Here is a 121,896-nt window from a genome sequence, read left to right as displayed (position 1 = left end):
TATTTTAACTGTCAAAGTCGGATTAATTATATTTTTTTGTATTCATGTTATTATAACTCTTATTGCAGACTGAATTCACTCCTCTAATAAAACTAGATTCAGACCGTCCACCTTTGATATTGGAAGGGGAATTAACATGCCTATTTTATATGAACTCCATTGGCTGCTGACTAGTTTCCAGGCTAAATTCAAAGCGCTGATGCTTACCTTTAAAACCCTTTTAAATCAGAATCTGGTATAGTTGAGGAAACTCAATTCTTGTTCTAGAGTGGAACTATTGTCCTAGTGGTCCCCAGCCTAATTAAGAACAAGCTTCCCCCAGATATGGTCTTTAAACTCTGGAACAGTCTCTTCACTAGAGTACTATACAATACTATAAAATGGGCACCTGTCTAGACAGTTAAAGAGTTTTCCTTTGGGGCAGGGTCTTCATAAACAATGCCCCTTTGCCTTTACACATTTAAAAATGGCTTTATGGTGCAATTTCTCATTTGTTCACACCGGTTTGGAGAACCCTGATTGAAAAGTGGATCTAAAGTAATCAAAACAAAACAAAATAAAAAATTCCTTCCAGTAGCACCTTAGAGACCAACTAAGTTTGCTCTTGGTATGAGCTTTTGTGTGCACGCACACTTCTTCAGATACGTATCTGAAGAAGTGTGCATGCACACGAAGTATCTGAAGAAGTGCAATGCACACGAAAGCTCATACCAAGAACAAACTTAGTTGGTCTCTAAGGTGCTACTGGAAGGAATTTTTTATTTTGTTTTGTTTTGACTATGGCAGACCAACACGGCTACCTACCTGTAAAGTAATCAAGTAAGAGGAGGGGAAAAACTACTCTCCAGAAAGTATCTAATAAAAATTGTTTATCTGCATTTTAATTTGTGTTAACATCCGCAGGAACATTGTATTTACAAATATACAGACATTGCTCATGGTAAGATTCTTACTGAAGAACTGGTCAAAACGTAATTTACAAAACCCCCAAAGGCTTATTTTATCAAAAGGAAGTTTGACGTGGAAAAATCGTTGAAGTTCCAATGAGATCTTCTGTACACAACAAGGATTTCAGCTCCTTGAACTCTGCTGTTGGGAACCACTGGAACCAAGTTTTCTTCTGTACACGGTATTCTGAAGAGTCCCTCTTTCTGGTCTCAGGAGGCACTAGTTGGGATGTTTTTGGAAGCTGCGAGCATTGCCCTCACCTTGGCCATAAGATCCTGCAACGAATACAGGAAACATTGAGAGCTTTTCAGAAAAGTTGTGCTGAGGCTGTTCACACTGTACACAGCAGGAAAAGTCAATGTGGTGGCTCCCATCAGCCCCAGCCAGCACAACCAACCATCAGGGATGATGGGAGCTGGACTCCAGGAACATCTGGAGAGTAACATGTTGGCTACCTCTGATACAGAGACAGAAATTGTATGTACCATACAAAAAAAGAGATTTTCTCAATTGATAAAAGGCACAATGTAGAAAAAGTAATACAAAGGGTGTTCCAGGCATTTTCCTGAACATACAAAACTGAATTTGTGAAAAGGTCTTCCCTGTGTTGAGCAGGAAGGTCTGCTGGTAGCTTGTTCTTGTGTTTGCCTGAACACCAGCAGAACACGGCACATGACTGGAGACCCGGATATAGCAGCAGGACTCCCAATTCACGAGACATCCTACATGAGTACCAGCCCCCTGCAGATCTTCCCCACTCAACACAGGGAAGCTGGGGACTTGAGTAGAGGGGACCGCTAACCCCCCAACGCCTGAACTTGCATACAGAATTTCTCGGCAAAGACAGTTTCTAAATCCTGAGGCCAACAGGTGAAACGCGGAGGACTTAAAACATCTGCTCTAAAGTGAGCTATTCCAGGATGCTGAGAAGCATTTTCAAACAAATTTCTAAAGAAGCCAAAGGCACTGAACTGCAACTCCACTTGCACTTTATGCAGGAGATATTCCAGAGTGCAATGTAATCTTTTGAGTAAACAGAGAACTGTGGCAGCCTTAAATTACTCACTTGCTATGGTCTGAAAGGTCTAAATTACTTTGGTTTGAAAGAGCCACACTTTTACTGAAGGCAGAAAAATGGGCTGCAGGACATGTATGCATGATGGTTTATTTCAGGGGCGAGGAATCTGTCTCTATGGGTAATATTGGCGTGCTAGTGGGTCAAATTTCTCTTTCTGCTCTCTCCCACCTGCCCCTTTAAATATCTGAACAAATGAGCAAGCAGGTGGCGGGTGGGTAAGAGGAGAAAATATGCCGTACACTGAAGGCCCCCCCCCCCCGCCTCCCACATGCCAAGGTATTCACAGGGCTCTGCAGGTCTCCCCAGGTTTCTCTTTTAAACTTCATAGGTTTCAAGAGGGAGTGTGGGGAGACTTTGAAAGCTACGCAAAGCTCTACGGCATCGGGCTGCATCTCCTTTAGAGGAGTTAATTCTCTTAATCAAAACTCCACCAAGTTCTATCCATTTAAGTATAAAAGGATCACATCTAACAAAAACAGCAAGCAGAACGCTGCTTGTTCAATAATTGCACTCTTGAAAAATGACACAAATTATTAAAAGCACCAAACACAATTTCTCAAGACTAACATATTAAGAGAAATTCAAATATCCGTTTAGGAGCTATCCTGCCGAGTCAAATTAAATTTGCAATAAGCAAAACAAAAAGATGCATTTTTAAGACAAGTGAAACTGAACAGGGTGATCACAGAATGATTTTCTTGACTATATTGCGTGAAGGAAACTGAACACATTCTATGCACTTTGCTTAGTGTGCCGAAGGCTAGATGTGATGATTCAAGGCACTGCGCTAAAGTGGTGACCCACAACGAAGTAGGGGGTGCTCTTATTACACCCAGATCAGTAAACAAACCTCATTGTATCTTTTGACAGCGCAGTGGTTCTTGCACTGTGCTAGTTAACAACATATTATAATTATTTCCAAAGTACTCATCAGCTTGAATTAGAAACATTCTGTAAGTCTACAACTAGCAAAATGCTTATGACCATGATGAACGGGAGGGGGGGGGCGGTCTGTGAAGAGAATGTGTGTGTGATGCAAGGACTTACAGGGAGGGGTTGCAGCAAGCTGTGCCAGGGAGAGCTGGATTTGCCATGGTTGGGGAAAGAGAATTTTGTCCAAGTGCAGTGGTTTGCTTCTCCCAAGCCGGAGACTGGGAGCCACTAGCATATATGGGAAGAAGGGGTGCATGTGGGGGACACAGTTGGGGGGCTCCATCCACTCTTTTCCTCCCCTCCCTGTGATCCAAGCCACTGATGATCAAGCTTACCTTGCTTTTTGGTCAAAACTACAGTGACACCTAGCAGTTTGAAAGCACGTCAAAGTGCAAGTAGATAAATAGGTACCGCTCCAGCGGCTTAGTCATGCTGGCCACATGACCCGGAAGCTGTACACCGGCCCCCTCAGCCAGTAAAGCGAGATGAGCACCGCAATCCCCGAGTTGTCCGCAACTGGACCTAATGGTCAGGGGTCCCTTTACCTTTACTTTTACAGTGACACAAGAACCTTGGGAAAGAGGCTGTGGGGCTGGGTACCCTTAACTGATGATCATTACAAAGACTTTGCTACAGCAAAGACAGTGTGTGTGTGTGTGTGTGTTTGGGCATGTGAGTGTTGGAGGGTATTTGTGGGAAAGCAAGGGTCTGCAGATAGGTTTGAAGTGGGGGAGGGGAAGGGAAGGGAAGGGAAGGGAGGAGAGGACACTATACAGTCAGGAGAGAATTCCAGGTGTAAGAGGAGGAAAAGGGGAATGGGAAGAGTCATTCAAGGGAGCAATACCAGAGACTACGGCTTCGTAACAAAACAGGTTTAAAATTTGGAAGTATATGCTGATTACATACCATTTGCAGTGCTCTTTTCAATACTGAAAACAGCAATTCAAACAAAATGCAATGTGAGCATTACAAAATTGAGACAATTTAGTAATCATTACTAAATGGAACGTTTCAAGTAGTACCTGAGTTATTTTACTCTGCACTGACGACACAATTGCTGAAGAGATCTGGCCGTCCTTTTCCAAAGAAACTCCCCTAAAATAATTTTTAAAAGGGGGACATTCAGTCAAGACAGTCAAGTAATAGACAATTAATGCACAGATATAATATATCCAGATACTTCAAGGAGCATGAAAAAATCCCCAAGTGAATGCAATGTATTGGCTAAGAGAATGAGCTTTAAGTTCAAATCTCAACTCTGCCATGAATTCAGCAGAAAGTCTTAACAAGCCTGTCATCCCACCGCCTCCCTGTCCCCGTGGCAATGTATTGATGACACTGGTCTAGGCTTTTTGTAAAGTTTAATGAGACAATTGATGTGGGTACCTATGAGTAGTCAGGTTAAGGTTTAAGTAAGGCTAAACATAATTGGGTATCATCAAATGGAGGTGCCATGATTTAAAACATATCTAGATAAATGGAAGCCGTTCTGAGCTATGTGGATTCTCTCATCCTTGGTGGATTCTCATAAGCAGTTTATGACTGCAGTTGGTGCTACGTTACGGCTGATAGAGAGCCAAAGGACAGAGACTACCATTTCCCCCATGCACTTGAGAGTTATGTCAAGTTCTCTCAGCAGCAGCAGCAGCAGCTCATTGGTGTGACTTACAACACCCCAGCCCAGCATCCAGTGCTCTCTCATTCAAAGCGGGAGAATAGGGGAAAAACAAAACAAAACCCATCACTATGGAGAACACAGGGAAGCCACAATTAAACCACGATGAATCCAATGAGGTGGTTGTATTCACAGGACAGAAGCGAAGCAATGCATTCCTAAAATTAATGCAAGGAGAAGCCGCAGCTGCTTGGAAACAGTAGGTATAGATATGCTCGTGAATTGAAAGACCATTTAACCATTGTATGCATCACACATTGCTAGATCTACACATGCAACCACGTGAGGTTGGTAAAGTGAACTACAGTCATACCTTGGTTGCCAAACAGCTTGGAACTCGTACGTTTTGGCTCCCGAACGATCAAAAACCGGAAGTCAGTGTTCTGGTTTTCGAACAATTTTCAGAAGCCAAATGTCAGGCGTGGCTTCCACGCTCTTGCAGCCAATGGGAAGCCACGTCTTGGTTTTCGAAGATTTTCGGAAGTCGAAGGACTCCCGGAACGCATTCTGTTAGAGAACCAAGGTATGGCTGTATTTGACTTCTGACTGAAGAAAATCCTTAATTAAATGCTATCATACAAAAAATAAAAATTCTTGCAAGTAGAAAACTGGCACATCATGAAGAAGTGCTGGCTTTCCACTTGCAAGAAGTGGTCTGCTGCTGGAACTTTAAATGCAGGAGAACTTTCACAAATTATGTTTCCTCGCCTGCTGCTGGACCATTATACAATTCTGCCTCATTTGCTGTGTGTGTAAATCCTTCTGTATTATCCTGCTAAGCAGTAAAAAGGATCAAGTCACTGCCCTGGTTCCTCAAATTTCCCATCAACAGTCTAGCTGCAGTGTTTTGCACTAGGGAAGTGCCAGTGCCTAGAGTTTAGAAAGGGCTCATTACCCAGAACGTTCTTGGCTGGATCCCCTACTCTCCACAGGAGAGACACTGGCTGAATGGGTGGAGTTCTTATGTGCAGATTGTTTGCCTGGAGAGATGGATGGCGAATGAGACCTCGCTTTGGACTTGGTGTGGGAGTGAGATCTCCTTTTCTTCTTTTCATGGGGACTTCTGGGGACAAAAGAGAGAAAATAATATATTGATTAATATAAAGCTGTGCCATCAGCTAGAGAAAGAATGTAATTTCCCAGGTCTTTTCAGCTCCACTGAAACAGACACCCATTCTCTGCATCAAATACAACTCTTTTTTTAATGCTAACATTAAAATATAATCAGACCCACAACCCTCCACAAAATATAACTTTAGTTTGGACCCTGAATAATTATTTACCCTTTTAACTTATATAATGAAAATTGCAATGATCATACCTAACCATCTATAAATATTTGGTTTTGCAGATGGCGAAAGAAACTGTAGCACAGAAACCAAAGCCGCAACTCCATCCCCTCCTGCTGCCTCCACATGGCACAACCCCCTGGTTTCCATGCCCTATTGCAGTGGTCTTCAACTGGACCACACCGAAGACCCACCTCTGACTCACAACCTTCAAGATGGACCCACTTTCAAACTTTCACTTTTGGTTTATACTTATTGGTGTGAATGCACTTTATCGATCCTAAAATGGCAATTCACAAAGCAATATACATTGTGTTACCTTAGCATTGCTCCTAAATAAAAACCCAGTGATTTTTATACTTTATCAAGAAGCAGTGACTTATAAATAGACCCCGCCCCCTCACAATTTCAGTGGGGTGTCTGGCTATGTTCTCCAGATTTCATTCCAGTAAGGGGTAATATTAGAAAGGCTAACTCCTATCTCATTTCCTACAGCTAAACTCTGGGGCTTTTTGCTTTGTTTTTACGGTTACCACTGTTGAGAAGTCTTGTTCACAAAGATACCGTAGGTAGTATCACAAAGTTAGGTACCGGTAGTAGCAAATGGCAGCAGATGAATGGCAGCTTCCTGGGTACTCTTTACTAATCAAAATCCAGAACTTCAGTAATGTCAGCTGTTGAACATGCACTTTTACATTTGTGTAACAAGACAGTTCAAGGAATTATTTCTGCAACTCAAAGCTTAATTCTAGTGACTCGTGCACCCACAGTGAATCATGATCATATCTGCTATAAATCTTCACAGTTTTTTTTTTTGGGAGAGAAATAACATTTCTTTTGACAGAAGCAAAATTTACTGTTTGATCTTCATTTGAAAAAATGGTGCAACAGTCAGAAACCTGTCAAGGACATTTTCCAAATAGCACCTCAACCAAAGTCTCAGTATTTTTCTTTGAATCATTTTTTTTTACATAGCCAAAACTAAAATTAGATTTGGAGCAGATCTGTGAACAAAGTGGATCAGAACACTTCCTCTTCCTGTCATAGATGGGACAAAGTTTTCCTGCTCTTCAAAAACTGGTTGTCCTTTCGCTGAAAAAAAATACCTCAAGTGGCTTGTTTGGAAAACTGGCACGCTTTGTTTCTAAATGCCTCAACAGCTTCAATCACTTTCATCCGCTAGCATCTTGCCACATTTCACACACCTTTAAAAGTTCTTCCCTCTCTCTGCCCCCCTTTCAGTGAAGCCTGTCTTTGAAACAGAGCAAGAGGGCAAGTCATAATTATTATGTTTGTATTTTATTATTTAAAAAATAATCTGAGGCATCCAACAGGATTCTGTGAATTTGGTCAGTGAATTTGGCTGTTAACCAGAAGGTTGGTGATTCAAGCGCATCCAGGGCAGGATTCCTGCATTGAAGGGGGTTGGACTAAATGACTAAATGATACTTGGGGTCCCTTCCAACTCTATGATTCTATGAACTTTCCCTAACCTCCTGCATCTCCCCTTCCCTTCCATTTATTTTGCCACTGCCTTTCTTTCTCTCACTTTGCCCCTCCCTACCTCCTTGTACTTTCTGGCCTCTGTCACCTGTTCTCACCTTCTGCCTTCTCTTTGCCTCCTTCTTGCATTCTCTCAGTCCCTTCTGTTGCCATTCTTGCCTTCTTTCACAATTCTCTATGCTCCAGCTGTCAGCCTGTTGCCTTTCTCTCTCTGCTGACACCTTACTGCACTTTCTCTTCCCACACATTTCAATCATTTCCTTCTCACCTTCTACTTTCTTTCACCTGCTGTTGTATTCCTACAGGTATTAACAGCCATTCTGTTCCACTCCCGTGATGAGAACAGAGCCAGCTACAAATCCCTTTCCACCCTCTGACACACACCCTCTTTCCTTATAGCTCATCAGAATATGCGAGACTGTCAGAAGTGGGCACAGCTCATATTTGCGCATTCTGGTCCCAGCACAGATCCCTTCCAGGAAGTCTACAAAGCTGCAGAAGCTAGGGCTGGGCAAAATATTGATATACCGTCCAAAACCGGTTTGAAGGTGATTGCGGTTTCATAATGTTTGACCTGGCAATATATTGCGAATCATGGTGTGCATGTGCAAATGTATGCTATGCAAAAATCAAAATGTGGGGAAAACTGTCAAGCCAGCCAATGCATTTCTTGATTCTTGCAGCCCCTGTTAATTCTTCCGGCTCAGCTGTCCTCTGGCTGACATTCCTGCACATCCTAACCCTCTGCTTGAAGATCTATGTCATAGGTAGGCAAACTAAAGCTCGGGGGCCGGATCAGGCCCAATCGCCTTCTAAATCTGGCCTGTGGATGGTCCATGAATCAGCGTGTTTTTACATGAGGAGAATGTGTCCTTTTATTTAAAATGCATCTCTGGGTAATTTGTGGGGCCTGCCTGGTGTTTTTACATGAGCAGAATGTGTCCTTTTATTTAAAATGCATCTCTGGGTTGTTTGTGGGGCATAGGAATTCACTCATATTTTTTTCCAAAATATATCCGCCCCCCCCACAAGGTCTGAGGAACAGTGGACCAGCCCCCTGCTGAAAAAGTTTGCTGACCCCTGATCTATGTCCTACTGTAACCCAGTGTGAACTGAGCCTAAGTACATAAAACTGAAACAACTGCAAATCGCTTTCCTGTTTAGTCCTTTCCTCCCTTTCTCTGGTCTCCTCTGGGCTAAATTTGAGATTGTAAGCTCCTTGGGGTAGAGACCCTTCCACTGCATATTGTAAAGTGCTATGCACGCTTATGAAGCAATGGAAAGAAGGATAAATTCAGCAAGTGTAAACACCATGGCTTTTCAGTTTGACATGCTTCCAGAGTGGCTTATGATCAATGAGTTATGAACAATGAATATAAAATAATAAAAACAATGAATATAAAATAATAAAACTAACACACCAGTGCACAGTTGCCACCCAGAGAACACTGTTATTGAGCTGTATATAAATGCTGTCAAATAAGAAAGCAAGATCTTAATCGAAGTTCTAATTCAATAATGTAATGAAAAGACCCAGGCAGATAAAATATATGTACCTGGAACTGGGTGGAATCTTCACCAGGGCAACTGTTTTCTTTGGTTGTCAGACACCTAATCTATGAAGGCACCATCTGTGCCCATGGCACAGCCCATTTTGTGGAGCCCCCACACCTAGACAATATGGCCAACATGCAGACTTTGCAGCTTTGTTACACAGTTGTGCACACTGTGTTTTCACAAAAGATGGCCTCTTAAATCCAAGAAACACAGGGTTATTCTTATAAAAAGCTTCAAAACAAAACAACATTTCGCATGGGAATATAAAAACACTAATTCAAACCATCTCGCTGCAGCAGTCAGCATGAGGTTGTTTTGAATTGGTAATGTAACTGGCAGACATAAGTGAAAATTGCTAGCATAGGAGGCAGAAGTTTTATGGTCACATAAAACCCTTTTTATTGTAGATTTAACAAAAGGACAAAACAAAGTACTCTATCACAATCTATCACAGGGCTGAGACAGCTACCAGCCCTGTAGCATACAACTTCCATGATAGTGTCTGTCTCCAAGGGATGACTCGTGCCACATACTCTTGGTGAAGTTGTCCCAATTGCTTCATCAGGACATTCAACTCAGGGGCAGACCAGCATGCATTTCCTGATAAGGCAAGGGAAAGGCTAGCTCTGCCCAGGAAGTGCAATTCCCAGGGGAGTATCTTTCTTCTAGGAAAAGAGACTGCCACCTACTGGACAGAGAGAAGACAACCCAGTATTCTGCACTACTGGTAGGCAACAAAGTAGGGATGACTTCTAGATCAATGTTTCCCAAAATGGGCGATACTGCCCCATGGGCATGCTGGAACCCAAGGGAGGCAGTAGTAGCCTTAGGTGCAATTGGGGGACATTGAATAGAAATAAGGGGGTGGTGGAAACATAGAGAAAGAAGAGGTTTTTGAAAAACCATTCGTACATGTTTCATCTGTTGTATAACGATGCTTACCACCAGGTCGAGCACCATTGTGAGACGGCGGCAACACCTCCCCTGGATCCAGCAGTCGTGCTGGAGGTGAGGGGTTTTCCCATGCTTGGGTGAACCCTTTTAGTCTTCACCCATGCCCAGGAAGTGGACCGCAGCTTGCCTGACTATTTGGCCAATGGCAGGTAGGTTGCGGTGCTGGCCCTGTGCCTGGGGAGGATCGGACTGAGCCAGCAAGCTTCACTTGGGTCCACCCCATGGGGCCTAGTCCCCCTCCTCATCCAGCTTTGAAAAACCATCCGTGCATAGGTAGAAATACAGATACATAAAAGAATGCCAATTTGTCACTTCATCTTTCTGTTTGTTTGCTTAAAGAAGGTAGATTTCCAGGGGGCGCAGAGTAAATTTTTTTTTCTAAAAGGGGGGCAGTAGGCCAACTAAGTTTGGGGACCTCTGTTTAGATACTGCACCTGAATTTCAAGTACCCTTTCGATGTCATGCTACCACAAGTAGTAGCACAGCTAAAAGCTCAAGTGTTTATGGGTGGGACCATGGCTGCAGGAGGCCTGAAGTTCAACCTCCTTGGCACCACCACCACTTCAATTAATAAAGCACTTAAATGCCAAAATAGGCTTCTAAGAGGTTTAAAAAGCAGGAACACAGAAAGCTGCCTTATAAATGAGTCATACCGCTGGAGGAACTGGTATCGTCTACACTGCCCAGAAGTGGCTCTTCAGGGTTCCAGGCAGGAGTACTCTCCCAGCCCTACCTGCAGATGCTGGGGATAGAACCTGGAACTGCATGCAAATGAGATGATCTACTATTGAGTTACATCACTTCCCCAGCATAAAAACCAACTGTGCGAAGTTTAAATATAACCATCCATAGTTAAATATTAAAAAAAATCAGCAAGAACTTTCTGACAGTAAGAGCTGTTCAACAGTGGAACGGACTCCCTTGGGGGGTTGTGAACTCTCCTTCATTGGAGATTCCTGCATTGTGAGAAGTTGGACTAGATGACCCTCAGATCACCCCCTTCCAAATCTGTAATTCTATGATTCTATTGTTCTAATTCCACTCAAAAGATTAGAATTAACAGCCATATTAAAATACTTTTCAAAAAACCAATCCCATTAAAAACAGCACAGAAATAAAAATAGGACACTCAGGTCAATAGGACACTGCAGGATTTGACATCTTTCCGCAGGGCCTGAAAGATGGAGCTATTCTGCTAGGCATTTGGTCCTTCTTTCCATGAAACCCTGTATGTAAGTGGCCCTCTTGGCCCTTTCTATCAGCCCATATGGGACCAGCATGGGTGACCGGGCCTGGCAAATATTTAATATTCCTACCTTCATGGCTGTGATTCGTGGGTTGGCCATTTTATTTTATTCTGATTTTACTGTGATTTTGAGCTACAGTATGTTTTAATCAATTGTTTGATTTTGTGTTTTTAATGTATTATCTATCTGGTGTTAGCCACCCTGAGCAGGGGAGGGCAGGGTATAAATAAAATTTTATTATTATGATTGATTCAAGAGATGCCTGTGTAAACAGGCACATCCTCAAAAGCTGGTGGAATGCCAACAGAGATAATAACATAAGAATAGCTTGCTGGATCAGGACAACGGCCCATCTAGTTCAGCATCCTGTTTTCACAGCGGCCAACCAGATGCCCCTTTTATTTCAGCAGGGAGTGTAGTCATCAGAAGTCTCTATCTGACATTCTGGGGAGCTGCTGCCAGTCAGAGCACGCAATACTGGGCTACATACATGACCTAATACAAGAGTTCACAATGTGAACCTGGACCTGAGGGGGAAGAGCATAATTCACTTGTGCTCTCTTAAAGAGAAGCTGAAGAACCTGTCCTGGGAGCCAGGAGCGTCAACACTCCTTGCTGGAGAAGCGGAACATGCATAATGATGCTCTAAATAAAACTAAACAGGAACTCATACACCAGAAACTCTGCAGGCTGACAGCACACAATGCAACCATATTAGAGCTGCTTTAGCAATCCTGCTGTGACAGCTTCTTACACAGCCGGCTGATTGTGTACAGCTGCCACCACACGCAAGATTATAAGCAGGCTGTCTGAAAAATGGCATCTGCACCGATAAGGGGGAGAAAAGCTTGAATCTTGTGGCTGGCAACTGCAGTTTCTTCTGTTGGTTTTCCAACACTTGCCCAGGTGCCCAACACAGACCAGCTGCATAGACTTTTTACAGGCCACCTGAACAACCTAACAACTTCCCAGCATCAAATTTCTTTTAATTAAGATTACCAGTTCAACCTTCTAAGCTGTAACTCAACACATTTACATTTCTCTTGCTGCTGTGTTGTGCTTTCCATTTTCTTTAACAAGTATAATGAACAACCCCAAGTATTAACCTTAGCTGTGGCAGCCAAGGTGCCTTGCTCTAACTTTTTACAAGCTATACACTTGAGGCAACTGTGTGAGGTTGATTGCTTTTACGTGGCCTGCAAAAAACTGCGAAGTGTCATTTTCTAAATGTATTTGCGGCAGATGAAAGGAACCGTCTCCATGGAATTGTCCCCCCTATTAAAATCCCAACTAATGAACTGTTTTAAAAGGCACTTGCTAACCGAAGGATCACCTTCATTCTGAAAAGTCAGAGCTATCCATAGAGTGAGCATACCACCTCCTGCGCATTTCTTTCTGAGCCACCCCAGTAGCTGCTGTTGGAGAACAGAATAGTTCAAGGAACAAGCTAGATAAGCAAGTTTGCATAAGCCTCTGGATTTTCTGAAAGTCACACCCACATCTTACCATTAAAGCACTAATAAGCTACTTTAACAGTTATGGCTTCCAGGAAAATGTCATTTTCAAAGGTGCTGACAGTGAGGAGACCCTGAATCCCATCACAGAGCTGCAATTCCCAGAGTGGTTTAAAAATCAATGCCTCTTCCCAGGGAACTCTGGATACTCAAGCTCAGGCATGGCCAAATTTGGCCCTCCAGCTGTTTTGGGACTACAATTCCCATCATCCCTGACCACTGGTCCTGTGTTAGCTAGGGATGATGGGAGTTGTAGTCCAAAACAGCTGGAGGGCCAAATTTGGCCATGCCTACTGTAGCTCTGGGAGCGGGGCAGGAGTCTCCTAACAACTCTCCTTACAAACTACACTTACCAGGATCCTTTGGGGGAAGCCATGACTGTTCACAAAGTATAGTGCTTTAAATATAAGGTGTAGATATGGTCCAAGCCTTCGGAACATCACAACTGGACTTCTGTAATGCACTCTATGTGAAGCTTTGTTTGGGACTGGTTTGGAAACTTGCAGCTGGTGCAGAAAGCTGCGCCATACTAAACGTAGAATCTGGAGATGAACAAGTTGCACTTATGGTGAAGGAAGTGCACTTGCTACTGATGAGCTACTGGGCTGTGCTCAAGGTCTCGTTGCTATCATTTAAAACCATAAACTCAGAAATAGGTCACCTGAAGGCCCACCTTCCTTTGGATAGACGTGGAAGAGATTTTATGAATAAATTTTACTTGTGGCACCACAGAACATCATAGGGTGGGAACTCAAAAACAAGGATTTTCAGCCAATGCCCTGCACTGGAATGATCTTCCTTCTACTGTAAATGAAGCATCATCCAGCAGTTGCCTCACTTGATTGGTAGGGTATGTTGCCTAGTCTTTTGCAGACTCTTAAGACTAGACTGTTTTATTACTTGATTTCTGTTTTCTAATCTTTTTTCTGTTCAAATGCTTGTATTTTTGTATACCACTTAAAGAGATATTAAATATTAAGAGGCTTGTAAATGCCTTTAAATAAATAATACTGCCTCTGATACTGGAGCTAGAGAAAACACCATTATGACGGGTAGCCACTGTTAAAGCCTTATCCTCCATGAATTTGTCAAAAGTTCACCAACCAAGATGTACACAGAAGCAAGTACATTGGGAGGCCAAGTGGCTAATTAATAATAATGCTTGCGCTACCCAGCTCACATCTCATTGGGAAAGCAAAAAGTATATATAAGCCGCAGGAAAGAACACAGCATTCCCTTCGACCTCTCAGCGGCTTTTGATACCATCAACCACGGTGCCCTTCTGAAGCAGCTGTCAGTTAGGGGTTGGTAGCACCACTTTGCGGTAGTTCTGGTCCTAGTTGGATGAATGTTTCCAGACGGGATTGCTTTGGGAGTGTTCTCCAGCCCCGTGAAGCTGTCAATGTGGGGTTTCTCGGGGTTCAATTTTATCCCCTCTTGCTTATAAACATCTACATGAAAACACTGAGTGGGATTATCCAGAGGTTTGGAGTATGTTGTCAGCAATATGCTGACAACATACAGCTCTTCTCCTTTGTATCTGCAGGTGAGGCAGTGGACATGCTGGACCATTGTCTTGCCTCAGTAATGGACTGGATGAGAGCCAAGAAACTGAAGCTCAATCCAGGTGAGACAAAGACCCCCAACCCCCAAAGCCTCAATGTAGTTTATTTTTTTAGCCATCATTGGCTCTAATTAAAAAAAACTTAACTTCAAAATATATTAACGTAAGATCATCACCTTTTTAAAGCTAGGCTTCCATACCCTTTGTGTGTGATTTGGGCAGGGGAGAAGGAGGGGAAACAGGCAACAATCACAGAAACCAAACAGGCCTACTTAAAATAAGTTGATTTCTATGCTCAAGTATGTCAGAAGCAACTTTCAAGAATCATATACTGCATGCTGAGATGGAACGTCACATGAACAGAGAAAAGCAAACCAAGCACTAGCAGTACAGACAAGAAATATGCAGATAATTAGTCCACAATATGCAGAAAAGGTTGAGGGAAGGAAATATTAATTCGGTTTCTATGGTGAATGTGATTTCAGCAGTATATGCTTACCATGGATGCCTGCTTGTAAAAACCCATGGCATTTCTCAGAGATTACAGGGGGAAAGGCATTTGGGGAGGGGTGTGTCATTTTCTTGCATGAAAAATTTAGCACTCTTACAATAGGGAAGCCAATCTAGGGCCTATGTGTGCCTTCACTTCTCCTCCTTTGTCGGGATAGAAAGCCAAATATAATGCAATACAGTACCCAGTTGAATCTCTAACAGGATATCCAATCTCTATTGAAGAAAGAGACTATTAAAAATGGAGGGTTCTGGGAGATCTATGGCACAGGTATTGTGCCAGTTCACATATTACCCAAAGGCTTACCCTCTCCCAGAGTACAAAACTGTTCATGCTGGGGTTTGTTGACAACCTAGCATGAAGAGAACGCACTCAAGTCTAACTTCTATTTGTTTTTAATGTCTAAGAAAATTTGCTGGCATTATGCTCAAATTGTGGATATTCTGTGAATGACACATTTATGTCTTAGATAAGACACATATTTATCCCGTCTGTTCCAGCTTGCTGCCAGTTAACTGACAAGTGATTTCTGCAACTCAAAGCTTTCCAGAAAAGAAGAGACTGCTGGCAACCCACAAATACTCAGGCATTGTCCAGAAAGCTGATAATCCAATGCACACTGGGATGGGTAGGCTCCTGCGTTATTAAGAAACCATAGCTATGTGTTCCTATGGCCATGTGTATTACCACTGCAGGATTTATTGTTTGGCCGTTATTAATTATCCCCATTATCTCCCCAGCCATCAGCTTTGTGGCATGCATTTTGCTTGCCTCCATATCGGTCTTTTATGCACAATGAGGAAGATGAAAAGGGTAAAATGATTTTTATTTACCTTCAGAGATCACAGAGCAAATCATGCAGTCACAATACAGCATAGTTAGCAAAACTATAAAAGGGAAAGGACTTTTAAGCTGTCAGTGGCAGATGTCCCCAACAGATATAAAAATTAACAGCTTGGAAAGTGGCAGCCTGCAACTTCAGGGGGAAACACCCCCCCCCCCAATTACAACTCCACCACATACATAGACAGTGTTGGACTCTCAACAACACACTACTTTTACAATAGATCCAGTGCATAAGTTGTGTAACCAGGAAGTTGATAAGCCCAAGATGAATATAAAAACGTAAGGCCCTTTCTTCTGTTCAACTCTGCCAAGGAACTGTTGGATGCTGTACATCCAGTCTGATAGTACTTTTTACTTCTGTTGCACAGAAAAGACTATGAAGGCTGTGATGTTCCTTGTTACAAGGAACCACTCTGAAATTAGGAAGGTGCATTTGAAAGGAAGAAAACACTGTATTTTTTTATTTATGGTGATGCCCCCCCCCCCCCGATACTTTCCAACATTTCCAGTCTGGATGCAAGCTGGAAATTAACCTCTAACATTTTGAAAAACAAACTTGTTTTAGAACGTTACAGCTACAATTCTGTAATGGGGCTGCTGTTCCATTAATTTGTTTTTTTAAAGTTGCATGTTATTTTAAGTAATTGCAATCATCATACAAGGCCTGTCTTCTTGTGCCCCCTGCACGACAGGTCTGGAGGATAGCAACACCCTTCCCCCAGGGAGGTTCAGCTGGTGCCTTCATTCCGTATCTTTAGATACCAGGAAAAAACATTCTTCTTCTCCTGGGCCTTTTGACTAATTAACCTACCCATGGCCTTTTAAGCTCCGTGTGTGTTGCTGTTTTGTTTGTCATTATGTTATGTAACTTTGTGTTTTTATATTGTAAACCTCCCAGTGATAGCTGGATGAAGGACGGCATATCAAACAAGCAAGCAATGTTGTAAGCCACTTTGCGAATAGGAATATTTTAAAGAAGTAAAAAGCCAAAAAAGCCAGGGAAACCTTCAAATGAAACACAGCCTCATACCTGGAACGTGTGCGCCGCCTACTCATTCCTGGACTGTTGCTGACACGATATGCAGTTGGGACGCTCCTCTCCTCCCTCCGCCTTTCAGGTGTGTGAGCTCTTCTCCTGGGTGATCTTGAGCGAGACCTGAACAGGAGGCAGAGGAGGAAAATGTTAAAAATCCAGAATGGGAAGGGATGGGCCTTAATTTCATTACCTGATTTCAGTAAAAGGTAAAGGTACCCCTGACCATTAGGTCCAGTCGCAGACGACTCTGGGGTTGCGGCGCTCATCTCGCTTTACTGGCCGAGGGAGCCGGTGTACAGCTTCTGAGTCATGTGGCCAGCATGACAAAGCTGCTTCTGGCGAACCAGAGCAGCGCATGGAAACGCCGTTTACCTTCCCGTCAGAGCGGTACCTATTTATCTACTTGCACTTTGACGTGCTTTCGAACTGCTAGGTGGGCAAGAGCTGGGACCAAGCAACGGGAGGTCACCCCGTCGCGGAGATTCGAACCGCCAACCTTCCAATCAGCAAGCCCTAGGCTCTGTGGTTTAACCCAAAGCATGACCCGCATCCCACCTGATTTCAGTAGGCGTACATTATCTTTAAATCTCATTACAATATGTACATCCTGTTACACCACAAATATATATACGTATATTAAAGAACCAGCAGATAGTTGGCTCAGTTGGTTAGAGTGTGGTGCTGATAATGCCAAGGTCATCATGGGTTCGGATACCTGTATGGGCCAGCTGAATATTCCTGCATTGCAGGGGGTTACAACTCTACAATTCAATGACAACATATTGTTCACTGGAGATACAGCTTCCTAAGGGTCCTTCTTCCACACACACCCCACACGTTCTGAGTTCCCAATTATTTGACTCCAATGCCATATGCATTTTAAGATTTAGAAGTAGTGATTTGATATGTTAAGCAGGTGAGCAAAGGTAGTTGCCTTATACTGAATCAAACCACTGGTCCATCTAGCTCAAGACTGCCTACCCTGACTGGCAGCAGCACTCCAGATTTTCAGACATGGTTTGTAGTCCTAACCTAGAGGTGCTAAGAATTTTTTTTTTTGGGGGGGGGGAGCTGCTATGTACTGCACTGCAGAGTGACTGCAGTTTCCCTTGGAAATCTGATCTTATCCCTCATCTTTCACAGAAGGACGGTGATAGTGATACTAGTAAAGAGGGATAAAAACCAAGACTGAAGAAGCTGGAGATCAGTCAGACACCTTGATGCTTTAGCAGGATTTTCCTCTAAAGGGGTTCAGCAGTCATATCTTTGCACTAATGAAGCTGCCTAAGAGCTCCTGCACTCAGATGCTGCTCCCAATGATGGGCTGGTCAGCCATGGCTCCGTGCTCTATATCCCTGCGGATTCTGGGATGTGATATGGATGCACACACTTCACCTTCCTAATAACAGAAATAAATGGGCTGCTATGGGAAGTTAAGGAGGGTCACTGAAATGGCTCAGATCCCACAACTGCAGCTGAATTTTTAAGGGAAGAGTGATTACAACTGTTTCAGCCTACAAGGGCTCAGACAAATAAGGAAGCTATTCGCTTCGCCAAACTCGTCCCTCCAGCTGTTTTGGGACTGTTGTTGTTGTTTAGTCGTTACCGATTCTTTGTGACCCCATGGACCAGAGCATGCCAGGCACTCCTGTCTTCCACTGCCTCCCACAGTTTGGTTAAGCTCATGTTGGTAGCTTTGAGAACACTGTCCAACCATCTCGTCCTCAGTTGTCCTCTTCTCCTTGTGCCCTCCATCTTTCCCAACATCAGGGTCTTTTCCAGGGAGTCTTCTCTTCTCATAAGGTGGCCAAAGTATTGGAGCCTCAGCTTCAGGATCTGTCCTTCCAGTGAGCTTTTTGGGACTACATTTCCCATTATCCCTGACCACTGGTCCTGTTAGCTAGGGATGATGGGAGTTGTAGTCCCAAAACAGCTGGAGGGCCGAGTTTGGCCACCACTGACTTAACTATTTCGTAAGCAGCTGTGTCAGGTTCTTTAATTTCAAGTGGTTCTGCTTTTTTCTGGGGGTACGCATACCCGTAAATATTTTGTGAATCTTTGTACTTTTGTCCATTTACTGTATTAATTGTTCCTAATTTGAACTATAAAATGGTGATTTTCTTGAGTCAAAATGAGAGTACCCCTAAACATTTTTTTTAAAAGAAAAAACTCTCTCTCTCTAAAAATAAACTCAGCTTTGACTATGGTGCTTTCCCAACCCACCCACAGAATTAAGTAGAGGAGAGCTGCATTTACTAGCTTGAATAAAAGCCTTATTTTAACATGATAAAACCTAAGGATATTATTTGATAAGTGTAAAATATTAATAAGGCCTTCCCTTTCATTTGTGTTGCTAAACAAGGTCTGTTTAAAGTTCTATTATGTTGGAAAGATTTGGCATATAATCCTACATCTTAAGGAGCAGCATTGGTGTGAAAAGATGTTGCCTCCAAGGGAAATGAATGGATTTTGAAGCAGTGCAGCACACAAATTTGCACCATTTTAACAAAGGGAAACCATTTTGCGCCCTAGCCTCCTTGATTCTTTGAAACTGAGACAATAAGCATGTTAACTTTACCTATGCCAATCAGCTAATCTTAAAAGTAATCCTTTAATCATGCCTCTCTGCTAATTACAATACAGGGTTTGTTAGCTGGGTAAACAGAGTAGGTGGCTTAGCAAGTAATCTATTACTGAAGTACGTAAAGAAAATTAATGTGAAATGAAATTCCTGGCTCAACTGAAATGCAAACTTTGGAGTCTGACAATCCTCCACACCCATTTATCAGGAGCAGCCTGAGATGGATAGGTCCCCAGAGCAAGTGTTGTATCTTTCTGTAGGTGGGACTTTGTGAACAAGTGGCCTGAGGATTTTCAGGTGTAAAATCTAACTGCAAAATTAAATCACTCACTGTGTAACCATTTATTTTTATGATCTTATCTCTGCCCCCACCCTTCGACATACAATGCCAACCTCATTCAACAAACTTTGTAAGCAAAAATAAAGAACATTTACATATTCATAATTAATATCTTCCTTATTTGTATTAACTGTGAGTTTTCTCAACTACGATACCATGCATTAGGTATTCCAAGACTGTTCCACAGCTACTAAACCACTGTAATGTTGAGATCCATTTTATGCTTATGTGTGAGGCCAACCGAGCAAACACAAGGATCAGGTGCTGGATTCATCTCAACAAAAGGGACCCCAAAGTGATCATTTTTCCTATGTGTTAGGCAAACAGATCCTCCACTGGGGCATGAGCCAATAGGGAAAAGATGGAATGAGTCTAGAAAGCTGATAAGGAAAGAAAACCTGAGGTTTCCCTCAAAGTAATGTATCTGCAGCACATGAATAAGACCATCCAACAACAGGACCAACAGGCTGGTCAATGTGAAGTATCCTGCCATGCTGAAATGCGGAAGGTTCACTTTACCAGCTGGTGAAAGACAGGGACATTTTTATTCCAGCAGGCTTTTTGCCTGCTAAGTATATTCTGTTTTATATAAAGGTTATGCTTTTATCTGTGGACTGGCTGCATTTTTAATGCTGCCTTGCTAGCATACTTAATGTGTATTAAAATGTCTTTTATTGTCTTGTTATGACATTTTGATTTTAAATTGTTGTAAGCTGCCCTGAGTGGCGCTTCTGCACTATAAAGGCAGGACAAAAATTTCTACCGAAATGAATTCATATTTGCTGTCCATGAATGGCTTTGCTATGCAGCAAAAAACTCTACAGGGAAAAGTTGATTAAAAAGAGCGTGTGTATATGCTGCACACATGGCCTGACTTGCAGACCAGCACTTGGTCTTTGAGGAATCTGGTTAATATAAGATAGGAATCCAGAACCCCTCAAGATTCTTCCCCCACCCCCACCCCCACCCCCAATATCTCCCCACTGGCAACAGGTCCAAATGGGAACAAGTGACTCAGCACTTGTACAGTACAGACATTCCCTAGTCATGCTGTCTTTATGTCTGGCCCTTTTAAGCATATTTTCACACTTCTATCTACAATGGTGTGGTCCTTTAAAAGTTGTAACTGTAGTTCTAAGTTAAGAGCTATCAGGTTTCCAAGGTGCATCTGAAGCTGCATGAGGTTTGAGGAACAATTTGCTGCCAGAGGCCCTCTAGCCCCATATATGCTAGCGCTGGAACACAGGAAGCTGCCTTTTATTAGGTTGGGTTATTTGTCTGACCAGCTCAGGGCTGTGTACACTAGTCTTTCCCAATTTGATGCCCTCTAGATGTTTTGAACTACAACTCCCATCATCCCCGATCAAGGGCCATGCTGGATGTGGCTGATGGGAGCTTTAGTTCAAAAACATGAAACACATCTATATCAGGGACCACAGAGTGGTAAATATATGCTGAGAAAACACAAAGCTTTGCTAGGGCTCTGTTATGCAAGGAATGCCCCTTGTTCCGAATAGCACCACATTCCCACACGTCGTTTGTTTTTTTTAGAACAAGACCACGCCTGCTTTAAAAATTGGCCTGGTAACTCAGTGAAGAAGAAAAAAGGGAGCAGTAGGATGCCCCTAGAAGGACTCCGAATATCATTTTGTGCAAGGTATGAATTGTGCAGTGCCATTTGTTCCAAAAGCCCTTTAATCTAATCTGTTAGCTTTCAAACACACAGACTACCCGAACTTCAATTCATCTTCTTGAGGTAAATTAGCCCTAAAGGTTGTTTAATCAAATCAAAACAAAGTTTTAACACCAGTTCCTAAAAAAATGTGTGCCAACTAGTTACAAATAACTTATTGGAACAAAACCATGTTAAATTGTGCCCCTGAAAAAAAAAGCAAAACTGCTGGGTGGCTATGCTATGCCCAATTAAAAAAAAGTTCAATATAAGTTAACACTTAGAATAACCCAAGTACTGAGCTTCTGTAATCTTTATAGCACCCCTGTAAAGCAATAGGCCTGTATTTTAATTCCCATATTACAATGCTAGAGGGTGCGTTTTTTGGGGGGTGGGGTGGGGAGGCTGAGAAATGGTGGCTTCTCTGAGGCCACATAAGTAGTGCTTTATTTTAAAATGACACACCTTGCTTCCAAAATAGTGCAAGGCGTGTGTGCCCCATGTGATCAGCTGCAGCTCTCTATAACCTTTTAATGTGTGGAGGACAGCGCACAAGTACAAAAACAAAACATGCATTTGCTTCAGACATTACGAGTTTTAGGCAATACATCATAAAGGTCTAATCTGAACCTGGTGAGTAAATAGCATGTATGGCAGCCTCACAAAGGAACCTCTGAGGAAAAAGAAATGAGCGTAGAAAAGTACTTAACAATAACATCAGTTCAGAAAACCCACCTGGAATGCCGGACAGTTCTATAGGCAGTGGGAAGTGAGTGCTTGGCTTTTGAATGTGATCGAACCCTGGATTTAGACGAAGAGTGATATTTGGAAGGAGGCGACCTTGACCTTGATCGGGATCTTTTCTTGTGCTTTTTTTTCTTTTTCTCCCGCTCTTCTTCCCTGGGCAGATCTCTGCTTCTGCTTGAAGGTCTTTCAGGTGCCTTTGCTTCCAAGGTTGGCAATGTCCTGATGCCAGTCAACAGGGGACACTGCATGTTACCAACAGTCTGAAATAAAGCAAGGCAGGTTTTAGCATTGTGTCAATATGTACACAGTATTTACATTAGTTTGGAAGTCTAGGTTAAAATCGAAAAACCCCTCTGCAGTCCCTTGTTAATTTTTGGCCAGTTATTGGCCTAAATCTCCTAAATGTAAAAAGGGAATATTAATGACCTATCGTTCCATGGCTGCTCTGAGAATGGACATTGATGCCAAAATTCAGCATCGCCTCAGCTCTGCGAGTGCAGCTTTCTCCCGATTAAAGTGCAGAGTGTTTGAGGACCAGGACGTTCGCAGGGAAACCAAAATGCTTGTTTACAAAGCTACTGTACTACCAACCTTACTTCATACTTGTGAAACATGGGACTACATAAACCCCATCTCCAACTCCTTGAAAGATTCCATCATGGTGTCTCCAAAGTTTTTTACATATCACTTGGGAAGACAAGCAAACTAATGCCAGTGTACCGGAAGAAGCAAAGATCACAAGTGTTGAAGCAACTATTCTCCAACATCAACTTCTTCCAAAGCAACTACTCTATTCCAAACTTAAAAATGGAAAGCGTAATGCTGATGGTCAACCAAAGAGGTTTAAAGATTCTCCAGGCAAATCTTAAAAAATGTAGTATCAAACCAACAATTGGGAAACACTGGCCTGAGAGTGCTCCAGTTGGAGAACAGCCTTTACCAAAGATGTTATGGACTTTGAGAACGCTCGAACTCAGGATGAAACTGAGAAATGTTCCAAGAGGAAGACACGTTTGGCAAACCCTCACCATGATCAACTCCTGTCCAGAAACCTATGGCCTCATTGTGGAAGGAAATGTAGATCCAGAATTGGCCTCCACAGTCACTTACGGACTCACTGTTAAAACCATGTTCATGGACGACAATCTTACTCGGCCACGAGTGATCACCAAAGAAGAAAGAAAAGGAAGGCTTGTCACTAGCAATGAGCCCCATCACATTCAGCTTCCCACTTCTAAGTCAAAAGTATCCAGACAAGGAGTGACTAAGTAGGAGCTGAATATGCTGAATCACTGGACGTCACCTGAGAGTTGGAACCCAGAAGTGGGTCACACTTTGACCTAAGATGAGAGGAATCACACCAGTATTGTATCTACATCTCTTATCAGAATACTTCTAATAAAAAGCTTCCATCCTTGTCAGAAGCATAACTCACAACAGGTAACAAACATGTTGCAAAAGTTTACACCAGAGCACAAAAGTCAGTAGCTGACATCTCTCCACCCTTCCTACATTGTAGGTCAGGGAACTTTGTTGTAGTGACTTTGTATTACGTGACAAATGTGTGACTGGCTAGCTGAAGTTACTTTACAAAAAGAAGCAGAGGAGGTTTGTAATGGTAGATCTGGCATCTACTTTAGATATCTAGCTTCCAAACAAGAGTAGAGAGCAGAATGATTAAAGTGCTCTACTGTCTCACTGTGATACCCACTGCACATTCAACTTTCAAGTGGAAATAAAGTGGGCACGAAGCTTAACCAGCACCTCCTGAAATCACATTTATTCACCTATTACTGTTTCTTTCAGAATTCTGCTCAATGTATTGTTTCAGGATGCAAGTTGCCTTGGAATTTGTAAATGAGTGTATAATTTCTTAAAAGGAAATAAAATAAACTTAGTGCAGCCATCTTCCACTCTTTCAAACCCAAGACCCATCTAGAACGCCAACTTATAACATGGGATCTACATTTAATATTTTTACCCCACATACCCATCTTTTAAGCTGTTTTTGAGAGCTAGACAGACTGGAGGGAAAGGATCTTAATAACAGTACAAAGGATAAAGTATTGGTAGGCAAGAATGAGAAGTTGTATTTGCTGAATTTTGATCTTTCATTGCTTCTTGACATTTTATGGGAAGAGACTCAAATAAATAAACAAACTGTCAATTATTACTCTGTCCTTTTTGCATTTGGATGCTACTTTCTTCTCATTTTCTCAATCATATTCTAACAAGGTGACTTTCTACAAGGGACTGAAGCACAGCAACATTTATCTGCTGCAGCAGTCTGCAAGGCTTAGGAAACTTGGACAATCTTGCTCAGAGCAAGAGCTGACCCAGTAAAAAGGAATAATCTGTACTTTATGTGCTGGTTATGATGAGACACCTCACATCCAGCAAGACAGCATATAACTTTCTAATTTTCACAAGCATTGCATACATATTCAGCAGTAATTCCTCAGCCACATAAATGGTCTTAATCTTCAGAAGCCTATGTGATTTCTCACCTGCCCCCCCCCCCCGTAAAAAACCACCAGGTTTCTCAACCACCCTTCACATTCAAGCGGGATAGTAATGTAAAGTTATACTTGTTTCACAATGCAGCTGACATATTCCTGATGAAAAAGTAAATTACATATAAAGCTTTTCTACAATGAGTCAGACTGTCAGTACTGTCTACACTTGATGGTGGGCAGCTCTCCAGAGTTTCATACAAGGGGCTTTCCCACTTCTACCTGGAGATGCTAAGGATAAGCCTCTCCCCCATCCTGTCCACACACACGGACACCTGATGTTCAGCGAATGCAACAAGGTTAAACTTAGACATCATACTACTTCAATCAAGTCACAGTTGCCACAATGATCTCCCAACACGAACCTGTATGTATGAGAGATACCCTAGAAATGGTTTTAGCCAACCAACACCCATGAAGTTAAATGAACATTCTAACATTCCTCACACTGGATGCACCGGCACTTCACACTAAACCGTGTTTTACTGCTAGTACACAAACTGGAACAAGACTAATTAAAAAACCTAGGGTTTGGTCACTCCTCCCCCCCAAAAAAAAATTTCCTTCTGCGTGGCTGGGAGAAGCAATTCACTAGCATTTAGTTTCACTTTCCCCTGAAATTTTTTGTGAACCAAAATCCAGGGCATATCACAAATTCTGGTTAGTTAAATAAGCTTGCTGATCAGAGACTGGCAAGGGTCTGGATTAAAACCATGGTCTCTGTTCACAGACAGCAAGCCAAGATTAACTGAAATGAAAGACCAGCCAAATTCTTATCCACATAATGTAGGAGGGAAAAGGAGCATGTGAGCCCAAGGCTTCAGTCTGCCTCATTCCAGTTTCTGCATGCAAGTGATGTAGTGCTATGTGCAAACTGGACCATTAAGGAACACTAAAACCTGGTTTGTCACCGAACATCAACTCAGAGACCTGCAGACAAGAACAGATCCCTGCCAGGTACACCTGCATAGCAACCTGCATTTGTTGCATTCTCCCCTATATTTTTCATTTGTTAACTTAAAATAAAGAAGTAATTTATAAAGTGTCCCTAAACATCAGTCAATTTAATATAGCATAATGTACCAGGAAATTTGCAAATTGTCATTTTGGGCCTCTACCAAAAAATAAAAAATCTAGCACCACAGGCCTTCCTCCTCCCCCAACAGCCACCTTCCATATGAAATGTTCCATTAAGATCTCATCTGCTATTTTAAGCTGGAGAAATTCTACGCATCTGCTGTAAACCAGGACTGGGGAACATGTGGCCCCTTTATAATGGTTGCTGGACTCCAGCAACCCCAGCCAGCATGGACAACCATCAGGGATGGTGGGAGTTGCAGTCCAACATCAACTGAAGGGTCACTGGTTCCCAACTTTGCCTATCTTATACTTGCATTACTTAATATGGAAAGGCTTAGAAGAATTTTAGTAAGAATCTCTTACAATAAAGAAAGCCAATTAAAAATGATGGCTCTAGGTTTGCCTCCTGCCTCTTCAACTGTGATTATGTTGGACAATACACAAAGGTAATGGAAAGCCAAATTTCAGATATGAGGGAGACACATCTCTCTTTTGAGTGCTAGTTGACAGTAGTTTTTTATGACCGTATTTGGGGGGGGGGGAGCTTCACACAGTAGTAAAGCTACCCTATGGTAATTTTGCTTCAAGGACCATAAAGAATTTTACAGCATTGCCATGTGAATTAAATGCAACTATCCCCCTCATCTCAGGATGACTGGCTTACTGGAGGCTCCTAGCAAATAAAACAAGCAAAAATGGAAGGCACAAATGCTAAAAGCAATGAATCAGAACTGAAAGGGCTTCAGTGAAAAGAATATGAGATGCTGACAATGTAAACAGATAATTGAGACAGAAGCAGAATACAAGGAATAAGTCCACTGGTGCACATATTATTTTTAGTAGTAACAAATGCTGAAGTTGTCTTTGCATTTACACTTATTTATAAAAATATTTCTAGACTGCTATTCATACAAAATTATCAGAGCAGTTTGAAATAATCTTATATAAAACAATTATTTTAAACTATATAAAGTAAGAGATCATCTATTACTGCTCATTCACGTTTTTTTCTCTCTTGACCGTATTTGTATTACCTCAAATGCTTTATATCCCTCTTTCAACTTCAGGTCCCTCCCCCCCTTGCACAAAATACTCTGTTACACTACACATCTTCCAAATCCAAATACAGTTGTACCTCAGAAGTCGAAGAGAATCCGTTCCGGAAGTCCATTCGACTTCCAAAACGTTCGGAAACCAAGGTGCGGCTTCCGATTGGCTGCAGGAAGTTCCTGCAGCCAATTGGAACCCGTGGAGGACGTTCGGGTTCCAGAGAACGTTTGCAAAATTAGTCAAGACAGTCCACACATTTAGAGCAGAGGAGAATACTATATTGGCTAGAAAAATGTGTCTAATTTGTGCTACTGCACTGGCCTGTTAAGAATATGTAAAGTTTAACACGCATCTTGTTAAAGAAGGACAGTACCAATCAATGGAGCAGGGGGTGGGGTGGGGATCAGCAATGCTCAGGATGAAGCAGACAGGAAGACATGCTTGCTATTGCCAACCTTTTACTGCACACGTATATCAAACCAGGCACTTGTAACTACTGTACCTTAATACATTGCAAGACATCAGGAATTGCATCCAATGTTAGGCCTACTAAGAGAAGACTCCCCAAAATAAATGGACCTGGCCAATTTATGTGGGTCACTGAGTGTAACTTAGTTGGATAAAAACCTCAGTTGATCTGCTGTGGCAAACTATTAAACAAAGTGCATTTAATATATTCACAAAAGTTTTTCCCCACGTTTCCACTGATTCCCCACCGCAAGTAACATATGATCCACGGAAGAACAAGAAATGGGTATAGCATTTATATACAAGGGAAGGGCTGTAACTCAGAACTCCACCTTTGCATGCAAATGATCGCAGGTTCAATTCCTGGCATCTCCAGGTATGGCTGGAAATGACTCCCGAGTGAAATCCTGGGGAGCTGCTGCCAGCCAGTGTGCACAGTACTAAGCTAGATGGATCAATGGTCTGATTCCGCATAAGGCACTTCCCATGTTCCCCTGCAATGAGCTTGTGGTTTTTAAACATGGAAGGACTGCCTCAAATAAGGAATTAAATAAGCCACTTAAGCAAGGGTTTTGATTCAGAGGAGTCATGCGGCACACACAGCAGCAGAATTGGTCCTTCCAGACAACTGCCACCAAGCTGGGCAATAACAGAATGTTGTGGCTTAGCTTTAATATTCAGAGAATGGAAATGCTCTCCAAAGTCAACTGAAAAAAGGGGGCTGATGGGTGGTCTGTTGGTCTTCTAAGGTGACCTTTTCTAATCTAACACAAATGCAAACATTCCTGCAATATTCACAAAAAGTGCTGACTTCTTCTGATGCGAAAAATCTGAGGGTTGTCAGAAGGAGAACTTCAAAGCGGATATGCAATTTCCATTACTCTAGCTGTGCCCTGGAATTACTTCAGGCCTATGCTGAAATTCTACCCACTAGTGTGCCTTGAAGCTCTGCAAGACCTCTAAGGTACAGGATCAATGAGAAATTGTGTTTCAAAAAGCTGTAAGAGGACATGGTAATTGCTGGACGTATTGAACACTTCTAACTTTAGCTGCCTCTTAAGGTTCTTCTAGCACATCCTTACACTGAAAAAAAGTGAAAGGTTCACCTTGCAAAGAAGGGTTAAAACCACAATTGCAAACACACAAAAATATACCCATGTCTTAGGAGCATTTAACGGATGTTCCATATGGTTCTGCACAAGAGATGTGAATTGTTGCTATCAATATTATGTTTGCAGCCACAATCAATAATTTTATTATTATTTAGTATTTCAAAATCAGCAGGTGATTCTGAGTACCCCAGATAACTTGGCTGGCGTGTATGCATCTTGGCTTTATGTGAAATATGAATGAGTCTCAATGCAATGAGTCCCAATACAACGTATTTGGGACGGGGGCTGTTTCAATGGGGGGGGGGAGTATGAGGTATCCAAAGATGACTGTGGGGAAGGCCCCATCAGGTTAAGTTGAGTCATATCAGGACCCTATGAGTCATCTGAGCTGTTAGGGAATTTGTTCATGGGTGAGTAACTTGATCCTGAGGAGGGGCCCACTGGATTGCCATGCTACTGGCCCCCACCAGCCTCTGCTGACAAGCCACCCCCCACCCAGGAAGCTCCCAATGTCCAGTATGAAACCTCCTCCATCATCTAGGATACAGAGATGCAAGCACCAGTGTAAACGGACAGCTCAGCCCCTTAGATGGAGTTCCTGTTTGCAGGTGCAAACCCAAGCCCCACGCTGCTTGCTGTGCTGAAGCCAAGACCACCTGTCTCCTTTATTACAGGAGCCCAGGGGGCGTGTCAACTGTTGGAACAATGTTTTAGCTCACTTGGACATGACCTGTACCTGCTGTGTTGGTGATCCTTGCTCTGCTTTTGCACAGTACTGAACAATCATGTCTATTGTAGTAAATGAGATCCGAGCTAAGAGTCCTTTGTCTTGCAGGAGCCAGGACACTCGGCTCCACATTTGCATGGCCTGTTCCCTCCTCAACATGTTGTAATTCAACACTTCTGGATTAAATAATCAGTTTCCCATTACATATGAACCAAGAAACTATAGATACTATGAAATTATAAATATACATTATAAGTGGTATATTTGTAAGAAATAAAATTAACCATAGCAAAAAAATAATAATGCATTCCAGCTTTTTATCATACTAAAAACTTCCACTGGACACATGTGCACTCTCAAGGCATACCACAAATTGTGCTCTGAATCACAGCCTTTTGCATTAAGGATGGCTTTAATACTACACAACCTGAAACACACTCTATAGTTTTAAAAGCCCTGGTACATTTGAAATGTCATAAATTCAATGCTCCTTTGTTTGGGGAATGTTCCTCTATGACAATTTGCAAAAGGGGGGGGGGAGAGACAGACAGAGAGTGTCTGTTTACTATTTAATTTATTTAAATACTATTTAATTACTATTCAAAGGAAAAGGGAAATAATTTCAAACTGTAAGATTATTCAAACTACATAGATTGGTTTTGTTAATATGATTTTGCATCAATCCAAAAGACAGCAACTGGGACTATACTTTAGAACAGTGTTTTTCAACCTTTTTTGGGCAAGGGCACACTTGTTTTATGAAAAAAATCACGAGGCACACCACCATTAGAAAATGTTAAAAAATTTAACTCTGTGCCTATATTGACTATATATAGTTATTCCCTTGAATAGGAATCAAATAAACACAATTTTCCCCACGGCACACCAGGCAACATCTCGCGGCACACTAGTGTGCCGCGGAACAGTGGTTGAAAAACACTGCTTTAGAAGTGACCTACTGACTGTGTGCACCTTTTTATTTGCTAAATTTTTCTTGAAAAAACACTACGTCCCACTAAATATCAAACACAAATCCAAAGTCTCTCTGGGAGCGGAGTATCAAATAAGTAGTTCAGTCTAATACTGTAAATGCTTTTTTCTGGATGCAACGAGGATGTATTTAATAATCCAATCCTAAAATGTAGTAAAGAACTGTACTGAATTTATTTTCATGACCATGGTAAAAATGAAAAACTTGAGAAATCAAAAGATTAAGACCCTATTTTGAGCACTGTACTAAAGACTTGGACTTTATTATTAAATTGAAGTATTCCTATCAACAGTACAGTGGTACCTTGGGTTACATATGCTTCAGGTTACATACTTCGCTAACCCAGAAATAACGCCTCAGGTTAATAACTTTGCTTCAGGATAAGAACAGAAATTGTGTTCTGGCGGCGCGGTGGCAGTGGGAGGTCCCATTAGCTAAAGTCGTGCTTCAGGTTAAGAACAGTTTCATGTTAAGAATGGACCTCCGGAACGAATTAAGTACGTAACCAGAGGTACCACAGTATTTGCAATAGAGCCCCTTCAGATATTGATATTTTAAGAAACTGGTCAAAGAGAACAGCCCTGGAAACAAAGTCAGATTTTAGAAACTTAAAAGGGGAGTAGACCAGAGAAATGGGAAGCTGAGTTAAAGTGGTAGAGATTTTCAATATATGAAAGGAGCAGAAAAATTGACCTGTATTTTGAATGGCATTTTCTGAGGTTTCACAGCTGAATCTCAAGAAAGGCTGGGGCAGCGAATCAAAGTGGGTCCCCAGTGCTGAGATATCTGGCAGGGGAGCACAGAAGCTCTCATTAAAATGCCAAAATGTTCCCTGAAGTGTAGCTGATAGAACTGCACAAGAGACAAGCCAGGGCAGAGGAAGTATAAAACTATTGGGGGGGGGGGCACAATAACAGAGACACATAGAAGCTTTCCATTACTTCTACCACATGTGGAAATTAGCTGTGACCAGAGTTATCTACAAGGAGAGGTGCCAAGGAATGCAAAGCAGCTATTTGAACAGTTACCATGTTAACAAAATGCACAACTTGGTTGCTCTGCTAATACCTTTTCGATTTGATTTTCAGTCTGCAGCAGAGAAATCAGGATTCACCCATATAAAAGTTCAGGGCAAAAAAAACACAATCAAAACCCCCCTCTTCATTTACCCCCCAAATAGCAGAATTCAGAAAATGCACTGTGATAAAGCGTCTTAAGACAAAATGGAACCCCTCCCCACTTTATAATTTTCCTATAGAAACTGATCTTACATAGTATGATAGAAAGTCACCCTTCATAACAAATTCTGATTTTACATGTTTTCCACTAGTGTGATGAGGCTTTACCGCCCCGCCCCCTAAACTGGTGCTGAGGTTGGGAGAGACAGCACAACAGCAGGCTGGGGAAGGAGAGGAGGGATTGTTCCATATCACAAGCAGAAATGTTTCTGCTGACAGAGCAACTGCCCTAGTGCTACACTGATTTTTCCCCAATATCAGAAGTTCAAATTGGGTCTAGCTATAATGGTCAATGGTTGAGGCTCCAGTACTTTGGCTACCTCATGAGAAGACTCCTTGGAAAAGACCCTGATGTTGGGAAAGATGGAGGGCACAAGGAGAAGGGGACGACAGAGGACGAGATGGTTGGAGTGTTTTTGAAGCGACTAGCATGAGTTTGGCCAAACTCCGGGAGGCAGTGAAAGATAGGCGTGCCTGGTGTGCTCTGGTCCATGGGGTCACAAAGAGTTGGACACGACTGAACAACAACAACAACATAATGGTCAATAGTTAGAGAGGGTGTGACTTGCCATTCAAAACATCAGCGGGGGGGGGGGGGTTTCAGACAGGAGTTTTTCCAAGCCATACTTAAGAGATTCTGGGGTTTAAACCTTTTGCATGCAAAGCATGTACTCTTCCACTAAGACACCCACCCCTCTTAATACAACATATAATGAAGAGTAACGTTCCAATTGAGGAGGCAAGGAGTATATTTGAGAGTCAATCTTGAATTGTGGACAGCAATAAAAGCCATCAAGAATACTAGCCCCACTTTTTAAGATTAGGGAGCAAGTCTTTCAGATGGGGTGGGGCTTCCAGACAAAGTCAAGTCTCAGCACCATTTACAGTTAGTACATACGGTACTCCAAACTTATTTTTGCCACCCTTATTTGGAGTTCACTTTAGTAGAAGTTTGACAATACAGTAATAACTTGGAAATAAAGTAGCCTAAAAATATTGCTGCAGCCCCCTAAATCCCTGGTTTCGGCTGCTAGTTTAAACAAGATTTTTTTTTTCCTGAGCAGGGGAGCAGGAAAGGCCTACTGTTGACAAAAATGCGGTGACAGCAAAAGCAAAAACCCAACCACAGTACTGGTATTTTGTTTGGGAAATATTGTTTCAGGCAAGTAGTCCTGAAAATGTCAGAAACTAGAGCACAGAAACATTTTTATCAGTCGTCTCAGGGGAATCAATATTTTGTTTGAAGGCATAAAAAATATTTGACACAGTTCAAACACAAACAACGCTAGTTTTAGTTCAATAATACTGTGGTAAGATCTGATAAGAAGTGCTTCATTTTGGCACCTTTCTACACAGCTGTGACATGCATCCCTTTTCATCACATCTGATGATTTAGAGTTGGGAGAAGTTATGGGTTAAAAAAGTGTCAAAACTATATGGAGTCCAAGAAGAATTCAGATGGTTTTCATATTATAAATACTGTGTGTGTGTGTGTGTAAGACAGACAGACAGCCACCCAGAATGGATGGGAAGAAAAGAAATGGATGAGCTTTTGACCTACATAATTAGCAAGTGTTAGCTACAGCATTTCTCAGATATATTCCAATGTACTGCTTAGAACATAACTTCTGATGGTTGCTATGTTAAAAGCGCAATATTTTTTTTTTAAAAAAAATCTCCATCCACATGGAGCCATACAATGTACCACAAGCAGACTTGAACTGTTTCAGGTATCACTGCAAATTGGCTGCACTTGTGGTTGTATACATACGTACACACACACACACACACACACACACAGTCACACTGAAAATCAGGAATTAGTGAACACGGTTTCTAAGGATGAGGAAATGGGAAGCTGTAGCCACCAGAGTCCAGACGGTCAACAGTAAGGATGAACTGAAAACTATCTCAGAGAGGTTAATGAAAAGCATACACTAGAGAAGCGATAAAATAAATGCAAGAAATTACTGGATTCCCTGCTCACCTTTGGAAAGTTCCAAGGCTGCCGCATACTTCTGCACAAATATGTTACAAGAGTTATTTCAACAGAAAGTCAGGGGACAGATCTCTCTTGAGCTCTTAAGAGGCATTTATTTAATCAATTCTCCTCCTCTGAATGTCAATTATTCCTCCTTTATGAGGAATGCAGGCTTTGCTCCAATGCCTATTATGGGCAGAGACCATTTACTGTGGTCTAGTTATCGACATACCTAGTTGATATACAGTGAATGGAAAGTGTAAGCTAAGCCTCAGATGTGAAGCAGGGTAAGTGCATACTAACATTTATAAACCTGTAGCAAATCAGGTTTATTATGACAGACCATTACTGTATTAGAAAATACAAAAGAGAAGTTGATAATACAGACTCCCCCCCCCCCAAACAAAACAAAACAAACAGATGGTGTAAAGTTTATCCACTGCTGATGTTGGAATTTAAATTCACTGGGTTGATAAGGCAATTGAATACCCTTCCAGAAATAACTGTTCTGGGCCAGGATCAGTTCCTGACACAGCAGCGTATCACGACGAGTGAAAGGATTAAATCAAACATACACTATGGGTGGTAACAAGACTAACATTATGAAGGAATACTGAAGGGTGGCAGGTCAAGTCTCTTGTCTACCTTCTTAAAGCGGCTTCTCAGAGAAGTTATGCACTGCATAGCATCACGCTATAAAGATTGCAGCTGTTGGCGCATGCTGATATACACAGTCCTGCTTGGCGTTCACAGCTTACTGTCTCATAACACTGAACTCTTTGTTATAAACCTGTTCCAATTGTGAAGGACAAGACCAATGCTCCAGTTCTTGGCCCAAGCATGTTAAAGGATGTTGGGTACTGCATAACAAATGAAAGGCTTTAATCTGCCTAGGATGGATGTTAACGTATAAGCAAAAAGCTTGGGGGGAGAGAAGTGAAATGGACTACATTATTTCCCTCCAGCAAATGTGGTGCAAGCAAGGTGCTGTCGGCCACAACCTCTTGTTTTGCAGTGGAGAGAAAACATCCCACTACTTTCCTGCCTTCGAAAACTCCTTACACTCCCTGAAGCAACTCCTTTCACTAAACCCCCCCCTTCTATTTGTAGGAAGAGAATGTACACAAGCAAGGAGCCACTGTGTCAGGATCTTCCCCAGTACTGCTCATGAGTAACAACAGAGCCTCTTTAGAAAACTAAGGCTATTTATTAAGCATTGCTATTTACAAGCGGAGATAGTCAAAAACATGACCATTCAATCACTATAAGAATCCGGAAGTACATTCCTACGGCTACCTGCCCAACACCAAATTTTCGGCACCCTGAAACGATGTCTCCTGTGTCCCCTAGCCCCCCTGCTCTGTGCCTGTGTCAGAAGCTGTGAGCTTCTTTCCGACCTCGTCTGGCTGGTGGTGCTGGGTCTTTCTGCAGCATCAAGGGGCTCAGGTTCCCTATAGCTTAGCGAGCTATCTTTCCTTGAAGAGCAGCTCTCCCTGCCCTGCTCCTGAGCAGGCCTCCCTCTCTCCCTCTCCTCGCGAGGAGCCGGGCTACTCCTGACACACTGCATCCCAATGAGCCCCTCCTCTTGAAATAGTCTTTGAACAATATCTGGTAGAGATGGAAACAGGGTGGTTTTCTTCTTTCACCATGCAGCTTGCTAACTGTCTGTACCTTTTAAGGAATTTTTTTATGAATGTCACTACTATAATTGTTTTTAGATAAGCTACTTACAAGATTTTTTAAAAATTATATTAAGCAGAACAAAAAATGATAGCACATACGTCCTTTCTATGTTTCAAACTGCACAATTTGGTATCTGCAAATCATACTAGTAAGTCTGATTTTGCCAGATAAAGCAGGTGCTTTTCATCTCAATTTTCAAAGCCATTCCCACCTTCGAGAACAAGGTGGACTTGACTCCTTCATAATCATAAGTCCACTTAGGTCTTCATCAAGGATGCAGCTTTGCTTGCTGAGAGTTTTTGACTGTGTCAGATACATCATGTATCATTCACCCCTAAGCAGAAAGAGAACCAGAAATATCAAACTGTGGGTACTGCTGAACTGGGTGATCAAGTAACAAGCTCTCAAAGTACTTTGGAACAAAGCAAAGTCGAGGAACTGTGGGGACGACGACGACTTGAGAGTCGCTGGTGGCTAATAATATACAATTTACCATGTCATTCACAGCAACCAATTTAATTACAAGTATTGTTGTTCGGGAGCAATTGAAGATATTCATTGTCTAACTTTAAATTTGCATTTCCATGTGCTCATTAATAACCATGAACAGTGCTATTAAAAAAACAAAAGCTATTAAGAAAGATTTAAAACAAAGACATCTCATTTGCATACAATTCCAGTTATTTTTAGCACAGGCATGGAACATTTCTGAAGTCTCATTCATAGGACTAACTTTTTTGCGGGGGTGGGGAGCTGAGCACTTAAGGCAACCTTCCCCAACCTGGTGCCGTCTGTTCCTGTTGGAGCCGATGGGAGTTTGCAGCCTAAAACATCTGGCACCAAGTTGGGTAAAGCTGCCTTGCTTGGAACAGTTACTTGGCTAGGGCATTAACACAAATCCCAGTTCAGTGGACACATAAGTGCTATGTAACTGGCTGTCACAGATACACCTCTCTTCCCACAGTTCAAACATTTTTGTCTCTTTTCTCCCAGGCCATTCACTCTTAAAAGTGTACGGTAACCTCAGGGATGCATGAACAGTTTCTTGGAGAGACAAAGACACATTTATTCCCTTCCTATCTGTTAGCTGATTGAGTCAGGGATCACAGTGCCAGTCTTCTGCCATCTCCCCAAGAGTTCTCTTTCATGCTGGAGGGAAATAAGACATCTCTCTCCATTGTAAGCTCTATCCTCCTAGGCACCATAAGGTATATTTATGGGCCCCTGTGACAACCCAAGAATGTTAGAGCTACCGAGTAAGGACTAAAGTGAACACTGGCTGTCTTATATACTTCAATTGTACTTCTAGTGTATTGGAACAAATTCGTTAACAGCTAGCTATTCCACATAACATATGCAGTAGGCCACGAGAAAAGGAGGGGCAAGTATACACCAACAGTTTCATTCTCTGCAGGGTGATGCTGTGTTTTAACAAGGAATATATCCATGGGGTTCAAGGTCCCAACAGGTTAAAAATAAGCAAATACCCCTTTAACTTGTGCTAGGGCAGAGCTTTCCAAACTTTTCATGTTGGTGACACACTTTTCAGACATGCATCATTTCACGACACAGTAATCCAGTTTTACAAGCAAACTGGAGGTTAAACTAACCCCTTATAAGGCCATTTGCATGACCCGCCTACACACTGCAGCCAACACACTAACATGTCGTGAGACACAGTTTGGAAAGCTCTGGGTTAGGGCTACGCTTTTGACCCTGATAGCTCAGCTCTGTGTTAAGCATGGAGATTAGTGGAAAGGATTCATGCAGGGCTGGCATTTCTCTCTCCTAGTAAAAGGCTACAAGAGGAGGGAGATGGTGCTAGGGAAAGGAGAAGGTATGGCTGAGCAAGGGGAATAGAGGTGGCCAATCTCAGAATGTATATGGTTAATTTACTGCTTATTTCCAGGAAGGCTTAATCAGCTTTGTAAACCGTAGCCTAAATATCTGGAAAATGCCATTGTGTCTGTCTTCCAACTTCACCTTCATTTCAAAAGTTGCCATTACTAAGTAATAAGAGTGTCTCCATTTACTTTGACCCGTAGGTGGCCTCTGTGAGACTTGAATGCTGGCTGGTAGGCACCCTAAACAGGAGCACTCCCAGGCCCCACTTGTGACCAAAACACACTTATCTAGGATTCTACCAAATCCCCACGATGGGGTGAGCTCCCGTTGCTTGGTTCCAGCTCCTGCCAACCTACCGGTAGCAATTTGAAAGCATGTCAAAGTGCAAGTAGATAAATAGGTACCGCTCCAGCGGGAAGATAAACGGCATTTCCATGCGCTGCTCTGGTTTGCCAGAAGCAGCTTAGTCATGCTGGCCACATGACCCAGAAGCTGTACGCCGGCTCCCTCGGCCAATAAAGCAAGATGAGTAGCAAGAGCAGAACCTAGCAGTAAGGAAATTCCACAAACATTAAAGGAAGCTCTTTTCCTAGAGCATAAAGGAAGTGTTAGGAGCTTTCGACCAGCATATGATTGTGCCATAGGAGACAAAGCAGAACTGAAGAGCAGAGAACCATATGACAAGAAGCCAAGCGCTAAAGATTTGTCGTATTTTTCACCACCACACTTCCAAAGCAGCCAAGAATTCCTCCCTATTAAGGCTAACCTGATTTGTCAGAAAAAAGCAGGTGGGTCAGCGTTTTCCAGACACAGACTTGTAAACTCAAATTACCCAAAGGAAACCATGTGAACAAAGGCCCAACAGGAACCTAAAACCTTTGCTTCAAACCCAACTGATTAAGTTACTGCACATGGGTACTAATAATTTGCCTTCAAGGAAATATGCCTCCCTTTGCAAGTATGCAAACTGTGGCATTATCAGGCACCACAAGGCACGTGTTTACACTGCCACAGCTTCTTCTAATGAATGCTTGGAGTTAACAGTTCTGCAAGAGTGTCAGGCACCTCTTAAGAACTCTCCTCTGCACCTATGGGAAATGCAAGAAGGGAAACCATAAGACCACCCACACCAGCTCATGCACATCCTTCATCCTCACCACCTATAGAACCATCTCCCGCCTGTGAAAAGCTGAATGGGAAAGGGCATGTGTGAATCTGAGCTGCAGTTTTGATCAGTCCTCAGAAGAATTTCCATGTAAAAATACACCTGGACAGCCCACTGCCTTCAATTATGAGACAGGAGCTGCCCTAGATAAAGAGAAGTGACATTGCAAGGAAAAGGTAGCTTCCACCCCCGCTGCGCTTGCCAGTTAATGCAAGAGAAACACAAAGGTAGTCTACGGACTCTGCCTCAGAAGTATAATTCTCTGAGGCAGCTCATTAATAATTTTCATCCTTCAGCAAGAAAAGCAACTCTGGTTTGGGTGAATACAAGAAGGGGAGAGAACGGTTTTCGAAAAAGATTCCCTGGCATTAATTAAAGACTTAAATCTACTGAACATACATTAGCAAATTAAAGTGGAAGAAAATTCACTAGCCTACAGTGGAGTTATTTTCCCTTTAAGGTTTCCTTCATTTAAGATAAAAAGGCAATACCAGTAATAGTGAGCATTTTTTTTAAAGAACTTCAAAAGTTCAAAACACTTTATACATGTATCTTCCCCATGTTACAGATGTCTAACTCTCTTTAGCCAGAAGTTGGGCATTTATGGTAGCCAGTCCCGTGCTATAAACCAGGCATAGGCAAACTCATCTGGGACTACAATTCCCATCATCCCTAGCTAACAGGACCAGTGACCAGGGATGATGGGAACTGTAGTCCCAAACATCTGGAGGGCCAGAGTTTGCCTATGCCTGCTATAAACACTCTTGAAGCAGAGACTGGTTCTGACTTGTGTCTCTTGAAGCCTTTTTTTTATGTTGGCGTGCCTTTATTATTACCCCCGTATTGCATAGGGAAGGTTCAAACACAGGGAATTCCTTATTTGTACTACAGCCTCTATGCTTCATGAGTTTACAAAGGTACAACTGAAAGTTTAATTTTCCATCCCAGAAGTATGTCAGAGTTTTGGCATAGCTCTACCTTCATTATTGTGAAATACAAGTTTGCAGTATACAGATTTTCCAGCAACGAATCCCACAAGCATCGCATTCTGTCCAAAATGATGTTTACCTCGCTATACCTCAAGGAATGCCTCACCCCATATGAACCTGCCTGGACCCTGAGATCCTCCACTGAGGCCATTCTGCATGTGCCTCCTCCGCTAGAGCTCCAGAGAATAGGAAAAAAAGAGAACGGGCCTTTTCTGCTGTGGCTCCCAGTTTGTGGAATCCTCTCCCCAGGGAGGTTCAGCTTGTGCCTTCTTCACACACTTTTAGATACTAGGTGAAAACACACCTCTTTAACCAGACCTTTGGCTGATTTGACATTTAATGCCCTTTTAAATGTTTTGTGGAAAGGGGGGTTATTGGGTTATCTTTGTTCTAATTTTTATTATGTTTTTATGTTGATATTGTAAATTTATGTTGTAAACCACCCTGAGATCTACGGGTGTAGGGCGTTATACAAATTAAGTAAATAATAAAATAAAAATAATATTTTGACTGAACCAGCTCAAGACATCCTTATTACAAAAGCCTACTGGTAGGTTCACCATTTTCTACATTAAATAAAAAATGGTGGTGGGGGGGGTTTGACCCTGCCACCCACAGAATGACTAAAAAAGATAGAGGCAATATTGAAGAGTAGCTGTAGATTAAATAAGTGCTTGATTATGCCACTGCTGCAACCAGTATTTCATGAAATTGAGTTACAGAAATTCTTTACTATTGATTTATAGGGCTGTTATTTCAAAATACGTCAGAACTAAAAATATACCTGTACAGCTGTAGACCTTTTTTTTTTTTTAGAAAATCGTATACAATTTTAAAATCAATAAACCAGACGGCAATCTGGTTTAGCATAGTACAAATGCTAAAATACAACACATACTTTCAACATGGGCAAGTGTTTAAAGCTATTTTTGCACAAGTGATTTTAGGAAAGCAAATGAAATAAAATGGGAATAAAATTGGCCCACAACTGGGTATGGTCAGCAAGATATCACAAAAAGCTTTAGGAGTATTGATCACAAGAAATTATTTCAAGATGGTCCACTAGCTACAAGGCAGCTGGCTGTGGCAGCCACCTGTAAAAATTGATTAATGATTCAGTTTTAATTGCAGTGTGGTAGTTTTAATAATCACTGTGTTCAGTAATAGAAAGCAACTGCCCTTCCAGAAGACAACTGCCCCTCATTTTACTGATCCACAGTGTCGCTTAAGATAAAGGAGTAAATTGCCACAATTGTTTTACTGCCCCGAGTTATAATTTTCAAATTCTTATTCAATACAGCAAAGATGTGCAGAATACTGAAAATATATCCCGCCAAATAAACAGGATTCTAGAAGCTCTCAGTTCTGCCAGAAATTCTGGTGTGAATATTTGCTTAAGTACTTAGAACAAGAATTTAGAATACCTTTTTAAACCAGGCTTGTAAATAAGCCCATAGTCTGCATCAGTATTGGAGCTATTTTAAAATTTTGTTACTGTTTTACATTTGTTTTATGATAGTTTTGTTTATAGTTGCATACTTTATTGTTGCAACCCATCCTGGGACGTTGTGGTGAAGGGTGCATAAGAAATCTAGTAAAATAAATAAAATAAACGTTACTAGCAAGAACAATAAACCTTAATTGCCTGTTGGGAGGGAATGTCGGCTCTGTTCTCTCCTCCAGCAACCTGCTGCATTTCTATGAGGGATATGGAGGACAACTCTGGAAGCCCAAGGTATTTCCTTGGTCAATACAAAGCACAGTGTTTAGTGTTTGAAAAAACAACAACAGAAATATAGTACCCTAGATTTTTTGTAAAAAAAAATATTCCCTTCAATCTTTATTGAGTAAGACCAAACATCTGCCTAGTTCAGTATTATCTCCATCAACTGGCCTGCAGAGCTTGAGACCGGGAATCTTTCTCAGCCCAACCTGGAGATGCTATGGATTGAACCTTGATGCAAAGCAGATGCTCTATCTCCGAACCACAGCCCTATTAGAGCCCCTCGTGAAAACGGGAAAACATTCCAAGCATTACCGTAAGAAGGAGAGGCCACAGCTCAGAATATGCTTTGCATCGGAGGACCCCAGGTATAAACTCTGCTATCTCTGGTCAAAGCAGATCAGGAAACAGGGTTGTGCAATATATTTACATGTGGGAGAATTGACTCACCTTACCCAACTTGCAACTTCTAAAGGAACTGGATCCCACACTTCATTGATATTTTGTTTGGGTAGACCATGTGTCACAGGTGGAAGATGGTGACACTTCCTGGGTCAACTCTCTCCCCACCCCGTAAGTGGTGATAAATGACAACAGCTTGACCTACCACAGTAATGGCCTTTGCATCTAAGCCCACAAATGTCCTTCCACACAAATCCTTATATTTTCCCTCACCATAATGGTTTTTTAAAAAGATATTCTCAAAATGCTCACTTCTGTGTCAGATACTGAGCTTCATGTATGCATAATTAGATACACTGCCCATGAGGAATACTCAGAGGAATCTCCTCTTCCCCACAATCTACTGATCTTAGCTATAGAACTGTTTCCTTCCTTCCTGTTCTCTCCTTCTTCAAACAGAAGCCCTTGGATGGCTGCTGCTAGCCATCCAATATTCACTTGCTCCAAAGACTGAGCAATATGCAGTTTTATCTTCTTATGAATTTAATTTGACTTTGCTAATTTTTATGCCACATGCTTCCAACTCTCACCAGCTAGGCCTGCTCCAGCCCATCGGATATTTCAGCTCCCAAGGATCTTCTGAGGTTGCTCCTGGCAACCTAGTACATTTAAGTGCTCATGCTTTGCCACTATCTCAAATATTATTTATTTCATTTAAGAGCCACCCAAACACAATAGTTCTCTGGGTGACACACAAATTTATTTTTTAAACACATTTTTTTAAAAACTCAACAAAAATTAGAGCAATGAACACTTTAATGATATAAAAAATACTGTTTTGAAGCAGATATATGAAGATTGAAAAATCACACACAATTAATACAGAGTCAAAGCAATAAATTTCACACAGCTGTAGAAGCATGCTAAAACCACAGTGTAATGCAAAGATTAAACGTTTAGAGATTTAAATCTAATGATTTAAAAGGCCTGAGAAAATAAAAAGGCATTTGCCTAGTACCAAGAAGACATTAAGGTGGGCACCAAGTGGAACTCTAGTGAGTACTCTCTGTACAAACAACCTTGGCAGATAAAAGTAATTAATAAAACAAAAGCCAGATGCTTACATCACTCCTGAATGCACAGACACTACTGAAATCAAATTATGTGCAACTGGCAGAGTGACTGCACCCCCATAGCCTCTCAGACAGCCCCCCCACTACTTGCCCAGGGCCAACTGTGTCCTTATCCTTGTCCAGAAACACCACCTAAAGCTTGCATTTTGCCTTAAATGCCTTGATTCCGATAAAAGCACTTCTGAATCTTGAATTTAAGTGAAGCCTGAAGGAATTTGGGGGGGGGGGGGCAATCTCACGACATTTGTAGCTTTAAAAAAGTGATTCACATAAAATATTCAGTTTACACAACAATGTGAAATCTTAAGTTATTCAGGTACCATTTAATTATTTGTGGGAGCGGTTTTTTGGGGGGGGGGCACACGCTTATTTTTTTCCTTAGTGCTTTTAAACAACATTGGCATTTCAAATGCTAGATCTAACGTGAGCTAGCCTTATTTTATGTCACATGAGCATCCATCGTAGTGGTTAGAGCACTGGACAAGGGAGAGCAGGGTTCCAATCCCTGCTCAGTCATGAAGCTCAATGGATGACTTCAGGCGAGTCACTATGCAGTTGAAGTTGAACTACAGGATTATTGTAAGGAAAAAATAGAATAGCCCCAAAATGAGCTTCACGGAGGAAGGGTGGGGGTACAAATGTTAAAGAGCATGAGAAATTAACCATGGGTGTGATTCGTGTCAGAACACAAGATGCAAAAGGTGTACACATGGAATCTGGGTATGCCACTGCTGAAACTTCAAAGGATGTATAGTGAAGGATGGGGAAGCAAACATCACTTTTTTAAGGGGGGGGGACACTGGAAACAGAGAGTATTGGCCCAATTTAATATTTCTTTTACATCATTTCAGCAACTTTGATGTAGGCCAACAGGCTATTAATTTCAGATCTATTTTCCTTCTGGAAAAAGCTTTCATTCAAGTCTAATAAATACTAACATTTCAAGCAATGCTGGCTTCTGTCTCCTACCCTGCCCCAAGCAAAGTTCTTTGCCGTATATGCCACTATGGTTGAAAACACCTTTACTTTGCTCACCTCTAAATTGAAGGCATGCTCCTCCATCTTCTCAACCTCTGCATCTGCCAGGGGATTCTTCAGGTTCTGCAAGAACAGTGCAGCTTTTCTTTTTCGTTCCGCCTGAAGCTGCTTTTCTTTCGATTCCTTGGAGGCTTGGGCTAGCTTTTCCCTTGCCGCCGCCGCTAATCTGTCCTCTAGTTTCTGCTTTGCTAGGGAAAAACAGGGATACAGAATGTGGAGAGTTTACAAGGAGGTAACTTGCTTATCACATTAGGAGGTCAACAGTCTTTTAGCCTGAGCTGCACCCTTGAGTCTAGAAAACGCACATCTATGTAGCTCCTAAAGAGCACCTTGGGGGATATATATATATATATATATATATATATATATATATATATATATATATATATGCCTTAAAATGCATTAGAAGTTGTACAAAATGAAAGCAGAGGGGAGAAACCATTTGGTTGGGAGAGATTAAAAGACAAAACAATGTAAGATTATGAACACTGGACTAGGAAGAAATTGGGGGGGGGGAGATGAGTTTTGTAATAGAGAGTGCAACAGAAACTGAGAGTTCGGTTCACCAAGAGAGAGAAGTCACAGAAATGAACAATGGAACCAGAGAGGATGTTTAATAGGAATGTCAGGACCACTGGTTTACCTAACTCAGAAATGTCTATACAAGCAACAACTATTTATGCTTTCAGACAGGAATTCTTCCCAGTTCTATGTAGGTACCAGAGAATGGCTTTTCAAATGTAAAGAACTGAACTACAAGCCTTAAATTAGTGTCTGATGAATGGAGAAACTGAGATGGGGAACAGGGAGCATGCAACATAGATAGATAAGAAGGCACAAGACCATGGCGAGACTTAAAGGTTAAAAGGAAGAAATTGAAACTTAATACAAAACAATAGAGGAAGCCAGTGGAGTGAAACATATAGAGAGTAACATGATTTAAGTAAGAAGAAGAAAATGTTAACAGCCCGAGAAATCCTTTTGGATAAAGGTGCATGCATTGCTTGTGTATTTGCAAAATTTTGTGGGGTGCATTCTTGCTTATGAATAGATAGGACTGGATGTGACCTGCTCTGGATGGGGTCACACTCCCTCAGAAGCAGCCAATACATAGCTTGTTTTTTTCCTGGGTGTATTACTTTTGTTTGAGGCTCAAGTAGCATCGGTGGTGTGGAGTGCCTTCCACCAGCTTCGACTGGTGGATCAGTATGCCCTTCTGGACAGGGACAGCCTAACCTCCGTTGTCTATGCCCTGGTAACCACTAGGCTGAATTACTGCAATGTGTTTATAGGTTGGGCTGCCTTTTAAAACTGTTCAAAAAGTACGACTGAAGCACAATTTGGCAGCTAGACTGCTGACAGGGGCAAGGCAGTCTGAACATTCAACACCATTTCTGGCCCAACTAGTTTCGGGGCTAATTTGAGGTGCTGGTTTTGACTTGATAGAGCTGTATGCAGTTCATGCCATTTCAATGGTGGCAGTATGCTTGTGGAATGCACTCGCCAGGGAGGCACAACTGGTGCCATCTTTACAAACTTTAAGGCACCCAGAAACAACTTTTTTTTCTTTACTTGGGCTTTTGGTCCTTAATTTGAGATCTACTTGTATATAATAATTTCATGCCCACTGAGTCTCCCCGACTACCTAATCAAGATAGTTGGACCGGAATGTGGAGGGGGCTCCCCACACAGTTTGCAGAGTGTATGTATAAGCCACATGGTTTTAAAAATGTACCTGATGAATTAGCCTAAAAACCAATCATTTCAGAGCACAGATTTCTCAAAGCATTGACAGAACCTATCTCTTGCATTATGCAATAGTATTCTGTAATTCCTCAGTGTATACAGAGGCACCCAAATTCTTCACTCTTGAGTATCTTACAGGCCATATGGCTGCAACAGCTTCAATACATCACCACTGGCATTTCATAATTATGAGAAAGAACAGCAGCATGTAAGTGCGACTGAAGACTTGCCACAAGTTAGGTTGTAGAATCCCTTGTGGAAATGCTAGCCTTTTGTGTCCCCCAACCATTTTCATTTCTCTTTTTCAGGATAATCTCTGCCCATGGATAAAATTATCAGCTCCAAAATCCTTTAACTGAATTAAGACATCTCCCACATTTTGTGCATGTGTCTGCTGTTACCATCCCCCAGGAATAATTACATCCCGGGATTATATCTGCACTGTCTACCCTTGCTTCTGTTCTGTCTGTTGTGCTTTTCATTAAACTCTTATCTTGGCTACTTTTAAATGTGCTTAATGTAATTTGTGACTATGCCAAACACTTGCTGAGATGAGGACAAAAGAGAATAGCAAACTCTCCCCCGCCCCCAGATCTATTTCCAAACCCAGCAAAGAGAAGTCTCTATAGGAGTGGTTCCCAAAGTGTAGTCCATCAGTTTCATTCAGCTGGTCTGCAGTGGTGACTAAATTTTAGCATATATTGTAATAGAAAAATCATTTAAGTGATCCATTAAGAGCCTCAGCAATTTTGAAGTGGTGGAGGTTAGGGGTTGGGAATACCCACAACTGAAAATATGAGTAACTGGAACCAGACGTTCAGAATTACTGATGGACAAGAGTTTACAGTGGGAGGGACAATGTGGTAATTTAGCCACTTGAAAAATGGAAAATGTGGAACTGTGGGTGGTGAATCCCAAACTGTAAAGAGGTAATTGGTCAAATTCAAACCACATGCCAATGAACTTGAACTTATAATGCCTTAAATCCCACTATTAGCTGAATGAAATAGCTTAATTGATTTGTGGATTATACACACTAATTTACATGGGAGTAAGCACCAATGAATTGAATGGGACTGAACAGATATGCCTAGGATGTGCAGTTACAGAATAATGATGTCTTCAGTAGAGTACAACTTTAACATGTTCCATGGATTAACAGTTCACGTGTACACATTTTCACAGAGGAACAAACATCAACACCCCAGCAAATAAAATTGTATAAGGAGTAAGGGAAGTGTTTTTAGAAATGTACTGGGAACAGAGCTATTACCCTCCATCCTAGCATTACTTTAAGAGCAAAAAGCACATTTTTATACAAGAACCCAATGCAAGAGCAGTAAAATATTTCTAACTCTGTGGCACCATCATCAACATTTCTAAGCAGCTAAATTCCTTCAAGCTCCTAATTAAAGTTCCAAATACCACATTTTTCAGCATTTCACACTTTTGATTCTATAATGCTCAGCTGTGACTAATCAGAAGTATATTATGTCTGTTTCAATTTTCTCATTTCAAGTTTGGGCAAATGCTCACACCTTTTGGGATTTATATACATATTTAAAATGTATTTAATATGAGCATTTTAAAAACAAGTAACCACTAAATAGTTCTTTTTTCATGAAGACCTACCATTTAACCTTGAAAACTAAACATACAGCTTTCCTGACTGTTAGTTCTCTTTCAAGAGTGTTATAAAGATGTTTTACAAAAGATCAACAAATATATTTAAATATATTATAGATCCATTTTCAGAATGAGAAACATTCCTCCTTTAATTTGATGTTTATCAGTTGTTTTTTTACCTGCAGACATGAAATAATGAATTCATAGTTAACTATAGAACCTGACACTCCAAAAGATACTTCCTGTAGGAGAATTTTTAATAAATAATTCCATTTGGAAGTGACTTCATATTTTTTTATTTAAAATCTTATCTTTGCATCTCAGTAAGATGCCTATTTATAAGATCTGAAAGGCAACATATTCTCTGCAGCAACATTATGAATTCTTCATCAAATTAAACTTTTATATTTTACTGAATTAAGATGCACAGATGCAGATTAAAAGTATAATCCAATTCAACATAAAGTTTTTAGAAATTTACTGAAAATGAGGAAACAAATGCCCTTTCCCCAGCTGCTTCCATTATTTGATTTCTAATAAATCAAATGTCAAAGTCTGGAGAAGGTAACATAATTTACCAGCCAGACCTTTATAAGAATTTTGGTTGTTTGTTTTAAAAAAAACAGTCTATGCTAAAACAGAGAATTAATATAATGCAAGCTTTGTTTGGCAGGGGCTTGTTTCTTTCTGTATGTGCTATACACGCAAAAATATTATGCAACACAAGGTTACAGGAAAGAAATTAAAAGGTGAAGAAAATTGCATAGGGGTCAAGCATTGTAATCTGACAAAACTTGATACAGACACCTCTGGCTGCTGCCAATACAACCTTAAGCATCCATGATGAGCAACAACAGGACCAGAAGCACCCCAGGGCTTTTTAGCCAAAACACCATCTATTAATGTGCTTGTGTTTCCCAGGTAGCAAGGCATGATGACATTATGTCATCCCCTTCAGTTCAGAACGGTGTTCTCCAACCACATGTTTATGGGAAACCTGCAAGTAGGACATGAGCACAACAGCAATGCTGTGGAGAAACACAGTGCTTGGTATTCAAAGACATACTGCCTCCAGTACTGGAGGTAGTACAAAGCCATCACAGCCTCCATGAATCTGTCTAATTCTGTTTTAACACTACCCAATTTGGTACCATCCTGTGGCAGTAAATTCCAGTCTAACTTAGTGTTGTGTGAAGAAGTACCGGCACTTTCTTTTGCCTGTTCCGAATCTTCTCATCTTCAGTTTCACTGGATGACGAAAACTCCTCCTTAGCCACTGTCTCACACTCTGCAAAGTTTTGTTTTGCTTTTTAAATACACCTCTCCCCCTACCTGCCTTTTTTCTAAGCTAAAGAATACCTTCACATATGAGTTCTTAAAGAATCTTTCATTCACCTGCATCCAGTACCTGCTATGGACAAACACTCACCAGCAGCATCAGGAACAAATTAAAGGCTTTCACAGTAAGGCTGCAATGTGCCCTTATTTTTAAAGTTTCGATATGATGTATATTGCCTCCATTTTTCAAGGATTTACTTCCTTTAAGTCAAAATCGTTTCCAGTAATCCTGGAACTGCTAGATCCCAACCCCTGCCCCACGAAAGAGCTCTACTGAATGAATTATCAACAACGACCAGTTAGACCCAGGATGATATTCACATGCTGCTGGAAGACCCAGGACTCTATAGCAGATGGCCAAGGACACTGCCCTCATCAACAATTTTATTTGCCCACAAGTTGAGCATCTCCTCCACATAGTTCAGTCCTGCCATTTATGTGGCATGTAGATTCTGAAAAGACAAAATGTAAGCATACCAGAGTATACTGCTTGAGCCATCACATGGCTATGCTGTTCTTCTTCTATGCAGCATTAAAGCAAATAGCATTGGAGTCCAAATCACAAGGGCAAGGCCATGGATGGCTGCACCTGGAATATATGCCTGCCAATTCAGGGTCTCTAAATTAAGTGGTATGAGCTAGAATTTGCAGCATGTAAACAGGATGTGCTGCCCTGCTGAACAGATAAAGGCAGGTGGCTAGGGTCTTTGTAGTTTTGCCACGTTTTGCCAAGTGGAGGCTTCATACTGGTGGTCAGTCATAGGGCCCTTTCCGTCATATGGCCCTTTCCGTACCTGAAGCCTCTCAGGCCTGAGTGTGCAATGTTCACAGCTGCCAGGTTAGCTCACAATGTCAGAAGGTCCTAACATTCTTAAATGAAGCACTGAGCACTTTCAAGGAGAACTCAGCCACCTGACCAAGTTGCTGAAGGAATAGCACCTAGCCAGGGGAGTAATACACTAATCTGAGTCTGTGCACCCACAACTCCATTGTGTTTCTTATCAGCCTGGGATGCAGTACATCCCTGGCCTTAAAGATGAGTCCTCCAAAATTTAAAATGCACTAAGCACTGCCTCAGAATATTTCAAGACTTTGAAGAAATATGAAGTCTGTATTTTTAAGTTGTGTACTGATGGCTATAGCAATATAGAGTCTCTGAAGTTATGCTACCCAAGTGATGGTGGTGATGCATTTTGTGACAGCTACTATTCCAGACCTGAAGGAGCAATTAAAACTCAATTTGTTTAATTATAAGAACATTGCAACACATATAAAATTGTTGAGTAGGAGTTTACAGACCAATTCTTAAATGTGCTTCCCTAGCACCACACACTAGATGCATGACTAAGACTACAGCTACTTTTGACAATCAGCATCTCTGAAACACAACCCATGTTTAGTAAAGGGGGGGAAAAAACCATGAATGAGAAGTCGTTATGGTCCAACTCAGCTCAAAGCTTGCAGTGCACGCTGTGGCCAATTCACAGCGTTCCTGGGGCCTTTGTACACCACTGCTAACAAGCCCGAGCATGAAATACAACTTTTCAATGATTACATCTAGTTGGTAAACCGTGGATAATTTTATTCACCTCAGAACACCAGCAATTTATTTGTATCAACCATAGGCCATTGTAGTTTACAAAAGAGTTCCAGAATTCAATATTTTTTTAAAAATCAAATCATAAGTATAAGACATAACAAAAAGTAGCAACTCCCTGGTTTTTTGTTTACTATCAATTTCCTTCCCTTTCAGTCCACTCTCAAAACAAGAAGTCTGCCAACAGTACACATTTACAAGCTCCAAGCATTTCCTCTCCTCTCCCCAGTGCTGCTGCTTTTACCTTGTTTGGCTTCCAGCTCCTCCTGTGTCAGCTGAGGCTTCTTCTCTTCAGCAGCCCCACTGGACATGGCAAATGCTGAATGGCTGTTTGAGGTGCTACTGGCATTCTCTTGGCCTTCCTTGCCTTCTTCCCCCTCCTCGTCGCTGTCATCATCAAGTTTCACACGGTTTTTCTCCAAGGGGAGCATGTCATTTTCTTTGGCCCTGATTGCAAAGCTTATTGGTGCAAAGGATGCTATTAAAAAGGAAGTGACAACTAGTGAGATATTGTTGACTAGGCAATCTATGAATCATTTTGCAATGAAAACAGCTCCACCTCTGCACAAGAGGGGAAGTAGCAGTAGGCTAGAGAGAACTCCCAAGATGTGCAGAGAACAATAAATACTTAGCTAACCATCTCAACTGAAGATTCCCCCCCACACACACACCCCGAGCTCAATGAAAACTGGCTTTGCCCAGTGGTACAGAGTGCTGACTATTTGGGGGGTGGGGCAGAATAGAGTATCCTGAAAGCAAGCACAACTGGCTGGTTTGAAACCTGAACAAGAACATTCTACACTGCAATGTGTTGCCCTGGGTCCCATCTGTGCTACATTGTGCAGCTGGTGTAGCTTTCTAACAGAGGCTGTTTATCGTTGCATATGTATTAAGTTTTTATCTCATTGTCTGTCACTTTGTGGATCTTTATGGCTTAAAAGAGGATTGCAAATATTAAACAGAATAAACATTGAAACTAAATAGCCAGCTATCTACTTCTATAGTTGTCTTAACACTCAAAACCACTGATAAGGGGTGGGGGAGTGGGGTGAAGGATTACAGGCTAGGAACTTGGTTTTTAGTTCACTCATGTCTCTGGAGAAAAGAAAAGAAATAATTTGCAGTGCCCCCAACTTCTTGCTCCTTTTCTTCCCCTCTGCAGACTGAATGCACATTCTTTTGAGGCTGAAAATCATCCTGCTGAACAGGATGGAAGAGTCCGCATGTAAACCAGCACCAATACATCTCTCTCCACCACATTTAAATGGTCCCGTAAAAACAGTGGAAAAACAAATGATCCCCTTAAGTACTTAACATATTCTGCATGTACCTGTTACAGGTAGATAGCCGTGTTGGTCTGCCATAGGCTAAACAAAATAAAAAAATAAAAAATTCCTTCCAGTAGCACCTTAGAGACCAACTAAGTTTGTTCTTGGTATGAGCTTTCGTGTGCATGCACTCTTGTTCAGACATGAAAGCTCATACCAAGAATAACTTAGTTGGTCTCTAAGGTGCTACTGGAAGGATTTTTTTTTGTACTGTATGTACCTGTTAGGCTTAGAATACCATTAAGTTGGTGGTTGCAAGGGGAATGATTACCTTACCCTCATGGTTAAAGGGTAAATTCTGATCTGAAGATTTGGAACTAGTAAAAAGCCCTTTCGAAGCCAGGAATAGAATGATGCTTGCTTTTCTAAGATAATGTCATCTGCCCCTTCTTGCATGCATGCAAGCTGAAGCTTTCCTTATAAGCATTTGTGCTTTGAGCCCTAGCCAAATATAGGCAGCCTGCCTTTGTGTTTTGGAAAAAAGAATTATGAACGCACACAAAGCAGTTAGAATGGAAACTTTATAGAAGCCTTAACCGTGGAGGCCGCTAGGGCTAGCTCTATCACTCATTTATATAGCAGTCCTAACGGGCAACTGCTTAAAAAGCTTTGCCTTGTTCAGTCTTGGTAACGATTCTCAGGCAATTGGTAAAATGGAGCTGACAGAGAGATAAACTGGCCGTGAATGCCTGTAATGCCGTTCTGCTGCTGAAGCTTAAGCAATTCTGGCCCATCAAACTGCCTGGATGGGAGACTACCTTGGAACCGCACTTAGGATACTTGAGCTTTTTGGAAGGAAAACAAGGTATAAAGATGGCAAGTTGACCCAGAATATGAAACCAAGTTTTCTAGATTCATGTTTGATAGTCTAAAGAGTTTTAGACACATGTAAATCCCTCTTTATACAACCTCTACCATTACTGATTCGGAGAGGGCATATACATCAGTATACATCAGTGATAGGTAAAGGGACCCCTGACCATTAGGTCCAGTCGCGGGCGACTCTGGGGTTGCGGTGCTCATCTCGCTTAACTGGCCGAGGAAGCCGGTGTACAGCTTCCGGGTCATGTGGCCAGCATGACTAAGTCGCTTCTGGCAAACCAGAGCAGCGCACGGAAACGCTGTTTACCTTCCCGCTGGAGCGGTACCTATTAATCTACTTGCACTTTGACGTGCTTTCGAACTGCTAGGTTGGCAGGAGCAGGGACCAAGCAACAGGAGCTCACCCCGTTGCGGGGATTCGAACCGACGACCTTCTGATCGGCAAGCCCTAAGCTCCGTGGTTTAACCCACAGCGCCACCTGCGTCCCAACACATCAGTGATAACAGCACCCCAATTGCATGTAGAATGTCCCATGTTCACTCCTTGGCTCTCTAGTTAACAAGATGTCAGGCAGCAAATGAGAGAAATAACATTCTTCTGCTGGCGACCCTGGAGAGCCATTCCCAGTCTGAATGGAAGATATCAGGCTAATTGGGCAAATAGTCTAACCTGGTATATGGCAACTTCATACTTCCTAATCCTCAAACCTGGATCCATTGCTTGAACTTTTTCCCCCTGCTAATGTTACAAACCACGCAATTCAATTTTTGGCCCTTTGTGGTTTATTATCTTTCCAAAAGGCCATTTTCAAACCTGACCTCTTAATTAAGACAGCCTAACCCACTTGCAACTTTTAAAATAATGAAAGACTTTTTCACCTTTCCCCCACTAAATCTGACACCAAGAGGATTTGCTGGCTCACCCAATGGTACTTGGCAGATTTCATTTAATACCAGCCTACCAAAAAAAAAAAAAACTTTGAGGAATTGCATTGCAGCACAGCAGAAAGAAAGGCGAAGCCTATGCATTTCCTCCTATCTACAGCATTTCACAGCTTGCCTTGCAACTGGCAGAAACTCTTGTCGTATTGGAACATTTGTTCCCACCCTCTACCGGAAATGAAAACTGATGAAAGACTCCTCCATCACTATGATCCCCTCCCCACCACCACCAATGAGAAGCCAAACAATTTTACACAGCTATGGTCTGGCAGCAGCTTCCTCTAGATTAAACACGCGCAAGGGATTGCCTACACAAATTTCTTTCAGTTTAACTGCTGCCTGCTGCAAAAAGCTCCTGAAATTCAAAGGTTTGATTTTATTGGAACAAAGAATACAGGAGTTTCATCTGGCAAGCATTCTGCTACTTATCAAAATAAGAGTTTCCAGCTCTGTGGTGCGGCAATCTAATCACTGGTCACATGAATACTTGATGCTTCATTGAACCAAGTCAGGCCATTGCCCCCCACCCCACCCCAAGACTTAACAGAAGTTCTTTTGCATTCCAGGCAGAAAGAAACCAGTAATTTCCCAGCCTTGATACACAACTCAAGAACTGAACTTGGGACCTTCTGTTCCATCAGCAGCTGAGCTATGAGCCTCCACTAACAGCTACACTACAGCCAATTCTCAAGCAGTCACACTGCACTCGGGGAAATCGTTCTCTGGAATGGCTTCTATAAAGAACAGAACTAATGAATCCAAGCTTCTGTATCACCCTTCCCCAATCTGGTGCCCTACATATGTTTTGGACTACAACTCCCATGAAACCCTGCTAGCACTGCACCAGGTTGAGGAAGACTGCTCTCTGTCAGCCTTGAACCAAAGAAGAGGGACCTTTTAAGCAGGTATGTTGTATTAAGTTGTATGATATTTAGAGAACATCAAGACATAAATCTGGATCCATTACTCAGTTGAGTTTTCCCTCCACCCTTCAGATGAGTTCAAGTGTTCAAAAGATTATTTATTGCTACTAATGCATGTATTTATTTGTTACACACACACACACACACACACACACACACGGGGTGTCTGTTGGTCTCTGGTTCCCACACATACAGGCATACCTTTCACCAGTTTGCCATCATTGGCAATTTTAATGGCCAGTGCATCTTGTTTATCATTTCCTTGGGCAGCAGATTCTACATCTTCAGACATGTTGTCAGTGGGAAACTGGGCTTCTCCAGGTTCAGTGTTGGCAGTATCAGCAGGGACATCCTCCGATAAAGTTGCTACCTGCTTAAAGGCGGGAAAATACAAGACAACCTCACTTTCCAACGAAAAATGAAAGCCTATGGAATACAAGTAAAATGGCTGGCATTTTTAAAATTAAATACAATTAATATGGACTACAATTAAAGTGGCTGGCCCCTCTTGGACAGAGCAGCACACAAAGCTCATAAAGAACTAGGCTTCAAGCATACAAGTGAACATACCACACAAAATATAGAATATGACATCCCTTTACATGTCATTCAGGTTTCTATGTATTCTCAATTGCAAAGAGCACATCCCTGGGCTATTTTAAGTACTTCATAACTTTAAAGCACCTTTATAAGAGCTAATTTACATGTTCAGAAGCAGCGCATAGTACAGTCCTTCAAGGTCCTGTACTATAAAGCAGTACCACCACAGGAGTATGAAACTAGATGCTTCTTCCTGAGCAGTCACATCAGCCCTTGAATCCTGTCCCTGGAAAAGAGTAAGGTTGCAATCCTACATATACTTATCTGGGAGTAAGCCCCCACTGAAGTCAATGGAGCTTACTTCTGAGTAGACATCATAGGATTGCACAGCACACAGAATTCCTATTGTGGGGCAAGGGAACAAAAATGCCTCACAGATTCTTCCTTAACTCAATTAAAAGTATGCACTGCATACTAGGTTCCATATTTGATCTTATAAATTTCAAAGCTGTCTCTGTACATCACAATGAGGAGACTGCTTCACATGTTACAGCCCCAATTTCTTACGCAAGCAAAATGAGGCCAGACAAACATACAATGTATATGAGAGTGTATGATGTTACTGAACTACAACTCCCATTAGTTCCAGCAAACAAGACCAATGGCTAAAGGAATTGTAGTTCAGCAACATCTGGAGGACCAAAGGTTTCCCACACCCAGTGCAGAGAATATCATACTGGCTACAAACAATGACTTGACATGTGCAAATCAGAGACAGGGAATTTGATTCTCTCCTATCACAGTCCAAAATGGTTTCAGTTCTTCGTAATACACCTATTACCAAACTGATACTAGCTGACCTGCCCATTTACTTGCTGTGAAACTTTCATTTTATGCACCAGTTATTAATGAGCTTGGAGATTTTTAAGAAAGCATAGCAGCAGACGAAAAAGCTTGCGATGATTCAAGTATATTTGACATTGCTATTTCATGCCCATTACGGTAGTCAAGAGAGTCATTAAAAAGCACTGTACTAACAGCTTTGTAATAAGAATGTACAATGAAAGTCCAATATACAAAATGGCTAAGCATAAAGTTTTTCTTTTCTTAAAAAAATTGTTGAAATCTTTAAGGAACAATCTTAAAGTTTAGTTTCGCTTATTGGCTGCAGCTAATGATACCAATAAAATCTAAGAGTATTTTTGGCATGCAGTTTTAAGCATTAGCAACTCCCACTGTTAGAAAAAAAAAAGATGAACACATAATAAAACTTCAGTAGTAAGAATTTATCTTCAGAAGAGAAAGGGGCACTTGAGTTAATTGGTCTAATTTATTCATGGCAGAGCAAACTTATGCCAGAGATTGTTTAGTGTGTAAAAAATACACCCCAAACATATGATTTGTGGAACACAGACAATGGAAGCAATTTAAAACTGATACTGAAAGGAAGTGGGGGGAAATGAGAAGATTGCACAGACCACAATCGTTTACTCTAACTGGCAGCAACTCTCCAAGGTTTCAGGCCAAAAGCAGGGAAAGCAGTTGTGCTCAGTTGTTTTTTATAAGCTTTCCCATGGACAACATCATAGGTCTCTGCTGCTCCTAGCAGCCTATTTCATCTGTTCGCTGAGTAGATTACTCTACTTTTAGCTGAATATTGAGAGTCCACCTCAAACTGTGCTTCCCTTGCTGCATGCAGGAGAGCTTATAAGCCAGACCTTTTGTAATGCCCTGAAAACCTGCCAGTGTCATACACAAAGGCTGGTAAATCACTTGCTGGTTGGCCTCACACTGCAAAATAATCTACATAACTGGCACATTTGTCATTGCACAAAAAAATAATTTATGGTGCTCCCACCCTTTAAGGGGGAGTATGTAAACTTCCCTGCTCAGTTATCCTGCCTGGAACCATTACAGAGGAACAGCCTAAGTTTATAAACTAACTTAAATAAATGCCTGCAGAATTGATTCATCCACAGATTAATATCCTCTAAATTCAGACCAAGCCTTTCACTGGCTATTTCACACTCATCATCCATGCCTGCACTGAAATCTCCCAGCACAATCATCAAGAGATGTTGGGAAACATTGGTTAATCAATTTCAAATGAGACTCTAGGGAGCCCCCATATTGTATACTGAAATTATGATCTTTATACAGGACATACATATTTATGCAAATTGGTTCAGATCAACTGTGTCTTTTCAGGTGGATACAGTTTCAGGAACTGGATTCAGTTACCTGCATATCTACATTTAAACTACTAACCACCCCTAGAATAAGGCCACCTCTACTTTTCCCTTTCTTGCAAGAACTGATAAAGTGCTAAATCCCAGTAGCTCAATTTCTGGAGCCTAAGACCCCTGTAAACCAATTAACTGAAATTGGGGGAAACCTCAAAAAGCCAAACCCCCAGATCCTTTGACTTGTTACCCCACCCTGAAATAATCAGTGACAACAATTTTAATGATATTCTTTGGGGCCCGAAGCATATCTTTTATGCCACCTGAGAAGGCTGCAATGTTTTCTTTGATTGTGCTAGAGAGTGAGGAGGAAAGGAAGTGGTACTGGAATGAAGCAGATGGATCCATGACTAGCCCTGTGATTTGCTACTCAACAACCTCCCACCCATTATTTCCTGGATGAGTTTATCCCCTCAAAAATCAGGTAACTCACTAATGGAAAACAGCAAGGTGAACTCTGCAGGTTTGTAAATCACAGATGTTTGAGCTTTGAGAAATGCCTGAAGTCAATGGTGTAAGTGAAATCATTACCAACATACTTTACTAACAAAACTGGAACCCTCTTTCTTAGGAACACTGAATATGAGCCATCAATGGTATTTTAGAACCTTAAAATGTTTTGAAAGCTCTCAATGGAAAGCCCTGTTATAAGAGGCAATAGCGGTTTTACTGTCACTTGAACAAGACTGGTGGAGAAATAAAGCGACTAAGAACCATTTAATTACCACAATGCACTGCTCAGAAAAGGCTCTCAGAAACTAAAAAGTTCTTAAGAATTGATGTACGAATTGAAAACTCTACTTTAGAAAAAGTAATGTTCCTTTCTTTAAAAGGACTGCCTCTAAGTAGCGATTAAAACAAAAAAAAAAATCTGCTACAAACAGGGTTTGAGGATTTTCAATTATGGAGAGGGGCTCATTTTACAGGATTTCAGATTGTGGGCATTTAAACAATAATAATTTTAAGAACACAATAAGCTGAATGCTTAGTTTTGAAGCTCCTGAAAGTTTTTAAATGACAGACAGAAGGCAGCTCATGTTGGCCAGCACCTGGCAGTCAGCAGAAGCAGTATTTTGAATGGAGCAACGACGGAAGTATCAAACAACACTGGCTTTGCCAATAAAACCCAGTTCTGTGATTGATGATGGTGATGATGATGGTGGTAGTTTTATTATTTATATCCCACCTATCTGACTCGGTTGCCCCAACCACTCCGGGTTGCTTCCAACATACCTATAAAAACTTAATGAAACATAACACATTAAAAGGCTTCCCTATATAGGGCTGCTTTTAGAGGTCTTCTAAAGGTTATAGTGCTACTCATCTCCTTGACATCTGATGGGAGGGCATTCCACAGGGCGGGTGCCAATGCCAAGAAGGCCCTCTGCCTGGTTCCCTGTAGCTTCACTTCTCGTAGTGAGAGAACTGCCAGAAGGCCCTCGGAGCTGTACCTCAGTGTCCAGCTGAATGAAGGGGGTGGAGATGCACCTTCAAGTATACAGGGCCAAAGCAGTTTAGGGTTTTAAAGGTCAGCACCAACACTTTGAATTGTGCTCAGAAACGTACTGGGAGCAAGGAAACACACTGCCAAAAGGGTTCTTCAACCTTCTCCTCCCCCATCATGCACCTCACCTGCTTACTCTCCAGAATCTGCCAAATAGAGCAAATGGGAACAAGCAACTTGAGGAGCACAAGAGTGCAGAGGCTCTGCCAAAATATATGGTTATAGGAGGGGAGAAGGAAGCTGTGTAGAAGCTGTCTAGCTGATAGGTTGCACAACAGAAAGCTGCTATGCACAAACCAAGGAGAGGGCAGTTGTAGGATTTATATTGAGCTCCCAGGCTGATAGCTAGAGATAGAGAAAATCAAATAAATGCTTATAAAATTTCAGTAGTATTTTGATATGTCACTGTGGTTTAAGTTGCCTTAAAAACAAGCCTGCCAGCTGTGTGTGTGTCTACTAGGGATCAACCAGTGTATCTCCACCAGTGCCTGAACTATCTGGTGAGAGGCATGGCCAAGGCCTTGCATTCTCACCATGCAGCTTAAAGAAGGTAAAAAATATATACAAGAAGCCTCTCATAGTGTTCTCATCCAAAATCTCAGCACAGGTGAGATTAAGGCATTACCTCTGCACATGCCACGGGGTCTCCCTACCCTTCCCCATCTTTTCCATAACCCAGAACAAAAAAGAGAAACCTTCGCCTCCTCCACATGCCCTCTATGTGTTTCAGAGGAATTGGGAGTGGAAAGCCAAAACTGAAGCCACACCAATGATAGTGGACCTCAGCAAATTCTCTATTCAATTTCAAGGAGAAATGGGCTCATTAATGGCTATCAGTTTAGGGTTGACATATTTCAAAAAGTAAAAACCAGGACACTCTGGAAGACCCCCAAAATTGTTGAGCTTTTTTGCTTTGTTTGTTTTTGATTGACGTCGATTCCGCCTTTGAAATCCCGGTAATGTTTGGGAAAATCCGGATGTATTGGTAGCCCTATATTAATTATGATAGCTATATGGAATCCTGTCTGTCTCTCAGTGCAGTCACAGGTCATCAAGCCTGAGCTTCCACAGCTGCCACCCACCATGAACCACCATTGGCAGGACTGGCAACAGCAGCAGCAGATATGTACTATGCCTACGCTAATGTTTTATGCTCGTTAATAATGCTGTCTTAAATGTGCATTTTACAGTTGAGTTCCTTTAGTAACGTTTTCTTTTAAGATATTTTTTTGTTAACTTAGCTGTGTTAAATGTGCATTCTGTAGTTGACCTGCTCTGTAATCTTTTACTGTATTTTGAAACCTTTAAGATAATATTTTAGTTTCTGTTATGTTTCTTTGAATGTATACTTTATATTTGACTTTCTTCAGTAATGTTTTATTTTGGATAGTTATTTTCTTGTTTTGGAGATATTTTTCTTGAAAAGGTAAAGTGGTATAGAAATGAAATGAATAAAAATAATAAAATTCCATGTTTCAAGGGAGTGTGCTAGTTGCTGGGGAAAGTTAAGCAGAAAAAAAGCTTTTGTCTTGACACTCTGCCTGTGGCATTCTGGAGGACTGATTGGCCACCATATGAAACAGGATATTCAAGCAGATGGTCAATCAAGTGAAGATGGTCAGTCTCCTGTGGTATTATCCACCAGGGGTTCTCAATTTCTAAAATCAGGAAGCCTCTTTGCCTAGTGCATAAAGACATTTGTTGAATTGCTACAGGCAACAAACTATTTGGAAGTCTGGCCTCAATCCCCCCTGAGCCCTCTGGCACCTGGCCATTAGACCTGCTTGATAATGTACTAGCACCCTTTAGTCAACAGAAAATAAAATCCAGGTGAAAACCAAATAAAGGGTTTTTAAAAGGATCAACATGATTAAGTGAAAAATATATTAACTAACTATATTTCACCTGTAAACATGAAGAGTTGTTATACACAGCATTTAAGTAAGTAGTGAAACGGTGTAACCCACTACTAATTTATTAGTACACTCACTACTAATTTCAAAACTAACCTCATCTACATTATGGGGAAATGTATAAAATGGTTTCCTAGCAACTTAAATCTGCTTTATAAACATGAACTTGTATTGTAAACTATTCAATCCAAATAAATTGAAAATACCAAGGCAACTCATGCACAGGTTTCATTTAATGAACTCTTCGTGTTGGTATGCCACTTCAAAATGCTGCCTAGAAAAAGGTTGTGCTGGGTATCTTTTCAGAGGGCAAAGAGACAACTTGGGCAATTTTTTTTAGCCTTGAATACAATTTTATAGACTAAAACATTACATCTTTGCTGGAAGGGCATATGTAGTTTATTTCAACTGGTGGTTTGCATGGCATCTGTGGGAACATGGAGAGTAAGTCATCGGTAGCACATAGACACCAGGAGAAGCTAGCATGACTCTGCTCCAGCTGCCCCACAATTTTTTACAAGTGGACACTTCACTCAGAGTGCACAATTGAATCCATCCTACATCTGCTACAGAACAGGTGGATCAATTCTCATATTCATCCTAGAGTATAGAAGTACCCTTTGAGCTTCTAAGGCACCCGCTATTTGTCCCTAATAAACAGGCACCCATCTAAACAATTCCCTATGGCCCAAAGTATGGGACATTTCTGACTTTGTGTTTTCTCTGTGTATTGTGCAAATCCCTGTGGAGCTTTCAAATCAATAGAAGAGCTATTTGTATGGGTTTCTATCTGCATCCGCCGCTAACCCATGACTCCAGTTGCTGCTCTTTTAGCTCCAAACCTCTCATCAACAGCCATAGGCCAGAAAAACCTGCCACAGAGATATAATGTATATCCAATATCTACATATCTGACTTATATCATAAGCCACTTTGGGAACAAATTTTGGCTGAAAAGAGTAGCTATAAACAAAGCGAAACAAAAACATGTCAAGGAATTAAACAGGCTTAACATCTCAATTGCAGCATGTTTCACTTTTGACCCGTACATTGCAATATTTAATTCTCTTTGATTTAAGATGACTAACACCTGTTGGGAACTTGGATTTATGCAATCACATACTGAAGTTTCAGAGTTACGATTTTCTTGTTGTGTCTGGCTTCTATTTATTTACAGAATTTATATCCCCTCCAACTGAGTGCTCAAGGTGGCTTTACTGTACAATAAAAGCAATACAAAAATACGATTAAAACTAAATCACAGCAGAACAAGAAAACCACACCTGGAAGGCTAAAAAAACATCTGAAGATGAGGCAAGCCAAATGGTTCCTGTAAAGAAAGGTGAGTGTGCCACATTCTGGGTGTTGTTGCAGAGAAGGCACTTTCTCTTGCTTCACATTAGCTGTAGCTCAGCTGGTGGTGGAACATCTAACAGGAGGTGGTATTTAATGTCCTCTAGCCCTAAATCTATTTAAGTGGTTTAAAAGGTAATGATGAGCATCTTCAATGCACATGCAAACAATCCAGCATTGAGTAAAGATGACCCAGAAACAAAGTAATATGCTGCTTAAAATTTGCTCTGATCTACAGCGTTTTGTTTTTTAACACTTTTAAAACATGTTCATGGAGGAAGGGCTAGTAACAGCTACTGGCTAAGCTCTGCCTCAACAGTTGGAAGCAGCACCCATCTTCAAAGCCAGTTGCTGGGAATCGCAAATGAAGAGTGTGTTGCTGCACTCAGCTCTTCCATTTTGGCTTCCCAGAGGCACCCGGTTGCTGGACTAGATGGGCCTGCAGACTCTTCCTATGTTCTTAATGGCTGACCCGCACAAAATGAATTGAAGCAACTTAGCCTTTATTACTGGGTTCATAGTTGCATGTTGCTAGCTCCTGCAAGTTGTCAGGCAAGAAAAAGTGGGATATAATATTTTTTTTAAAGTAAATTTACTAGAGGTGGTTTCTCTGTTCTTGGCTGCTCTAGTCAGGTTTCTATGTACGTAGCATATGAAGCAAGATGTCACACTATTGCTTCCTACTTTTAGAAGCCTACCTTTGAGCTGTCACTGGCCTCTTTCTGAAGGAAAAACTGCTTCTTAAATTCATAGTAGGCATTGTACTGGTGCCAAGGTTGCAGGAACTCAAACCTGTTAAGGAACAAAAATGAAATTTGTGGAAAAAACACACCACAACATAGCAAACATCAACCATCATTTACTATTCCAGTACCCCAAGCACAGAAAAGCTATCTGATATTCTGAAATAGAATAATTTATTCCTAAATGCCCAGAAGGTATACATTCAGAAGCACAAGCTTCAAGATTCTTAGGCAATAACGCTTTATCATTAACTTCAAGTAGTCCCTTGAATTTTAATAAAACAAATTACAACACATTACCCTCAACAGCTTTCTTTGCAAAACAGACTGTCAATAAGAGAGGGACAAGCTGCTCACTTACACCACATCATAAAATGAAGTAATTAAGAAAAAAGGCACTTGCACTCACCTTAGATCATTCTTGGCACGGACACTGGTCTCAAATTTAATCCCATTCCTAGCAACATATTCAGCTAACTTGTCAATCACAGGCTGGATGTCTGGGGGTGGGGGGATGATGGTGACCACAGAAGGAATTGTGCTGAAAAACATTAACATTTTATTATTTACATAGGCAGAGAACATAACATGCAGCCCTATTAAGCCAGAGGCGGCACTTACTTTTTAAAAATCACCACTGATTTTTAAGTTATGAAATATTTGCTCCCCCAAAACGAGCTTATTAAAGAAGCCAGAGCTATCTCTTTTGCATTAGAAAAATTCAGGCAAACATTTAAAACTTTTTATAATCTGCCTAACATCATTTTATTTGAACAGCTCATTTTGGGGCACCAAAATATATGGCTTTACAAGATTTTTAAAAGTTTTTCAACCGCAGTGCCGGGCAGCACGGAGTGAGAGAAATCTGAAGGCCTCTTCAAAACCATTCCAATTTCACAACTTTCATCAGAAAACAGCTGTATACGTGAAAGTTTTCTGTGCAACTTACTTCAGTCCAAAATATTTTCATGCATGCTGGTATGCACCATATATGCAATCCCGATCCCATTTTACTATACTATCATTTTTAATATAGTCCACTGTTATAACACTGTAAGGCATTTAGAGAACCTTCACAATAAACAGGAAGAATAACATAAGTGTTGGAACACCTTTTACAGAAGTACTGGCATAACCGCTGGTAGATTTTAAGTAGATAAGAATCTAAACAAAAGCCCACTCCTCTTTGCGTAATGTGCTCTTAATGTCACAAAGCTTATTGTTTTGCTAAATTAACACACTGACCAAGCAAAGATCAATTTCAAACAAGAAAACATTAGTGCTTGGAACAGATTTCAGACAACGATTAACTAGCTGAGGATTTATAATGGGGCCACAGCTACAATGAACTGAACAAAGCAAGCTCCAAGCCACTGCGGTCAGGGGGGGGGGAGTTTATGTGTACTGAAAATATTAATCTGAGACTTTTAAAAAAGAACTAGTAAACAAAGAGAATACCCCTGAGTATGCCATGCATGAACCACTACAAGACAGCAAGGGTATGCTGACCATTTGGTGCTTTTTTCCTTACGAGACATACCAAAGCCCAAACATCTTAAGGCAGCAAGGAGACATCCTTACTTCTAGTGCACATCAATTAACAGCTACAATTCCCAGGGTTCCCTGTGATGAGGGATTGTTAAACCACTCTGGGAACTGTAACCCTGGGAAGTGAATAGTGGTCTCCAAAACCACTGAGCCTTTGCGCTTGCCGATCAGAAGGTTGGCGGTTCAAATCCCCGCGACGGGGTGAGCTCCCGTTGCTTTGTCTCAGCTCCTGCCAACCTAGCAGTTCAAAAGCACACAGAAAGTGCAAGCAGATTAATAGGTAACTACTCCGGCAGGAAGGTAAATGTTGTTTCCGTGCACTGCTCTGGTGTTCCGTTGCGCCAGAAGCGGCTTAGTCATGCTGGCCACATCACTCGGAAAAACTGTCCGCAGAGCAGACAAACACTGGCTCCCTCAGCCTGTAAAGCAAGATGAGCACCGCAACCCCAGAGTCGTTTGTGACTGTACTTAACTGTCAGGGGTCCCTTTACCTTTTACCCTTAACATGCTACAGCTCCCAGAATTCCATAATGGTTTAAAGTGGTATCACAGTGATGTAAATGTGTGGTGTCAGTGTGGCCTTTGTTGAACATGACCTGGGATTACCAGAAACCATAGGAAATGCTTTTGCTCAAAGCCAAACTCAAATGGGACAGCCAAAAAATAGGATACCTTGTTGAAGTAGTCGTGGCAGGCATTACACCACTGGTGTCATCAGTTGCCTCTGAAGATGGTGGTGGTGTAGTGCCAGGAGGAGGTGGTGCTGTCATTGTGGCTACTCCTGTAGTGCTAGACACAGTCACTCCTGCTGGCAGTGCATTGTAATAAGTTGCCATGTCAATTCCTGGGGGAGGAGGGGCGAGGCAATATGATCCATCTGGCAGCATGTAGTAACTGTAATACATGGCTGCCACAGTTGCTGTAAAAAAAGGAGCGGGGGTTATGATCAATATTTCAGGCAGTTTGAAGAGGGAACAAAAAAAAAATCAAAAAGGTCCCACAGCCCACCCCCTGCACTGTTGCTACCACAAGTAGAACATCGCTTATGTTAAAATTTCCAACTTCCTAATGCGTTATCCATTTTTCTTGTGCAGAAAATGAGAAATAGCATTTTGTCAACACATTCGGGTGAAATGAGGCAGACACATCCAAGGCCAAATGGAAACAGCACTATAGTGAATGAGGAAGTGAAGAGACGTGCAAAGAATCTAAAGAAATTGCCATTTCCCCCCTTCACAACTTAATTCACTTTCGTGTGCCCTTTTAGGTACATTAAAACCATGCTTGCCTGATTAAAATTAGGGAAATGTAGTAGCTTTCTTTCTGACTGTATAAAGTTATACAGCTAGGATTTGGACTTCTCAGCATCATTAAAATTCTGCACCAAGTAAAGGTACAATTTGCAGACACTGCCCAACATGAACAATTTTGCATATAATCCAGTATTTGTCTATTTTGGAGCCCTGTATTCAACCACTAGAACTCTCCCCAGCATCAATTTCAGAAGGCCTTTCAAGCATGCCTGCACAGTGCTCAAAACTTGCTTTGTATGTGTTTATCTCCTATACGTTTGCTATGCATTTGGATACCTCTTAAGGCATCAAAACCAAATTTTGCAGGTTGCTTCCTGAGATAAAAGAGCAGGACCACACTGATCTGGGGTGAGGTTCTTAGAACTCCTGAAGAATGTTAGGTACAATGCCGCTAATACACATAAAGGAATCAAAAAAATACTACACAGTTTTTATTACTACTTTCAATTAATTAACAATACAGAAATGTAGTAGCTACTATTGTCAAACCTAGTGATTAGCCAAGGGATGGTTATGCTCCCAGCCTAAGGTTACCAGACGTTCCCGGATTTGCGAATAAGTCCCCAGACAAATTCCATCCCCGGGAAACGCAGCAGTGGCAGTCTCAGCAGCCCAGAGCAGTTGGCTCTGGCTGGCTTCAGGAGCTGCTCAGAAGTCCCCATACGATGGTGGTGCAGGGGCTCTAAGATGCAGCTTCTGGGCTGCCTCCACCTTCCCTGACCCCAGCAACTAAGCTGTGAAGGGAGGCTTCATGCTGCCTATTGGAGCAGCCTCCCAACTCCTACTTGTGTGCAAGCAGGAGCGGGGCGGGGATCTCTCAGCTGTGAAGGGAGGCTTCACACTGCCTATCAGAGCTTGTGTGCAGGCAGGAGGGGGCAGGGATCTCTCAGTTAGGCAACAGGAAGCCTTCCTTCCCAGCTGAGGGATCCCCCCCCTCCTGCTTGCACACAAGTAGGAATGGGATTGGGGCTGCTCCGATGGGAAGGGAGGCATCATGCTGCCGGAGCCTCGCTGCCACCGCCGCCACTCTTGGCCCTCCTTCTCCGCCTTCCATGCCTGACCCACCGCGCACTGCTTCCCCACCACCACCGAAGAACGAACAACTCAGGGGCTGCCCAGGCTCATGGAGAAAGGAGATAGAAGCCTCAGGGGAAGGGGAAACGTGGCAGTTGAGGTCAAGGCGGTGGCCGCCCCTCTGCCACCACCATCGCTGCAGCATCAATGTCCTGAACTTGTAGTATTTATTTATTTAAAGTGTCCCTGGATTCATTGAAAAAAATCTGGTAACCTTATCCCAGCCCCCTTCTGTTAAAAGAAAAAAGAAAAGAAAAAAAGATTTTGGGTAGCTACTGCCAGCCAACAGGAGAACAAGTTGCTAGGAAACAAGTGTTAACAGCCAGCCCTGTCTGTATAGACACGAATGTTTCTTAGGTGAGCATTTAGGATGATTATGAGATGAGCTAGAGAAGTAATCAGATTAGGAAGAATAAGGAGTAGGTTAAGAAACAAAAAAGGTGACAGTGCAGGACTTTGAAACCCACTACTATAGTAACTTTAACATTGGTACTGCAAACTGGTTTTGACATGAGTTGGCCACCTTAATGCAAAACATCATGGATGTCAAAGTCAATTTTGCTAAAATGTCAAGAATAAAATTATAAAAGTGCACTATTCAGTCACTTTGGAACCAGCAAGAATTGCCAAAAAAATCATCCCCTCCTTGTCTATCATGTCCAGACTTGTATGCACGCTCTGATTCCACGCAGGCACATAAAATGTGCAGGATTCATTGTTCTAAAAATCTCAGACTTCCCTTAGCTTTCCAGCCCTTGTGGTTGCCAAAAAATAAAATAAATAAAAATTAAGATGCATGGTATGTGCTTTCCAAACTCTCCAAAGCCAGAGGGATGGCTGATTAACTGTTCTTGTTTTGTGGGTGGTGCCCTGCCCTGCTTCCTGCCCCCCTTCTCATCTCTAGCAAAACCAGAATAACATATGCAAAATAGCAGCTGCTCCAGGATAAGTAACCTAACCTAAGTAATGACTATGTAGGTGGGTAAAATACATGAGAATCATACATTAAATAGACTGACTGACTTTTTGTTGTTTGACTTCGGTACCAGGCATGCCTACTGTACAGCAGTTTCTTCTGACATTAATATTGGTTTTATAAAAGCGAGGTGGCTGAAGCCCTATGATTTGAATCACCAGGAATCATGTACAGTATAGTACTTCTCACCAGGAACTTAATTTTCATCCCATGTTGGCTTGTATCCTCAACTTGCTAAAGCAGCTGATACTGGTGTTAGTTGGTGTTGCCCTCTTTTCCCACAGGGGAAAGTTACCTGTCAAATTGGTTTGAAAATGTGTTATTCAACTTAGCTTAAGCTAGATTGCTTAGAAGTCAGAGTGGGAAAATGTTTGATTTCTTCCTGAAAGCCTTGCAATTTTGATGCATCAGCTCTGGATGGCTCTGAAACATTTATTGGATTTCATTTTATTTTTAAGGCTTCCAGGTGCCCTTTGTTTGCTTAAAATTCTCATGGAAACCTCACAGATTGGAGAAAGCTTGCTTAAGAAGCAATAAGATATGTCATAAGCTGCCCCGGGAGAAATTTGATGAAGGGCATATAGAAATACTTTAAATAAAAATAGGTAAGTGTGCCAGGTTTGTTGTTGGCATATATAGCCTTTCTGTGCTATGGCTGCTAGCTTTATTTCAAGGAAAACTGGTTCCCCTAGAATCCAGCAGTTAAAGTATGAAGCTTCATCCTTTCCAGGCAGAAGTTGTAGCATTATTACATTTTGGGGCAAATTGTTTTTGTCTGCATTTTTCCTTGACAAGCTTGTGAGCATAACAGCTGAAGGCTGACCTTTTTCTCATCTCTTAAAATGAAGTTTCTAGATGACTTGGTACTGGTAAATTCAATTCATTTTAAGATGCTGGACATGGATCACTCTCTTGTGACTCCACATTGCTTAAAGGAATGTGGTAGAGATGTGATTATCTTTGAGCAGGGAAATCCTTAAGCAGCAATTGGGCTGTTCAGATAATTAGACAATTTTGAGTGGGAAACTCATCATACACGATATATGAAAGATAGATAATGTCAGAGTGCGCACATAAGTTTTAGGTTTTCCACAGGATCGTTTTTCAGTAACCTGAGTTATATTTGGGTAAAAGATATACTCCTAATACCCACCTCCTCCAACCCCCCCCCCCAAAAGCAGCTGCAGCAAAAATTATCATTTGGTAGAAAAAAGATGTTTGGTTTTTTTTAATGACCAATATGTAGGGCAGCGCTGGGGGCAACAGTCACAAAATGGCTGCAATGGGGAGCATGGCATAATACAAAAACAGAGAGACAGCCACCCATGTCGAATTCTGGGCACCACAATTTGAGAAGGATATTGACAAGCTGGAACATGAGCAGAAGAGAGTGACCAAGATGAAAAAGGGTCCAGAAACCAAGCATCGTGAGGTTGAGGGAACCTGGGTATGTTTAGTCTAGTAAAGAAGAGTCTGAGAGGAGATTATAGAATCATAGAGTTGGAACAGACCACAAGGATCATCTAGTCCAACCTCCTGAAATGCAGGAATCTTTCGCCAAACATGGGCTTCAAACCCTGAGATTTAGAGTCTCATGCTCTACTGATTGATCTTTCATGATAGCCATCTTCAAATATCTAAAGCGCTTGTCACATGGAGGATGGAGCAAGCTTGTTTGCTCCTGCTGCAGAGGCTAGGACCAAAGCCATTAGATTCAAGTTATGAGAAAGGAGATTCAAACTAAACACCCTGACAGCTGTTAATTGCTTCTTAAAACTGCAGGTTTTAAATTTAAACCCAGATTTGAAGCAGCATTCCTTTACTGCAGCACTCTCTCTATTCCCACCCTCTTTTCTGAAGTATTCTTGAAGAATTTTAAGACTGATAAGGTGCCACATGAAAGAGATTGAAGTGTTACAATTTAAGATTCATTTCAGTTTCCCATTTGCCAGTGAGCAATATTCTCTTAAGTCACTTTTTAAATAGTTTTTTTTTTTAATGCAGCTTGAACAGAGTGATTACTGGAAGATCCCTTGTACTAGGTCAGACTACAGTGGTACCTCGGGTTACAGACGCTTCAGGTTAAAGATTCCGCTAACCCAGAAATAGTACCTCGGATTAAGAACTTTGCTTCAGGATGAGAACAGAAATCGTGCGGTGGCAGTGCGGCAGGCCCCATTAACTAAAGTGGTACCTCAGGTTAAGAACAGTTTCAGGTTAAGAACGGACCTCCAGAAGAAATTAAGTGTTAGAGATTTCAGAGTTGCCTACGTGCAGAAATGCAGCTGTTATCTCCAAGCAATTAGTAGTTGGCAGAAAGCCCAGATCTGCTCTCTCTCAGACCCTTAGCAACGACCTGTGATTGGTCAGTGGAGTTCCTAAAGACTCAGCTCTGTCTGAGAGCTTGTGTCAGGTGTTAGTGTGTGGTCAGGTGTCAGTGTAGAGAGAGAGAGACAGAGAAAGAAAGATTTTATGTTTTTTTCTTTTATTTTGTAAAGTCTGTAAATAGTAACTTATGGATACTAGTTGCTTCAATCAATAAATACTGTATATAGTTATCCAGTGAGTTGCTGAGTTCCTGCGTTGAGCTGTCTAGTCAATTTCACAACAGCCAGAAGCTTCCAGAAAAGTCTGCGTCTAACTCTGCGGTGTCCAGGAATACGTTATACTCCTGACACTAAATCTTAAGATTAAGTTCTTAACCCGAGGTACCACTGTATTAGTCATTCTAGTCAAGGGTTGTCAACTCTGACCACCAGCAACACTTCCAAGTCTGAGGCGGAAGAAGGATCATTCCCATAGTTTGCCACCTGATCCTTCTACTGGAGGTGCCTGAGACTTAAACTAGTACCTTCTGCATGGAAAGCAGGTGATTTACCACCGAATTATGGGCTCTCTGTTGAAAACACATGCCTTTTGTACAGTTCACCATGAATGCTATAATGTTCCTGATGAAGATGGGTGTGTGCACACGCACGAGAGCTAAGAACACTCCCATTTAATTAAGTGCTCTAAGCAAAACAATTCGCTAGTATGTATAAAAATGCTTTGTTCCCAAAATACAGCATGGTGTCAAGCTAAGCTCTGCAGAGTTAACAGCAGAAGGCAATCTCATGCTGTGCCATGTTGACAAACCTACATCTGCAGAGTTCTGATAAAAATTAAGTTTCAGAAGCAAAATAATTTTCAGAGAGAGAGAGAGAAAAAATCCCCCTTTGGGCTAAAGTGTGTCATACTTCTAATAGTAATAAAAAGGTGAACACTGGACAAGAAGCCTTTTACAGGCAACAACATACACCAGTACTGAGTTATTGGCACTCAAATGCAACTCTGGGCTGTGGATGATTAGAGACAAAAGGAATTAACAAACACTTATTTGCCCTTTTAAGAGGAGGGGCACAACTTAATTTTCAGTGCTTTCATCAAGGAAATCATCAGGGTAAATAGTTTTGAGTAACACCCCATTAAATCCTGTAAGGCATCACCAAAATGTTAACTGAATCTACATAGCATAATTCGATCAAAATCTTCTTCTTTGGCGATCACTTGTAGCTGAGTAAGATTGTCTTCCATAAACACGGTTTTAACAATGAGTCCTTAAGTAACTGTGGAGGCCAATTCTGGATCTAGCAAAATATTACCATTAGGAAGGGGAGATGTTGCAACTTGGTATCTGTGTTTGTATTTTGTTTCCTCCTCTCTCCCCTTTTTCATTTGGTGTCATCTCTTTTAGATTTAACTCTGAGGGAAGGCACTGTTTGCTTTCTATTGATCTCAACTTTTTATTAATTTCAACCAGGGAGAAATTTGAAGCAGTGTTTCTCAAACTTGGATCCCCAGCTGTTGTTGGGACTACAACTCTTATCATCCATAGCTAGCAGGACCAGTGGTCAGGGATGATGGGAGCTATAGTCCAACAATAGTTGGGGACCCAAGTTTGAGAAACACTGTTTTATATAAATGAAGCTGTTTGAACCATCAGACTGTGTAAATGAACCAATATTGCTGCAGGAAAGAGTGGGCAAAGCATCAAAAGCATGTTAGCAAAAGTGAGTGAGTGTTTCTTGCTGGGACCAGCAAGTTTCTTAACCGCACTTGAAACTGAAGAAAGGCGTGGAGAAGGTGATGGACCAGTCAGAGCTTAAGGAAAGGTAAAACAGAATGACCTGGCAGTAGCAACTGCACTCCAAATCTTCTGCAATTTTGGCCAAAGAACGAGCAAGGCATTTATAATTTGGGGTGGGGGGCGGATAAAATACACCTCAGTTTCATGGTACCTCACACTGTACTTGTGAATGTGCTATGACTGGCTACACACCTTCAGAAGAAACATTAAATTTAGGAGAGGGGCAAATATTTAACCTCTACAAGTATGGAGTGCAAAAAAACACATTAGAATTTCTAGACCAAAGAGAATACAAGTTTAGCCCTCTAAATAAATGCTCAAATGTGAATCATACACATAAGCTTTTATAGTTAAAAGAATTCAGTGTAGGAATACACAGTAGACTGGAAATTACAGAAAAACACCTCTTTGGTTATCCAAATTGGTATTCCAAATGCATAACATATTCCAGTATGTGCTGTTAGAAGAATTCTTAGTTTAAGTCAATCTGAAGACAATTATATGTTGTATTTATTATTGTGACAAATTATGCATATTTATTACCGTCAATCCAAAGAGTGTGGAGATTGCTTTCTATCTCATGGAGAAACATTGATAATTCTCACCCATTGCTTCTGGAAACTTCAACAAACCAACTCTGTACTGAAATGTGGCCCTTGTCTGTACTGAAGTGATCCAGATTAATGTATTGGGCAAGTGTACAGAGAACCAAAAGAGAAATCCATTAATTTCAGCTGCCCTGCTCATCTCCAGATATAAAGCATTAGTGCAAAAGCCATGTAGGTTTGGATTTTGGATTGAGTTCCTAGGTAGTGTTAAGGAACAAAAAGTCTTGTGATATTTTAAATGCTTTAAAAGGAAAATGTACTGTGGCATTCCAGTGCACTATAATACATTCACAAAAGTTTATGTCAGAATACATCTATTTAGTATTTAAGGCACTGTAAGACAATGCTGTTTTTGATGCAACAGCCTAACATGGTGATTCCTCCAGAATTTAGTAGAAACGATTTACATTTGTACCTTGGAAGTTGAAAGGAATCTGTTCCAGAAGTCCATTCCAACTTCCAAAACGTTTGAAAACCAAAGCACGGCTTCCAATTGGCTGCAGGAAGCTCCTGCAGCCAAACTGGAAGCCATGGAAGCCCCGTCGGACGTTTGGCTTCTCAAAATAGTTTGCAAACCGGAACACTCACTTCCGGGTTTGCGGTGTTTGGGAGCGAAAATGTTCCGAGAACTAAGCTGTTCAGAAACCAAGGTACGTTTGGTTCTCAAAGGTACAGTCGTACCTTGGTTCTCAAACAGAATGCGTTCCGGGAGTCCGTTTGACTACCAGAACCTTTCAAAAAACCAAGGCATGGCTTCTGATTGGCTGCAGGAACATCTTGCAGCCAACTGGAAGCCGTGCCAGACATTCGGATTCTGAAAATCATTTGAAAACCAGAACACTCACTTCCAGTTTTTGATCGTTCAGGAGCCAAAACGTACAAGTTTCAAGACGTTCAGCAACCATGGTACAACTGTAGTTACAAGCCAGAATGTTTTAACTGCTGTAACCACAAATACCCTTGCTTGTCAAGGAACAGAGTAGGAAGTTTTATTCAAACTGTTGATTTAAAAACACTCCTTTTCTTGATGATCTGAATCCCCCTCCTTAGACAAGACAGAGAATGTTGCTCACTAGTGGTTTCAAGGGAGGCCAATCATTCCCAAAAGAGTAAGTATCAATCCATGTGCATATGAGTACAGGGGGAAGAGATATGAGAAGGGAAAACAGGAATTAAAATACTTATCATCTTTCATATGTGAACTACTATATTTGCAAAAACAGCATATTATTTTTATTATATTTGCAAAAACAGCATATGAAGGACTACTTATGCTGACAGACATGTTCAACATGCCAGTAATACGCCACGGAAAAGGGGCTCCAGTATGTGAGCCTAAAACTGCAAACCAAGCTTGTGGGGAATGTTCAATATTTGACTCCATACACAATAGCATTACATGATTAAAAATGTATAAGACCCTATTTGCATGTTTAATTTATCATCTGGTGCTGACTGAATCATATTAGATTGCATCTGAAGTTTTTGCTGAGAGTGAGTTGCAGACTGAATTATACAAGAGAGTCTGGCAGGGTTCAGACAGGCAGTTTCCTATCAAATCACACTGGTTTTAGGCACTGGTTCTGGTAGGAAGAATTTGGACCTTGTTTTGCTTAGTGGCGGTTAAGATAACCTAAACCAAATAGTGATATACCCTGTAGTAGTTGGGAGTGTGTGGAAATTGCTCTGTATTGTGAGTAATTCAATATGCACAGTTTAACATTCTGGGAATGTTAGCTACCATATGCTTTTTAAAGCCCTCTAGTATGGAGTCATTCACTGCATACAGTGAATGGTCAAAAACCAAAGAATGATGGGTGCTCACTTATCACTGAGTTTGGCCAAACTGCGGGAGGCGGTGAAGGATAGGCGTGCCTGGCGTGCTCTGGTCCATGGGGTCACGAAGAGTCGGACACGACTGAACGACTGAACAACAACAACACTTATCACTGGGTGGACTTTCAGTGGCTCATGATATATCCATTATGAGAATGGATCATAGCTCATTGGTAGAGTGTGAGCTTTACATGTTTACTCCCCAGCTCTCCAATTACTAGATAGCAAGAAAGTAATGGGAAGTGCCTCTGGCTGAGACCCTGGAGATCCAATAGACATTACTGGGCTAGATGGGCTAATCCCCATCATGGGCAATTTGGAGCCCATCAATGCGCTTCCCATGGTGACCTAGAAGGCTGATGTGGTAAAAGAATACTGAACTAAATAGGCTCTTGGTCTGATCTAAAACAGCTCGTATCTTGCTAATAGGTAAACCTACCATGAGGTTTCCTATGACTCTTCAGTGACTGCATGTACAAATAGCAAAACATCTCCAACCATTTTGATCCTCAAGCAAAAAAATTTTAAAGCCTTAAAAACCAAATGTTCACAAACCCACACAAAGTACAACTCAATTCTCTACAATGTAGACTGGCATACTGAAATTAAAATATATTCTTTGTGCTGATTAGACTACATTTTCCCATTCTGTTTTTCAGCTACCACTTTCATTTTATTATGTCTTCAGGGATTTTTTTTATCAATGCTGTAGGAAATTAGCATAACTAAGAAAATTAGGTTTAGGCAAAATGATAGAGGAATCACTTATTAAGTCAACTATTTGGTGATTAGCATTACGACCTTCATTCATTTGGCCCTTAACTCACTGTAATATTTAATATGCAGTAAACGACTATGCCACTGATAATACAGAACAGATAGAAATAACATGGTCACATTAGTTATTCCTTTGAAAAAACTATAAACACAAGAAACTCTTCCTTTGTCTTTACTTAAATCAATATCCTTCTCAATGGAAACAAATGCAAACAATAAAGAGAGCAAAAGACACATTCTTCACTTGAAAGAAGAGTATAAGAAAAAGAGTAAGACTCCAGGAAAAAGCATCTATCATTTCATGTTTTACTTTCAAAATGTGAGCACCTATATGGTATTATTATACGAAGATTATGGATATTTAAAATTTCTTGCCGAATAGCCAACTTTTAGGAAAACAATCTGTATATGCTCTTAAGATTAACACATTACAAATACAATGGATGCTCCTGGTATGGAACAATAGAGTACACTTGAACAGTTCCTTTTTTCATGTTCTTATTAGCACAGGGTCACAGCTATATCCCGAAAACCTTTAAATGCAACAAATCTGCACCCAGCCTTCCTTTCTGGAAGAAATGGCATCCTAAACGTTGAGGCTTCAGGAAGAAACAGGAATGAACTGACTATGAACTAGGAAGATTGCTTTTAAAATGCCCAAGACTAAACTGTAATGCAGTGATTGCCAAATTTACTGGGCCCATTGGGTCATATACAAACAGCAGAAAGTGCAGTGAGCACCACCACAATTAATTCCCTGCAACCTATTTTACTGCTTACAATCTGATGTATCTTTTAAGCATACACGTAATTTCAGCATGAGGGAGGCAGGGTATCCTGTGGGCAGCAGGAACTACCTCTCTAGGCACACAGTGTTTCAACCCTTGCTATAAGAGGGCATTTACAATTAATAAAAGTTACAGAAACCTTTTAAACAACAATACTGTTAATGTAAACATATCCCCATAAAACTGATGTAACAGGAACTAACACTAATTAGTAAACTTTTGTAACCACATTTGTGTTTGAAGTCCAGAGTGATTTCTACAGAGCAATGGAATGTTATTTAAATCACTGCAGTAAATACTAATCACTTGTGTTGATTATCATTTTAAATATATGGGCTTAAAGCAGACCTAAGGGAGGGGCAACTACCTATCTTTGTTGGACTCAATTCCAAATTCCTGCTGAGTCTAGGAAAGGATTTAAAAAACTTTACAGTTCACTCCATTTCCCATGCGATCTCCACTTATTTAATATAACAAGATGCCATATTATTTCCTTCAAATCATGCCCAAAGATGCATCACAACAGACATCATTACAAACAGCAATATCTGGCAAGCCAATTCCTTCTGTGGCTGCAAGTAGAGATGAAAATACCATGTGTAAATGGGACATTGCCTGTCACTACTGTAGGAAATTATTCACTGTGTCACCTGTAACAAAACTAAATGGCAATGATTCTGTTCTCACTGAAGTCAATGAGAAATTTACCATTCGTTGCAAATCACAGCAATTTTGTTAATGGCCTGGAGAGACAGCCTTGTGGATTATGCTACATGCTTTTAAATGACCGATTTGCAGGTTGACATTTTTTTTTGCTCAAACTGAACTCTTCCATTTGTCTCGAAATATCAGCTGCAAGCACTTTCTCAATTGATTTATCCATTTCCCAAGGTTATCTTGTCTTACTGTAGCTTGGGCAAGTTTGTCTAGAAGTATTATCTACAAAAACGCTAGGCTGTTACTTCCAACCAAGAGCAAAGTTCCATGAGTATAAAAATATAACCTGTATATCACATTATCCTAGATCATTTACTTTATCCTTCCCTCAGTTAAACTGCTCAACTTATTTATAATATAATCACTTATACACTATTACAGGCCAGAGAATGTACATTTTTGAACCAAGTTTTTTTTCAGAGGGAGGTGTATGTGTGAGAAGACCGCACTTTGAAATCATCGATAGGTTCTGAATACAGTTTTGAGATTAATTTTCTATCTTTCTTTCAAAGCTACCCAACTCTTGCATGTTTTAAAACACATACTGATTACTTATTTAAATGAGATACAAGTACTTTCAATGAAGCTACTTAATACAGTGGTACCTCTGGTTAAGTACTTAATTCGTTCCGGAGGCCCATTCTTAACCTGAAACTGTTCTTAACCTGAAGCACCACTTTAGCTAATGGGACCTCCTGCTGCCGCCGCGCCGCCAGAACATGATTTCTGTTCTTATCCTGAAGCAAAGTTCTTAACCTGAAGCGTTATTTCTGGGTTAGCGGAGTATGTAACCTGAAACATATGTAACCTGAAGCGTATGTAACCCGAGGTACCACTGTATGTAATTGGTTATGAACAGGGTCATGTCTACTTCATAGTGCTGTGCAAATGGAAATTTGGTACTAAATGGGACCCAGAGGGTCTCAGGTTTTTTTCGTTTTTATAATATTGCAAGTTTGCAACCTGTAAAAGATCAAGTATCTGTATTAGGCACAGCACACCAAGTAGGATGGACTTTACATTCATTTGCTCTTGTATTTATTTACTACCGTTCCTCTATGATGGAACTGAGGATAGTTGTTCTTACTGTAAATGGTATTTCACTTACAGGTGGGTAGCCGTGTTGGTCTGCCATAGTCAAAACAAAATAAAAAATTCTTTCCAGTAGCACCTTAGAGAACAACTAAGTTTGTTCTTGGTATGAGCTTTCGTGTGCATGCACACTTCTTTCTATCTTTCTTTCAAAGCTACCCTGTGAATGTAACAAAGGGCACCAAGTGGGTTGTGTTCTGCACCAGGTCTGTCCTCTCCCTCCTGACTTCCATTGCCAAACCTAGGGCCTTACCGGTTTTACATCCCATTTAGAGACCTCTTACATCCACAGGTGGAAGAGGCATTGTGTTCAGAACCATCCCTGCATAGCTTCAGCTGCATCGTACACCATAGGAGTATAAGAAGAGGCCTGCTAGATCTAGTCCAGAATTTCAGAACAAGCCAGTTGCCCATGTGAAGCCCACAAGCAGGACTTGAGTGCCACAGCACTCTCCCCACTTGTGATTCCAAGCGACTGACATTCAGAGGCATACGGTCTCCAACTGTGTATGCGATCCATAAAAAACTGTTTTGCATATAATGTGACAGGGTTTAATTTCATCTTGTTAAAAGACAAAGAATAGAAGATGTCTGGTAAAGGGATGAAGGCTCAAATGGTAGTGGGACCTTTTCGTTCCAGGCCATAGGTGTTCTTCTCTATGGAGTGGACAGAACTTCGAGATGGGAGGAGTAAGGTGAATTGCCATGTTCTACCTCCACTGTTGGAGACCATATGCTTGTAGCCATTCGCCTCAATCCTCCCACCTCAGAGTTCTCTCCACTCCACATAGAAGAACTGAGCTGAATGGGTAATGTCACGACTTAGGACTTAAACTGCATATCAACTGCAGATGACTGTCCAACACCTATGGCCTGGAACGAAAATGTATGACCAAAGCAGCAAAGCAGCAGCAATGGCTGTGAGTATACCAAGAACATACAGTCATCAAGCAACAGGGTTTCAGGAACCTATGTAGCCCCAACCACCCCACTACCATTCGGTTAACTTATGTAGGCTACATCATTGTGATTTATGGCCTCAGCTAAACTGAACTATTGTGCACACAAGCACAGTACTATATCTGCAGATCAGTACGATTAGTAAGAAGAAATTACAGCCATCAGTTACTAATTCTTTTTTTAATTAAAAAAGAAAAGAACACCAACTGAGCAAAGGAAAGGCATACACGAACCTTTGAGCCTTCATCCCTTTATCAAAGATCTTCTATTCTTCATCTTTTAACAAGATGAAATTACACTCAAATTATCTGCAAAACAATTTTAGTATGGATTGCATAATTAGAATCAGCAGCATATATGCCGAGTTTGCACTCTTCAAATCACTTTGAAATCGTCCTATTGACTACAGTGGAATAACTCCAGAATTGCAATATTGAAGTGCTTTAGCCAACGGCAGTCTCACCAATAAAGCATTTTTGCTACTATGTCACTACCAAGATTCCACAGAAACCCCTGAGCCTCAATTTCTGACATCTGATTGAATGTTTGCCAGAAAGTATATTTTTGTGTACATTAAAAACAATCATTCAAGCGAGCTCTGAGCTCTCTTCCTTGCAGCAACAGTCAACCTGAACATGCAGTACTGAAATTTATATGCTGTTCAGAACAATTAATGTTTTGTTCTCTAGCTACAGATTACAAACATACTTTCAAAAGGCCAGAACTGTTTTACTGACAGTTTAACAAGTTTTTTCATAAAATGCTCATGAAATAGCCATGCCAGCTTTTATCAATGATTGCCTACTGTCGCAAGGCAAGCATTTGTCTTGAGAGCTACTTTGATGACAATATTTCTTCTAGCTGACCTCTGCATGGTGAAAATGAAAGACTATAAACTCCTCCTAACCTCTCTTCTAATGTGCAGGGGAGGCAATAAGTAAAGCACAAGAACCACACATTTATCTTATTCAAAATAAATGCAGGACCTCATGATTCAACCGCCGCTTTCCACAACAAGGGTGAAAGCATGCAAAACAAGTCCAATTGTGGACTGGGGCACACTAATCTGTTTGAAAGAGAAGAAGGATGCCATCTTGTAAGTCTTGTTTATGTATACTACTACTTCCATGACGCTCAGGATAGCTAGTGGCAGGGGTGGGGTGGGGGTGGAGACACACCATGCAGTATTGATCGTTCTTCAGCTCCAATATACAGATAATGACACCATTGTGAGATATTAACAATGCACCAAAATTGCCTCATGCAACTAACTGATATATATGGGAATCCTGAAATAGTACCATTGGCCGGAGTGCACAATCCAATTTCTAGGCACTGGCTGACTGAGTGGGTAAAGAGTAGGGTCAGATACTAGAAAGCAATATTGAATCCCATATCCAGGTGCTTTGAAGAGGTGCCTGCCTTTATCTGGGATCTCATCAGGAAAACATGCTGTCATTTTGAGTGTTTAAGGCCTCCTATTTCAACCTATTTTTTTTTTAATGCCACACATGCCCATGGAATCCAAAGTCTGGTACATACAGCCATAGGTTTCTTGCACAAGTTAGGAACAGAAAACTAAATTATGCTCTCGAGGAAGACATTTGTGAAAGTTTCAAAGCCAGCAACACCTCTTTCATGCCCTCAAGCACAATCTGAAAATGCTCATCATTCAATCTAATGTTAATCTTGTCTTTCACCGAATACGTTAACCAAGGCTTTACATACTTCGCCCTACATGCCTGAATACATTTTCATACAGATCAAATATCCAAGTCACTCTGAACCTCTCCGAAAACTGGGAATATATATTTCCAAAGGAAAATTGCCAGCATCTCCAAAGCAAGCATTAGTTTGATCTTATACACAATGGGCACCTATGCTGCTGCTGAAAACAAAAACTGGCCTTTAAAATGCAACTTTGCAGAGCAGACAGCAGATCAATTAGAAAACGACAAGAGAATCCTATTCATGTCTCCAAACCTGACAGATACATTAAGGGAGCTTGACTGAACATGTAAAGGAATAACTGTTGAGCCAACAATTGAACATCTACTAAATACTATTTAGTGATTATTAGTACTGCCTCTCCTAGCTCCTGTTAATAAATAAAAACCTTCTCACATGCTTAATCCGCTTATCCCAATGTACTTACGATCTGAAGAATATTCTATTTGTGACGACTGAACAGCTGCTCCCTCAGCTGGCTGTGGGGCAGCCAAGTTATTGTCAGCCTGAGCCTTGCGAACAAGCACTGCCAGTGGGTGATCAGGGTCCACCACCTTTAAAGGCTGAAGGGGGAGGAAAGCAAAGCATGAAAAGTTCAGAATTTCTTTCTCAATGCCCCCACCCCTCCCGATTCCTTAACACTAATTTACCACATTGGCATTTTAAAAGGTTGCAAAAGGGGCACTTAAACTTTATACGCCTGGAATTGGTTTCAAAAGACGTTACTGTAGAGTTGTGAATGCGATTATTATGAATTTGCAGTAAAAGCTGTGAAGTTTATTCCCCATTAATGCAATGCTTTAAAATTAAAATTGGCACAATCTTTGCCCAACCCATCCTACAAAGCACACCCCAGTTATGCTTTACAAATTGGATAACAGCTTAATGGTAATACAATTAAATCCACACTAACAAAAAGGTCACAAAGATGTCAGCAAGCTTCCAAGTTCATTAAAATACTTTATCAGACTGGACTTTAAGAAAAAGTGGGAAAGAAGGAAAAATATATTGCTGGGCAAATCTTTTAAAAAGCCAAGTGTCTGCAAAACAAATGGGAAGCGGTGAGTGAGGCAGCCCATAACACCTAATTCTATTTTAAGACTATTGCAAGCTGCAGACTTGTCCTCCAATACGTCTCCATTTTTGGTTTGTTTTTAAAATTGCTTAAGACTGAGCAAGAGTTCAGGAATACTTGAAAGTTTGCTCACTAACATTTTAGTTAGTCCTACTACCATGTGTTTATCCATTAGTGGATTTTCTAATGGAGTAACATGCCTATCTGCAATTTTTGCCTACTTTAGAGGAACAGTCATTTCATAAGGCCACTAACTGTGGATTTAAGCCTGTCCTCAATAATATATGTTCCATCATATTAGATCCAGGTCTACTATATGTATCCTAGAAATAGTGCAACTGAGGGATGGATTCTTTCACTGACATCTTAGTCCACTGTAGCTCAAAGATGAAATCATACTGTTTTCCAAAGGTGAATTACACACTAGCTCTATATACACACGTATCTTACTTACTGCACTTGATTAATCAATATAACTGTTTTCTTAACTGAGTCAATCTAATCAAGCAGAATCTTCTGTTTGACCTTGTGATTTATGACAACATCTGAGTCACTAAAATTATTTAAACAGCTATTTTATTTAAATATGTTTAATTAAAATAAAAAGTTTCTGATGACAGCTAGGTGTTATCACTAGCCAAGATTCTAAAAGCTACACAACTCATTACACAACCCAAGGTAGGCTTTCAGGGCCTATATATTCTAAAAAGCATCTCCCCAAGCTGCATGGAGAACCCACACAGGAATTTCAGAAGCAGCTTGTGATATGCCACAGGGAGCTCTAATTCAGAGTATAAAATTCCAACTTAGGATTCAGGGAACTACTCTGTTTGTGAACACCTATCAACTGAGATGTCTCACAAAGAAAACAGGTGCTCAACAAGACATAAAACGCTAAAATGAAATTTTGCATGCCGAAATACCTTCATAAGCTCTTCAAGTCTACTGTGCTTTTTAGAAGCGAAGAGGCTTGGGTGCAGGTAGTTATCTCCATCATAGTCATCATCTTCATCATCAGTACCTCCTGCATCTGTTTAAAAATTGTATGGTTGTGTTTTATCATTTCAGAGATATGGAACGGAGTGACTTGCAGGATGTTAAAATGCATAGGCTATAGGTTTTATAAGGAAATCAATAATTATATCAAATTCATTCCCTAAGCCCTATATCTAAAGCTTTCCAATGTATGCATTAGAAAAGTTACACAGGAATGAAGTGTGAAATCCAAGGCTTCTGTCCTGCTCATGGAGGCACCTGCTAATGTAAGACAGGATAAATAATTCCCTCCTATTCCCCATTCCCAATGCTGTATGAAAATAATAATAATAATAATAATAATAATAATAATAATAATAATAATAATAATAATAATTTATTTTTACCCCACCCATCTGGCCACCCAGAACAGCCCATTGTTCTAACATATTTAAACTTCTCATAATTAACTGCCAACAAGACACATAGCCTTTGGTAACTATGTGTAATATTTACAACAAGAATTAAGAGAACACTTCTCTTATCCATCAAGATGCTGGAATGATTTAGACAGAAATACATAAGCTGCTGCACAGCCATTTTTAAAAAGTATTAAACTTACTTTTTTCCTCTTCTTTTTTCTTTTCTGAAGTGGCAGCATATCGCCCCTCCTTCATAGCTTTCTGAATAAACTTGTAGTAAGGGTTGAGGTAGTGGTCAAACCGCAAAAAGTCAAACTGAGAGTTCCGAGCTTGTTTTGCCTTCAACATAATCTCAAACTGAGCCCCCTGCTTGCAGACGAAATTTGCAGTCCGTTCTATGATTGCATGCATTTTTGCTGTCGGTGGCTAGGAAAAGAAGTGAAAATATTTGTGCAGTTTATCTTTTGGAGAATCTGTCCACAGTTTCCCCACCCCCATTGAAGCAAACACACTCTAAATCAGAAGGGATGTATCCCCACTTTGAGCTTCACCACTTGAGATGAAAATAGCTTGTATATACTCCATTTTCTTAAACTCTAGTACAAAGGCGAACATACAGTTTTCAACTTAAGCTACTGGTGCCCACAGTATCTACTAGCATTTAGAATTTCTGACTTACCAAACCTACTGGACACATTCATACAATCATATTTCAGCTTAAAAAGAGTGAGCCTTATTTTGCCAGAGGCAACCAATTTGAAACAAGCCAGGATATGTTTGGAAGCCATTAACCATAGTTTCTGGGTTCGGGTGTAATGGGATGTTTTCTTGCAGGTTTCCCAAATAGGGTGAATGGTGGAGCAAATGAAACATATTGTTATATCAATTTATTAAGGCAATATATGATCATTCAAACTAAAAAAAAAAAGTAAGGTAAAGGACCCCTGGATGATTAAGTCCTGTCAAAGGCACTGCTGCGCTCATCTCGTTTTAAGCTGAGCGAGCCAGCGTTTGTCCAGAGACAGCTTTCCAGGTCATGTAGCCAGCATGACTAAACCACTTCTGGTGCAATGAAACACAGTGACAGAAGCCAGAGAGCACGGAAATGCCAAATCATCCAAACTATGTCATTGCAGACTGGTAGAGACTCAAAACTCCTGTCTACCTAGAACTGCAGAAATTCTACTTAATACAGTGGTACCTTGGGTTAAGTATTTAATTCGTTCCGGAGGTCCGTTCTTAACCTGAAACTGTTCTTAACCTGAAGCACCACTTTAGCTAATGGGACCTCCTGCTGCCGCCACGCCGCCAGAGCACAATTTCTGTTCTTAAGCAGAGTTCTTAACCTGAAGCATTCTTAACTCATGGTACCACTGTACGCAGATGGTGGACCATATTCAGCTTGGGAAGTGACAAGCTGTACAAGACCTTTCAAGAAATGCTCCTAGACCTCATTTTACAAAATCTAGATTAGAAAGCTTGGGTAACTGCAAATGTCAACTGCTCAGAAAGCAATCAAGATGCTCAAATTAACCACGTTATTCATTTTTCTACACCCACTTTGGCTCCAGCATGGTTTCCCACAACAATAATCAACTATGATTCTTTTCCGATACAGGCACAGCTACTATCTAAAAGAACTTCATAAGGACACACTTTCTGATGAGCAGTATTTATAGCAGAACATTAGCTTCAGAGCTGCCCTTCATCTGCATGCCATGCACAGAGATGAACAATTAGAAGCATAATGTAAGTATCTACTAGGCCCTCCTTAAACGAAGAAGAGAATGACTGCACTACTATCCACTATTGCTGACTATGACAACTTAGCCTTCTAAGAACTAAACCATCCAAAGCAATGTGTCATTTAAGAGCTTTAAGAGCTCTATGGCAATACACTGCTCAGAGTTTTTGTTTAATTTTCCACTTCACTAGCTCTGTTTTCCATAATTACTTACATGAGATGCATTTTCATCCTCTTTTTTTTTAAACCACACTCATAATTCTAAAAAGATGCACTGCTACTGAAATCAGCCTTTTGCACAATTTCCTATACACAGTTGGCATCAGATTTTATATCGATAGCTTCATGTGTTTCTTATGTAACAACTCAGCATAACTCCAGTTGTGCAGTTATTTTAAAAAGCAACAGGGGAACAATATTTAAGGAAAAGAATTACAAGATGATGAATCCATACCGACAAATCTAACTCAAGGACATGTGCAATAGTTGAAAAGACCTTAAAACAAACATTTTTGTGATATATACCTGCTTTTGTGGCAAGATTAAGAAAAAAAAATACCCTAGGAAAAAATCCTGATATTGACTTTAAGACATTACAGGTTGTCTTATATGGCAGGTATGATTGCTGGTACTACTGATATGTCAGTGAAAATGACCTGTAAAAAATGCTTTTGGATGTAACTACAGATATGGCAGAAGCCTACACACTACAAGCTAATGCTGATTATCTCTGAACAGTACTGGGGACTTTGGCAGTTCATAATGTCTACAGAAACACACTGTCTTCAGATTCTTAAGATAGTGAAACATAGTCTTATTAAGCTGTGCTAAAACATTTGCACAGTCTACACACATAAAGCTGACCAAACAGCAAAACCATTTCCTGCATTTTATCTGTTAAAAACCACATTGTTCAGGCCAAGGCATGTTGGACTTCACATGTGTAGGCACCATCCACACACTGCATCCAATGTATGGGTGATCAGATTTGCAATAGGTGCTGAAAGACAGTAGGTAGGCAAAGACACAGAAGTGACCCGATTTCATTGCCTACCTCTGCATTCTTTCAGCAAAATCTACATCAATAGGACACTGAAGAATTTCCATAGAAAAACATGCTATGTTAGCTGTAGCACATCTATTGTTGTTATCTGTATTAAAACAGAACTCTTCAGCTCCTGCCTCTTCAACCCTAAGCTACCTAATAGCAAATGTCTGTTCAGTTAAACTGTGAAACCAAGTACACTTCTGTTGTTTTTTTCAATTTAAAGTAATATTTCAGTTAAGAATCCATCCACAAGTTGTTAATCCATTCCATGCTGTTAATCTGCTTCACGCTGTTAAGGGAGCAAACTTGATAGCAGGTTAACACTTTTAGTGTTGGAATTCTATTTGTCAAGAATCCACTTTGCAAGGTGTTTAATACACTGGAATTCATAAGTGTGTATTTTACATTATTTCAGCTGTTCAATAAATATGCTGGACCAGCATTTCCCAAATTTAGGATACTCTAAATTAACATGGATTTTTGGTTAATTTAACCCTGCAGAAAAGTCTGGAGTGTGTAAAGAATTACTCAACACTTGAGCAGCAGTGGAGAACCTTTTTCAGCCTATTTCCCATCCTGGTCAGCCTTCCCAGGGGCAGCATGCCAGAGCTACAAATATTCCCAGCTGAAACCCTGGAGGGCTGCTGCCAGCAACGGTACACAATACTGAGCTAGATGGAACAATGGTCTGACTCAGTGCAAGGCAACCTCCCATATACCAATATAGCAAGCAGCAGCCTCTACATCAAAAAAACTAAGATCATGGCCACTGGTCCCATCACCTCCTGGCAAATAGAAGGGGAAGAAATGGAAGCAGTGAGAGATTTCACTTTTTTGGGTTCCACGATCACTGCAGATGGTGACAGCAGTCACGAAATTAGAAGACGCCTGCTTCTTGGGAGAAAAGCAATGACAAACCTAGACAGCATCTTAAAAAGCAAAGACATCACCTTGCCGACAAAGGTCCGTATAGTTAAAGCTATGGTTTTCCCAGTAGTAATGTACGGAAGTGAGAGCTGGACCATAAAGAAGGCTGATCGCCGAAGAATTGATGCTTTTGAATTATGGTGCTGGAGGAGACTCTTGAGAGTCCCATGGACTGCAAGAAGATCAAACCTATCCATTCTCAAAGAAATCAGCCCCGAGTGCTCACTAGAAGGACAGATCCTGAAGTTGAGGCTCCAGTACTTTGGCCACCTCATGAGAAGAGAAGACTCCCTGGAAAAGACCCTGATGTTGGGAAAGATGGAGGGCACAAGGAGAAGGGGACGACAGAGGATGAGATGGTTGGACAGTGTTCTCGAAGCTACTAACATGAGTTTGGCCAAACTGCGGGAGGCAGTGAAGGATAGGCGTGCCTGGCGTGCTCTGGTCCATGGGGTCACGAAGAGTCGGACACGACTGAACGACTGAACAACAACAACAACACAACAGCCTCTACTGTGGACTCGGTGCAACACAAGTAGTCCCCTCCTAGCACACTAATATTTCCCCAGCAAACAGTTTGGGAATTAATATGTGAAACATTTAACAGCCAGATCCTGTGCATATTTACTTGGGAACAGGTCACCCAGTGTTCAATGAGGCATACTACCAGGTGTGTATATGATTTGAGCCTAAGTCTGCTGATTTCAATTAACACCAAGCACTGACCAGCATGACTTCTGGAAGATTTTACAAAAAATATATCGAATTGGTTGCCAAGCTCTTTCTGCGTAACAAGTAATTCCAGAAAAACAAAAACTCAGCCATTTAAAAAATGTTTCAGATATGACATTGAAACACACACACATACTACACTTACCAGCTCCACGTCAGATGGTACATTCAGTCCCAAAGGAGCAACATATGGTTCTTCATTTTCCTCTACATGTTCTGCCTTGGCCGCAGCAGCTATTAATAAGAAAATGATATAACAGCTAGTTTTGCAATCTAAACACAACACACATAAACCATAGCATAAGCATTCTTAACATGTTTGACAGTCAATTTTTTCCTACATATTTTAATGCTTTTTATAATTCCAATTTTTGTTTCATAGTTCCTATTTGGTTGGCCTATCCTTGCCACCGAAAACATCTCAAAATATGCCTGTGATTAATTGTGCAATTATGCACAGCAAATGAAGTCAGATTGTCAGGGTTTATTTACAACAGAAACATTCAAACCACCCAGGAACTTCATAGCAATTCCCACTCCATCCCCCACAAATGGCAGATCATCTAACTAAAAATCCACATGTGCCGCAGACAGTCTACTACATATATTGTTTTTGGGGGGTTTCTTTTGTCCTGACTGTAATTAAACGCTCAACCTCACCACCTGAAATACACACATCTTTACAAAGAAGAATGTTGGAAATTATATCTCTTTGTATCTCAAAGCAATTAATCCATCACAGCAAGACTGTGTTTCCTGGAACTGACATAGAACACCTGCAATGAAGTGGCATTCCAGCATACATGGTTCATGGGATCAGAACCAATTAATAAGAGAAAAATGTTCTCTTCAAAGTGTATATGCAACCGTATTATTTCAAAATGCCTAGAAATAAATCTTTTGTGAGAATCTTGATACAATCCACCTTCTGGCTTTTGAACTGATTGTTCTCCTTGCCCCCCGCCTCTTCCTATCCTACAATTCTCATTCCTTTCAACTCAATTAGTATCAGTAAACAGAGAGGCTCACCAGTACAATGGCACCTAGTCCTTTAATGCATGTAATCTTAAAGCATTCTTAAGGATACAACAAAAAGCACAGAAGTGCAGTTAATAAATAATGCAATTAAACTTCACCCAATGTTTACTATACTTCAAGCCATGATCTGCACTGGTTTTCACTTGCTTTTCTTTTTAAAGACACTTGCTCCCTCCCCTGCCCCCCTCCGCATCATCTGAAAGGCTTCTCCAGAGGGTGGGGGACCCTCCTGAGCCCGCATAGGATGGGCACAGGGGGCTGCAGAGGAACAAGAGAAAAAGACTCTTAAAATCAGGCAAAAGCAACCTGTGCGAGTGCTTTTGTTACAACATAAAACCAGAGTGGGCACACACAGTGTTAACAACCTGAGTTCTTAAAAGAGAATTGATATGTCGCCTCCCCTGCCCTTTGTGAATTCTCACAGCCATAATTAACACCAATCTCATTCAACCAGGGTTTGGAGTTATCTAATAAGGACACAAAAGGATACCAAACTTGACAACGAAAGAATTTCAATGAACTGTTTTTACAGTTCTAATACACCTATGACTTTTCATTTGCTGTAGAGTCAGATATGCTTCCATTATACAAAATAGTTCCTACTGACAGATGGTATAGGTCATATGATTATGATACACAAAATCAATGGGCTCCGGAACACCTCAGGATAGGATTGCTCTAGGATGGCACAGCTGAAAGGCATCACATTGGCCAGGGAACTGTTGTAAGAATTTAAGAGTTATCTAGATAAAGGGTTCGATTCCGGGTGGAATCCTGAACCTCGGCAGGACGTGTTTTTTTTAAACCCCTGCCTGCGCAGAAAAGACAGAGACCAGACCAGAGTTCTAATGGAAAGCAAGGTGGCTAGTAAGCTTGATCTTTATTGTTCTGTTGCAACAGGGTCCTTCCTCTCACGCAGGAGAAAAAGAAGGAACCCAGAACAAAGGCGTGCCTGCTCTTATATAGAAATTTGAAACTGCCCACACTGCAGTTCAAGCCCACCCCCAGCAGCACCATATATACATCACAAAAGGGGTGTATCCCAGGACCACCTCCCAGATACATCATACCTACATCACACAAAAAGATGCTCTCCAACAAATTTCAACAAAAATCTGAGAAGTTTGTTTTTCTCTTGCCTGCAGTTTTATATGAGAATGCCTTATTTAATTGCCTTTTCTGGGTAGCCTAGCCATTCCTTTGAGATGGTAATCACTGTAATTCCTGAGACAATGAGAAAGTTCCCTCACCCCCTTCTTCCTTGCGGAGAAATATTTGGTAAACATTTGGTCAGTTTTGAGAGTCAAAATGCTGTCAGGACTGTCTGCCTCAGACATGTGGCCTATACATTCATGTGCATGTTTGCTTGGTACACTTATGAACAATTATTATATATATAAGATCTTAAAATTCTTATTACAGAACCAAGGAAAAACATAAAGGAAAGAGACAGCTCAACTAGCCCCATCCACTGGCCAGAGATAAAAACAGATGCAGGGAGCTTGCTTTCCACACCCAGAAATAACTCAATTCATTCAACTGCCAGTTGCGCAGAGGCTGCAGAAACAAGGGGAATGGGCACATGGGTCCCATCTATCAGCCAAAAGGAACAAGAACCTATTGCTATTCAAATGAGAACTCCAGCAAGGGGGGGAAATCGCCCTGGCCTCATATGGCTACATGCCTACCTACAGCATACTACTTAATTCTAAGTTTTGAAGAACAGAGCTCCCTCTATTCTTTCCCATGACTCCCCTTCCCTTATGTGCCCTGCCTTTTTAACTTGTTAGCCTGATGGCCAGGCCTGATTATTTTGCTTTAATTATTATTGATGTAAACCACTTTGGGACACAATTGTCAGAAAAGTTGGATAAAGATAAAGCAGATAAACAATCAGATTTCTGCTTAAATTGTAGAATTCTGTACTGCACTGACTTAACTATTATGGTACAACACAAGCCAAAAGAGCTGGGAAGTGCTGAGTCTGCTTTTTGTCCTAAATCTGCAGAGACTGCAAGACATGGAGCAGATGAAGAGACTTAACCTACCTACACTTCTCCAATATTTTCAACTGTTTTCTGCAAAACTACTGTTCTACCTCCTGTTTTGGAAGACACTTTGAGACAACTAAGTTCACTACAGGGAGCCTGCTTTAATGATCTGCCTTAAGAACATTTGTTTCACTCCAGTGGTGCTAGAAACTCTAGTAGTGTGTTGGAAGATTTGACACAACAGTAAGTCTTGCCATTACTAAGTGTTAAAAGCATTTTGAGTCTCTCAAAGAGCATCTAGGGGAGGGAAACTAGACATGTTAACTGAACAAGAAAACAACTACTTCTTTGCCCTTTAAAATTCTGACTCGCTATTCTCAAATAGGATTTAAATAACCTGAACAACCTGGGCCATAACTAACTAACTAACTAACTAACTACCTAACAAACAAACTGTCAGCTCCCCTTACCTTCATCCACAGGCAGTTTTGGCAGCAACAAAAACAGAGCTCTTACCAAAAGCTGACAATCAATCAATACAGAGTTCTCTTGTTCCTGACTGCATAGAAAATTCCTCAGTGTGTTTGTAAAAGAATACTGAGCTTCTGTACTGCATCAAAGCAATTCTCTCTTAGGAGAATGTATTTGAAATAACCACACATTTGATATTCTATGACAAGGCAGAATCCTCCCAGAAAGCTTTTGCAGCCTTGAATAATTTCATTTCAGTTTGTCCATGTGTCTCCACCGATTAACATAAGTAAACATGGTCAACTATAACAAAAATGAAATACTGAAGAAGGGAATTGTAATTTTTAAAGCAAACATTATACATTTGATAGATCTTGATTAATATGAGGTTTTCTGTTTTCATATTTTATTTTATTACTTTTAGAGGCCAGTATTTTTTTTTTAAAAAAATACAACCTTCTAATTTCTAGGATGAATGTGTTAATTACATATTATACAATTAACAAGCCCCTTTCCCAAGTTTAATAATTCTTGTCCAGCTGAAGTTCCCAGAAAAGAAACACAAAGGGAAATAAAAAACTTTGTGTTGAGGTTAATGCATGACTCTTTGATAATACAAGATCTAAAAAAAACTACTAAAGACAAGCAATAAAGGTGAACAACTTTAAAAAAAGGCAAAACAATTTGAACTCTCGTCTCCCTGCTATAAATACAAAACTAATGGCTTCAGAATGAAGTTCATGCCTACCTTTGCAACTACATATCTTTCCTCAAATCAGGATGGAGTATCAGTTGCCATCCAAAGGCTGCTGAACTACAACCCCAAGCACCCCGATCATTGGCTATGTTGGCTGGGGCTGATCACTGGAGTTCAGCAACCTTTGAATAGGCACAGGTTTCTCATTCCTGTTTTAGAGGGACATCTCTGGCATCCATAACACTGGAGTCCCCAGGAAACACAGAAAATAACTTAACAGAAGTTTGCCTATTTGCATAATGACAAAACTCTCGGTTTGCTCAGATAATTTTACAAATGGCATAGGATGATAATGCATCTTCAAGAAGGTGGTTCTTTCTAGATCTCTCATACAGTTCACATTCTGAGCCTTAAAGTATCATTTCTGAAGAAAAAGGTACTCTCCCTAATAATCCATACATCTTACCTTTTGCTTTTGAAGGCTGTTCCTCCTCCTCAGTGGGCTCTGAAGGATCATAATAATCACTACTGTAAGTGAATCCCACTGCATTATAGGTACCATCTTCTGCCAAAGCTTCACTGAGTCTCTTATATTCTTCCTCTTGAATAAAAATGCAAAATTCAATTAAAAAATGAACACAAAACTCCCACTTGACTTTTATTTTTTCAAAGTATGTTAATGGTTTGAAACCTAACATTCAACCACAACCATTTACAGCAAATGCACCACACAGGTCATCTGTGGTCACTGAGACTTGTGTCAGCCCCAGGGGGCAGAAGGCATATGCTTTTTTTGTTTGTTTGTTTTGTCTGGATGATCAGTTTTCTCCTGCTGAGATAAGTGTCTTAAGAGTTAAATCATTCTACTTAAAACAAAGACAAAGACATGAACTTTTTAATTGATACAATACTGTTAAAGAAGAACAGTTAAAAGTGTCTCAATTCTCAGCCTGCCCTCAAAACTTGGGCAAATTCTGTGTGGCTCTACATATAAACTATCCTGAGGTCCTCTCAGATACGCAAAGACGCTTGTTTTTCGAATCCACTGGGTACTGTCAAAATAATATCAGAAAGAGTGAGTATATAATGAGTGGGAACGAATTTTTTAAAAAGTTAATTTCAATTAAATGTGTTCTATCTCAGGAAGTTGTCCTTGAGCAATACCTTGCCTTGCCTCCTCCTCAAGCAAGTCCGTACGCAAGGCTAAATACCTCTCTTCATCACAGAGGGCTTCTATTCTAGCCTCCTCTTCAGACAACTGGTAATCTCTGTTCCATGTGGAATATTCAGCATCATATTCAGAAAGGTCATGCAGGTGACCACGCCCATCATACCTGCAACATGAAATATATGGTCAATGGAAGAACTTTGGGCTTTAGTTTCTGCCACTATACAAATACTTACCACACACATTTGAAAAAAAAATATTTAATTTGAATTAAATCAGTATTTTAATCTGACTAATCACTTCTCACCCACTACGATTTTTTTTATAAAAAATATAGGTTTCAAATCCCCCTTTAAGACTATTACAAAAGATCTTACTAGTTAAAAAAGAACCAATTCCTCCATTGTTCTTACCGTTTATGGTTCAACCATTCAACACCCTTGATAAAATACATATTTTTTGTGGAAAGGCAATGTTACATTTACACAAACCCAAATACATAAATACCTATCCGTAAGAACCAAACGGTCGCAATTTCCTCGCTTCTTTCTGCTAGTCTCGAACTCTCAGGAGAAATCTTCACCAAAGAAACTTGCGTCCATTGGAGGTAAAATCTTGGCTAGGCTCGACCCCTAGCCATTTGGCTGAGGAAAGAAGTGCTGATTATGTGATAGAGAGACACACATATATAGGAACAGTAACATATGTGCAATTTAAGGAGGTTCTCTACAGAAGGTACTAAAAATACCGTAATGCTCAAGAGATACAGAAGTCTCCTTAAATACAGTTAAATGGTTTATTTTGGGCTTGTAAACAGCTATTCATTTAGTCACCTTTGCCAAGTAAGAATCACCCTCAGGCAATCAAAGATATTTTTGTAAACTGAAGCATGTGCTACAAATGTATGACTGGCAAGTAGCTTAGTAAGCATTTTTATTGTCTAATAATTTCTGTGGAATTATTTGTGCAACATTGGTTTAGCTTAGTTTATTGAAGAATGTTAGTAATAATCCAATGATTTCCATGTAATTTGGAAAAAGTGAGTTGACAGAAACGCAGCAATGAATTCCACCAGTCCGAGATGGACACTGCCTAAAAGTCTGACCAGCTTAAAATAAAAAATAACGCAACAAACAACAGATTACCAAAAGCACTTTCCTACTGAAATTTTGGCCTTGAATATCTCAATACCAATGTCATTTCATCTTCTGATGAAAATGAACAATTTTGGACTGCTCAAGATAAAAATGAGGATTCGTAGAAAAATATGATTTTTTCCCCTGCCCATCCGAAAGCTATTTTGTATTACAGTTGTGTGTATGTTTGTCAAACCTCCTTAATTTACAAATGTAGATTGTTTACTTTATAGGCCATGAGCATATGTTACAATTTGCTCCCACCGTTCTTCACAGCTGATTCATTCCAGTCTACAAGCTGCCCAATAAGTGTGTGTGTGTCCCCCATCCCTAATCCTACTGAAAATTCCAGCAGCACATAAGACACTTGAATTTACACTGCTATACAATTTGCTTAGCATGGAGCCAAATTCCAATAATCAATTTATCACTTGCCATCACCAATCCTTCAAACTAAAAACACTTGTTTGGTTGTGTACCTGGAGAAAGACACTTTATTATCTACTAGCTATAGAAGTTTTCTGTATACAATTCATTTTCAGCCTTTACTGGCATACAATGGGTTGTTACAGAAACTCCCACTTTATCATCCCAAGGAAAGTAATTTGTCATGTGCTATCACTTTGGGATTATTTATCGTAACACAAAAATTAGTTTTCAATTTGGGGCTTTGTGTGAAATGGAAACGGAAGGAGCAAACATTTACAATATGCCATGTGCCCCTTTTCAAACCAAAGCCATTCAGACTTTCCTGTGCTGAGTGCTATGGGGATTTCATCACTACCGGTACTTAAAAATCTGATTCAGTCTCCTTGTATATTAGTATTCGTGAAAAAGTCGCTACCTAACCATCCACTAAAAACACAGGCAGAAAATCATCCAACCCTGAGACTATCCAACCAGACACAAAGCTCCATTTAGAAGGTTTTGTTCAAAACTGAAAGCAATACCAAGCGTAAGGAAGATATACAAAGATTACAGAACCCATTACCTAAACATTGCAAACAGAAAGGTTTCCACATGTCAAAAATCACTATCAGATTCTAATCCTACCAGTGCACCTCCAATCAGCAACATAATGAACCAAATTAGATAAACAGCAGATGCTTAAACATTTGCTGGCACATGCCAGAAGCATTATTAGATGTAAATGTTAAGAAGCAGGAATCACAGGTTTGGGGTCCTTGTTGAGCCACAATGCTCATTCACTACAAGGCTATGACTATGCATCATCTTAACCTGCCTCACATGGGGTGTTGCAAAGATGTCACCTAGACAGCAGTGAAGGAAGAGTGAAACAGAAATAAGCTAAACAACAGAAGAGGCGGAATCTCAACAGTGATCTAGGGAACAGGTCTTTTATTTGAGGGCTGAGACATCACCAACAGCTGAGGGCTGACACAGTTCATCAGTCTACAGGCCTCCTGAAAGTTAGGATGGAAAGGCTGTATGTACAAAACATTCGAGGTACCATCACCAAACATTCCAGCCACCAACATAGTACCAAAAGAGATACATTCCAAAATTAGGCTACTTGCAAACCCATCTATAACCCAAGGGAAAAGGAGACAAGTTATTTTGTTTATTTTCTGGTACACAAACAAAAAAGCTCGTCTACGTTCAGTTCATAGGAGAAGCCATTATGAAGTTTGGTTTGAAAAGGAGATTACTCCCACCCCAGCATATATAAATATATATAACCATACACAACCCTCCTACAAGGGGGAGGGGGGCATTATATGTTAACCCTCTGCCAGGAAGGAAGTGAGCATTGGGGGAGGCCAGAGGCTTCTAGAATTACCAAGTGTTATGAAAAGGCAAGCCTGGATCCTATGCCACAAGGAAGCACTTCTACCTAAGATTGCCCGCTCCCCCCCCCCCCGCCGCCCACTGAGTCCTGTGTCGTGGTCCCCATCACTTCTATGGATGATCACTGCTACCACCAAATCCAGAGGGGTAGCCACGTTGGTCTGCTACATCAACCACAATAAGGAGACCAGTGGCACCTTAAAGATGAACAATTTTATTGTGGAGTAGACATCCATGGGATCGAGCCCAAATACATAAAATGCTAGCCTCAGCTAGCAATGTGCTGTTGTTTTAACTTTAACCTAGTTGTTATTAATGGTTTTGTTCTTTTTAAATGCTGCTTTGGTCAAAAAAGATAAAGACCCAAAATTAAATACATACATACAGACACACACACAAATTCAGATATATATGGAAATTTGTTATTATCTGCCAAATGAGGACAAAGTGGGCTCCAGCCCATGGATGCTTATGCCTTGATAAATCTGTTCAAATTTAAAGTTAATTCCCTACCCCTTTTGGCATCACAACCAAATGACAGATAGGAAGATTTTGCACCTGCCCAAAAGTAAAATAAGGGCAACAGCTTTCTTGGAACCAATAAACAGGCTAGGAACTAAAGAACACCACTCTCTTTTAACTGCTCCATCAGTATAACCCTACACGTTTACTCAGAAGCAAGCACCAGATAATTAAGCGTGCAAAGGATCAAAGCCTTAATAAAGGCACTGAACCAGAGGTGGGGAAGGTGTAGCCTTCCGAAGATATTGTTGGGCTCAAAGTGCATAGTCAGCAGTCAAGAACGATGGGATTTATAGTCCCAAAACATTTTTTGGTGGGGGCAGCATGCCGATTCCCCACTCCTGCCTTACTGTTAACTTTTGGGGGTGTTTTATCTCCTCTTTCCCTCGGTCGCTTTCTTAAACAGACCAACACAGCTGCCTGCAAATTTGGGTGATGAGAGTAAAACAATACTCTTCTTGTTCAAAAAACAAAACAAAACAAAACAAAACACAGGTGTTACATAATACCCATTCATTTAGTGTGGTAGCACCTGCACTTTGGAACTCCCTGCCTATTGAGATCAAGCAGGCGCTTCCTTTTCACTGTACATTTTTCAGCGCCTGCTGGAAACATTCCTGTTTAGGCAAGTCTGCCCAGGTGCTTAGAAGGCAGAGGTGAATCTTAATGCTTGTAGTATTTTAATTTCTGGCACAGCCGTGACACCCCCCCCCCCAATTCTTTTTCCTGTTTTATCTTTCTGTACACTGTTTTCAGGTACTTAAAAAAAAAATTCAAGCAGTGCATTAAAGTTCATGAAATCAATAATAATAATCAAACCAATCAGCAACAATGCAAATAGTCCTTCATAGTGAGTGTGTGTGTGTTTATGTATATGTATGTGTGTGTGTGTATATGTATATATCTCTAATCAGCCGCCTTTCCCCTCTCTCTCCCCTAACCCCGCCCCCGGTCTCCCTTTATTTATCCTGCTTGGCAGAGGGTCGTTGAAAGCGTGACACGCAAGATACACGCATACACACACACGCATACACACAAACCAAAAACCAAGACAGAAAAGGAAGCAGCGATAGGCGGGCGGGGAGTTGGCTTGCACCGACCTATCGATCATGATGGAGGGCTCTCCCATCCAAGGGATGAGGTGGCGGCCTTGCTCCTGCTGAAGGGCCTTCTCGTCGTCGCGGAACAGCTTGCACGCGTAGCCGAAGACGAGGAGCTCCACGCGGCCTCCACCTCCTCCTCCTCCTCCTCCGTCGCTGCTGCTGCTACTGCCACTGCCGCCACTCGGACCCGCAGCCGCGGCCGCAGCAGGGCGCGACGCCGCCCCGCCGACCGACAGGATGGTCCGCGGCGCCGGCCCGGCCTCCGCCACGCTGCCCCGTCCCACGTACATCGCCGAGGGAGGGAAGGCCTAGTCTTGCTTCCGCCCGAACCAAGGGGAGCGGGGGAGAAGTTAACTCGCCCGCCCGGTTTTCCCTTATCTCCCCGGACTCACGACGACTCCATCCCCCCTGACAGGCTCCTCTCAAGGCCCTGCAGCGTCGCCATTGCCCGAGACAAAATGGCGGCCGCACCGCTTCCGGCAAAAAAAGAGAAGGAAGTCGAGCTTCAGCAGATTCGTCAGTTGGAAGAGGGGTAGGGTGGGGCTTCGAAGCCACAGCAAGAGGGGGATGCATACTTGAGGAGATGTGTGTCGTGCGGAGGGGATGAGGGAGAAGCGTGAATACATTGTTAAAAGGAGCAGAGAGGGAGGGCGGTGGCGAAAGTGCCGTCCTGAAAACGGGGTTTAAGAAAAGGGGTAAGCGGCTGAAGAGAGAGTAGTAAAGAGAGCTCCGGCGCTCGCCAGGTGTTGTTGGACTACAGTTCCCAGCATTCGTAGCTGTTGGACATTGCTGGCTGGGGCTGATGGGAGTTGGAGTCCAGGCATATCAGGCGGTCCATAAATTGCCGTCCTTGCTACAAAGCAGAGATGCCAATGTGGGGTTGTTGTTGTTGTTTGGTGCAGTATATTCTCCCCCCCCCCCTCTCTGTGTTTATTTTTATATATTAATTTCTACTGTAAATAAATGGAGCAAAGAAAAAGGGGATTTATTTTATTTTATTTTTTTAAAAAATACGTTGCCATCTTTCATCCAAAGATCACAGGGTAGTTTGCAATTGCAGCAGGAAAAATACGGGAATGGGAACTTTTCTACTGGAAAGCCTGCTATAGGTTAAAAAATAATTTTATGAAAATGATATATAGGTGGTATTTGACGCCGAGAAAATTTGCAAAAATGTGTAAATCGGAATCAGGTGTTTGTTGGAAATGTCAAGAAACAAAGGGTACGTTTTACCCTATGTGGTGGACATATAAATTAGCTAAGGACTTCTGGGAAACGATGTATAATGAAATGGGGAATAAAATGTTCAGAAGGTGTTTTGTAAAAAGACCAGAACCCTTGCTTTTAGGAATAGTAGGGTCAGATGTCCACAGAGATCGAAATAATTCACTCCTCTATGCAACCACGGCAGCCCAGATGAAAATATGCTCAGAAATGGAGGGAGGGAATGGTACCAACAAGGGAGGAGTGGCAGGTGAAACTGATGGAGTGTGTAGAATTCACAAACCTAACTCTCAGAATAAGAGAACAGGAAGGAAGAATTTTCAGAGAAGATTGGAAAATGTTTGTTGAATATCTTAAGAATTATTCCGAACAGGTTAAAAGGTTAGCAGGGTTAGGGTAATTTCAGGAGTATCAATTAAGCAAAGGTATACTATTGAGAAAGGGGGGAAATATGGAGTAATTAGAATATGCAGTACGTAGTAATAGATAACTAAAATGAACCATGGAAGGGGGGAGGGAATGTGATGGTTGTATTTGGTTAATGTATGTTGTGAAAATTTGGAAAAAATATATAAATAAAATTTTAAAATAAATAGATAAAACAGCTGTAGCCAGTCCAGTCCCTGTCCTATATTGACGACGTACTGGGATCCTGACAGAGCAAGTGAGAACAATCCCCCATCGCAAGATGGAGAACACTGCGCCCAACCTTCTCCAGGACCCCACAGCATTGCTGCCTGAAGTCAGAAAACTAGGAGGTGGCTGGCCATGGGCCCAAATGAAGCTTGGGAATGGGAAGAACCAGTGGGTGGTAGTTCCAGTCTCTTTGGGTTTGGGGGGAGTTATTGTTTTATTTTTTAACCTTTGTTGAAGGTGTGGGGTGTGGGGAGAGAGCATTAGGATGGTGACTGGAGTAGAGCTCCTATCAACTGAACCAAGTTTGTCGTGCTGGAGAACCCCCAAAGACTGCCCACAGCCAGCCATGCCCTTACCTGTCCCATATGAGTCTCCGGCAATGATATAGCTTCCTATGGCCAGAGCGCTAACCCTTGGAACAGCATACCCCAGAAGTCATGGGGAAGGGGGCAGCTGTGTGCAGCTTATTTGTGCTAGATTCCCCCCACCCCACCCCCCATTTTCTGTTACGCAAAGCCAGTGGCGTTATCAGTTCAGTTCATACAAAACAATAGCTGGGAAGAAGCAATAGCAAGCGAAGAAATGAGACAAACCACCCCGTTGCAAGACACCTGAAACAAATAATTGGTGATGCTTCACATATACTATATGGCAGAGGGAAGGACATTCCTGTGTGCAGAGGCAATGGTAGAAAATATCCACGTTTAGAGGGGTTGGGGTAGGAGCATTGTCTTGTGATACTAGACCTCTAGCTGAGATCTATGGAGACAATCATGTTGCACAAGTGTCCTAGGGATGGATATCCGCTACTCTTGTCACGTCGCCCCTTCGCTAGGGTAGCTGCACTTTTCCTTGTCACTGAAGGACTTCATTCTTTATTTAAGGATTGTAGGATTAGGTGATTTGCAAACATTGGCAGAGAGCTGGGGCAACGATGCATTAAGGAATCCTGCCAAAACTATGCGTTTACTTAAGAATAAATCACCGTTTGCCCTTGGGCCTTTCATTGGCTGCTCATGTCATATGCTGAAGAATATTGCCTTCCACTTTGGAAAATATACTATGTTTGGTATGTGGGCGGACTATTCAACCTCCAGGGCATCTGAGGATGAAATATATCCATATAGTGTTTTCCAGTTCCTCACTTTCCTGAGCAAGAAGAAATTCTGAGGGGAAGCAGACCAGTGATGGGTGAGGCCTCCTGGCTCAAATTGGAACGGTTCAGAAATAAAACCAAGCTGTTTCCTCCAAAGCCAGGGAAGAGATCATCTTATTTCCGAACCAATCCGTATTCAGATTTGAAGCCACTCCCCAGCACTGAGAGTCCCCACATCCCTGCTTTCCCTCTCTATCTACTCCCTCCAACACCACTTTCTTGAGTCTGCTGGACTGGGGAATCTCAGGCCTCTCCATTTGGCTCTCGAGACTCTTCCCAGGCCACATCCCTTTCACAGCGACACTCCTGCCCCCATCTCCAGTTGCCGGACTCTAACTCCCATCAGCCCAAGCCAGCATGGCCAACTGTAAGAGATGGTGGTGGCAATGATGATTTATCCAGTTTCTTACCTATCCATCACATACCCTCCAACATTCCTCATGTGAAAATAGGGGCATTAATCACTCCCCTTCCCCCAAACTGACCCTCCTCAACCCCCCATTTTTGCCACCCCCACTCCACAGAGCATTTCCACCAATACTACACCAATGGGACACAGCACACACCGTCCTGAGAAAACCCCTTAATCCTGATTTGATTTTATTCTTCGGTAGATTTACAAAAAGAAAAACACACACGACTCAATAAATTTTTGAAAGCAGCAAGATTAGACACGGACGCACAAAGCAGCATTATTATTTTTTTAAACCGAGACTCCTTGCACTCCACTCCTGCTTTCTGGCTCTGCCCTCTGCCTGCGCCTCAGATTTTTCAAGGTTTTCAATTGCTGAGCTATTGAAATCCTAGCTGCAGCTAACATCCATCTCATGCTAAATACGGGCACGAGACTGATAGTCAACAAGTATCCATGTCGAAAGTTCTTTCTTGTTGTTTGTTTACATATTCAGTAATGACAGTTGTGGCAAGGCCTGAACAGGTTATTTAACTATTTTAGATATTTATTGACATACTTGCGACCTGAATACTGAAACCTGAGGGCATTCCCACCATAGATGGACGAATGTACCTCAGAGTCCACAGTCCCTCCAGAAATCCTGTGTTGATTGTGTTGCAGTGTGAGACATCTGCACAGGTACAATGCTGTCTGAGCAGAACTTGGAGGGAACGTTCCCTCTCATATGATGAAACAGATTTATAATGCTTAGCTGACCACAGCGATTTCCATTCAAATTCCTCTATTCAAATCCTCCTCCCAAGAAAAGGTAAGGCCTACCCAGTGGCCACCCAGTCTGGCACTCAGGCAACAGGATGCCAGGGATTATCACTTTTAATTCCTGAGATAATGGGAAGGTACCCCAACCCTCCTTCCTTGCAGAGAAGCAGTTTATCAGTTTGGGAGTGAAAATTGGTGTGAAGCCTGTTTTTCCTGTGTTTGCGTGGTAAATTAGTAATATATATATGTATATAAGACCCCAAATTCTTACAACAATTGGACCAATGGTAAGCTCTAAAACCACTGCATGAATAACAGAGACCAGTCCTTTTGTACCTCTGATTCAATACAATAGATTCAAAATTAGTCAGAGATCTACTAATCTTAACACCCAAGAGGTGTCGATCAAGACATCCCATCAACTTTTATAAATGTTGCTTTGGAAAGAAATGAATAAATTTAAAATTACCATAGGAACTGGCAACTGGATTTGTTGATAATATCTGTTGTGCTTTGTGCGATGGGTTTATTTATATTTTTTTCCCAAGATATTAAGAGCCCACAAGAGTTCTGTTGTTTCCCTGTAAACAAAAGCACAAAGCACTCACTTCATAATTAAATATTTTCAGTTTGGGCTTTGTCTTTCCCCTCTGAGGCTCCGTTGCCATGGAGACATTCAAACCTGGTGTCCCACAAAATGCAAACTCCATACGGAGCGCTTATGAAAGAATGCAAAGGAATTTTCTGTGTTACATCAAGCTGACTAAAAATAAATAAATAAAGGAAGGAAGCAGTTTGCCTCTGAATACCAGTTGCTGACGTTCACAGAAGGTGGAAGTGCTCTTGTGCTTGAATCCTACCTGAACGCTTCCCATAGGCATTTGGTTGTCTACAGGGAAACACCTGATGCTGGACTAGAAGGGCCATTGGGTAGGTTGGCTTCAAACTAGGGCCAGGGCCTTCTCAATACTGGCCCCGACTTGGTGGAACGGTCTGTCACAAGAGACCAGGGCCCTGCGGGATTTGGCATCTTTCCGCAGGGCCTGCAAGACGGAGATGTTCCACCTGGCCTTTGGGTTGGTTTCAGTTTAACCCTGATGTTTCATTCTTTTGGTGTGATTGGTGGGCTACTTAAAAATGAGGCTGCAGTCTAAATTAAATTTTAAATTGTATTTTAATCTGTATTTTAATGAATTGTTTTATGTTTTTGTTGTGATTTTATTGGTGTTAGCCGCCCTGAGCCCGGTTTGGTGGGGAAGGGCGGGGTATAAATAAAAAATTTATTATTATTATTATTATTATTATTATTATTATTATTATTTCCCACCCAACCCTCCTGTTATGAGTGGGGGTTGCAGCTCAGTAACAGAGCAGTTGTACAGCACAGAGCAGAAGTCTAGTGTCTGGATCAAGGGAAGTACAGTGATACCTTGTTTCTCAAACTTTATCCATTCCGGAAGTCTGTTCCAAAACCAAAGCGTTCCAAAACCAAGATGCGCTTTCCCATAGAAAGTAATGCAAAATGGATTAATCCATTACAGACTTTTAAAAACAACCCCTAAATCAGCAACTTAACATGAATTTTACTATCTGACGAGACCATTGACCCATAAAATGAAAGCAATAAACAGCGTAGGCCTACTGTAGTCACACAATCAATCAGTGGCTGAACTGGGTTCCACACAGTTACAAAAACAAAAAGATCTGCAAAAACAAAAATTCAAAGTAAATAGCAAAAACAGACAGACCTCAGTGTAACAATCAAAACCGAATTGTTGCACTCAGGACGGAAGTGTGGCACTCAAAACGGGAGTGTGGCACTCAAACTGGAAGCGTAATACACAAAACGGAGCACATTCGGCTTCCGAAAAAAAGTTTGCAAACCAGAACACTTACTTCTGGGTTTGCAGTGTTTGGGTTCCAAGTTGTTTGAGTACCAAGACTTTTGAGAACCAAGATACCACTGTAATAGTACCACTGCTCTGCCTTGGTCAGACCACACCTGGAATACTGTGTCCAATTCTGGGTACCACAGTTTAAGAAGGATGCTGACAAGCTGGAACACATGCAGAGGAGGGTGACTTAAGATGTTCAAGGGTCTGGTAACCAAGTGTTATGAGGATTTCCAGACTCGGACTAGATTGAGCAAATGTGGTATCATCTTGATGTTGTTTGACTACAACTCCCATGGTTATTGACCATTGGCCACAGTGGCTGATGTGCACTGTAGCTCCAACAGCATCTGCAGAGGTCCACATTGGCTACTCTGGTGATCAGGGCTGGCCCAAGACATTTTGGCATCTGAGGTGGACCCCAAAATAAGGCACACACCCTCCCTGCCAGGGAATAAGGGGTAAGGGGAGATCAACATCAGGAACAGGAGCGGGAAGGAAGATGGATATTGGAATCTGCTGCCTGAGGTGGTTGCTTCACCTTGCCTCATGGGTGGGCCAGCCCTGCCCATGCTGACAGTTAATAAACATTGCCTGCCTCCGGCCTGCCCCTCAGATCCATAAGGAGTAACAGTTTCTGAACACTAAAATAAATCCCTTTCATTCATTAATGAAAAGTCAATCTATGGCATATGTTGCTGCAAGCTCTGATATATCTCTGGGGACAGTAATCTGCGAGCAGTTACTCAACTGGCTAATTAACTGACCAAATAATATAACTCTGCCTGTTTGTAAATGTCATTTTGCCAGACCATAAAGTAGCAAAGCCCCTCTGCTTGCATTACGATTTCATATGCCCAGAGCACTTGTGATGATGTACAAGATTATAAGATGCACAAGATTAACTCCACATTAAAGATGAGGGTGTAATATGTTTTTTTAAGGGCCCTGCATGGGGCACAGACCCTCCAAATGTCCCTATTTTCCAGGGAAAGTCACTGATTTACTGAAGCTGTCCCAGTTTCCTATTTGATCCTGGAATTTCCCTCTTTTCCTTAGGATGTCCCTATATTCATTGGAGAAACGTTGGAGAGTATGGAGTTATGCAACCCCGAGTCAAGGAGATAAGTAAATCACAACCTTTAGAAAACATCTGAAGGCAGCCCTGTGTAGGAAAGGGTTTATTTTTTAATGTTTAATTTTTTTATTATGTTTTAATATATGTTGGAAGCCACCCAGAGTTGCTGAGCAACACGGTCAGATGGGTGGGGAGGTATTATTATTATTATTATTATTATTATTATTATTATTATTATATAGGACATCCCTATATTCATCGGAGAATAGTTGGAGGGTATGGGGGCATGGTCAATTAGGCCATGTCTGGGGAAACTTTATCAGCCCCAGGACCGCATTTCCTTCTGGGGATCACATGCCAGCATAGTTGTCAAGTCTCCCTTTTTTGGCGGGAAACTCCTTTATTCCAAGCCGTTTCCCGTAGCTATCCCTTATTGTTGATATCCCTTAAATTTCCCTTATTTCCGGGAAGGAGAGTTGGAGTCCGGGGATTCCTTGGGTCCCTGCCTTTCTCAGCCCTGCCTGCCTGCCTGCCTGCCTGCCTACCTCACAGGACTGTTGTGGGGATTAAATGAGGACTAGGACCAGGGAGCTCCTTGGAGAAAAAGGTGGAATATAAATACCTAACAACAAACAGACAGACAGATATATAAAGAAGAAGATAAAATAGACGAATGTTTCTCAGCAACAGGTGCTCAGATTAAGCATTGCTGCCCCTAACTGGAGGCAGAGCAGAGCCAACCTGGCCAGAAGCCATCAGTGATCCTCTCCTCCTGCATGAATTTGCCTAATCCTTTTCTAAAGCCATCTAAGTTGGTGGCCGTCGCTGCTCCCTGTGGCAGGGAGTTCCAGAGGTTAACCGTGTGCTGCGTGAATAAGTGCTTTCTTTTCTCTGCCCTGATTTCTCTTTCTGGGAGCTCTTTCCTGGTGTAAATTAATTTGTAGCCTGGGGGGATTACCGCAGCGTGGACTGTCCCCGAGAACTGTAGACTGTCCCCAGGACAGGTGAGGGTGCTGATCCCTTATTTTCAAATCCAAAACTTGACAGCTATGCATGCCAGTGCTGGGTGGGGCCAAAGGCAAAAGTGGGTAGGGGCATTAATGCATATTTTACTGTTGTAGACACGAGCTTGCTGCACACACCCTGCTTCGTCATCCAGGCAAGCAAGAGGCATCATCAGAATCGAGGACACATTCCAGCCAGGCAGAAACACTTGAGGAAGGTGCAAAGCAAGGCAGCCTGGGAGAAAGTCTCAAAGGCCAAGCAGAGAAGGCCAGAGGGGCACATTTGGTTCCCTGGCTCAAGGTCCCCAACCCCTGCATTAGACACCTCAAGAACGGACAAGACAAACTAGTATTGGCTACTGACTTATGAACGAGATCCGGGTTTCGGATCTAGGCACTGCAGGCTGACCTGTCTGTCCAGATGGGAGCCCAGAGGGCAAATAGCTGCAACCACCAAATTTGTAATGTCAATGTTTGCGTCCCTGGTTCAGGTGGGTGGGGGGATGTTGGAGCTTGAAACTATTCCTTCAGCAATGAAGCAGCTCAGACTGGGCGATTAGGGAGGAGAAGGGGGCTCCACCCCTTCCTGGATCTCAGCCAAATCCTGGCTCACCATCTCCTGTGGTCCAAGGGGAGATGAAAGAAGGGGTCTGAGAACTGCCCAAGAACCCAGGCAGCTGCTGTGGTCTTGGGACAGAGATGTCCCAATCCAAGAGCTCTTCACATATAAGACACCAGGGTGTTTCAGTTTTGGCGTGATGAACAACAGAAGTGTAGGTGGCAGCTTCTCAGTGAAGTACCTTTTGGCCCTGGACTAACTCCAGCCCCCTAGCCTGCCCACTGGGTCCTCCTGGACAGGAAGAAGGCCCAGTTGAGCATTACTCAAGCAATAAGGTCTTTCTGAACTCTGGTGTGTTCCTGCCTGTTTGGCTAGTCTTTGAACTTTGCTACTCCAGGGATGGCCAACAGGTAGGTTGTGATCTACTTGTAGATCGTGGGGTGCCTGTGGTAGATTGTGGGACCCCTCCAACCCCCCCAAAAGAAAGCTCAACAACTTTTACTTCCCCCCAAAAGTTCAACAACTTTGGTCAATCCAGTGGGTAGATCACCACCAGTTTTTTATATATATTTATACTTGGAAGTTGGACAAGCTACCCTAACTCACCAGGCTGTTACCGATGGCCCAGCATCGCTGCACTCGTACCTGTTAACAAGAAGGCGTGAGCATCTTCTACCACCTGAAGTCTTGGGCTAGTTTTCAAAGGCATAAAGCATACAGTGGTACCTCGCTAGACGAATGCCTCGCTAGACGAAAAACTCGCTAGACGAAAGGCATTCGCTAGCGAAAGGCTGTCTCGCAAGATGAATTTTCCAATGGGCTTGCCTCGCAAGACGAAAAATTTTCGCATTCCCCCCCCCCCGTCAAACCGCTCTTCCCCCGTTGGTGCTTCGAAAGACGAAATTTTCACTATACGACAGCACTCGCAGAACGAATTAATTTCGTCTTGCGAGGCACCACTGTATTGCAAAAGTCTTAATTAGGAGTTGCTTATGAAATTTGAAACTTTGGGGAGCCAGCTTTCACCCCTTTTTGTTTTTTAAGACGAATAAATGAAGTGAATCGATAAAATGTGGTTCAGTGGAGATCTCCCAGGCTAAATGGAAAAGCAGTCCTGATCTCTGCCTTTTGATTAAAATAAATGGAAGCTACGCCATTTCCCTCAGCTCCCCGCTTTCTTTGCCCCCTTCCTGTGGATTCTCAAGAGTCTTCCAATTGTCGGGCAAAACAATTATGGCTGCATTTAACGATCTTATTAATGAGCGGGGGGAAATGACAATGGGAAATGGGTATTCAGTAGGCTGTGTAGCTGAAGTGTCTTGGTTGCAGGCCATTCATTTTCCACTCAGTGATTTTTCTTTTCTTTTTTTGAGAATAGTAAGTGAGGTCTGGTGTACGGGAGACAAGAAAGGGTGACGGAAGCTACAGTCAAAGCCATCAAAGCAGGAGGCACATTTCTCGGCGGTCATGTGTTGCCTGGCAAAGTTCTGACAAATGAATAATGGCATTTCCCCCTACATAGTCTACAGGGTTTGCAGCCTGAATTTATTACAATGCTAATGGAGAAAGCTCATCTTCAAATGTGCTCGCATTGGATTAATTGAAGTGGGTGCCTAATAAGCATCTCTTTCCAATGGGGGCAACTTTGGGGATAGTTTGGTGGTGGTATCATGAGAGAGGAGCGTATTAGGTGAGGATACCCCCCATTTATCAATGCAGCCATTCGACTAAAATTGAAGATTGCATCCTTAGAAACTTGCCTGTGGAAGCAAGTCTTCAATTATTGGTTAACATTGTGGCATAGATTACCAAGCCACTACTTTGTCCAATGCTTATGGCGAGATGAATTCTCTAGCCTTTGGACTAGTAGAATTCATGCTAAACTCCTGAGTTATGGAATCTCTCCTTCAGATTCCCTAAAATTAGATCAAATTACTGCTCAAAGACTGATCCGCCAAAGACTGGATGACATCGATCTACAGCGAAATTATATACTGGGGGGAGGTGTTTGTTCGCCCCAGAACATCGGTATCACCTTAACTTACTGCGTTCCATCATACCTCTCCTCCTTTTCGACTGTTGTCCATAGACTGGCCTTCACCAAAGCGAGGTTTAATGTTTTTCCCTCCAACGTCCTGAGACATAGATTCTCAAAGGGCCAAGCCTCCGCCATGTGCGAATGTGATAAGGAGACACTGGAGTCTCTCCAGGACATTATGTTCGCTTGCCCCTTGTTCAACGTGCCACGGGCAAATTTGTTGGGATCAATCATACAGAAACTAGAGGCCACCCCACCAGAATTCCACCTCGCCCAAATCTTGCAGGATAAGGATACTCATACGACCCTGAAAGTGGCAAGGTTCCTGGTCGCTGTCCTTACCCAAAAGCGACACCAAGGAGCACTTCAAGCTAGCTAAGGCTTAGTATGCCATTCTATTTTATTGTATTTTATTGTTACTGTGGTGTTTTAGCGGCTGTTGTTCCTACTTGCACAAGTTGTTATCTATGTGTTTTTTACTTGTATGGGCCTATGGCCGTAAATAAAATTCTATTCTATTCTACCCCCCATTTATATTTATTTATTTATTTACAATGGCGTGGGAGAAGTAATGGGTGGTGCCTCTGGAAGTGAAAGCGCGGTACTGATTCATTGGGCTTCCTTAGGTACAGTAAAGAAATAAATTGATGACTTGGAAGCATGGCTGCCACATCCCTTTGGAGATTTCTTACCCCGTACCCCTTTCATTGCTGTGGCACCTGAAAGGGTCACTAGGTAAGCTGAATTAGTCGGAGGACCATGGATGGCCCTATCATTAGGCAGCTACTGGAACCACTGTTAGATTTTCCACCCTCACACCTTCAAAATATGGCCTCCCCTCCCCATGGCTTTGCACCTTTCTTTCGCACTTACAGCTGCAAAATTCAGGTTTATTTTTTTAACCATTTATACACTTGACACGGTGCTAGTTTAGAAAGGGCAACAGAAATGTCAACTAGATGGGTCAATTCCTGGCTTGTGCTTAGAGTGAACCCTGGAACATTCCCCAGAAACCTATGCGACACAGAGATATTCCTTTACAGACAACCACCATGGAAAAGAGTCATCAGGTAGTAGAAAGCAGCCTTTTCCACTCGGGTGTCTTCAAGATGTTCTGGACTCCAACTCCCATCAGTGTGGCCAATGGTTAGGGATGATGGGAATTGTAGTCCAACAACTTCTGGGGGACACCAGGTTAGGGAAGGCTGGTAGAGTATAGGTGTGTGCACCAGCCACAAGATGTGATTTGGACTCTGGTTTGGTAGTTTGGAAAACAACCTATTTTTTTCTGAAGTGCTTTGAAAGCTGCCCAATTTGGCTCAGTGTCTGAGGTAGAGTCTGCTTATTCTATTCACTCTTGCAAATAAAATAAAAAAATGGCTATTACCCCCCCCCTTTGGTAGAAGTGGGTGAAATTTGCAGGCACATTAAACTTTCCATAGTGGAAACAAAATAGGAAATTCTTTCCAGTAGCACCTTAGAGACCAACTGAGTTTGTTCTTGGTATGAGCTTTCGTGTGCATGCACACTTCTTCAGATACATGATGCATGCACACTTCTTTCCATAGTGGATTAAGCATACCGAATGACAGACAAAGTCTCATTTGTACTGAGTACCTTAAAAATTATTTATTTGTTGGTTAAAAATAAACATCTGTAACTTTATTTCCCCCCCCCCACAAAACTTGATTAAATTCAGATGTGTTTCCCCCTTATTATGGGATGAAGTCTAACAAATTTCAGAAGTTCCAGTTACAGGTAGGTAGCCGTGTTGGTCTGCCATAGTCAAAACAAAATATAAAATCAAAAAATCCTTCCAGTAGCACCTTAGAGACCAACTAAGTTTGTTCTTGGTATGAGCTATCTGAAGAAGTGTGCATGCACACAAAAGCTCATTCCAAGAACAAACTTAGTTGGTCTCTAAGGTGCTACTGGAAGGATTTTTTTGATTTTTAAATTTCAGAAGGATAGCTGCAGTGGTTTGCTAGCAAGGGCAGCCTTGACAGTTTGGGGGGTGAGCACAAAGGATGCACTTAATCTACTCTAGTGTTTTGTGAGCAATTCTTTTGAAAATAGTAGACATGAGAGAGGTGCCACAGGTAGGGAATTTGCAAATTGCAGACAAATTGGTCCAGGCAGGGGTTGTGCTAGACACCTTTAAAGTTGCTTTTAGAGATGAGAGAACTGTAGGGGATTCTCTTTCCTTCTCCAAAGCACTGGAATCAAAGAGTCTGAGCACAGTCAGAATGTGCACAGTCCTCTCAGTTACAATGGAGCCCACCCCACCCTACAGCCCCTCATCTTCATCTTGGCATTTACATTATTTGGTAAGGTTAGAGATCTTAGTTTTGCTTTTAGAGGACACTTATCTGTACCTGTTGTCTTTGTCCATGGAGTTGTCTGTACCACTTTTTCCTGGCACTCAAGCAACGCAGGTGTCACAAAGTGCTTCAAGGGAAATTGTTGTGCCTTAGCAAACCTTGTAGAGATCCCTCTTTGGCACAGATAAATCCAGAACCCCTGTTTCAGCTTGGGATTTGAGTGGAGCTGCTTCACACCCCTAGTATAAACCCTGAAAAGCACCAATCTACTGTAGGTCTGGGACCCAGGTGGCGCTGTGGGTTAAACCACAGAGTCTAGGGCTTGCCAATCAGAAGGTTGGTGGTTCAGATCCCTGCTACGGGGTGAGCTCCTGTTGTTCTGTCCCAGCTCCGGCCCACCTAGCAGTTCAAAAGCACGTCAGTGTGCAAGTAGATAAATAGAGACCGCTCCGGCGGGAAGGTAAACGCCGTTTCCGTGCGCTGCTCTGGTTCTCCAGAAAGCAGCTTTGTCATGCTGGCCACATGACCCAGAAGCTGTCTGCGGACCAACGCCGGCTCCCTTGGCCTATAAAGTGAGATGAGCGCCGCAACCCCAGAGTCGGACACGACTGAACCTAATGGTCAGGGGTCCCTTTTTGTTGTTGTTGTTCAGTCGTTCAGTCGTGTCCGACTCTTGGTGACCCCATGGAGCAGAGCATGCCAGGCACCCCTATCCTCCACTGCCTCCTGCAGTTTGGCCAAACTCATGCCAGTCGCTTCGAGAACACTGTCCAACCATCTCATCCTCTGTCGTCCCCTTCTCCTTGTGCCCTCCATCTTTCCCAACATCACTGTCTTTTCCAGGGAGTCTTCTCTTCTCATGAGGTGGCCAAAGTACTGGAGCCTCAACTTCAGGATCTGTCCTTCCAGTGAGCACTCAGGGCTGATTTCCTTAAGAATGGATAGGTTTGATCTTCTTGCAGTCCATGGGACTCTCAAGATTCTTCTCCAGCACCATAATTCAAAAGCATCAATTCTTCGGCGATCAGTCTTCTTTATGGTCCAGCGGTCCCTTTACTTTTACCTTTACTGTAGGTCTATGTTAGTGTAGCAGAGAGGCATAAACCAATTTAAAAAACAAAACAATACAATAAGAACTTGAACAGATTTTGTTCTGCTGTTTAGGAGTCAATATAGAGGAGAAAGAAACTCACCAAGAGAAGGAGGTCTTTATTAATCCCATCAGCAACACGCAGGAGGAAAATCTCCTGGTTGTGTAGCGCTGGGGAAATCAATTGAAACATCAAACAAGATAGCTGTGTAATCCCTCATCAAGAGCTTTGAAAGCTGTGACTGGTGGCTGTCCTCAAGCCCCTAATACAGTACAAACGGCAAGTCTTTGACAAATTGTATTGTTTTCAATTTTGTAAAAAGCTCTGGGCCATGAAACCAGAAGCTTCCTGTCTATATAGCGTGGGAAGGTTTTCTCTGCCCCACCCCACGATCCCCACTGAGGTGACTTGTCTATGCCACATTTCACTATGGTATCAGATAAGATACCTCGTATTCCCAAAGGGCACTTGGAGCTCACATTGCCTCATCTCTGTAATCAGGTTACCAACTTCATTTTCTTCCCTGTCTTCCTTCCAGGCTTCATACCTCCTGCGATAAACAGAAGAAAAACAACAGGAGTCCTTGAGTTTGTCTTGTAGTGATGCATACCTGGTTTCCATAGCTTAGAAAGAGCCATGGGTGCTACAAAACTGAACCAGTATGTATCTTGAGCTACCGCCAGAGCCATGAAACGGGGTGGAGGAAAATGTTAAGTACGGCTGAGTTAAGAGTTCTAAAAAGAAAATGTTCAGTATGAGTTTGGGGGAACAGTATTTTGCCTTTTGGCATGGCCCAATTTCAAGGAAAGGGCACTGGCGGAGGAAAGGGGGCGTGGTGGGTGCAGCCCGCCCCAGGTGACATCCCTGAGGGGGGTGACATCACGGCGCCCCCTAGGGTGCCGAGCATCCCAGGGACGCTCACCCTTCCCCCTGGGGTGGCTAGCTCCACCCCTGGGTGCACAGCTAGCTCCGCCTCTGGGAAAGGGCAACTAGGGTTGTTTCCAGATAGGGACATCATAGAATCCTACCAAAAACAGAGATTGAGTGGAAATCACTGATGTTTGCTTGTTCATCCCATGTCTGGAGTGGGCAGTGTGGCGTGGTGGTTAGAGTGTCAGTGTAGGACCTGGGAGAACAGGGTTCGAATCCTAACTCAGCCAAGAAGCCCACTGGGTGGTTTTTGTGGGAATGTTAAGGGATGTGGGGAAGGATATATTGTTTAAGATATCCTGTCCCAACTTGTATTTACAAGTTCTATAATATCTGCAGAGTTAACATTCCCTTTTTTAGCACACACACAGCAGATAGCTTGCACAGACTCGCTAGAATCATTAGAAATATTATCCTGTTGTCTTCACCTTTTAATCCCTCTTTTAATAAGACACTACACAGTCTTCAGTAAAGTATAAAACGTTTACTCACAAGAAATCATCTGTTCACACAAAGGATCCCAGAGGCAGACTTAAAAGTTACTAAACAGTATACATGTGGTGACTATCTCCTTATGGGAGAAAGTCCCACTTTTCTTCTCTTGGCCTAGATCCAAGGGTACATCTTAGTAATGCTGCTGTTAAAACGGCAATGAGAGAAAGAAGACTGAAGAGACAAAATGGAGGCCCGGCCTGTGGTTCTTCAAGGAGAGGCCGTACCCATCTCAAGTTACATACACGGAAGTTTTGTCTCAGTCCAGGAAGGCAGGAAGTTCTGGCTGGAGGACTGAGACAACCTTTATGTCTACTCTAGCAAAAGTTGTGTTTGACTGCTCCTGTCCTTTTTACATCCCACAGTTTTGGCCAATCACTGCCTCTCAGCCTAATCTACCCCCCAGGGCTGTTGTGAGGATTAAATGATGAGCAGGAGAACCATGTACACTACCTTGAGTTCCTTGGAGAAAAAGGTGGTGTATAAATGTAATAAATAAATAAATCCAGTGAGTACAGTTGGTATTTGTTGTTGCTGCTTTCAGTCCACAGACAATATGTAATTGATTAAGTCTCCTCCCCATTGGCTTGAGTTCCCTTTGCATTAACATGAATGGTGTGTGTGTGTGGGGGGGGATAATGTAATGACAATGTGACATGTAAATCATGTAATTGATTATATAAGTTACATAATTCTGCCACAGTGGACAGCGAGATGAATAACACAGTCTTTGATGGAAGATGAGCTGCAGCAGAAAAGAAACAGAGTTGTGTGTGACGAATGCAGGGTGGAACAGGGTGGAACTTACATCCCAACTTCCAGATGCTTAATGGGCCTTCATCTCTATTAGTTTGTGGAGAGATTAGTCAATACTGCATTAGACGTGTGTTGTTATCCCACACATTCCAGTGCATTTATCCATCACTTTCCTTATTGCAAAAAGTCCAATTTGTCAGGAGTGCGTGCAGGAGCCAGGCCCTGGGACCAGCAGGGCTTCACAGGACTGGGGCCCTCTTCGGCTTGTTCTGGAGAGGCAGGGCACGGCCCCACAGGTGAGACTGCTTGGTAACTCACTGCACCTGGTGGCAAGAGCTGGCAGGGGATATAAGGCTAGCTTTTTCCCTCGGCTCTTTGCCACAGCAACGCATTCCCTGCCTCACTGCGTGCCGCCTTGCTTCTTGACCATGACTTCGTGCTTCTGGTGCCTCGACCCTCGGACTGTGACTTTGTGCTTCTTGTGTCTCGACCCTCGGACTGTGACTTCGTGCTTCTTGCTCTGCGACCTTCGGACTGTGACTTCATACCGCTTGCTGCTCGACCCTCGGACCCCTGCTCTTCGGACTCTCGTTCCTGCCATCTTGCCCCTGGTCCTGACGTGCCTTGCTGGGACTTGTTCGCTAACAGCCTGGACCGTGACACAATTGTTGGGGGAAGCGGTCTTGTTCTGCCAGAGCTCTAGCTTTAGTTGCACAGCCTGAATTTCCCAGCATATGATTGATTCCCATACCAAAACAGTGGCCGCCTGGAAGCACCCTAAAATGATCAAGGGGCCAGAGCAACTCTCCAATGAGGAAAGATTGCAACATTTAGGTCTTTTTACTTGGGGGGGGATGCAAGTGAGTGGGGGGCATGATAAATGTGTATAAAATTGTGCATGATGTAGCAGATGTGGATCAAGAGTTTTTCTCCCTCCCTTGAATTACTAGAACCTGTGGACAGCCAATCAAGCTGGCTGTTGGGAAATTCAGGACAGACAAAAGGATATATTTCTTTGCACAATGCACAGTCGAAGTATGGAATTCACTGCCACAAGATGTAGTTATAGGCACCAACGGATGGCAATTGGAGAAATTAATAGCAGACAAGGCTATCAGTGGCTTTGAGTTATCATGACTGTGTATGATGATGATGATGATTTATTTATTTATTTATACCCCAGCCACTCTGGGTGGCTCCCAACAGAATAATAATAATAATAATAATAATAATAATAATGCAATAAAACATAAACAAACGTCTCTAAACAGGGCTGCCTTCAGATGTCTTCTAAAAGTAAGATAGTTGCTTATTGCCTTGACTTCTGATGGGAGGGCGTTCCACAGGACAGGAGCCACTACCGAGAAGGCCCTCTGCCTGGTTCCCTGTAGCTTCACTTCTCGCAGTGAGAGAACCGCCAGAAGGTCCTCGGAGCTGGACCTCATGGGGGGTGGAGAGGGATTATGTCACTAAATACCAGTTGGTGGGTATTGCACCTATGTCTTCTCTGTGGGCTTCTAATGGGCATCTGGTCGGGCGTTATGAGAAGTGTATGCTGAACTAGATGTGCCTTTGGCTCATTTTATGTTTCCCAAGATCACTACACCCCAAGCAACGTGAAAGTAAGGATGTGTTCCTGGTTCATCCATCAGCAGACTTATTTGGTGGCAAATTTCATTACTCTCATTCTGGGCTTATGAGATCGAGAAACAGTGACGCCATTGGGGAATTCATGGGAAGTATTTGTCAGATGGTGACAGCAGTCACGAAATTAGAAGACGCCTGCTTCTTGGGAGAAAAGCAATGACAAACCTAGACAGCATCTTAAAAAGCAGAGACATCACCTTGCCGACAAAGGTCCGTATAGTTAAAGCTATGGTTTTCCCAGTAGTAATGTATAGAAGTGAGAGCTGGACCATAAAGAAGGCTGATCGCCGAAGAATTGATGCTTTTGAATTATGGTGCTGGAGGAGACTCTTGAGAGTCCCATGGACTGCAAAAAGATCAAATATATCCATCCTTAAAGAAATCAGCCCTGAGTGCTCACTGGAAGGACAGATCCTGAAGTTGAGGCTCCAGTACTTTGGCCACCTCATGAGAAGAGAAGACTCCCTAGAAAAGACCCTGATGTTGGGAAAGATGGAGGGCACAAGGAGAAGGGGACGATAGAGGATGAGATGGTTGGACAGTGTTCTCGAAGTGACTGGCATGGGTTTAGCCAAACTGCAGGAGGCAGTGAAGGATAGGCATGCCTGGCGTGCTCTGGTCCATGGGGTCATGAAGAGTCGGACACGACTGAACGACTGAACAACAACAACAATTTGTCAATTTCCTCAAAGCTAATTCAATTATTGTGATTTAGCACAGAGAATTTCTGACTGCTTGTCACCAAGTTGGACAGCTTTAGAACACTTTCCCAGTTTGATACCTTCAGCTGCGAGTGGCAGTGACCAAATGTATAAACCAGAGTTGTTTTTGTTGAATACGAAGTTACAGGTAGGTAGCTGTGTTGGTCTGCCATAGTCAAAACAAAATAAAAAATAAAATAAAATAAATAAAACAAAAAATAAAACTGGAAGGATTTTTTAAAAATTGTTTTGAATACGAAGATTTGCTTTCTAAGCAAAGAACAGCCTTTCCCAATCTTGTGCCCTCCGGATGTTGATGGACCCCATCAGTCCCAGCCAGCATGGTTAAAGATTACAGGAGTTGCAATCCAAACATCTGGGAGGCACCAGGTTGGAGAACATTAGCATAGACTCAGTGCCCCATAGCAATGGATGAATGTGTCAAAAATACAACCGCTGGACCACAAACATATTGAGACCATGTTATGCATGGAACAATAATGTTGATTTCTGACTTTAATCCCATAAGAAGTTAACTCAGTGGTTCTCAAAGGGTGTGGCGTGACAAGTGGGGCAGGAAGATTGAAGGACAGGGCTGGGGGGACCCTACTTCAGCTTCATGGTTCTTCCATAAAGAAAGGAAGAATAGAACATTGCAAAGTGCCATGACAACATTTAGATTAGATGGTTTTGTGGGGGTGGTTGTTTTTTTTTTTAGCAGGCTTTCTCTGCTAAGGGAAACTTCTTCCAGCTAAACCCCACATTTTGCAAAAGGACAGTGATTTTTGCACACATCACAATGGAAACATATCATTGCAACAGAAGGAGGTTAGCACATTGTTGAACGTGCCTGTTCCCTAGTAACAAGGAATTGGCTATGATTCCTTTTTGTTAAAGCTGTTTAACTGATGAAAGCTTTTATGGAAACACGTATTCCCATCTTCCTCTTTTGAGGCACCAAGGTACCAGAGGGTAGGTAGAAAGAGCCACAGAACCCCATTTTAGATGCAGCTTCACTCTGATTCCATTTCAGAAGATGCAGTTTTGCTCACTCTAGCTAAAGCTTAACACTGCAGCTTTTTTAGACATATCAGCAGTTTCAGCAGTTCAGCAGTTCAGCAGAATGCCAGTAAACGGCCGACCACAGACTTCCTCTTTTTCCACACTATGTCTGGTTTCAGGGGAAGAGCTAACCACAACTCACCCCCATGACCGAGCCATTTCCTGTGAACATCAGCAGAAGCCAAAATAAGGTCCCAGGTGCAGTTGGGGGTCAACGGCTAGGCATTTAGGCACTGAAATAATAGCATATAGCACCTCCTGGCGGCTAAAGCAGCTTGAAACAGACAAAGGCAGCCGGACAAAGGAAATGTTCTGATTTGCTAACGCAGTATTATAATATTAGTTCTGATAGGCCAGGAGGAGGGATTTAGGAGGAGCTTTACTATGTCATAGAGAGTACTTAAGCTTGCCCCACAGGAGGTGGGGTGTGCATTTTTGCCTTTTGCTTACTGAATGCACCTTATTGCAATAAAGAGACTTTTTTCTGAAAACTTTGCTGCCTGAAATATTTTCGTCTGGTCTTATTGGGTCAAGGCATACAGGCGTAACATTTCTGGTGCCGTCAAGGACTCGGATCGGGCCTTAAGCCCTCGACCAGAGGCAGCCCCCTTGCCTCCAGGTAGGGCGGCAGGTGTTGGTCAACAGCCCTGTGACCTTGCGCGCACCACCTCAGTCTTAAGAGTTGGAAGGGATCAGAAGGCATCTTGACCCCCCTCCGCCCTGCAAGGAGTGGCAACGGACAAAGAACCGGGGAGACAGGGAAGACAGCCGGCTTTTGGTGAGTACTGACCCTCTATATTAATTAGAGGAAGGGGGACTTGATCTCTCCCCAGCGTATGGTATTAGCCAGCAGGTAAGGGGTCCTCTGGCGAACCCATATACGCAGAGGTAGGACAGGTAGGGCAGGTAGATACATAGATATGTGTAGGTAGGCAAGAAAGGACAAAAGGGGAAAAACTTTGGGAGGTATAGGTGTGTGGTGTGTGAATAAGGTACTCCAGTGATTGTGTGTATGCATGAGAGGCCGGGGCGTTAGTGCCACTAGCCAAGCGACGTGTGGTCCCGAGGTGCGGTTTCAGGTAGTGCGAGCTCACCTGGCCACTAACAGGACGTGGAGAAAGGTGTGTGATTGTACCTTGGTAGGAGCGGAGTACCTCAGCAGCTCAGGATGGGAGGAGGGTCCAGCAAAGGGACTCCCCTCCAGTGTTTTCTGGACCATTGGAAGGAAGCCACAGAGGGCGACGATTGGGGATTCCCGTTGAGGAAAGAACGCCTACGATCCCTGTGTGAAGTAGACTGGCCAACACAGGGTACAGGCTGGCCCTCCGAGGGAAGCTTTGATGAGAATCTCATTAATCCCTTATGGCGGACTATAATTGACAATCATCCAGACCAGATCCCATATATCTCAACGTGGAAGGATGCTGTAGACCATAATCCCCCTTGGCTGCGAGGGTGCAGAAAATTGCCACCAAGGGCTAAGATCTGCAGTGTACAGAAGTTAGCAAAACACCCGCCAGTACTGGACAGTCAAGAAGAGGAGCTTATGGTTCCGCGGCCACCCCCTTATGCGCCCCTAGTACAACAGCCTCAGAACGCAGACCCACCGGCTGGGGCAGAAGGGGGACAGGGGAATAGGGTGAAGGTCCCTAACACCCAAACCCTGGAAGAAATATACCCAAACCTCAGAGAATTAAGGGAAAAGATAAGCCGGTATAGGTCCTCCAATCCTAAGCATAAAAGTGCAGCGGCAGCCTACAGCAGGGCCCGTAATCAGGCACTGAAAGACTATGCAAAAAGGTGCAAGGAAGCACCACCAGAAGACCTAATTGCCCCCCCTTCGGGTGGTATGGGACAATCCGCCCCCACCTGGTGCCAATGCCCCACCCCGGACGTACACCATGCAGTATGTTCCCTTTACCACCACAGATTTGATGAATTGGAAGGTACACACACCACCCTTTAGTGAAAAACCTAAAGCTATGGTGGATTTAATGGCATCTATCTTCGCTGCCCACGAACCAACCTGGCCAGATTGCCAGCAGTTGCTGAATACCCTTTTACCACAGAGGAAAGAAGGAGGATAGATCAACAAGCATTAGAACACTTGAAGGAACAGAGAGTGTTAGAAACAGATTGGCCCACTCGATATCCATCGTCTGATCCCAAATGGAACGCAAACAATGATGGAGACCGAAACGCCCTAAAAGCATATAGGGAAACTCTCCTACAAGGTATTCGAAGGGCAGCTAGGAAGCCAACAGACCTGTCCAAGGTCTCGGCTGTGACCCAGAAGGCAGATGAGAGCCCTGGAGATTTTCTGGAACGGTTAATGGAAGCCTATAGAATCTGGACTCCATTTGACCCCGACCTCCCCGAGTATGCGGCGATGGTCAATAGCTCATTTATCGCACAATCCACTAAAGATATAAGGACAAAGATACAAAAGCAGGATGGGTTTCAAGGAAAGTCCCGGAGTGAATTGATGGCAATTGCCCAGCGAGTGTATGACTATAGAGGGGAGGAGGAGAAGAAGGAAAAGAGGAAGTGGATGAAGGAGAAGGCGGCAGTTATGGCGGCAGCTTTGGCCCAAGGGGAACCGGCGACTCGGGAGGGCCAGAGGGGCCCAGAGGCCCGGGATAGAGGCCGGTGAAGAGGTCAGCCGCTTGGAAGAAAGCAGTAGAAGAGGCATTGAAGGAGTATGTAAGGATGAAAGGCCAAGCAACAAGCGTCCTAGGACTGGTGACCCGGGTGAGGCCAGAGGGGTCTGACCCGAGGAAGAGGCCGGTGAAAAGGTCAGTTGCTAGGAAGGAAGCAGTGTGTCATATGTAGAAAAGGGAGACACACTGGAAGTGAGAATGGCCCCAGAATAGAGGAGAAGGAAGAGGAAGAGGACAAAGAGAAAGAGGGCTTGGAGGAAGATACCCCAGAGGGACCAACCAGAGATATTTCGCTGGGAGCCCAGTATTCTGTTATAACCACGCCTGTACAATCCAAAAGCCTAGAATCAGTGAACATTGCGGGAGCCACAAGTGATTTGTTCAGGGAGGCATTTGGAATGTCAAATTGGAGGATGCCACCTCACCCAACAGTTCCTGTATATGCCCAAATACCCAGTGCCCTCACTGGAAAGAGACGTCCCCTCAAGGTACAGGCACAAATTATTTTGTCCCCAAAGGACCAGAAATGCAGCTATTTTCACGAGTGACCAGCATATTGTCACTAATGGCGCCTAGAGAATACTCTTAGGAACTTTTGGCAGCCCTGATCACAAAATCCCATCCATTTACTCTTGGGAAAAGTGACAGAATAAATACCTGAAACTCTCCAAGCTCCACCAGGGGTGTGGGCTGAAGATAATCCCCAGAGTTGGCCAAAAAATATCCTGCATATAATTCTTAATGTAAGGTCCTAGGCAATGCCAGTCTCAGTAAAACACTACTCTCACTTTCCTGCCACGATGGGCGGCAGAAGGAGCCCAGAAACACTTGAACTGATTATTGAATCTTGGCTTACTCAAACCCCTTTGATACTGGCCACAAGGATTAAAATTTTTTTGGTAAAGATGGCCAAAACTTGGAAGAAAAGGAAAAGAAGTTACAGAAGAACTGTTATACTTGTTATGGGAGACAGGATACAAAGCCTCTCAGAGAAAGGCATAAATTGTATCTGAAGGAAATCAAGTATTTAGGCTTCAATATATCACATCACAGAGGAAAGAAGCCATATGTCTCATAAGAAGGCCCACGACTAGCAAACAGTTGCGTGGTTTTCTAGGAGCAGCAGGATGGTGTAGAATTTGGATACCAGGATTCAGCATAATAGCAAAACCTCTAAACGAGAGTACCAGGGGAAAGGAGAAAGACCCTTTTGTGTGGGGACCAGAGCAGCAAGAGGCTTTTGAGACTATTAAGAAATGCCTAATGGAGGCTCCGGCCTTGAGGCTGCCAAACCCAGAGAAGCCCTTCCAACTGTATGTGCATGAGCAGAATGGCGTGGCAGCTGGAGTTTTGACTCAGAAGCTAAGAAGCTGGAATCGGCCTGTAGCTTATCTTTCAAAGCAACTGGACCCAACGGCTAAAGGATGGCCACCCTGTTTGAGATCAGTGGCAGCCACTGCAGTCTTGGTGACAGAAGCAGATAAGTTCACCTTTGGCCAAGAAATGTATGTAAATGTACCCCATGCTGTTCTCACCCTCATGGAGTACAAAGGGAGTTACTGGCTGACAAACCCCCGAATGGCCCAATACCAGGGCCTGCTGTGTGAAAACCCAAGAGTGCACCTAAGAGTGGTGAATACCCTTAACCCCGCCACCCTGATGCCCCTACCAGACGACGAGGAAATAGAACACCATGATGGTCTCCAGGTGATGGACAAAGTCTACTCTAGCAGACCAGACTTGAAAGATGAACCCCTGAAAGAGCCTGATGTTGTATATTACACAGATGGGAGCAGCTTTGTATCCAATGGCGTTAGGAGGGCTGGGTATGCTGTGGTGACCAACGATGAGATTGTAGAGGCAGAAGCTCTGCAACCGGGAACCTCTGCCCAGAAGGCCGAAATAATTGCACTCACTAGAGCCCTGCAATTGGCAGCTGGATGTAAGGCGAATATATATACGGATTCAAAGTATGCCTTCTTAACCCTGCATGCGCATGGAGCTCTATGGAAGGAAAGAGGTCTGATAGGAGCCCATGGAAAAGCCTTGAAGTATGGACAAGAAGTGGAAAGTCTATTAGAGGCGGTGTGGGCCCCTGAGAGGATTGCTGTAATGCATTGCAAAGGACATGGGCGAGGCAAGGATTTGGTCACCAGAGGCAACCATAAGGCAGGCAAGGCTGCCCGAGAAGCAGCCTTGCAATCACCACCTTCAACCGTGGCTGCACTCATCCCAGAAATATCCACTGAAGACTTGGAACCTCACTATTCTCCTGAAGAGCAAGAATGGGCACAACAGGAGGGAGCCCGACTGCAAGATGGATGGCTACTCCTCCCAGACAACCGAGTGTTCGTGCCCCAACACTTGGCCAGCAAAATTGTGAGAAACTATCATGAGTCCACACACTTGGGTGGCACTGCTGCTAGGGAACATCTCGGGAGAAAATTGTATGTGCCTAACCTCTCACAATTAACTGCTGCTATCTCCCAGAGGTGTATCCTTTGTGCCAAAAACAACCCCAAGCAAGGAATGCAACCCCCACTGGGTGTACAACATGTGGGATACAGCCCTATGGAGAATCTGATTGTGGATTTTACTGAGTTGCCACCTGCAAGGACTTGCAAATATCTGCTAGTGTTTGTTTGTACGCTGACCGGATGGGTAGAGGCGTTCCCAACACGGACTGAAAAAGCCAGGGAAGTAACTAAGAAACTTCTAACCGAACTAATACCCAGGTTCGGACTGCCCAGGAGTATAGGGAGTGATAATGGATAAGGGAGCCTTTATCGATTAGGTAGTGCAGGAAGTGTGCAAGAAACTTCAGATAAAGAAGAGACTGCACTCTGCCTATAGGCCACAGAGTTCGGGAAAAAACTGAAAGGATGAACCGGACTTTGAAAATCCAATTGGCCAAATTAACCCAAGAGACCGGACTGAAGTGGACAGATGTCCTCCCTATAGCTCTGTTCCGAATTCGAAGCGCCCCCACCAAGAGACTTAAACTGTCACCATTCGAGCTCCTGTATGGGAGGCCACCTCCATTTGTTCGTGAAAAACCAGCTGGACTGGACAGGTGGAAGAGCATATCACCTTCCACAAACAAATAATCTCTCTATCCGTCTGTCTGTCTCTCTGTGTCTGTGTGTTGTTGTTCCCTCAGCAGGTGGGCCCTCGAGCAAACACCGTGCAGCTTTGCTGAGCCAGTCCATCAGTTCCAGCCTGGCTATAGCTTGTGGGTAAAGGAGTGGAAGCGCAACCTTCTTACACGGTCCATACACGGTTCTCCTATCCACCCCAACGGCGGTGAAAGGCCGAGGTGACCC

General features: G+C 42.1%; 1 protein-coding gene across 3 annotated transcripts; it reads right to left on the bottom strand.

Moving 5' to 3' along the window:
- Positions 1-852: 852 nt before the first annotated feature.
- SFSWAP (splicing factor SWAP) lies at positions 853-96,577 on the bottom strand. 3 transcript variants are annotated; one of them, XM_033174979.1, is made up of 18 exons: positions 96,150-96,577; positions 91,579-91,748; positions 90,881-91,015; positions 86,363-86,451; positions 81,967-82,192; positions 81,293-81,399; positions 79,722-79,857; positions 63,972-64,218; positions 62,161-62,292; positions 61,707-61,800; positions 53,657-53,825; positions 49,685-49,918; positions 43,131-43,321; positions 21,984-22,255; positions 16,650-16,775; positions 5,530-5,697; positions 3,982-4,054; positions 853-1,223 (listed from the first exon to the last, which is right to left on the bottom strand). In XM_033174979.1, the coding sequence occupies exons 1-18, from the start codon at positions 96,440-96,442 to the stop codon at positions 1,158-1,160; spliced, it is 2,928 nt and encodes a 975-aa protein (XP_033030870.1). In that variant the 5' UTR covers positions 96,443-96,577; the 3' UTR covers positions 853-1,157. The 3 variants fall into 3 exon arrangements, with proteins under 3 accessions (XP_033030870.1, XP_033030869.1, XP_033030871.1); XM_033174978.1 differs by having other exon boundaries at positions 53,657-53,828; positions 96,150-96,576; XM_033174980.1 differs by lacking the exon at positions 96,150-96,577 and having other exon boundaries at positions 53,657-53,828; positions 91,626-92,703.
- Positions 96,578-121,896: the final 25,319 nt, after the last annotated feature.

Source organism: Lacerta agilis, chromosome 17 (genome assembly GCF_009819535.1).
Source record: "Lacerta agilis isolate rLacAgi1 chromosome 17, rLacAgi1.pri, whole genome shotgun sequence".
In the NCBI taxonomy this organism is placed as follows: domain Eukaryota; kingdom Metazoa; phylum Chordata; class Lepidosauria; order Squamata; family Lacertidae; genus Lacerta; species Lacerta agilis.
The sequence above is the reverse complement of the archived record's forward strand: the minus strand, read 5'-3'. Positions and strand labels throughout refer to the sequence as shown.

Coding starts and splice junctions, on each gene's coding strand:
- SFSWAP (XM_033174978.1), bottom strand. CDS start 96,442: ATGTACGTGGGACGGGGCAGCGTGGCGGAGGCCGGGCCGGCGCCGCGG. Junction 82,193..86,362: donor TACCATCTGACGTGGAGCTG/GTAAGTGTAGTA, acceptor TTCTTTTCCTAG/CCACCGACAGCAAAAATGCA. Junction 62,293..63,971: donor GCCACGACTACTTCAACAAG/GTATCCTATTTT, acceptor AATGTTTTTCAG/CACAATTCCTTCTGTGGTCA.